Source organism: Thermobia domestica, chromosome 4, assembly GCF_964235325.1.
Source record: "Thermobia domestica chromosome 4, izTheDome1.hap1.1, whole genome shotgun sequence".
Taxonomy (NCBI): Eukaryota; Metazoa; Arthropoda; class Insecta; order Zygentoma; family Lepismatidae; genus Thermobia; species Thermobia domestica.
This window is the reverse complement of record NC_137457.1, coordinates 22,027,545-22,171,723: the sequence shown is the minus strand read 5'-3', so window position 1 is coordinate 22,171,723 and position 144,179 is coordinate 22,027,545. Positions and strand designations below refer to the sequence as shown.

The 144,179-nt window shown below is 35.9% G+C and overlaps 2 protein-coding genes across 2 annotated transcripts; both read right to left on the bottom strand.

Annotated features, from left to right (window-relative positions):
- Positions 1 to 718: 718 nt before the first annotated feature.
- Positions 719 to 13,820, bottom strand: LOC145683757 (uncharacterized). Its single transcript, XM_081755314.1, has 2 exons — positions 13,731 to 13,820; positions 719 to 5,308 (listed from the first exon to the last, which is right to left on the bottom strand). The coding sequence occupies exon 2, from the start codon at positions 5,263 to 5,265 to the stop codon at positions 3,439 to 3,441; it is 1,827 nt and encodes a 608-aa protein (XP_081611440.1). The 5' UTR covers positions 5,266 to 5,308; positions 13,731 to 13,820; the 3' UTR covers positions 719 to 3,438.
- Positions 13,821 to 53,269: 39,449 nt separating this feature from the next.
- Positions 53,270 to 134,984, bottom strand: LOC145682697 (sodium channel protein Nach-like). Its single transcript, XM_081754085.1, has 11 exons — positions 134,958 to 134,984; positions 126,802 to 127,052; positions 120,996 to 121,199; positions 112,553 to 112,721; positions 108,539 to 108,684; positions 99,541 to 99,652; positions 92,944 to 93,220; positions 85,718 to 85,774; positions 63,688 to 63,904; positions 58,609 to 58,700; positions 53,270 to 54,331 (listed from the first exon to the last, which is right to left on the bottom strand). The coding sequence occupies exons 1-11, from the start codon at positions 134,982 to 134,984 to the stop codon at positions 54,120 to 54,122; spliced, it is 1,764 nt and encodes a 587-aa protein (XP_081610211.1). The 3' UTR covers positions 53,270 to 54,119.
- Between the last annotated feature and the right edge of the window lie 9,195 nt (positions 134,985 to 144,179).

Below are 144,179 nucleotides of genomic sequence, written 5' to 3'. Positions count from 1 at the left end.
TATTCTTTTTGATCTGTATATATAAAAATGAAAATAACTATCTTTGTGACTTAATAACTCTTGAAACACCAGACCGATCTCGATCAAATTTTCAAAACAGATTAGGTTCGGGCCTGGAATGGTTTTTATAATTTCTCTTTGAGGGTGCAACTTAGGGGAGAGGGAGGGGAAGATATATAAAAATGATAAAAAATGAAGGATATTAATATCGAATCTATAGTTTTCGGGGACACTGAGACAAACAGTGACACTTCAGATGCCATTTAAATCCAAATTCATCCCTCATTAGTACTCCTAAGAGGAGATGGTGAGATGTAAAAATAATTGAAAATGACCGATACTAATGTCGAATTCATACTTTCTGGGATCTCTAAGTTGATTGGCTACGGTTTTGGTGACATTTATATCCAAAATGAAACGTATTCTCTCCGTGCGAAGAACGAGTATTCTGCTAGTAGTATATAATACTATTTCGTGGCTATTTTATGTATTCCATTTTCAAGTTTTTTTTTCTCCCACGTTTCTCCCAAGATGATTAAGGCAGAAATTTATGTCCTGTGACACATACACCCACATGGCAAAGTCTCAGAATAGTCGGGGAAGATCATGGTTTCTGTAGTAAGTATGATTTTATTGGGCCATAAGAGTGAGAAAGGCAGCAAGTAAAACACAAAGTTAAATACGAAAAAGAAATATTATTTAGAGAACTTATAAAAAAGTACAGTTTTTTTTTTTCAAAATAATTTCATACATATTGGATTAGCACTTTCATTCAGACTGTAGAATACCTTCAGAAGCTTGATTTGTCGACTTATTGATTTACATGGGGAAAATTCTTTTTGTTTTAATAACACTAATTTCAGTAGTTAGATTATGCTGATTTCTTGTTGGTGTCTACTTAAATGTGATTTATTTTGTGATCAATAATTACACAGGGTGTTAATGAACTATACTGACAAACTTGAAGAGGCGATTCCTCACATCAAAATAAGAGAAAAAACTCTATATGGATCTATGACGAAAAGTGCATAGGTTTAGAGCTAGGACTGTCCAAAATCTCGAAAAAGCCAAATTTCAAGAGGTCCTATTTCGAATTCCAGAGACTGTGGATAGTGGTCCTTATCAGCATAAAGGAAGTCACGGATACACAATCCAAAAATGCATATTTCATTAATGTTCAATGGGTGTACAGATTCCCTACAGGGTGAAATTCCCAGACATACCATCAACCAATTTTGAGATATACTCTGACTTTATGATTGATCCAAAGTAGCCTAACGATAAGCCTTGATAGCAGTGAACACGGAGTCCTTTGGTGCGATGTCGGAAGTGTTAAGGAGCGTCAGCAGCACGGTTTCTCGTACTCGGGAAAACGCATGGTGCGATGTTTTCTTTCACGGTTATAAGTAAAGAAATCGTAAAATATACCGTGACGAAATACATATCATCACACGTTATTCCGTACACAAAGAAACATGGAGCTGCCGGTTCCTAACACTTCTGACTTCCCTCCGAAGCATTGGATGTCCATTGTTGTCAAGGTTTACCTCCTGCCTCCTTTGGGCTCTTCTTAAAATCAGGGTATATATGAAAACTCAATTGAAAACATATCTTAAAACTACACCCTGTAGGGAATACCCTCTATACCTACTGACAATTGATGAAATATGCACTTTTGGATTACGCATGCGTGGCTTCCTTTACTCTGATAAGAAACCACCATCCATAGTCTCTCGAATTCGAAATAGGGCCTCTTGAAGATTGGCTTTTTGGACAGCCCTACCTCTCAAACTATGCACTTTCGGCCATACGTCCATATGAACTTTTTTCTTTTATTTTGATGTGAGGAATCACCTGTTACAGTTTGTCGGTATAATTCATTAACACCCTGTATATTAAAAGTAATTTCAAGAAATAGTGAAATTAGTGCCGGGTCCGAAGTATGGAAGTCATATTGTCAGTGGCAGGAAACCGTTTTCCCTTCTGCAATACCTCAGCTCTGAAGCCAAAACATCTCAGCTTTTTAAGTAGACCTGAAGAAGAAATCTGCAATATCAAACAATTAAAACCCTCGTTTATTATTTTTAAAGATAATACTCTCCCATATATATTATTGGGCTGAATGCTAGGTGGCGTTCAGAAGACTTAGCCTGACACTTGTATTTGGAGTACTATCACAATTCGTACTTATCAAGGTTTAATTATTGGAAACAGTAATTAAAGTTAATTTTGATATTTTTTCTTTAAAATTAGGCATTCTTAAGAGGGCAGACTACTAAAAATGATATAAAAGCTAACAATTTTTCTTTTGCCCGTTTTCCATAAGTGAAAAGAGATATTGACATATAACTTACCACAATAATAGATGATGTTATTCTACACCCGAAAATACGAATCAGAAGAATTTCTAATGCTACCATCCATAGAAATTACAGTGTGGTCATAATATGAATTACCCAAAAATCTAGGTTAAAGCAGCGACTAGAAAAATGAACTCAACAGTAATTGATGACTTATCATGTTGTCTTGGTTCCTTGTTAACTATTTTTTAAATAATATTTGTATTTATCTTGTACTGTTTATTACAAAATTATTTATTCTGAACTGTTTATTACAAAATAAATACAAATAGTATTTAAAATGTAGTTAATAAGTAATGAAGACAACATGATAAGTCATCAATTACCGTTGAGTATATTTTACTAGTCACTGCCTTAATCTAGATTTTTGGACAATTCATATTCTGGCCACATTGTAATTTCTATGGATGACAACAATGAAAATTCTTTTGATTCGTATTTTCAGGTGTAGAATAACATTATCTATTATTGTGGTAAGTTACATGTCAATATCTCTTTTCACTTACGAAAAACGGGAAAAAGAAAAAATGGTTAGCTTTTATATAATTTTTAGTAGTCTGTCCCCTTAAAACAATAGCTTTTTTATTTAGAGTAATAAAGAATAGTCTCAGTTTGTAAGACATATACCTTATTCCAAAGAATAACCATGCTAAAAAAACTTAGAACATTGTTTATTCCTTCCTTTTTTGCACACAAAATGTTTCTCGTATTTAATAAAATTCCTTTCATCTCGCTTCCTACATGACAAAACGAGAAAACATCGTCTGTAACTTTAAGCTTTTACAATAAATATGCAATGAAAATTCGCTGCTCGTACTTCACAATACTAAGAAAGTTTGTTTACTTAGTTTGACATATGAATACAAGCTATCATTCTACATGTACATATTACGAGTAGTTTCTCGATACTCAGCTTCCTACAGATTTTTTTATTTTTATTTTGAACAACTTTACTATTCCAGTATTTTGAACACTTCACGCAGCACTTCACTTGAATATTTCGTACCACCAGTCGTAATTCTTATCTGCGTTTTATAATTGCCTGGCAACACTTTATTCACAAAACAATACAGGAAAATCACCTATTTTCAGGTCTCAACTGTTCGTCTTCTTCCTCTCTATCTTGATCTTCTATCACTTCTTCCTCCTGTTCTTCTCTGTCAACATAATCTGCTTGAGTGATAATGTTGTTCATTAGGTGAATATCTGCTTGGGATGACATTAGTACGGCTTGTTCGTAAGTTGGAGGATCTGATAAAGTGACGCGCGGAAGAACCGGCTCTCTGCAATGTCTGACAATTACCTGCACCTGCTCCATGCATTGTCGACGTTGATTTTCTCGCTGTGATTGTCGTTCTCTGTTTTTCTTCCTCTTTATGTACGCTTTCACAAATCCAATAACCAAACAAATTGCAACTAAAATCCCAAGTAGCACGTAAAAGAACGACCACCAAGACACAAATTGAAAGTGACACACATCTGACCAATATTTTCCGTGAAGGTTTTCAGGTTCGTGACACATTACTTCGTGTTTTCTATATTTTGTATTTTGATACCAATTAATAAAATTTCGCATATCCTGTAAATCACAGTCACAGTTCCAAATATTATCTGCCAGTTCCAGTTCACGTAAGTGTGGGTTCCAGTGAAATATGTCAATAGACAGAGACGTTAGTCTATTTCCAACAAGATTTAATGTTTTAAGATTTACGATATTCCTAAATGTGGTATTAGTCAAGTGAGTAATTCTACAGTAACTTAAATCCATTACTTCCAAAAATGGAATCTCAAATGTTCTGTCACCTAATTCTGCAATTTCACAATGTGACATTATTAACACATTTAAACTTCGTGATCTGATCATTTGAAGCTGATCAAGTTTGTTGTACGATAACACGAGAGTGTTTAGATTTGACATATTGAACAAAGCATTTTTGTTCAAAGTGGACAACTCACAATGGCTGAGGTCCAAATAATGTAATGACAGAGAATTTAAGACATTGAAAACCTGCAAAGGGTTGAATGATAAATTTAAGACTTTCAACTTTGGTAAATCGTCCAGAGAATTGCTGGATAATGATTGTAGTTCGCAATGGCTTAAATCTAGGATCTCCAAACCATATGCTGTGAAATTTTCAAATTCGTGAATTTTGGTATCGGACAAATTTAGGTATTTTAGATCTTTGTTGAACTCGAACATTTTATGATCTAACGATACTATTGTATTGTTAGATAAATCTACAGTAGTAATTGCTTCATTACTCTGCAAAGCTTTAGGTGATACGCTAGACAAAACATTGTTACTGAGAAACAATTTTTGAAGGGAGGGCAAACCAGACAGCGATATATTTTTCAAGTGATTTAGATTGCAATTACTTATGTCCAAAATTTGCAAAGATTCTGATGTTAAACTATGATGATTAATCAAATCCCTTAGATAGTTAGAGGATAGATTCAGATATCGAAGATTTATATTTCCTGTAAAGCCCTCAACATGGACGTAATTTATCTCATTCTGCGATAAATCAAGTTCTTCTAATGTCTCCAGTTCTTGAAAGGTATTTAAGTCTATATGTTGTATTTTATTTTTCGATAAGTTTAGTTTCACGAGCCGTGAAAGTTTTTGGATTCTTTGGCCCAAATTAGATATTTGGTTATTTGAAAGATCGAGGTCTTTCACTGATTGTGTAAAATTTTCAGGAAAAGTTTTCAATTGACGTGAAGAACACACAATAACGGTATCGTTTGCGTAACAAGCACACTCTTCAGGACAATCATTACTATGGCAAACAGTTATACTGATGAGTACGATAAATGAAATCATACACCATATCCTTAATCTGTTTTTGGTTCTCCATATTGGTGGTTGAAATTTCAGTTTGTCGCCTCTTGGAAAGGGGTTCATTGTATCATCATTTGAAGACAAATCACGGTGAATTAACGTTTGCCTGTAAAGTGAAAAAAAATAGATTAGGACAAAATTAGATTAACGTCAAACAAAATGAATTCGAAAACATAAATGAATAGAGGAAGACGAAATACCTAGGTAGTGGTGAGGTTCAAATTTTTTTTTATTAGTATGGTATATTGTCTTAGTATTAATAACAATAATAAGGTTCAGCAGTTATGAACACTGGTGAAACCTGGGCAATCACATGGGCTCAGTAAAAGATGAAAGTGGTGGAAATAAGAATGTAAAGTGATGTGGTGTGACTGGAAAGTATAGAATAACTAACGAACTAATTCTATGTCACATTCATAAAAGCTCCCTATAGACTTCTGTCCTTAACCAGCTGGATTTAATTCCTAATTTGTATTCATATTTCTGCGATAATTATCTTAATATTGTCCTCCCATCTGCATCTAGATCTCCCTAATTTGTTTTCAATTGGGTTTCCAATTAAAATCTTGAAAGCGATTATACTATCTTTCGTTCAAGCTACATGACCTTCCAACATAGACTTCCTACACTTAATGATCCTAACAATGTTAGGTAAACGGTATGAATCACGTAGTTCCTCCTTATGAAATTTCCAACATTCCCTATTCCCATTCGTCTTGGGCTCGAATATTCACCTTAGGATTTTATTTTCAGATATGTACTTTCAGTCTTCGTTCTTTCCTTAAGGTAAGCCGACGGAACAGTTCTCACTGACAGAGATAGCATCTTAAATAGATGGAATGATTTCTTTGACGAAATGCTTAACACGGAGCCAAAAGCTAATGTGCGTGGAGAAAGGGAAATACACACCGCAGAACCGTATATCCCAGAACCTAATCGAATAGAAGTAGAAATGGCTATAAAGAACTTAAACAAACACAAATCTCCGGGTGTAGACGAAATTCCGGCTGACAGTGAGTTAATTTTACTGGAGGGGAAAAAAATGTTTCCTAACCACACAGTACAACAAGCATAATTATCAGTTGATCTATTCATTTAGATCGAGGAAGTTTCTGTGCAATCCACATTATTTTGAGTAGTACTATACTTACTATTGTTGTGTATGTAATTTTGTTAGGAGAATCAATATTAATTAACGTTATTGTATAGGATATAGCTGTCTAATATGGGTTCCTGTAACCACGGCATGGTGCGTCCTCAAGTTGCGGATTGAGAAGAAGATCTCTAGATATAGAGGTTAGCTGCGAATATACTGAATAAGCAGTCGCAGACAGAAGACAAGAAGTGGTCCTCTAGCTTGGGCGTTTGGGTGAGGCTAACAACCTCATCCAGTAAAAAAGGCACTTCTTCAGAAACATTCACAGAAGCCTCGGACCAGACTGGTAACTTGGCACCACCTCAGCAAAAGAAAATGGACATGAGATTTGGATCATGGAATATTAGAAGTTTTTATAGGACAGGCGTGTTAAAATCAGTAACGAATGAGTTAGAGAAATACAGGACCTAGTAGGAGTTCAGGAAGTTAGGTGGGAGGGAAATGGAAGTGTGAATTGCGGAAATTTTACGTTCTTTCACGGGGAAGGAAATAAAAATCACCAATTAGAAACGGGGTTTTTCGTTCACAAACGAATAATATCAGCAATTAAGCGGGTTGAATTTGTTACTGACAGACTTTCTTTTATTACTCTTAAGGGTCGGTGGTGTGATATTATTGTTGTAAATGTACATGCCCCAACAGAAGATAAGCATTACGATATAAAAGACAGTTTTTACGAAGAAGTGGAACTTATATTTGACCAACTCCTGCGATGCCATATGAAAATTCTATTAGGGGATTTCAATGCAAAGGTAGGACGAGAGGATATTTTCAAACCGATTATAGGGAACGAAAGTCTGCATAAGGAAAGTAATGACAACAGTGTTAGACTCGTGAACTTTGCAACATCCAAAAACTTTATCGTGAACAGTACAAAATTCCCACATCACGACGTTCATAAATATAGCTAGACCTCACCAGACGGAAAAACACATAATCAAATTGATCACGTTTTAGATAAAAGAAGACAATCAAGCATAATTGATTTTCGTACATTTAGAGGAGCTCATTGTGACACTGATCACTTCCTGGTAGCAACAACAATAAGAGAGAGATTATCTTTGAATAAAGGAAATATTCAATGTCTGAAAACGGAGATATTTAGTTTAAAAAAATTAGAAGAGAGAATTAGAAATTAGATAAGAGAGGAATACCAAATTGAAGTTTCGAATACATTCTCGGTTTTAGAAGATTCGTAGTGCACCTATGTTGAGAATACTTGGATTGAAATTAGAGATAGTATTAAAATTTCAGTAAAAGAAAAATTAGGACACGCGAAAATAAGTAGGAACAAACCATGCTTCTATCAGGAATGCATTCAACCAGCGGATAAGAGAACACAGGTAAAATTACGTTGGCTACAAAACCCGAATGAAATAACTACACAGAATTTCGTAGACATCAGGCGGGAAATTTCCAAAACTTTTAGATCAAAGAAAGAGATTTTCTGAAAGCTAAAATTAAGGAACTTGAAGATAATAGTAAAAATAAAAACATTCGGGATATGATAAGGTGATCAACGAATTTAAGAAAGGCTATCAACCTCGTGCTTATATATTAAAGAAAGCCGACGGAGCAGTTCTCACTGACACAGATAGCATCTTAAATAGAAGGAATGATTTCTTTGACGAATTGCTTAACACGCAGTCAAAAACTAATGTTCGTGGAGAAAAGGAGACACACACACCGCAGAACCGTATATTCCAGAACCTAACCGAATAGAAGTAGAAATCGCTATAAAAAAATTAAAGAAACAATCTCCGGGTGTAAACGAAATTCTGGTTGAGTTAATTTCAGCTGGAGGTGAAAAATTGTGGAGCAAGATACATACTCATTCTGCTATCTGGAAAAAGAAGAATTGCCACAAGAGTGGAAAGAATCAATCATTGTTTCAATTCACATGAAAGGCGATGAAACTGACTAATAATTATCGAGACATTTCTCTTCTGTCAACATCCTATAAGATCCTCTCAAACATTCTATTAGCAAGATTGACCCCATACGCAGATGAAATTATTGGAGATTATCAGTATATATTTAGACGAAATCGATCAACTATCGGCCAAATATTTACCATTCGACAAATACTCGAAAAGAAGTGGGAATACAATACCCCAATACGTCAACTATTTGTTGAGTTTAGAAAGACTTACGACTCGGTTAGGAGAGAAGCATTGTACAACATTCTTACAGAACTTGGAATACCGAAAAAGCTAATTAGATTAATTAAGTTAAATTTAAATGAATCCCAAAGTGAAGTCCTGGTAGGAAAATTTTTGTGCACGAGTTTTCACATCAAGAATGGCCTGAAACAAGGAAATGCGTTGTCGCCATTATTATTCAACTTTGTTTTGGAATACGCTATAAGGAAAATCAAAAATAGCAACCAGGACCTAGAGTTGAATGGGGTTCACCAGGTTATGGCACGTGCTGATGATGTAAATTTAATAGGGGATGATAGGAGAACAATAGAAAGAAATGCAGAGATCTTATTAAACGCTTGCAGGGACATGGGTTTAGAAGTAAATGCAGAGAAAACAAATACATGGAAATTCGTCCGGATCGTAATACGAAAATGATGGTTGCGTTAAAATATCGAATAATACTTTTAATAAAGTGAATACTTTCAAATATCTAGTATCATTATTAACAGACGAAAACCATATTCACGAAGAAATTAAATGTCGGTTAAAAGCAGGAAGTTCGTGTTATTATTCAGTTCAAAATCTCTTGTTGTCGTGAATTATGTCGAGGAATTGAAGCTTAAAATATATAAAACGATAATCATGCCTGTTGTTCTGTATGGTTGCGAAACATGGTCGCTTACTCTGAGGGAAGAACATAAACTGAAAGTATTTTAGAACAAGATCCTGAAACGAATATTTGGACCCGAGAGAAACGGGAATGGGGAATAGCGGAAACCTCATAACGAGGAACTATATAATTTATATTGTTAGGGACGTCAAGTTTGGGACGTTCAGGTGGGCAGATCATGTAGCCAGGATGGAAGAAAGTGGGAACGCTTTCAAAGTCTTAACTGGAAGACGAACCGGTAAACGACCATTAGGAAGACCTCGTAAGGGCAGCAGATGGGAGGACAATATTAAGAGGGATCTAGCAAGCTTTTGTGAACGTGGCATTGAACCTCTTCCATAGGCCATAAAGTTGTTTTTTTTCCTTTCTTTTAAGTATGAGTATAGAACTAATTTATTTTAAGCTTCAAATTCTTCGACAGGGTTTGAGAACACGAAAGATACTGTTCTGAATAATAACACGAATTCCTTGCTTCCAGTCAACATTAAATTTTTTCGTGGCTATGGTTTGGTCTGTTAATAATCCTATATGTTTGAAAGTATCCACTTCGTCGAAAGCATTATTTGATATTTTGTCAAATGCATATTTTGCGGTATTTTGTTCACGCCGAACTACCATGTATTTAGTTTTCTTTAAATTTACTTCTACATCTGTATCCCTGCAAAAGTAATGTAAAACTTCGGCATTTGTTTGTATTGTTCCCACATCATCCCCTATCAAACTTACTCATCAGCATAATTCATAAGTTGGTGAGTGTCATTTAGCTCTTGACCTTGGTAATTATCTTTGATTTCCCTTAGTATAACGTATTCTAGAACAAAATTTAATAATGGGGAGAATACATCTGTTGGTTTCAGACCATTTTCTACGTGAAAACTAGTGAACAAGAATTTTCCTACCCGGACTTTACTTTTAAATTCATTTAAACGTATCTTAATTAATCTAACTACCTTTTCCAGTATTCTGAATTCGGTAAGAATGTTATACAATGGTTCCCTCCTAACAGAGTCGTGGGCCTTTCTGAAATCAATAAATAATCGATATACCAGAGTATTGTATTTCCATTTCTTTTTCATTATTGATAATATCCAATAATTTCATCTGCATATGGAGTCAATTTTGCTAACAGTATGTTTGAGAGGATTTTATAGGATGTTGACAAATATTAATTGTTACAATTAGTTTTATCGCCCTTCTTGTGAATTGGGGCAATGATTCTTTACATTCTTGTGGTAATTCCTTCTTGTTTCAAATGAGGAGAATGATTTAGGATTTTAGGATTTAGATTTCTGGGCTTTCGGCATCTAAGGCCATTTAGCCCGTCACGATTTGAGGGATGACGTCCCTCGGCGAGCACACAATCCGGGGAAAGGGAAGGAAGAAAGGATTGGGGAAGGAAGGGAGCGGCCTGGGACCTATAAGTTAGGTACCACTCCGGCATTTGCCTGGTATGAATGAGGAAAACCCAGGAAAACCTCTTTCAGGTTGGATGGCCTGAGAAAGCGTGTTACACTTTTTCGACGGAATGACCCCACCGGAAATCGAACCCGGGAAAATGAGGGGAATGAGTTTGTGTATCTTGTTCCACAGCTTTTCCCCTTGAGCTAACATTAACTCAGCAGAAATTTCATCTACACTCTGGGATTTGTATTTCTTTAATTCCTTTACAACAAATTATAAGGTAACTGCAGGTATATAAGCCAGTGTAACTAAATGCGCTAAGTATTCAGACTAGAACGTTTCTGACGAAATCCGCTAGAATCCGCCTCCAATATGCGCCATGGTCTTGGACAAGTCCGATTTGACGAGTACTCCAGGAGACAGCGTTGAGACCGCCACATCGTGCAGTGTTGTTTGCTTTGGGAAGGTTCCGTGGAAGAACGTTATTATTTCAATAGAGGTAAGAATCCGTTATTAGTACTGTGCTAATTCAGAACATTGCCGATTGTTTACAGCAATGTACGCCTTATTTCGTGTCCATCTAGAAATACTTTGTTTTGTAAGTGTAATTTCAGTATATGTGATTCCATGGCTACTAAATCAATACCAAGCGTGGTGCAGTTAAACACGCCATGGCTTGTGCAGGACTGACTGCAGAAGACAAAGATGTTTTCATTTGTCCCGCATGTTTCATGTAATATCGATGTAGTTTCTTTTTATGTCATAGTGCAGTGACACTGTTTGTTTATCTTCTTATGGACTGAAACTTTTCAGTTTGGAACTTCATTTCAACTTTGGAGATTATCATTTTTACATTTTTATCTTTTTATCTTTATTTTCCACTTTGGTTATTCTGTTTCTTGCTTCAGACATGTTGTGTAGTAATGTTTGAATTCGTACAATACAGACGATATAAACAGCTGCAAGATTTATTACAGGTTTCTAGTAATATTCTAGACTTGGCGTAATTACCTGCACGTGTTGGTAAATACGCCACTTTGTAACACTTTTTTCTTTTCCTTAGGTAGCAAAATAGAAGTGAATCGCATATTGCCACATTTTTTCTACATGCGGAAAAGGCTACTCTGCAATGCACTTTCTTGTTCTTTGTGTTTCATCAAAATTAAGGCCATGAAAACTACAACACAATTAACATGGCGTATTTACCTGCACCTACCTTATTTCTGTTCAGTCAGGTTCTGTATATAGGCAATTCTGCTAATTTCCCATTTTAATTTCAGCAAATATATTAACTGTGTTTTGAGTTAACTGTCAAATAAATCTTTACATCTATTCAAAATACTTATACGTATCCGTGAGAATTGTGCTGTCCGCTTTCTGTAATATTTACGATCGGGATACGCAGTCCTTCTTAAATTCTTCGACGCCTTTATACATGCCCTGAATATTTTTGTTTTTACTATTTTCTTCAAGTTTAATAATTTAGCTTTAAAAAAAAATCAAGTTTCTGTGTTCTAAAAGTTTTTGAAGTTCCCCCAACTAATAATAACGAAATTTTGTGTGGTTCTATCGTTCGGATTTTGTAGTTATTTCAGTTTTGTTTGTTTTCTCTTTTTTGCTAGTTTAGTACATTTCTGGAGCCATGGTTTGTTCCTAGATATTTTCTAATTTTTCTTTTGTTGAAATTGTGATGTTATACCTAATTTTAACCTAAGTATACTCAGCACTAGTGCATTAAAAACTTTAAGAAACCGAGAATCTATTCAACATTACAAAATGGTATTCCCTTCTTGATTGATCCTCCTCTAACTTCTATAAATTAAACTAAACTTCTTCGTTTTCATATGCTGAAGATGTCTTTTTTTTTAAATCTACAATATTTCTCTTATAATCATTCCTACCAGGTAGTAGTTAGTGTCGCAGTCAACTCCTGCGAACGATCGGACATCAATTATGCCTGACTGTCTTTTCCTGTCTACTAAAACGGATAGTGGGTTTTCTCGGATTACTCCTCATTCCTCCCACTTTATCATTCCACCAATTATTCCATCATCATTCACTTGCTTTAATCATCGTCTCCTTTAGCCTAACAGGCATAATCGTGGGACGTTAAACTTAAAGATTTTTATTTCATTTTTACTAAAACGTAACCAATTTGAATGTATTATTCAATCCAGAGATGTTCAAGTACTATCTAGAGCTCCCTCGTGGCTAAGCGGTTAGCGTTCGCGCCTTTGGCGTGGGAGACCCGGGTTCGATTCCCGGCTGGAGGTCATATGGTTCGGATTCCACGTTAATCAGTAGGTCCACGTCTCATATAGCCTCGCTGCTGAAAGGGACGCTAAACTAAAGTCAAGTGAAGTCAAGTACTATCTAAATATATTTATGAATGCCACGATGTGGAAATTTTGTACTCTTCACGATAAAGTTTTGAGACATTGCAAAGTTCTCGAATCTAAAGCCGTTGTCCTTACTTTTCTTATACAGGGTATCGTTCCTTGTAGTTGGTTTGAAAACACCCTCTCGTCCTACCTTTATATTGAAATACCCCAAAAGAGTTTTCATATGGTATTGTGGAAATTGGTGCAATATACGTTCTACTTTTTCGTAAAAAGTGTTCTTTATATCGTTATTCTTCTCTTTTGTTGGGGCATGTACACTCATGTCCGAAATGATTGTCGCATATCTATAACTGTCTTCTTGTGAGAATATAATTTGATAATGATTTTGCAGGGTACTTTTAATACTGATACTATGTGTAATCGGGAAATGTATATTTGTGGTAAATTTCATAGGAAAAGAATTATAAATACGAAAATTAGAATGAGTAAACCAAAATGTTGCTAAATGGACAAGAAAGTTTTATTTTCATTTTATTATTCTTATTTACTGCTCTTTTGACATGAAAATTGCCACATACATGTCTTTGCCAATTATACACATACCAACATCATAAAAAATATCGGGCGAATCCGTTATCAAATTCTATTCCTACAATAACATATTTATAGGCATGCGACAATAATTTTGGACATGAGTGTACATTTAGAACATTAATATTGCACCACCATTCACGAAGAGTAATAAAGGAGACTCTATTGTTAGCAAATTCAGTACGTTAATTTCTAATAATATTCGTTGAATTATATTTTCTTACCCATAAAACAAAACGTAAAATTCCCTCTTTACAGCTCTCTCTTTCCTTCCCACCAGGCTCGGACTGGTCAAGATGGCTACGCTGCGATTGCCGCTCAGGACTGCAATGAGCTTGCGCACACTTTTCCGGTTTTATCAGTTCTATCTGATAAGCTGTTGACAAGCTGTCATAATGTACAGGATTACGCACAGAAGTATTAAGCAATGTTGTCAGATGAAAAATATTTTCTCTTTTGTCATGTTTGTATAAGTGTGTGACTTTATTGACAAGTCTAATTTGGAAAATGCAGAGGAATTAACACATAAGGATATGAAGAAGTGTAGAGAAGCTATGTACTGTATTACAAAAAAAAAAAAAAAAAAAAAAAAACACTAGTTCGAGAAATTTTACAGAGGCTGCTGAGAAAGAGATGAGCTAAGTCATGTTGGACAAAAGTTTCTATTTGCAAATGAAAAAGCTAAGATTTTCGTCCTTGGCTAGTAGTGGGTAGTATGCCTACTATATAATAATAATAATAATAATAATAATAATAATAATAATAATAATAATAATAATAATAATAATAATAATAATACCATTGAGAATGTCATCATAATTGTTTGCTTCGTTTTATTTGTTTCCACCTAGAATATGGGCTTAAGAATCCTCAGTAGCTCCTCGGACGACGAATGAGGCGAAAACATTTCATAAACATTTCAATGAACGATTCTATTCACCGGGTTCAGATATTTATCAAGTGATTTTATCTTTGTTGAATATACAATCAGAAACAAAATTTAAATTAAGATCAATTGCGAAATGAGATACCAATACACAAAGAAAGAAAGATTTGAGGAGACATAACTTCATATTGAAGCAGTATGAAATGCTTAAAGGTGATACGTATTCTAATATTTTAACAACCGGTTTTGTACACACACACACACACACACACACACACACACACATACATATACATATATATATATATATATATATATATATATATATATATATATATATATATATATATATATATATATATATATATATATATATATATATAATGAACATATCGGAGTCATTCAAAAACAGATAGGTAGCACACGTAATAGGCATTAGACACGTATGACATTCATTATATTCACAGATTCCAGTATCGTGGACAAAATCCCGAAATTCATATTCAAATTTCTTTCTGCCCATTCAGATTTCTGTCTGCCCATTAAATTGAAACAATTCAAAGTTGCTTGTTTTCACAACAATAAAGCGAGCGGTTAAAGTACAAAGGTGTTTTCACAAATTTGTTTTGCTACTTTCTTTCACTCTTCGCTTGGTCCTCTGCACATATGTATATATATACGAAGTTAGTTCGGAAAGTAAGTTCCGTTCGTTAATAAAAAAAGAAATCGAGTACAGATAAAGAAAGCAATGTATTGCACAAAGTCAATAACATTTACACTACTTTTCCACATAGCTCTTGTAATTTTCCAGGCATTTTTCATAGCGTGGTATAAGTTTATGTATTCCTGCGTCATAGAATGTTGCCGCCTGTGTTGTTAAACATGTGGTAAAATGTTCTTTTAACAACTCTTCATCGTTGTTGAAGTGCTTACCACCAAGGAAAGACTTCAGACGCAGAGAGATTGAAATCGCTACAAGCAACGTCGGGACTGAACGGAGAATGGCCAAAAACGTTCCAGCCAAAGCTTTCAAGGAGTTGTTTGGTCACATTCGCAGTATGAGGTCGGGCGTTGTCGTGAATGAAAACCACACCTTTTGAGAGCATTCCTTTGTGTTTGTTCTGTATTGCACGGCGCAGTTTCTTAAGCATCTCGCAATAAACATCTTTACTGATTGTTGAACCTCGTGGTAAAAATTCAATCAATAAAATGCCTTGTCTGTCACAAAGCAATGTGCACGTGACTTTTCGGGGTGTCAAGAATTGCTTTGGTTTAGCCTTTTTTGTGTGCCTCCATTCCATGGATTGCCCTTTTCGTTTCAGGGCTGTCATAAGCAACCCAAGTTTCATCCTCCGTGACTATCTGCGATAAAAAGTTCTCGCCATCATCATGATAATGTATCAGAAAATCAAGTGTGTTGCTTTTTGTGTTCTTCAGTAAGAAATTTAGGCAGTTTTTCAGTAACAATCTCGTAAAGTACTGTTCATAAAATTTGTGGAAATTAAAGACTAAGAGCATTAATCGTAAACCTACGGTTGTTCTTAATCTTTTCTTTGATTGCACTCACTAGTTCATCAGAAACCACAGTTGGACGCCCACCTCGTTCTTCGTCATGCATTTGATCACACCCTTCCTTAAATCGTCGGACCCATCTTCTCACCATTGAATCACTCATTGCATTTTCTCCGTAAACCTCACAGATTTGTCGATGAATGCCACTTGGTTTTACGTTCCTCGCATTCAGAAAACGAATCACAGATCTAATTTCACAAGCGGCGGGATTTTTGATCAACACTACCATTATAAACAATCACTACGAACGACACACAACACAGAGCGATCTCAAAATGGCGTCATTTCGTTCTGCTTGAATCAGAGTAACTTAGTGCGCATGAGCGGAAATGCGATCGTAGCGCTGCAGCGGAGAAAAATAGAAACGGAACTTATTTTATGAACTTCCTATCGTATATGTTTGTGTTTATGTTGGGTATAACAAACGGTTCTGCGAACTCGAAATATTTTAACAACCGGTTTTAACGAACCGGCTGAATAACACCACTGCATATTCAGAGAATGAAACAAGTAGGATTAAATTTCTAAAAATTGTAGGCTTAAAATTGCAACCAGGAAAAGTTTAGCATGTGCATTGTAAATGTGAAAATTTGGCTTTGACTTGTATTTACTGATAAAATTATATTTAATTATGCCTCAATATAATTTTCATTTGATTTCTAATTTCTGTTTCTATCCTAGTCTGAAGGAAAACCTTGTTTGCGCATATCGTTGTGGCAACGTTGGACAAAAAATCTGTGTTCAAAAAGGCCGACAGAGATTTGTGCGCAATTTGGGATCTAGAGTGTGCGCAATCCAGGTGCTCCCCGCTCAAACAGGGACCAAATCAAAAGGGGGCCAAATGAAAATTTTAATAAAGAGAGAAGATCACAAAAATTTGGAATAAAATTACGTAAATCAAAATGAAATTTCATTACATCACTTTCTGGTAGCAATATTAAGATTTACTATTGATAATTTCTTTCCTGATATTTTATCATGTAACGATCATAGTAGATAATTCAATTACGACTACCCTGTGGGTCTATATGTGCACATGATTTGCATAAATACGATCTGGATACTTGACATAGTTCGTGGACCACAAGCGCTCACTGATATTAATGTCCTTACGAGAAGATTTTGTCGTGCATGTTCCGGAAGGTATATCCCCCTCGGAAAAACATTTCGGGCTACGTGCCGTGGACGTTTCTTTGCAGTATATCGTACCCCTTGTTCACAAATACTGAAACCGCCAGTGTTCATTAATTTGTCGGTAGTTCCTTATTAACAAATTACTAATTCCAGTCATCCCAAAGCGAGATGAAAAAAGTATGCTAAAAATTACTGTATGTCTTATTCTCATTAATATTGTTACGTAACAAATACCCTGATTTTCACATTATGATCTTTATGGTATACTGTATGGTGTTGCTACTAAAGACAAATGAAATCCTTGTGATTTAAGTTCCGCGAAATGCTAGGGAGACTAAAGGAGACGGTGATAATGAGAAATGGATGTTAATGGTGGAATAAATGAAGTGAGAGGAAACGGAAGAACCCCTAGAAAACCCATTCACACGGTATTTGTCCACCACAAAGTTCACTTGGCACGAGCTGGCATTGAACCAGGGACCCCAAGCACCAGAAGTGAACGCTCTAGCACTGAGTCACCGCGGTTCCTGCTACTAAAGAATAGTGTGTTTTATCGAAGATAATACTGTGCTTTTATCGTGGGAAAACAGTGGGCAGTTGGGGTAAGGTGGTCAGGGTGATTGAGAATTTGGGACCAAGACAATATGTCGACCGCCGGGGCCAACTAGTAGCCAGTCTGGCTCTGCTTTCCCACCTAATATGGTGAACTTTTTCCAGGTCTATATATATTTCCCTATCTCACTTGTGAGTTGTAATACACCTGCCATACAAAATCTTTTTATATTCCCTGATTCAAATCTCATGTCCAATTTGCTTCACTGAGTTTGTGCTAAGTTATCAGTTCTGGTTCGAGGCTTCTGTGAAAATCTTTGACACATGAACCTAACTGCACGTGCATATCGGCATGTCATGTCTCAACTTAAATCACTGGTTGGAATTTAGTGTCCCTTTTCAGCATCAAGGATATAGGAGACGTGGGACCTACAATGTGGAATCCGAACGACTACATTTTGCTTTCAAAGTATAAGTCCCTTTCACCAGGATCGAACCCGGGACCCTACATGCGCAATTTTTCACACCTGCGGTTGCACTACAACACATGCAGTCTTCATTTATCTGAAGTTTATTGTTACTAGTTCATTGATTCTGTTACATCAGATGGAGCACAATTGGTTTGTTGGTACTGGTCTGATGGGTCGTGGTTCTGCATCAGACATATTTCTATCCTCGCAGTTGCAAGCGGTAGTAGAATGATCAAAATTGACCGATAATAGTGTCGAATCCATAGCTTTCGGGTCCATGAGCTGATTGGTGACGGTTTCGATGCCCTTTAAGTCAATGTTCTGCCAATCACTCAGAGTAAGATCCCCTAACACACCTAGGAGAATAGGAAGCGTGACATACAGTATGAAAATGGACAAAAATGACCGATATTACTGTCGAAGTCATAGTTTTCGGGGTCGATGAGATAAACAGAGACACTTTTGATGCCGTTTAAATTCCAATTCGACTCCCATTAGTATTTCTGAGAGGAGAGCGGAATAGTGACGTGAAATAATTGAAAAATAACTGATATTAGTGTCGAATCCATAGTTTTCAGGATCTCTAAGTTGGTTGGTGATAGTTTTGGCGCCCTTTAAGACCCTAACTCCAAGTTAGGGTAAGACCTCCGAACACTCCTAGGGAAGGGGGAGACATATAAAAATGATCGAAAAGACCGATAATAGTGTCGAATCCATAATTTTTGAAGTTGCTTGGATGAATATTGATACCGGTATTCCATACGTCGTTGAAGTCCGATTTAAGCCCTCATTAGTACCTTGGGTGGGGGTGGAGGTGAAATAGTGACATGTAAAAATTTCGAAAACTACCTGTATTAGTGTTAAATCATTAGTTTTCAGCGTCGCTAAGTTTATTGGTGGCAGTCCTGATGCCATTTAAGGGTGAAATTGTAACATGTAAACATACATAATTGAAAATGACTGATATTAATGTCGAATCCACAGTTTTCGGAGTCCTTAAGTTGACTGGTGGCAGTTACGATAAATTTTAAGTTGGAGTTCAGCCTCTAGTGGAGATACGACGCTGTAGCATACCTAGGCAGAGTGGATGGGGGTAACATATAAAATGATCGAAAACAACTTATATTAGTGTAAATCCATAGTTTTCGGGATCGCTAAGATTAATAGCGACACTTCAAATGTCGTTTACTGTCAAGTTCAGTTCTTTTTGGTACCCCTGGAGGGGGGAAATGGTGATATCAAAAAAAATAATCAAAAACGACCGATATTAGTATGGAATCCATAGATTTCTGAGTCTCTAAGTTGATTGGCGACATTCCCTATACCACGTATGTATGCGTTTAATCCCTATTAACATCCCTAGGGTGTTTAGACGGGGTTGACAGGTAAAAATAAGCGAAAACGACCGATATTCAGGGGTGCCCATAGAGGGGACTATGACGCAAACTGCGTCATTGAAATATTTTGAGGGGGGGTAAAAATCTATATAAATATGTTTGAGGGGGTGTAAAAATTAATCGAAAAGATTTGTTCATGGAAGAACACCCACGGATAGACAATTGGGGGTGTGTGTCATGGACATAAGGGGGGGCTCCACTGCGATATTAGTGTCGAATCGATAGTTCTCGATGTCTTGGAGATTAATAATTACAATCCCGATGGCGTTAGTTCAAGTTTAGCCTCCATCGGCATGAAGGGTGAAAAATAAAATGTCTCAAATGACTCAGTTCAGTGTCGAATCCATAGTTTGGATTCGTCAAGCTATTAGAAAGACATGTCAGTGTTGAGGGCGGAAATGGTTAGATTTCCGTGCACATGCCTAAAAAGAGGAAAAAGAAGAAGCATAGATTTTTTTTATCTGGATTGTCAAGTTAATTTTGTAAATTGGTGATTGATGAAAAATCTTCATGTCTTGAGGTAGAAGTTAAATACAGGTTGTAATAGTGGAAACGGTTTATTTATTTTAATAATTAAGCCAGAGTAATATAAGGTGAAACAATAACAAATGGCGCAGTCGGTATTTCAAAACTACGTGCAGTATTTTTGATATAGGCCTAAGTACTAATGATGACAATGCTCAAAGAACCATTATATGTAAATTTAAAATGCAACGATCAGATGATAAAATTTCTGCTGGATACAGGGGCAGCCGTTTCAGCAGTTGGGTATACTTCACCGTTACTAAAAGGAGTACTGATAGAGCCGTTTCAAGGACGACTTAATAATGCTGATGGCTCTCCTATTAACACATTAGGTAGATGTACTGTCAAGGTACAGCATCTAGAACACAATGAAAGCTTATCCTTAATAGTCGTTAAGCAAGAAGAGTTCCATCCTATTTTAGGGAGAAGTTGGTTGGATGCTTTGGTTCCACAGTGGAGAAATCAGTTGGCATTAATGTTATATAGTATTGAAGAATTGCAACAGATGGAAGTTGCTGAAAGTCAGTCGGTAAATGTTTTACAGAATCAGATTATGCAACAGTTTAGTGAAGTTTTTAATGGTTCTATTAATGTCCCAATTAAAGATTTTAAAGTGTCTATTCCTTTGCGACAAGGTGTCACGCCTATATTTAGGAAAGCGTATGACATACCGTATTCACTGCAGGAACAAGTTAAAAAAGAATTAGATAATTTATGTAATGCTGGAGTTTTAAAGAAGATTTCACAAGCTGATTGGGCTACTCCAATGGTAATCGTTAAAAAAAAGATTGGAGCTGTAAGGTTATGTTTAGATTTTAAACGCACACTAAATTTAGTGACAGAAAAGGTTAGTTATCCTCTTCCTAAAATACAAGACTTGCTCAATAAATTGTCAGATGCAAAGTGCTTTGTATTATTAGATCTGAAGCAAGCTTACTTACAACTGGAAGTACAGGAAGAGTCACAGAAATATTTGGTAATTAACACACCATGGGGTTTATACTTGCAACATAGGCTACCATTTGGGTTGAATTGTTCAGCACAAATTTTCCAAAAATTTATGGATAATGTCATACAAGGTTTGGATGGAGTAGCTTGTTATCTTGATGATGTACTTATCTGGGGAGTTACAGTAGAACAATGTTATAAAAGAACAGTACAGGTCTTAAATAAATTCAGGAATTACAACATACAGGTAAACAAAGAGAAAAGTATTTTCTTCGTTGATTCCATAACATATTTAGGATATGATATTTCTCAGAAAGGTATTCTGCCTGCAAAAGACAAGTTACAACCTATACTGGATACGCCATCTCCTAAAAATATAACTCAGTTACAGTCCTTCCTAGGTATGCTAAACTTTTATCATCGACACCTACCTTCATTACCATCATGCATTCCAGAATTATACAAGTTACTAAGAAAAGGTGTTAGCTGGGAATGGACTAGCAAGCAGGAGACAGAGTTTCTTTTAGCAAAACACATGCTACAAAAGGCCAGAATTTTACATCCTTTCGATGAAACGGCAAACGTGGTATTGATGACAGATGCCTCCCCAGATGGAGTAGGAGCAGTGCTGTACAATGAAGTAGACGGTCAGTTTAAAACAGTAGCTTGTGCCTCAGCAACTCTATCGCAAGCAGAGAAAAAATATTCGCAGTTCGAGAGAGAGGCGTTAGCAGTGGTATTTGCAGTGCGTAAATTCCATAAATTTTTGTTTGGTAGAATCTTCAAGATTATCACGGACTCTCAACCTGTGAAGTGGATTTTCGGATTGAAAGCCCCGCCTGATGGAGCTTCTCCAAGAATGCAAAGATGGTTCTTACTATTAGCTAATTACGATTACGATATTGTGTATAGTAAGTCAGTCAAGGTGGCTGATTTTTTGTCAAGATTTCCCTTGGATGTTTCTACAGAGGAAGATCGAATAGCTCCGGATTACATAAGTGAAATTTCAACTACAATTTTAGATAAAACAGAGATAGAAGAAGAGTCTCAAAAAGATCATATGATAATAAAGATTAAAGAGTGGATGTTACAGGGATGGCCCAAGAGTTTGCCACCTTGTTTTGATTATAAGGAATATCAGGAGATGTACAGAAGAAGATTTCAATTGGAATTACATGGAAACTGTTTATTTTGGAAGGGAAGAATAGTGATTCCTCGAAAGTTGAGAGCACTCTATAAGGAAAGATTACACAAAGATCATCTGGGAGTGTATGCCACAGTGAAACTAGCGAATGATGAAGTATGGTGGCCTGATATGAACAATGAATTGCACAATTATGTAAAAAGTTGTGAAATTTGTGCAGCTATGGCTAATAGTTCACCTAGAAATAATTATTGTTCTTGGCCAAATGCGGAAAAACCTTTTGGTAGAATACATGTAGATCATTGTCAGTTATTTGGGTTCCTTTTTCTAATAATGGTGGATACCTACTCACACTGGGTCAAAGTTTGGAAGGTAGATTCTACGAACACTTACACAACATTAAATTGTTTAGAAGAGTTATTTGAATTAGTAGGATTTCCTGGAACGATAGTTACTGACAATGGACCGCCTTTTAGAAGTCATGAGTTTCAAGAGTATTGCAGGAAGAGAGGTATAAGATTAGTGTCTACACCACCATATTCCCCAGAGAGTAATGGTAGCGCTGAGAGGGCGGTGCAAACTTTTAAAAAATTAATAAAGAAAAGATATGTTCAGAATGGGTATCATATTAGTGTTCAATGCGTAGTTAGATGGTTAAAAGAAATTAATTATGCTCTTTTACACACACAGTTGAAAATTATCAATGCTTCACCAGCTTCCTTGGTGTTCTCTTTCAAACCACGCTCATGGTATAATGTTGCTCCGGCAGTATTCAATAGTCAGGCTGAAACAAAGATTGGTTCGAGACGAGTAGAACTAAATTGGAAGGAAGGCATGTCTGTATGGGTAAAGAATTATAGAGGAGACGTGCCTAAATTTATTAAAGGACGTTTTGTACGGTACTTGGGTAATAACATTTTAGAAGTGCTAGTGAACGGTACCATCCGTAAGTGTCATAGACACCAAGTAAGAATTAATGATTTAAATAACAGTGTGGAGAATAAGGAAACAGTCTCAGAGAATAAGAGTGAGATGAAGTTAAAAAGTCCCGAGTATAAAGTTACTGGGAAGTTAGGAGCAGACCGTCGGCTGGAAAACAGTTATTTGAATGGGACCAATGGTGAAAGTGAAACAAGGGGCTGTATACCACAGCAAACAGAGGCTAGTAGTACAGAATACAGGAGGAGATCAGAAAGAATACGTAAACCGCCGGATAGATGGGGATATGAACAATAGTTGAAGGGGAGGAGGATGTTGAGGGCGGAAATGGTTAGATTTCCGTGCACATGCCTAAAAAGAGGAAAAAGAAGAAGCATAGATTTTTTTTATCTGGATTGTCAAGTTAATTTTGTAAATTGGTGATTGATGAAAAATCTTCATGTCTTGAGGTAGAAGTTAAATATAGGTTGTAATAGTGGAAACGGTTTATTTATTTTAATAATTAAGCCAGAGTAATATAAGGTGAAAGAATAACAGTCAGCTCGATTGGATACTTACAGAACTGAATATCTATATACTCCAACGTAGCTCCTGGATGTCTGAAGCAATTTTAACCTAACTTGGTAGATACATGACTCTCAGTCTCAGAAATAGAAAATCTGTAGAGTAAAACTTCTCAACGGGTGGGAGTTGGAAGGAATAACCTGTAAGAATAACACAGAAAGACTTTCATTATTGTGCAATCCATAGTTTTCAGGGTCGCTGAAATGACTAGTGACGCTCCCAGTGCCGTATAAGTCCAAATTAATCCCCATTAACACAGAGTTAAAAAGTAGGTGAAAATAAAATGTTAAAAATGACTGACAAGGGAGGGTCACGCAGTGGCTCCGCTGAGATCCAAACGATGTTATAACTAGACGAATCCCAAAGTTATACGTGCTTCCGGATGGAATATCGTGAGTTACAACATATTTTGTAATGTAAAAGCTACAAAATATAACCTGGTAGAATAGTTTGAAGCGAGTCATTTATTTGGAAACGGATGGATAAATGGAAAACTTGGTGAACACGTACCCCATCATTTTCAAGGGCACACTTTTTGGGATAAAAATAGTTTGCCCAAGGGTTTCCCGCAGGGTCCCAGATGAGGTCCAACTCAAAATTTTCAAAAGATAATGGGGGTTAAGTAGCACATCGTTTGAAAGCTGTTGTAAATTGAAAGGAAATGGAGGAAGCCTAGACTCTCTATTACAATCCTGTGCAAAATGGCGACGGATCTAAATGCAAACAAAACTTAATTGAAAAGTCCGCGTCCACCTCTATAAATCGGAAACGATGAGGCAAATGTGAAAACAGGAAATTACGTGAGGCATTATTTTCAAAGTACAACTATTTAAGTTTAACCCTTTCCAGCCCGAATTTTCGTGTGTGATGGAAAAACTATGCTCACAGTATTTCCTGTTGCAATGATGCCAGGTCCTAGATTCTCTGTTTCGAGTAAGTAGAGGTACCAACTTATGAGATTGACCCACACGAAGAATGTAATGACTACATGGGGAAACTGCATGAATTATTATTTGATTTATGATTATAAAAAAATTAGTGATTCCAAAAGTTATCAAAGGGGTCTTGTCCCGGGACCTCCACAGAGTTCCAGGTGGGGTCCAACTCAAAAATTTCAAATGGCAAGAGTAGTTAAGTAGCACAGCGTTTGGAAGCTGTTGATAAATGAAAGAAGGTGGAGCAAGTCTTGACTCTCTACGATAATCCTGTGCAAAATAGCGGCGGGTGAAAGTGTAAACACAAACTTAATTGAAAAGTCTGTGGCCACCTTGATTCCAAGATGGCTGCTTAAAACCTATGTCATTCATAACAGTAGAAATCCAAATCTTGATTTTTCTCTATTATGTATTTAGAAACAATAGGAACACTAAAGAACAATTTAATTTCGACTCACTTCAACTATTAATTCATTCCATAACAACACATATATGTTTTGTTCATAATGCACGTTCTTCACGGTTTTCTCGATATCATTTACGTGAATATAACGAATATGCGATGAACACACAACTCTAACTTCCTATTCATACTGCTAAACAAAAGTTGAATACCTTCGGGTATTTTTCTAATTTTATCATACGTAGTTCATACATGAAGGACTTGCTGCACCAGTCAGGGTTGGGCTCTATTGTAACGTATTTGTGTGTCATTCGTTGGTTATATCGCAATATTTCAAGCAATAGCAAATATACAAAAGAAAAAAAAGTTCATTTACAAGATTGGCGAGCAGTACCAAACCACGTGTAAATCATTTCAGTACAGCGAGCTGCGTCAAACTTTGTAAGTTTGGTCACAATATTCCAAGAAATAGAATATTTAGGTATATACAAACTCATTTTTCACGCTGGAAGCCATATTGGACTACTACTATTGACCATAAACGTAAATACCACACTTCGCTTCTCCAACTCCAGTGGTTTGAGCTGGACATGCGTTTGATACATAGTGCGGCATTTTGAACTCAATATGTCACGTTTTGAACATTTCGTATCTTTTCGACACTTACTGATCAACATTCATGCCAAATTTGGTCTTCCTAGCTTCATCAGTTTGGTATACCTATCCTTCCGACGTAGGTTTTAAGCGGCCATCTTGGGTTCAAGGTGACCATAGTTTTTTTCAATTAAACTTTTGTTTACATTTTGACCCGCCGCCATTTTGCACAGGGTTGTTATAGAGAATCAAGACTTGCTCCGTTTCTTTCACTTAACAACAGCTTTCACACGATGTGCTACTTGACCTCCCTTGCCATTTGAAACTTTTGAGTTGGACCCCACCTGGGATCTTGTGGTAGTCCTGGGACAGGACGTTTTAACTTAGATTGTTGTATTTTGAAAATAATGACACATGTCCTTTTACATTTTCACATTTGTCTCACCGTTTCCGATTTATAGGGGTGGCCGCTGACTTTTCAATTAACGTTTTGTTTATATTTTAACCCTCCACCATTTTGCACAGAGTTGTCGTAGAGAGTCAAGACTTGCTCCATTTTTTTCCGTCTCCTTTAGCCTAACCGGCATAACTGTGGGACGTAAAACTCAAAAATTTCATTTCATTTTTTTTTTGCTTCATTTTCTTTCATTTTACAACAGCTTTCAAATGATGAGCTACTTAACCCCTATTGTCATTTGAAACTTTTAAGTTGGACCCCATCTGGGACCCTACGGGGGACAATGGGGCAAACATTTTTTTATCCGAAAAAGTGTGTCCTTGAAAATGATGTTCGGATCTGAGTGGAGCCACTGCGTGACCCTCCCTTGTGAGATTTGTGTCGAATAGATTTTGGTATCGGGAAAACGTCTAACTCATTTAGAATGACTTTTGAAAGATAGTTATTACCTACTGCAAGCTCGGTTTTTAAATCATATCAATTTGATTACAGGCGTATTCTGTTGGGGTAGTGTGTTTCAAAATTTACGGCAAAGTAGAAAATCTTCTGTATTTTCTACGTTACATTTTTGTTGAAGTAAATATTCTCAGAGGCAAGGGAATTTAAATATTTTCCCTAAACCTATTGTCCCCGTGCGAAGAATAGCCATTTCAGCTAGCTTCCTATAAACAGAAAGTCAAGCAATTTTCTCCTGCCCATCACTGACTCAGATTTAAAATATGTTCCCCAGTAGTGCGATATGTTAGAATAATAATCAAGTACTAATTTTCTAGTAAAACGTACGATTCTAGTAAAACATTTTTGAGCCATTTAAATTCTGTTCACAAGTGTTTTCGGATTACTGTCACATTCTAATTTTGATCTTACCTACCTACCCCATGACGTAAGTGTCGGTGGACCACCGATGGGCAACTAAAGATATACCATATTGACTTGGCACCTAGTCTTCCGTTTCAGGCGCTGCTATCGGCTGAAGGAATTCCACTCTCTTTTGCTAAGGCTCTCTCGCTTAGCAACTGCTGAACCCTTATTGGCTCAACGCGTGGGTGTGTCGAGGTGTGAGCTTTAGTTCGCATTTTTGCCACGGCTCAAGACATTTTGGCAGCACAATAGTTACATCTCGCCAAATATTGGCGGCTCCGTAGCGACGATCCGCAGTGGCCACACTTCCGATTTGAAAATTATACCACTGGCGGCAGAGAGGCGACGAAACGCCAATGAACTACAACATTAGTCCCCCAAAATATATTAAATCGCCTATATGCATGATTTGTTTACAGTAAGCTGAGTGTAAAAAAACACTAAAAGAAGTACCCCAGAGCGATCGCGAACCACCGTATAGTGATGGGTAAATTCCCGGGAAGATATTTTTCGGGAATATTCCGGTAATTTGTGTACAAACACAAAGAAAATTACATTATATTACTATATTGTGATTTCAACGTTAAATTCGTTTTCTTATCACGGTATATTTTATTACTGTTGTCTCCAGATGATTCTTTAAAATGTATATTCTGAACTGTATTATGTTATTAATATTTTATTATATTTAGAGAATACACATAAATGTATATTTACTTACAATATATTTTGCGAGAGTAAATAGGCCTACGTTGACAAAAAATTGGTATAGGAAGTCCGCATACTTTTACACCGCTAAACAGTTTAAATATATGTTAGTGGATATTCTAAACTTGATGTTATAAATATACTAAATTTTTAAATGTTATAAACAAATTAGGTTGGGTAACTACCAGAAAACACGTGTCTCACCATTTTGTCAACGTTTGCGCTTACATATTTATGTCCAAAATAATTGCAAGATACTAACTTATCTTTATAATTTTGCACGTAACATTGCCACACACGACCTTTCTTCCAACCCATTTCTCGAAATTTCATGCATTAATTCATATGGAGGACAAGTTCGAGTACTTATTCAGAAATTCGAGTCAGAGACAGCAGACAGACTGACGTATGTTACTAATGGTGGTTCGGGGTTTATTAATAGTATTTCATCTCTATTTCTACATTACAAACTGGTTCCTTTTCATCATTTATAAATTAGTACCGTACTTCTCTACTTTTTAATGCAAATAGACAGTGGTGCCCACCCCCCCGCATGCCCATGAGCACCCCCCTCAATTGTCTATCCGTAAGGGTGTTCTTCCATGAAAAAAAAACTTTTCGATTAATTTCCCCTCAAACATATTTATATAGATTTTTACCCCCCCAAATATTTCAATGACGCAATTTGCGTCATAGCCTCCCCTTGTGGGCGCCACTGAAATAGAAATGGAATTTAAAAGACTATATTATTAGTTGTATAAGTACAGTCAACGAATTTTCTCTTTTTTTAAACCTCCATATCATTTGAAACCTAGAAATAAATGATAATAAAGTAATTAGTCATGCAGATCTTCTAATTTGGAAAAATATATTAAAGAACTGGAAATAAATTCCTCCCGGGAATTTATACGCCAGGGAAAAACGGGAATATTCCCATTTTGTATTTTCCTTCCCACCGGGAATATTCAAACTACCCATCTCTACCACCGACCTTATGATTACTAGACACGTGTTCTTCCGACTTCGCCACGGAGGCGATGAAGAAAACTCCCCTTGTAGAGGGATACATTATGGAGGTCTTTTTAATTTGGCTCCTTTAATCATGTATATTCGACAATAACCGTTTGGGAAGTCCTCGCTGCTACGCGGTGGTAACTTCAAACCCCGAATCTAGATATCTGTTTCGACTCGACGAAATCCTGCCGCTAGTGGCACACTAACGGCAATCCTTCGACACGTTGCTACATCGATGATCGGCACTTACCGGAAGTTGGCCACTAGGTGTTGGTGACGTTTATGGCATGGGGTAAAGTTATATAAGTATTAAGTGGGCAAAAGATAGACCATTGATAAGTAGTAGTCCATTATTGTATTTGCTTCATTACATATGTTTGGTGTAACCTACCGTTATAACAAAATCTCTTATTGTCTCAATTTTTGGGAGTATAATACCGTAATGTTAACAAATATCAGACCAAAAATGGTAAAAGATATCGAGATACGGTTTTATGCAACCGATTCAGCATTCCAAGAATAGGACCCATGTCCTCTCTTAAGTCTTTATTCAAACCGGAAGTGGTTCAAATTATTCATTTCCGGTTCCAACGTTTTTTGTCATAGGACGAGAGCTGTAAAGATAGCGAGAAGCGTTTGTTTGCAAACGATTCAGCGTGTTAAGGAAGCATACTATGACTATCGCGGAAGACTCTACCAAAACCGGAAGAGGTTCAAACTTAATATTACTTCCTGTCTCATAGTGGTTTTCCACAGAGCAAAAGTGGTAAGAGATATCAAGATGCGGTTTATAGCAATTGATTTAGCGTCACAAGAATAGGTTGCATTTCTTCCACTAGACCACTATTCAAAACTAAAGTGGTTCAAATTAACAATTTCCGGTTTCAATGTTTATCGCCATTGAACAAAATAGTATTTGGTATCAAGTACATTGTCTTTTGTAATCGATTCAGGATGTCAAGAGAACATACCACCACAACCTGCAACAATCTACCCAAACCGGAAGTGGTTGAAATTTACTACTATTTGCGATTTCAATACTGATTTCCGTATAGCAAAACGGTAAGATTTCTTGGAATCGATTCAACTTCCTCAGAATAGTTTTTGTTTTCTCCTTTAACCATCTATTCTATCTAGAAGTGGTGCAAATTAATCATTTTAGATGTCAACATTTATTGCAATAGTACAAAAATGGTAATATACAACTTGTTTCAGAACAACACCAACAATGTTTGGGAGGCGATTCCTGACGCCAAGGTAAGACAGAAAGTATAAACCATCGTGGGTACACAACTGCTTCCTTTCGGAATTATAGGCTGCCGAAAACATGGAAAAATGAACTTTAAAGGCCCATAGCTCCAAAACTATTGGACCTACTGTAGTCGGGTCAAGACTTCACTTAGAAATTAGAATGTGTCCTATCCAAATATCCATGTCTCAGAATCCTGCAGTACTTCCGCAACAATTTATAGAGGTAGTTGGATAGTACTTCAGATTGTATACCCGTAGCCAGACCCCCTCTATAAAAATTGCTTCGTGATTTCCTTAGGATCCTGAAACATGTATTTTTGGATAGGGCATATACTAGTTCCTATGTGTAAATCTTGACCCGAGTACGGTATGTCCCATAGTTTTGGAGCTATGTGTCTTTAAGTTTTATTTTTTCATGTTTTCGGCAGTCTACAACTCCGAAAGGAAGCGTTTGTGCACCCACGATGGTCTATACTTTTTGTCTTATCTTGGTGTCAGGAATCACCTCCCAAACGATGTCGGCGTTGTTTTGAAACACCTGTATAGTGACAAGAGGTTTTCTGCAATCGATTGAGAGTCTCAAGAGTACATACCATCAGACCCCACAACGCTGTACCAAAACTAGAAGTGGTTGAAATTTACTAGTGTTTTCGGTTTCATTCCTGATTTCCATAGATGAAAAACGATAAGAGATATCGAGATGCAGTTGTTTGTAATCGATTCAGCTTCCAAAAAGTAGGATATATCTGCTCTTTTTAACATGTAGTCTATCCGAAAGTGGTTCAGATTAATTATTTCCGGTCCAACATCGCCAAAGAACAAAAGAAGTACGGTATAGGGAGTATTGGTTTTGTGTTATGGATTTAGCATCCGAAAAACTAGTTGTACCTTTGATCTTATTAACCTATTGCAACCACTATTTATAAATATAGTACTTCAAATTTAGTATTGATTTCTCATAGTTTGGAAGTCTACTGTAATTTCACACTGTGAAACGAAACTCACTTGCTTGAGTATCATGATAATTGGATTCCCACTCTTAGCAAATTGTTACGGAAAATTAAGAAGTCTTTGAAATATTTTACCAAAACTACCTTAAAATTCGATTTAAATAAATTATAATACAACATTATAACTTACCTGTTATAGGTCTAATCCGAACACAAACATTTCGTCCGCCATCTTGTGTTCTATACATTTAGGCCACCATTTGTATAACTAATCAACAACTTCGGATATGTAATCTTTTACGTGTGGTTTGAGCGTATGTGTTTGTGTGTGAATAAGCGATAAGCATTGAGTGAAGGTGATTTGTGTAAATGATAGAGCAGGTGTTTTTATCTCCCTTCCTTAAAAGGAACGCTTTTATCAGAGTACAACGTAAGTCAAAACTCTTGTCTGTCATTCTTTGTACAAATACAAATACAGGTAGGCTATATGTTGCACAATGTGGTCACTTTATTCCAAAGAATATCCGTGCTTTGTAAAACCGGGATATTTGAGGTCTAATGGATTTAAATTGAATTTATTCGTCACTAACATTTAGAATGATAAACAGGTTTAGAACTGAATAATATTATATAACCTAAATAATACGGAAAATTCTTTTAAAAGATAGAAAAAAAAATCAGTAGTCTCGAAAACTCGGTCTCATGTGGAATGAAGGATGGCCCAGTTTGTGAAAATACCGGTTATCGCTAATGAGGTTGAAAAAGGAATAAGTACAAGTGTTTCTTCAGTGTCCTACTGTACTTGTATGTATTGGTTGCTTGAGAATATAACCAGGGCCGTGCCGTGAAAAATCAGCGCCCGGGGCGAGAGTATACGACGGCGCCCCCATACTTATATTCCAAGCAATTTTTCCTTTCCTTTTTTCTCCCGAATTTTTCGCCCCCCTTACTTCGGCGCCCGGGGCCGTCGCCCCCCCAAGGCACGGCCCTGAATACAACAGAGAATAAACTGTCCAAATACCCTACAACAAAGGAAGAGTAAGTACTTTATGAAGACATAGAGCCTTTACTATTTATGAAAATGAAAATGAATGAATATACATTGTACATTAATTTTCCTGATAAGACATACCTCAGAAAAAAAAATACCTTGAACGGGTCTGCGGGCGTTTTTTTTTTTTTCCCTACCAGGGTGTGCCCGAGTTATCCGGACTGCCGGGTTATCAAGTACCGAGTTTTCGGAACTCTACTGTATAACTTAAAAAAGAACGAATGTATATTTTCAATTGTAAATAAAAAAAATGTAATATTTCAGTTTTACTTTTCACCTTGTGCATTAGGGTCGCCACTCATTCCAATTTTGGAGAAAATGTCCCGCCTTCCGATGTGGCTCTATCGAGACTTTAAAATGTCCCGACTTTCACGTTTATTAATGAAATTAGTCACTAATAATAATAATAATAATAATAATAATAATAATAATAATAATAATAATAATAATAATAATAATAATAATAATAATAATAATAATAATAATTGAAATTTAGTTTTATTCGAGCCTTAAAAAATAAAGAGGAATCCTCGCAACAGTGGCAGACAGCCAAATAGGTACCTTGTAGCATAGATGTTCATTTTACTCCGACCTCACTCACCCTCGTCCTCGCATTGGTAGTTGGCCCTCGCCCTCGTTCACCCTTGCTCTCGCGAAGGGAGTTATTTATCGCTCTTGCGCTCATGCTGGAAACTTGTACTCGTCCTCTCAGTGTCAGTTCGTCCTAGCCCTTATTTACTCTCGCCCTCGCGAAGGGAGTTTTCCTTCGCCCTCGCTCGCTCTCGTTGTCGAAGCTTATCCTCGCCCTCGCATCAATGTGGGCGAGGGAATTTGAGGGTGAAAATGCTCTCGAGAAGTCCACCTTCGCGAGGATGAATATCTCTGCACTGTAGCAATGTGCTCAGCGACATAAAGTTTGTTCCTGTTAGATATATATTTTATTGTATAGTTCTTATTTGTTTAAATTGTCTTACTTCCTATTATCAATTAGATTAATATGAATTTCTCTTTACTACAAATACTTAAAATACTGTTTACGAAGTGCATTCATGTTATAACACATCCATTTTTTTTAAGGACTGGTAACAGATAGAAACATGCTGTCTGTTTCAAAATACACCAGCACTCGTTATCAATGTGTGGCAGACATGACAACACCGTACGGCACACAGAACTCTAGCTACAGTGGTGGGAGTGATGACTGTTTTTGATACTTACGATACTCTATAACAGCAGTTGCCAACCGGTGTACCGCGGCACTCTGGTGTGCCGCGAGGAAATCGAAACAAAATTGTTAATTCTATAGGATTCAAATTGCAAGACATAGGGAAAAATGTATATTTGTATTTCACATTACTATGAACCTCTACTATGAATCTACAAAAGTTACATACTGTGTTACTTTTCTGTACATTTTTAATGTTGAGAAAAGTATTTGTTGTCATTGTCATGACCGCTATTGCTTCATTGTTGTTGCAGTTTATTTCGTAACTTGAAATTTTAAAATATCATTCAATCCTTTTGACAAAGCAAACATGCGTAAAAATTACCTACATTTGTGTTTTAAAAGTACAAGAGATTTGTTTATTCGTTCGTTATTTAGTGATCTTCCTTTTTAGTGAAAGGTTGGATACAGTTTTCGGAAGAGAAAGTGGATTTAAAAAAAAAAAAACCCGATTCCTATATTTCACTGCAATTGTTTACTATTTTAAAATTAGAATGAACAAAGGAAAACTAGTCATCGAGCTTGTTCTCTGTGAGAAGATCAGTAGGCCTAATCACAGAAAAAAATATCACGATATTTCAGATTTACAAATAATAATATCTATATCTATCTATCTATCTATCATACACCACACCGTTTACTGATTCACATGACGCCAATCCATTCTTTGTCGCATAATGAACGATACCACGATACCTCGAACGCTCAGAAGGAACCGCACGAAAATGTGCTTAGAATATACCCAAAAATAGTGGCATGTGCCATTCGCACCATCAAAAATAGAGATTTACTTTATGAAAGACACCAACATAGAACTCGAACCTGCGAACCCACATAGTCAACAACAGTGTTTCTTCCAGACGTTTTCGGTAGGCGCTGCCCCCCGAAGCTCTGAGAGTGCCAACCGGAGAAGACCAAAATAATACGTTTATAATATAATAATAAATAGAATAGTACTAGCAGTGCCTTCCGGAATACTAAATGTGCCCCCCCCCCCTTCTGGAACATTATGTCTGAAAGAAACACTGGTCAACAGCTAGGCCTGAACACGATAGACAGAGGCAGGCACTGGCCAAGAAAGAATAACAAACTAACACACATTCAAGTTGCCAGTTTCTAAGTATTTAACAATGCATACACGTTTTGCAGGGTAATGAGGACCAGCAGTAGATTTTTGGTGGGCCTTATTTACTGACCATGTACTCGTCATTTTATAAATCATTATTTACAAACATATTTCGAAATAAAACGAAGTAACTACTATCCCAAAGTCCAGTATTATCCCCACAAGTATACAAGATGTTTCGGGTTAGCTTTATTATTCACAGAAAAAATGAACTTACTTTGCCCTTACTAATTATATGAACAAATAGAAACTGCTTCTAAATGCTTCAATACTGCCAGTGTTCCGTCTAACCATGCACAAGAAGACAAACTCTCTCAAGCATTTATTGTATGAATAATCGCTACTTGTGATGTTGTCAGATTTCTCCTACAGTGATTCTAACTATGAAATTTTGCACTTTGCTTTTTTCCCTCCGAGCCTTATTTTCCGCAAGTATCTTCTACGTATATAAACATAGAGAATAAATCGACAAACATGACAAGTTGAACTTAAAACTGTGTCACGTCATCTGTATGTGTATACGTCATCATTTAGTCGGCCAACAAGAGTGCTACGGTACTTAAGCCAGGTATTAGGAACTGAATCATCTTCGTTTCGGAAAAATTATCATCAACGTTTCCCCAGCTTTGAACATAGGGAGCTGCGTTATTAAGAAAAAGGTGCACATTTTCATTTTGATACCCTCTTCCATAGAATAGATATTGCATCATTGAATACTTTGACAATTATCTCGTTGTTACATTTCTCAACGACCTCTAAAAGAACATGTTTATATCGCTCATATCTCATTACACCAATACTTTCATCAACTGAGACCCATATTGATTTTTTTGATCATCTTTATACTGGGGATTACGTGAGGATTGCCACAATGTCATTTTGCCAAAACTAGATGTTGGTGTTGTTTGCCACGGTATTGCTATCGCTGATTCATCTTATACCTTAATTGTAAAGATTGACTCATGCGCTAAGGGTTGCCAGAAGAATATACTACAACCATAGGCGGCGATTAGGGGGGGAAGACGGGGCAGTTGCCCCCTCACTTTTTTAAAGTGACCCTTAAATTACATAATTTCATTTGGAAATGTAAAGTTTGTGTATATTACTGCTTCATAGAAAAAATTACGCCATATAATATTTGCCGTTGCGTGAGTACGTATGGGTTATTTGTCTTCCCATCGAGTTAAGAAAGCTACACGAATTCCGTTTCAATTGCCACGAAAAATGACCCAAAAACAGCGACGTAACTTAGTTTTTTTCTGGAGGGGAGGCAAGCATTAATACGCGTATTTGGGCCCCCTAGAAAAAGTTTTTCTAATTCTTAGGTCCCCTCTTTCTATCTTTCTCTTACTCCTTATTGGACCCCGGAGCCTGTGGGCCCTCCCGCACGGCATGGTCTGCGGGGCCGTTAGTTATTCCCCTGGGCCTGTTCCGTACATGACAAATTAATTAATGGGACAATATTCACAAACCTCAAAGCCATATGAATAAATATTATTTCTAGGGACCCTAATAGTAGACAGTTTTTACTGAAATGGGCCCACAACTTATTTTTTGTTTTACAGTATTTACCTTTTGTGTGCTGTTTAGTTTATGTAATGTAGTGAAACTGTTTGATGCTTCATTTGTATTTTCCATGTTCGTACCGTATATGAAGTAAGAAAAGTTTGTCTTAAAATGGGCTCGCATCGAACGGCGGAGAGCTTCTCTGGGGAACAGTTGCCCCCTGCCCCCCACAAGTTACGGCCCTGCCCAAAATTTAACCTATTGGAGCGCAACAATTCCTTCTTACAAGGACTCGATATGTTAACCGCTTTGAAACTAATTGAGAGAACATTTCGCAAAAGAAAAAATAAGTCTTTCACAAGTTATTCTTAAATTGCACAAAAATCTACAGTTCCTAAAATGTCATTCTTCATTACTAGAATTAATATTATCCTTTCCATTTATTTCTTTTGCAAATTTGTTATTAAATAATCTGATCACACACTTTTCCAGACAGAATTTTAAGATGTCCATGAACAAGGAATCAAATCTCTTCTTACACCTTCGTTGTTTAGACTACAAAGGGCTAGTACCTATTTGGGTTGCCCTTGCCAATTTACTTAATAAAATATGAAATACAAAATACGATATTTTAATTGAAAAAAAGAGAGTATCCTATTAGTTATGCAACATTTCGGCAAACAAAATATTAGAAACAACTAGGAAAACTGACGTTGATTTACAAAAATTCAGATCAGATCTTGCCCCCCCCCCACTTTTAACGTCCATTCGCCGCCACTGACTATAACAGTAAAATTCCATTGTATTTCTAAATGGAATATATACAGACGTTATCTGATTACTGTGTTATCGGTCGTTAACGCTACAGTTGAGTTCAGTTCTAGCACTCGAGATAATCATTTGTGTGCTTAGAAACCCTCAGATGAGTTTCCAGAACAATACGAATACAGTTTATACGTATTTAAATCTGTAGTTAATTTTGAATTAATCTAGGTATGTCATCAGGACGATCAATAAGCGGGATGGGGCAATCCCAACAAATATCGGGGTCCCGATCTTTGGGTGAGAGGCGTGATTTAAAAGGTTTTTCATAACTTTTCTACAGATTAAATTAAACAAAATCAGGTTTATATATCTATATCCAGGGACGTAGCCAGAGTTCTGAATTTAGGGGGCATACTTGCAAATGGAATAATCCATATATATATATATATATATATATATATATATATATATATATATATAGGTGCGGATTCAAGGGGGCTATAGGGGTATAGCCCCCATGACACTCAGGTATACACTAGATAAAATGGACTTCAATCGTGCTTTACACTGGATAAAACGGCAAACTATGGTTTAGCCCCTCCCTTGATCATATCTGGATACGCCACTGTGGGCGTATATATAGTGTTTCAAAACGACACCGACAACGTTTGGGAAGTGATTCCTGACACGAAGATAAGAGGAAAAGTATAGACCAACCTGGGTGCACATGCTTCCTTTCGGAGTTATAGGCTGTTGAAAACATGAAAAAAAAATAACTTTAAAAAGTTCCATAGTTCCAATACTACGAGACCTATCATAGTCGAGTCAAGATTTCACTTAGGAACTAATACGTGTGCTATCCAAAAATACATATTTCAGAAATCCTGCGGTACTAACGCAGCAATATTTAGAGAGTTTGGCTATGGGCATATAATTGGAGTACTCACCAGCTTCCTCAATAAAAATTGTTGCAGAAGTACCGAACAATTCTGAAACTTAGATACTTGAATAGGGCACATACTAGTTTCCAACTAAATTCTTGACCCGACTACGGTAGGTCACATAGTTTTGGAACTACGGATCTTTAAAGTTCACTTTTTCATGCTTTTGGCAGCCTATAATCGCGGAATCGAGTGACGCGGCAACCGACCAACACGACATATTGTTTGGAGAATTCACCAATAAATTGTCCTAAACTTAACCACTCTTTCGGGGATTAGTTGACAAAAATGAACTTCTCCTACGAAGTGCAATAACGAAACAATAATTTAAAAACTATGTATAATACTGTTTACTTATGCAAGGGCATCCAAGTATAACATTATAAAACGCTGTACTTCATACAAACACTTTTTGGTACATTTATACATACCTGTTTGCCTTGTATCTTTATATACTTTGTAACTTGAGAAAATAGTTACAAATAAAATAGTAACAGACGTTCCCTACCGTAAAGAAGTGACATGACTTCCATGAGGCTACCTAAACTGAATATAAACTATCAAGACATATATTTTAAGGTTAAAATGTAAAATTTTACATCTTTGAAGAAACATTATACATTAGACTAACAAACTTCAATATAATTTCAACTGGCTATCGTGTAAATTTAAGGTGGATCACTAGGTGTTCTCGGTGCTATGCTAAACGCTGTTTGAATAGTGCTGTGTTGCCAGATAGTGTCGAATGTTTACTGATGCCAGATAATAAAGGAAGTAATCATGGAGTTCTGCTTGGATACTTACTGGAGAAATTAATTCGACCCTTACCGGAATTCGCAGCTAAGTTCCGCTTATCGAACTGCAACGCTAGAATCCAGGAATTTTCTTATTGTGACTATCATAGTAAACGTACAAATTTGGCAACAATGCATTATGGTGTTCTGCGCAAGTTTCTTCTCAAAATCTATTTCCTTAAATGTACATTAATATTTAAATAAAATATGAAACATGACACGAAACACGGTCAAACAATATATCTATTTCGTAATAAGATCATTACTTTAAAATACTTTACACATACAAATAAACATTTCATAAAACTGAACACTTCTAGTAAAGACCTAATAGCAAGTGCCATCTTGTGTGCTTATTGTAAAACGAATCAAATGTTTTCTTTTATTTGTTACCTCTTTCGATATCAGAAGACACAACCAAATGAATCGGTATCTTGTGTTGTAGCTGAAACATAACTCTTATCTCATAGTACAATATTTATAATATGTAACGTTTCATTGCACAGTAGTTAAGGAAATGAGATATAATACGTAGGCCCTACTGACTTCTGGGTAGTGATCCACCTTACTAAGCATTAACAAACTAGCATTTTTTCAAAGATCCTGACTTCCTTTACATATTGGTACGTTTATTGTTCGCAAAATCGTTAACATCTTCAGTGTGTCTCAAACATAATTCAATATCAAAGAGGCCTACAATTACTTGAACTTTGGTGAACATAAAAAATAAAAATCTAATCAACGAAGTACATATATAATAAAATAATAATTGATAAAATATTGGCTTAATATTACAACACTATTTTTTATGCTGTTCTTGCACCATCTGACAACGTTCTGCCACACTGCATTTACAAATTACTTGCTGAACACAATCTGTGACGCTTATGCGACCACTTTGCAAATATGTCAATAATTTTATCTGCTTCAAGCTTAGAGGCTATCTCTTGTTCTATTTCAAGTGCGACTAATGCTGATGTTCTGTCCTGACCAGACTTACAACGAAGATGTGCTTTGAGCCTCTTATACACGCTGAAAGAACACTCACAAGAAGCTAATGACATAGGTAACGTCAAGGCTATCTCCAGCAAATTTGTAGTTTGGGGGAAAATTGTCTTGGCCAGAGCACCATGCAAGTCCAAGATATTTGTAACTTCCTTCTCTTTCCTAAGAGATTTTATGTGTTTTTTTACAACAACGGATTCATATTCAGGAAACTCTATTTCGAAACTGTTCTTGATGACTGCTACTCAGACTCTTCCGTTGCCTCCTTCATCAAGAACAGTTTTGATTTAGGATGACATGCTTGAATGCCGCAAATTACAGATATATTTTCCTTGGAGAATATTCTGTCAAACTCGTTCACAATTTTGTTAACTACTGGATAGAGGAATTCTGTACGTAACCTCGCTTCAGTTTAACCCTGCGTTTTTTTCTTCGGAATACTACCCAAAACCAGAAAATTTTTCATACTACTATTATCTCGTTTTTCTCTGCTCTTTGGTTGATTAAAACATTCTACACTATTTCGTTTGGCAAACTCCAGTGCTTTAGTGTAGAGACGCAATGAATTTTCCTCTGTTCTAAGCTATTTTATGGTTTGAACAAAGAACCAATAAGTAGTTGGGCGTCTGCCAGGGTATATCTTCTCCTCGGAGAAAAATATTCAGGACACTAATTATTCCCAAAATATTGCTAAAAAACAATCAAGCATTAAACAGTTGCGAATGATTTCAGTTTGTTCGCAATACCCTCAGCTTTAGTAGTCTTCTTAGCTTCCTTATCCTCTAATGCATAGATTATAGTTCCATAATTCTTTTTCACAGCATTCAGTGAACGATATGTGAAGCTCAACGAATGTCTGAAAGGTCAGGTATACGGGACTGCTTCAAACCTAACGCTATTTGAGTTTGTTGTAATCATCTATGAGCTTGTACGACTGGGAAATAATTATGCAAAGTCTGCAATAAATCAAGAAAAGGCAATCGTTTGTTTGAACAAACACGCTGCTACAAGTATTGAACTTAACTTGTGCTCATAGCATTGGAAATATAGTGCGAAGGTGAGACTTCCGAAATACTTTTGCACACCACCTATGAAACCTCTCATAATGCTCACCGCAACACAAGATAACTTCATTTTGAATTTCTACTGATAAACAAATGGTATTGCCTGGCGCTGTATAATTCTTTAAAAAAACAGTCAAAACGTCGTAACAACACGAATGTTTGCAAGAAATTTCATTTATTTGAACTACGTTGCCTCGGAAAGCCAATCCCTGTCGACTCAAATGGAGGAAGCTAACGAAGGACGACAGATCATGTAGATAATAGGAAAAAGAAGAAACAGCATGCTTGATCATCTTATTCGACACTCCGATTGGATCACCGTGTTGATAGGGGGAAAGGCAGAAGGAAAACCAAGAAGAGGAGGACCAAGGATACAATATGTAGATGCAGTTACGAAGAAGAGACCTTATCAAAGTACAAAACTGCTCTCCCAAGCAAGAGAAAAGTTTTAAACCTCACCAACCTATGGTTGAGGTGAACAAGAAGAAGATGTTGCGAAACCCAGCAATGGAAGGGGGGTACCTTCCTAGCCTTTAAGTTGAATCGAGCTTTCAATTTTGTCTTAGTTGGTTATAAAAAGTGCATTCGTGCCTAGATTTTTAGCCCTTAGTACCTCAAGACGACTATAAGGATGGAATCACTCTGGTAAGGTTTGGAAGAACCTCGCAGTGCTAACGAAGATGAGGCCTGGCCCCAAAGTTACTGATCTTATACTCTTATTACCGCTCACTTAACGTTTAAGAAATAGCCTATAAATAGATTTTATAAAATAACCTTTTCTTAGAAGTATGAATAATTTCAATTTAGTGTAGATAGCCTAAAGTTTTTCATTTATTGTCGGATAAAAACAATTTGTAACAAACAATTTTGAATAAATATTTGGGGTGCCAAGCCAAGATTTGGGGAGGCCGTTGCTCCCCGTGCCCCCCTTAGCTACGTCCCTGTCTGTATCTATCTATCTATCTAGATAGATAGATAGGTAGATAGACATATATAACGATCTTTTAAACACTCTTTGGTAAAAAGAATAAAGTGTAGTCCATTGATAATAATCAGTGGCGTATTTAGGATTTTGCTTCCGGGGGCTATACACAACACGGGGAAGCAAGGGAAAATTGTCCACCTAAATTTGAGAATTACATATATTTTAATCGATTGTCTACTAATATAAATTTACTAGAAAAAAAGTGAAACTCATATGTCGGTGGAGGATCTTACCCCTGCAGGAAAAATGTGAAATGGCGTTCCTGCAAACACACGTTGAATATCATTTCCACTTAACTGAATTTTTTTTTTTTTAAATGCAGATATTCAGTTTTATCTGTGTACGTTTTTACCTTAAAGAAAATGTTGAGAAGAGTTGAAGCTGAAATACAGATTTATTATAAATGATGGACCCATTTTTAAAGATGTCTATTTATTAAAGTACAAATCCAAAATGAATAATCTATATACCAATAAAAAGTGGAAGTTTTTTTTTTTCGCAATACATTATAAATGTTCAATGTGTCCACCGTCTGCTGCACGGCAAACATCTATGCGTTAGCTGAACTCGTCTCATACACGAGCAAGTGTGTCTAATGTTACTGAGTGCACGGCAGCTGTGATACGGTTACGCAGATCGTCCAGAGTTATTGGTACATGTGGGACGTAAACAGCTCCCTTAACATAAGAAGTAATCACATGGGGGTGAGATCAGGAGATCTCGGTGGCAGAAAACCTTGTGTTCCACGGTAGCCATCTCACTCACAACTAAGAAGGAAACGAATGGCGGCCTATTACCGCGCGAACTCTACCGGACGCTTCGGGAACCATCATTGCCCACCGAAACTTTCAACCTTCCTCTTTCCAATGGTATAAAGATGGTTCATTTTGGATTTGTACTTTAATTACTACGAATTTTAAAAAATGGGTTCATCATTTATAACAACCCTGTATGCTGATTGCAGTTTTAATGGCAAGAATTGCAGAGTGGTGAATCTTATGTGATATGATACACACAAAAATTTAGCAGTGAATCTAACCTTTTATTCTATTCATAGAGAAAAAAGGAAGCGTCCTCTTGGCCTACCTAATTTCCCGGGTTACTTATTTCCCTCTTTTGATATTCTTTAATTCAAACATTTACCTTTCTCTGACGACGGCCGACTTGAATCACAACTAAGAACGGTCGAAAGTATGATAGGAGAAACGAAAGAAAGTAACAACTACGAAAAAAGAAGAAAACAGAAGAGTGGAATGGACGAAAGAAAGAAAAAAACAACGCAGTTCTTACATGGAGTACAATTTGAAAAATACAGTATTTCTGAACAAAGAGAATAAAAAAAAAAAAATGGAAAGTCAATGAAATTCTTAGAAATGTTAAGAAGGATTATCCATTGTTGTACGTAGAAAGCTAAAAAGTAACACATTTATTTCAGGGGAGGGAACTTGAGCTCGATAGTCCCCGAAATACGCCACTGATAATAACTGCAGAGTATAGTGACTATCGTATTGTTACTTGGCTATTTTCAAGTCAACAGAGATTATGAAAATGCACTGGTGGGCGATCTCTCTTCATAACGTTTCTGAAACAAGATGGAGTTTAGACAATCGAGCCTAAAACAGAAAAACTATGAGAAATTATCGAAGCTTTACAAAATATACAAAGCTAATGCAGTTTATCTTTTGGTGGGATAGAAGAAATGAACGGAGTGATTAACTAAATTTCCAAGTTGAACCTTGGAAATGTGTGTTGGATTCTGTAGTCAAACGATATACCTAACTGCTTTGACAATGAAATGAGCAACCTTAAATCTCTTGAGATTACCGTAGGGAAGGATGTAAGAGATATATGGTCTAAATAGGTCTAAATATTTAAGAAGAGTAAAAAAAAAAAAAAAAAACCTTTTAATAGGATTCGAGTAGTTTCTTTTCTTTCTTTATTTTATTTTATTTTCTTTCTTTCTGTTTTTTTTTTTTTTTTTTGGAATAGATGTAAAGCATGCTGATGATGTAAATTTAATAGGAGATAATGGGAGAACAATAAAAAGAAATGCAGAGATTTTATTAAACGCTTAGGGACATGGTTTTAGAAGTAAATACAGAGAAAACTAAATACATGGAACTGTGTCGGAACCGTAATACGACAAATTATGGATGCGTTAAAATATTAAATAATTTTTTGATAAAGTGGATAGTTTTAAATATCTAGGATCAATATTAACAAAGGAAAATCATATTCACGAAGAAATTAAATGACTAAAAGCAGGGAATTCGTGTTACTATTCGGTTCAAAATTTCTTGTCGTCGCGAATTCTGTCAAGGAATTTGAAGCTTAAAATATACAAAACAATAATCATGCCTGTTGTTCTGTATGGTTGCGAAACATGATCACTTACTCTGAGGGAAGAACATAGACTAAAAGTATTTGAGAACAAGATCCTGAGACGAATATTCGGACCCAAGAGGAACGGGAATGGGAAATGGCGGAAACTTCATAACGAGGAACTATATAATTTATATTGTTTACCAGACATTGTTAGGGTCATCAAATCTAGGAGGCTTATAGGTGGGCAGGTCATGTAGCCAGAATGGAAGAAAGTAGAAACGCTTTCAAAGTCTTGAATGGAAGACCAATCGGAAAACGACCATTAGGAAGACCTAGGTGCAGATGGGAGGACAATATTAAGATGGATCTCGCAGAGATAGGAATACAAAGTAGAAACTGGATCCAGTTAGCTAAGGATAGAAGTCAGTGGAGAGGTTTTGTGAACGCGGTATTGAGCCTCCGGGTTCCAAAGGCCATAGAGTTAGTTAGTTAGTTATAGATATAAAGGAAAGAAAGGGTTTCTTCCAGAATCTGATTGTGACGGGACGGCGGTGGAACTGAAAAAAAAATCAAGAAAGATTTAAAATTTAGTTATTAATGTTATCATGCACAAGCTTATATTTCAAATGGACTCTCGGTATGAAGGAATGAGAATATTTATGCAGCTTTTTGAGTCCTTCTCAGAATAGACAGTTTGGATGGCAGTGATGGAATCAAGAATTTAATTACAACCTACAGGATTTGTTCTCAAAGTAATGAAACTAGCCACCGAGCAGCGCGCTTCCTGGCGGGGATTTATGGTAGATGTCCAAGTGAAGTAAGGCACCGGGCAACAGTCGTGTCCGAGCTGCGACGCAGTTACGATCACGAGTGGCTGTTTTTGAGTTTTTGTCACGGTAGAGAACGTGAGAAATAGAGCGTTCGTTGATACAGCGCTACGCCATTAAATTTTGCTTTTACTTGGGCATAACCACTTCCGAGACGCTTGCCTTGGCCAAAGAAACCTGCAAAGACTACGCCCTGTGAAGGGCAGATTTTCCGGTAGTTCAGTGAGTTCAATAACGGATGGGATAGCTACCTTTCAAGACATGGAGCTATCTGGACACCCTGCAAGGAATGGTTTGGACAAAAATGTGGCCAAAGTGAAAAATCTCCTGGACTCCAATCTGTAATTGCGTAGCATACAAGAATAATAAAAAGCTAACGTCTTTGTTTTCTATTAGAAATAGACCAAATACTTCAACAATACCCTTTAATAAAAAATAATTCAAAATAATCGATGTAATGTTTACACGGAAAAACTACAATTGTTGTCTTAGCATTTGTAACGGAAATATTCTGCGAATAGTACAGCGAGAAACCATGTATTCATTTAGCAAAGAAGTATGGCGTATTTATCCGCAATCGTACGGTGTACTAAGCCCGTAGCACCGTCCGCGTAGAATATCCAAACAACAACGACAAAATTGCGGCATGGCTGAAGAGCAGGTACCAAATCACTCAGTTCCATCTCGAGCAGCATTAACTGCTGAGGTTATTCAGATTCCAGTCATTCTTCCTGCACCTTCTAATGCTTCAAGTGTTTGTTCTCGACAAGAAGCAACTGCTGTAGATATCTGCCATGATTCTGGACTTACTAAGAAAGGCTGCACAAGAGTGTCAACCACTGAACCTATTGAAGTTATTCTCCAAGTATGTCTGGAACAATCAAAGACAACTTCTGTTGACCCTCTTTGGCTACTTAACCAGATCAAGCATCTGCTCCTCACTTGTCAACTCCGATCGAAGTGCAATCAAAATTATTTGCTGACCACGAGTCAACAGTAACTTCAGTCTAGCTTGTAAGTCTGCACCACCTACTTCCCTCACGTTGTCATGCTTTGAAGATTTTTGAAAGTATATTCCATTAATTTATTTGCCTTATGGCTCTGGCCACTACTGAAGTCAGTAAATAAAATAAAAAAGTTCCTAAATATCACCCCTCTTCCCACATATTCCGATACTCTGGAAATTTGGCATTTGTAAATTATGTCCGTGATTCCATTTATTGGTTGATTTAATTCACCGTGGGCTTGCAGTTTAACGTGAGATCCGCACCACATGAGATCCCATCAGCAATCAAATCCAGGTATGTTGCCGTGATTTAGTTTATTATAATGGCTAAAACGTTTCTTAAATTTCAGTCAATAATGTCTATGAAACATAACTAAACCCTGTTCGGCCTAAGCTTTAAACTGCGATAAACAAAGCCACATGAAACTAAATCTCGCTGATTTGCTGTTGGCCTACCGACGCCTGTACTCCTCCGCAAAATAGTTCACATGATTTGATTATTACTTTTACTATGAATCTCCGTATAAAATTGCTACATTATTATAAATGACAAGAATATAATACGGGTTATCTAATAAAACTGTAATCGAGTGTGGTTAATAAAACAATAGAGATAAACACTAAGCATGCACAGTAACTATGGCGGAAATTCAACTGTGGAGGCGTGTTCTGCTTTTAAGTCTGAAAGACGTCTGACATAAATCCCGGTTCCGTGAGTGTTGTGTTGAAATACCAACAAGGTAAACCTTTACTCACTAAGCAAGAATTGTTTACCAGCGAAATTCAAATATATATTTTTTAATCTTTCGACTTTTTTCTTTCTTTTCTACTGCTGTTGAAGTATCTGGACAACACGAGACAGTATTGTCAAAATGCACGTGTATAATTTGCTCCTCCCCGTAGGGAGTGGGAGTGATACATCAGTAGCCAATCGTATTTGTGACAAGTGGAAGGATACAAATATTTTGTTTATCGGAGTTTAGAGCTTACGCTGAACAGGGAATAGTTAGATCTTTTGAATGTAACTAGATAATCCAGAAAGCACTGTAGAATATCTGAAATGCGAATTTAACCATATTCGCGATCCCCTAACGTCGTATATTCTACAGGTCGAATATAGTTCCTGTGATTACTGAAGTCTCGAAATTCATTGTGTTTAAGGAATTTACACTAAAAATACAAATCGCTAAGCTAATGTTCATTTTAAAAATAATAAATGTGTGATAGTTTCGCGAACTGTACTCAACTAGGGAGACACTGTACTCAAGTTGTCCTATTAGTTGGCGAAACTGTCACAGATTTATTATTTTTAAAATAAATGTTGCTTTACACAGCTATTTGTATTTTTTAGTTTAAGTTATTTAAGATATCAAAACTAGTATGAACTAGTTAGTGTTTAGGAAGAGCAAGTTCATGCTCATCTATTAAGAAAAATAAATAAAAGAAATAAATGTAGTAATTTTGACAAATTCATTGTGTTTTACTGTATTAGTTTTATATGGATCGCTTAATGAAAACTAAGTTTTAGGACCCTTACCAACTTTTTAGTGCCACTTCGGAAGCAGGGAAATTTTCCGACAATTTATGAACTTTCTCAACAGTACCATAAATTCTTCAACTCACTAAACTAAGTCTTACTCCTTAGCAGTAACTTTAGTCTTCTATTTTATTTTATCTTATTTTATTTTCTAACAAATGAACTACTACCAAGTTTTGTTATATCAAGTGACGACTAACGTGATTGCTTTTAGTTGTCAAATTTCTATTGAAAGTGTAGGTATACATATATTTGGTCTAGGAATTAATTCGTGCGGGTGGACAAGAGATGGCGCAACGAACGGAGCGTCCCACAGTTCCGTGTATCCACACATGTGTTGCAAACCCCTGTCATCGCGTATCGTTCGTAGTATAGGGCAGTGGATTAAAGCGTCAACAACACCAGTTTGTAGTTAAGTGAACATGGCGCAATTTGTGCCTGATAAAGTGTTTTTGCGGGGTGTCCTGTTGCATTACTTTAACATGCAGAAAAGTGCGACTGAAAGTCATCGTATTTTGGTGGAAGTGTATGGTGACCATGCTCTAGCTGAGCGAACGTGTCAGAAGTGGTTTGCACGGTTTAGAAGTGGTGATTTCGGCTTGGCAAACCAAGAGCGAGCTGGACAGCCAAAAAAATTTCAAGACGAAGAATTGACAGCATTGCTCGAGCAGGATTCGTGTCAAACGCAGGAACAACTTGCAGCAGCATTAGGCGTTGATCAAACAACAGTCTCCAAACGCTTGAAAGCCATGGGAATGATTCAAAAGATATCACATTGGGTTCCACATGAATTGAAAGACAGAGACGTTGAAAGACGAAAAACCATTTGCGAATTGCTGCTTCAACGACAGCGCAGAAAGGGGTTTCTGCATCGAATTATTACGGGTGATGAGAAGTGGATCCATTACGAGAACCCTAAACGAAAAAAGGCCTGGGTGAAACCAGATGAACCAGGTCCATCACAACCAAAACGAGATATTCACTGTGCAAAGGTTATGCTGTGCATATGGTGGGATATGAAAGGTGTGGTGTACTATGAGCTGCTGCAACCGGGTGAAACTATGAATGGAGAACGTTATCGACGACAATTAATGCGTTTGAAGCAAGCTCTGGCCAGAACACGACCAGAATGGGAGAACAGACATGATAAACTCATTGTTCAACATGATAACGCTCGCCCACATGTCGCAAAACCGGTCAAAACCTATTTAGAAAATGTCGGATGGGAAGTTTTACCCCACCCGCCGTATTCACCAGACGTTGCTCCTTCGGACTACTACTTGTTCGATTGCATGAACAACGATTTGATTGGACAGCGGTTTACTTCTTCAGAAGATATCGAAACATGGGTCTCTGACTGGATCGCTTCCAAGGGTGAGGACTTCTTTCGCCACGGAATCCGTACATTGCCTGACAGATGGGCGAAAGTGGTGGCTAGCGATGGACAATATTTTTCTTAAGGTATTTATGTATTTTGTGTTTGTACTACAGCTTCAATGTGTGCGTACCAACCGCACGAATTAATTCCTAGACCAAAATATGTGAAAATTATTGCCAATTTATCCGTACATGATCTTACTCTGAAAGTGAACTTTAATAAATTTTCAATAATGCAGTAACCCTTGCCACTTGCAGCCTTCAACTACCAAGTAATAAACACATGTATCGTGAAACCACATAATAGAAAGAAAAAGAAATGAGCATTTTCTCAAAACTCGATAGAGCACAAAACATTTTTTTTTTTTTTACAAGAATTGCATTTTTGTTCTTATTGTACATTACCTCTATTGAGTTCTGACAAAATTTTCATGATTTAGTATTCTATACACATGGCACATTTCGAGATTTGTCAATTCTGATTTCACAGCTTGATTGGTAGCACGAAAAGCATACCAGAAAAAACATACCTCCGTTTCTCAAAATTTGCTCTATCGAGTTTTGAAAAAAAAAAAAATTATCTTCAAATTTCTCATATTCAAAGCCAACAGAAACACCATCTTTAGAAAAGTATTAATCCAAAGGTATACATAAGTGTTTTTTGCACCGTGGCTGGCTATCCTACGAGTGGTACCAGTGTCTACCAGCAACTCCGTCCGGAATGGAATGTGGTGTATTAGCTAATGGGATTTGTAAGCCAACACGTAGAGGCAGAAGACAAGTTCTTGGCGGAAGCAGGGAAAAGTATGCTTCTCCAAGGACTAATAAAGAAAAGAAAACTGCATTTACACTTTTAGTTCAAAAGATTTCTAAACTTTATAATAAGTTTATTTCCATAGTTTTAAATCTTAAATTGTCCTCAACATATTGACTCCTTCAAGACTACTTAGTACGCAGGTGTCTACATGAAACCTCCCTAATTACAAATACTAATTGAATGGAAACTATTAGTGCAGGGAATAACAGTTCGCGGCATCTTGAAGAGCAATTCAAACGGTTTTCTTGTTGTTGATTGTTAATTTTTGTTATTTGTTGCCAGTGTTCAGTAACAAACTTTATATGAACTTTTGTTATTTGTTGCAGGTGTTCATAAGCAAAGACGACAACAGCACAAGAGAAAGTTCAGTGTGTGGTGTGGTTAGTTGAGACTAAATAATCAATTATCGTGCAAAGGAACTTCAGACGAAAGTACCAACGGGACCCACCAGATGTCAAGACCATTAAAACATGGTTTGAGAAGTTTTTAGCCACGGGGAATGTAAACTGACATCCTGGCTCGGGCAATGCACCAACGTCTGAGGAAACTGTGGATGAGGTCAGGCATGCCTTCACTAGAAGCCCAAAAAATTTCTTTCTATTGGGCTATGTCAAAGATAAGAGTCTACTTCACACTTGTACATGATATACCTGCTCTTCGTCGCAAAATGAAAGAAGCCATCAACTCGATCACACCGGACATGCTACAAAACAAATGTCGGAGATTGAATATCGACTGGACATTCTGAGAGCTACAAATGGAACCCATGTAGAAGTTCATATATATATTTAAAAGAAAAAGAAAAACTGAATTGCTCTTCAAGATGTCGCAAACTGTTATTCTCTGACACTAATAGTTTCCATGCAATTAATATTTGTAATCAGAGAGGTTTCATGTGGACACCCTGTATATTACATATTGAACAACATTTACACAATGATAGTAATTATAACGTATAATCATTAATTTCCAATTGTCCAATATATGACATAGGAACACAATTTTACGTTTGGAACAACGACGCAGAGAAACATATAGAGCAAAACAGGATACAGGGCGAGAGACAATGGAATAATCAAGCATTGCGGGTATACGAGCAATCACGTATTTACGAGTGGTATATCTTTAGATACATCAATACCGTCAAAGATATTTTGTATCTGTATCATCACAGCCTTTATCAAATCCAAGTTTATTCTCTGGTTCTTGTGTCTTTTTGTCGGGTATTTTGGGAATGACATCAGCGTTGTGCTGGATGGGTTAGATTGATCTATCGCTTTGTATTTATGTCCCCTGTCAGCAACTAGATTTTACAGTACACAGTTTAAAGTGGTGTTTGAAGGAATGTAAAGTATTCGATGTTAGCCATTAGACCAACCATGAGAACATTGAAATTTCATATCTTGAATTATAAACAGAGTTAAACGGCCAATACGTGGTAGGGCGTAGTCTTGAAGAAGCAAAACACTTGAGTCATAAGTCTGTATTTTACTCCTGATTGCAGGATTAAGGCTATTTTGGACACTGCTGGACACTTTTCACCGCAGCTACCTTTTCGTACGTAATGTTCCAAAATTATCCTACTTCGATCCCGGTAGAGAGTGATCATGTTTTTTCTTGCGGATAATTGAGTGTTGATTTTATTTTGACAACAAGCTATGGAGTCACTGCTTCCTCGCTGTCTTTGCTTGAGGTTGGTGATAGTGGAACAAGTTTTCATCTGTAATAATTCTGCTTTGATATCTATCAACTTTAGCCTAAGAACAACACTAAACTTCCTCATAGGCACGTAGTCAGTTGACACGGCACGCATCTCGCTGATACTTTATTGAACCGCAATTCATCATGACCAATACTATGTGGTGAACCAAGACTAATATGGTGAATATTTCATTCCGATTTCTGATGATGGAAATTTTCCGATTTCTTTCCGCTTCCCGAAAGCTAATTGGAAAGTTATATTTTGTTGCTGTCTAACATTCCTATACGGGAATTCAATTTTATAGCTTAATGTGCAGTTAAATATAATGGAAAATTTTCCACTAACGTCACTGTACCTAATATTAAAAATTGTCCGGCTTAAGAAAAGTTTTTCCACTTGTTTCTACATCGTAATGAAAATTTTCCGATCCGTGAAAATTCCTTTCACTTGTTTCTACAGAGCAATAAAACTTCCCGATTTAAGTAGTTGTTTTACTTTTTGCTTCAAAATAATGAAAATGTTCTGACTCACAAAAAGAGTTTTCAATTTTTCCATACAAAACAGAATTTTTTTCGATTCATGAAAAATTGTTTCACTTGTTCCTACATAGTACTGGAAATTGTCTGAGTCATGAAAATTTTCAGATTCTTTGAACAATCTTTCACTTTTTAAAATTTCTATACATGAATTCAATCAATTTTATGATTAATGAGGAAGTGTTACTTAATCACTAATATTTGTTTAGAAAGGATAATTTTCCCGAAAAGTATAGCAGAAAATTTTTCACCTCACATCACTATTTATTACCAATAAATTTTACGACTAAACAACAATGTAAGGATAAGTAGAGTATGTTTTTATGAATCGGAAAATTTTCATCACTGATTATAGGCCGAAGTTTTTCAATTCATTAAAATTTCGTTCGGAACAGAGGGGATTAACTATTATTATAACGTTATTTCTGTGAACTGCTGGACGCACAAACTTAAAATTTGATAAGAAAGTTCTTATCACAGGATAATTTTATACTATTTATTTCCCATGTTTCTACTTCTACAGTGTAACATTCATGAAGTACAAACTAGGATACAATTTAATAAGAGAACTCTTGTTTGGTTAAAGACATCAAGTACTATTGAATCTTTAGATAAGTTTCCAAGCAAGGAGTACTAAGACGTTTTTCAAATAAAGGATATTTCAATAAAGATTAGCTCCTCTTTACAGAACTACTGAATATACTACGATTAGACACATTAGTATAACATAATCAAATGGGCCAGCTTAGCTTGTTTTTCCTTAAAGTGTTTTAAACGAACATTAATAGCAATCAATAGATATCAACCTATGTTCTCTACCTTTTTAATATATCTTGCGGAGAGCGACAATCTTCAATAGAATTCAATCAAAAACAAGATATGATTATTCAAACTTTGCCCAAAGACAAGTTGAAGAAATAATCAGAGAATCAACCATGCAGCTTTTTTTTTTTTGTTTTTTTGTTAACTTTATTGTTGAAAGAGTTTCATTCTTGAGAATATATTTCTGAAGAGTAAAATTAAGTGTTCTCAACAATGAAAGTAGCAACAAATAAATAAAAATACTACAGTAATTATTCTCTGATTATTTCTTCAACTTGTCTTTGAACAAAGCTTGAATATTTATCCTTTGAATTTGATTGAATTATAATGAACATTGTTACGCCCTAGAAAATACATTGGAAAGGTAGGGAACATATGTTGCCATTTATTAGTGAAAATCGACCCTTTACATTTACCTTAATATCGCACTCCACATCTAGGGATTGCACAGTATTTCATATTCTAAGTCTACAAACTAGACTTACATACATTATAATTATTTGATATAAATGGTCCTGAATATAACTAACTCTCTAAATACAGGAAGCCGTTCCTACTTTTACAGATATATTCAAAACTAGATATGAATTAATAACCACAAATTGCTTGTAGGAACTCTTAGCATGTGACAGTATTTTGCATTCTGATAAAAACTTTCTGCCAACCAATATACCATTCTTCCATACGATACAAATTATCTGCTGATACAGTGGCAAAACTTGGGTTCCTTTCATTGCAAAGTTCAACACTCTCATCAGGTAATTCTGCTATGAGGAAAGAAAGAAGGGGACATTCCTTTTGAACATTTTGACACAAATACAGGAAATGTAATGTATTAGGGCTTTTGTTTCAGGGACTTCGAATTTGCATTCATGAAGTAGAGGATAAATATGGGGAAGATGAGAAAAAGAAGTATTTACAGTAACACTTAGGAGGTATGGTGTCAATATATATATATATATATATATATATATATATATATAGGTAATTAGATAGATAGATAGATATAATCTAAATAAAGCGAAAAGCTTATAATAATAATCCTGAGTTACAGTTTCGGTAATGCATCATTGCTTTCATGAAATACATTCTTTTAAAACAGTAATACATTGACAAAACTCTAACATAACCTTTCATGAAACACACTTGATAAAGGCAGTAATATATTGCCGAAACTCTAACATAACGTTTCATGAAACTCACCTGATAAAGGCAGAAATACATTGCCGGAACTCCAACATAACATTATCAAGTTTTGTTTGCTTCAGTCAAATTTTGATGTTTTATCTAAGCCAGAATGAACAATGTGATGAGTACATATAGCACACTTAGAACCCTTAGTATTGTAAGTATTGGGATTTTACGAAAATTTATGTAAATAGTTGGGATCTAACAATACTCAGAAAACGCAAATTGTAAAGACAGTTACATTGTGATTCTCTGGCAGCTGTGGTAGACTTAGAAACCGGAGTTACTCTAATACTTGAGAAACTGTAGACTGATAATAAGTCTCCAGAGTCAAAGAGTTGACTGAATTCAAAGTATCTTTTTGTAGGAAATGTTGGTTTGTGTTTCCCTTTTTACTTGCATTTTCTTTTTGAACACTTCATCTATCTATCTGGTAAAATAAAATAATCTTTGAGCTTGCCTCAATAATCGAAATCGGATTTTGGAAACAATTTTGACCTAATCCATTACATTCAGACAATAAGTGTTCTTGTATTCAAGCCAGACCTAAAATATTTACACAAATTTTTGAAATGCAAAATTTAAATATTAACAAGTTACAATAATTTCGAGGTTTTAATTTTGGTATACTACAATATTTGTTGTAATACTATAAAACCAATTAACCTATTTACATTAAAGTATGTTAAAATATCCTTTCCTTTTCATATTCAAGGTTGATATATGAAATCAGTTGGTAAATAACAATCCTCTGGTGATGATTTGATACACTGAATAGATGTTGCTGTCGATAGAATGCGGTGGTGGACGGGTTGTTCTTTCATGTAATCTATAACCAGGCGAACGGTGAAGAAGTACACCAGCTCTATGATGCTCAAAAGACTCGCACCCAGACACAAACCAGCGATCCCTCCAAGAGACGCTAAAGAAGAATAGAAAGAAAAAGAGGTCTTGCTTATGACAATTGAAGTATTAAGGGTAAATTTTAGTTAGAAATCATTCAATTATATAACAATTTATAGACACTTTTTTTTAGGTTAAGCTATTTTTAAGTACAGGAATACTTTGCATAATGCGGTTCATTGATTGTGAGAAAAGTCTGCAGTACACAAAAGCACGTCTTCCAAGATCTACTTACAATAGATTATAATTGATAGTATTTACCACAAAAGTTTTAGGTTAACAAACCGGTTTAGAAATAAATAAATAAATAAAATAATTTTATAAAGTATAAAATACAGAAAATCCATTAAAAACATTTAAATTCTAAGAAAAAATAATAAAATAAAAATAAAAGTATTTCTCTTTAATTTCAAATGAAAAATAAAACCTTTCTAGTTTGTGTCACACAAGTATACCCTATATGTTAAGTGAGAGCAATGATTAGTGAAATTGAACTAGGGCTTCTTCGTGGCTAAGTAGATAACTAGGTACCTTTGGAGTTTGATACCTGGGTTTGATTTCCAGCGTGTCTAATAAAAGGGTGCTAAACTCAAAACTCTAAGTTTGAAGGAAACTGAATTATTATGTAGAGAAAATTTAAGGAAACGGGAGAACCTTGAGAAAACCCACAAACACGATGTTGTCTACTACAACTCAGGCCAGGGACCGAATCAAAGCTTCCTCACACCAAAGATCACCGCTTTACTACTGAGCCATTTTGCCTTCACTTTTCATTGTACTTAATATTCTTATATCACAAATCAATACTTGAATCAACAAGCATAGTATTTCCATCTATATGCACGTATACGTGTTATTTGCAGCTTCTGTTCAGTCATTTAAAAATAAACTCGAAAAACTTACTGCCAATGCGTAAATATGTGTAATAATGACAATTATGTTACAGCAAAATCAACGCAGATCCAACCTGCGCTTATCCAAGACATTCCTTATATTGTAGCAATTCGAATAGCTTATGTAGCAATTAAACAAATGTGTTATCTTTTAGAGTTAAATAGTGATAAAATGTTTAAGTATCGTAGCAGCTACAGCAGGTTCATCAATATAATTGAATTAAATTAAAGTGAGCAAGAGTAATCAAAGCTCTTGTATCAAGCAGTAAAAGTAAATAAATAAATAAATAAAATAAATAAAAAATTAAAAAAATATATAAATGACTCAGTACAAAGTTAAAATTGTTAACTTTCTAACTTTTTTAAAAGAAGTAAACATATAAATAAAATAAAATTTGAAAGTTTATTAAAGGAAATTAAAAGATTTAGAAGAAAAAGAAAATATATCAAATCATGAGTTAAAATCAATAAATTGTAAGGAATATAATATATTAGTAAGAATACGAAGCTGAGAATACAGAAATAGGATACTCTGATGATGTAGGATTACGTACAATGGAAGGTTAATATTATTATAATCCAATAAAGAACTATACAAGAGTATTTAAATGTAACATTCATCCAGTGAATTGACAATTTCGAGACTACATGTTATGTAATGCTAATGTAGGATACATCATACCTGATAGAGGTTAGTCGTTCTAATACCAGGTGACCAAAAAAGTTCGTGTCCTTTGTGGAGTTCCACTAATCATGTGCCCACAAAGAGAAAGCGAAATGACGCACGTACCTGCCAAGCGATCGGGCAGGTACCATTAGACCATAGACCTTCAGTAATTCAAACACGGGTCACATATACGGCAGTCATAGTTGGCCCAGTATCGAAGGGAAATGCAAGTATCGAAGCAGTTTATTCGCATGTGTTTTTATATAACTTCAAAGTGGGCCTATCAGCTGCCGCATTAAGTCGCCGCATATGCCAGACATTTGGGAAGCATTGTCATTCATTGGTTCCAGAAATTGTGAGAGATGTAAGCCTTTCGGATGAACGTTCAGTGAACGACCAGATGTATTGGATGACGAGGCCTTGAAAGTAACCATCGTAGAGGACAGTAGTCTAACGTATGATGAATTTGCAGATAGGTTCCATGTTTCCGTCAAAACAACCAGAATCCATCTGCATCGGATAGAGAAATGATACAAGTTTAAAAAAGTGGGTACCCTACGCTTGACGGCAGCCAACAAGGTGAAACGAATGATAGCCTCTTTGTTCTTGCTCACTGGCACCTAAACACATTCGTCTTCAATCGTTTGATCACTGGTGACGATAAGTGGGTCCTTTATGACATCCCCAAGCGTAGTGGACATTGGTTGTTGCCACGTGATTTTTTCCTCACACCTCAAGCCCATCTCTGCACCCACAGAAGGTTATGCTGCGTGTATGGTCAACACTACCATCACTATTGACCTCTAAGTGCACCGTGTATTGCGGCAGAAGGAGCCGGCATTGGTTACTTCAAGGGTGCACTGTTCCTGCACGACAATCCCAACCACATGTGGCGAAGAGGACCCTCGGGTGCCTTCCGTAACTTGTCTGGGAGACACTTTATCATGCACCATATTCACCGAAGCTTGCGCCAACATATTATCATCTGTTTCACTCCCTCAACAACCACCAACATGGGAGATATTTCGCAAATCAGGGAGACCTGCGGAACGCACTCACGGACTTCTTTACATCCAGGTATCTATGATTGGTGAGTTTTATCATCAGGGTATTGTATAGCTGTAGGAACATTTTGGCAAAAGGCGTTGGAAGTGGATGGAGATTACTTCGAACCCCTAACGTACGTGTTATCCACTGTATTGCTCTTTGCTTATCACTGTTCTAGAACGACAGGAACTTTTTTAGTTACCAGGTAGCTAATCGTAAATTTTGTTTTTAAAGTTCTTTAGCAAAATCCTTCCCGTTTCTGAATTTTAGAAAGATTACGAAGATCATGAAAAAATGTAGAAAGTGAGGCAGGGAATATGTACAAAATATTATTAAATAAACCGATTACTATTTCGAAACTGTAATTTCTTATAGACCAACAATTTAGATGATCAGTTTATTATAATTGTTGGCTTCAAGACCTGTGTAAGACTTTACTTCCATAATAACTTTTATTACGGCACTATTTATACATATTAATTCCACGTAACATAATATTTCATCAGTACTTTCCTCAGTACTTTTTTTTAATATATAATTAACCTTCTTATAACTGAATTATCTACAAACTTCTGCGACAAGATTCTTTAAAATCACGAACCAAACATTCACCTAACAACGACTTTTCTCTTTTTTTACAACTAGTATCTTATTATTCTTTAAACACTTTTATCCCGAGCTATTAAACTCCCAACAATTAGTTCATTATTATTGTTACTATTATTATATATTCTGACTTTTATAATTTCCTGAGACAATTTGTTTTTATTTTCTTTCTTAAATTTTAGGTTTGGACCTGGAAATGTTTCTTCCACGTTTATTAATCGTCAGCTTCCTCTTTCAACTCCCAGTTTTTTCTATTTTTCAAATTATTGACCAGTTGCGTTCTTCTTCATTCTACTCCTCGTTTTCCTTCCATTTTTTCCTTCTAGGACGGTATGAACAAGGCAATTTTTTCGTGAGATGTGTCAAGTCCAATTGGTCTTCCTGCAGAGGATGCTGATTAGAAGCGTCCTCTTCTCTCCTATTGTGTTAAAACGTCTCTCTCCGTCTATTTTATCTTCTTCGTCTTCCTCCAACACAACATTTCGAAGATCTCTTATTATTTTTTCTGTAACTCCTGTAATGTCCATACCGTCCAGTATTTCATATATAAAACTTGATCAACTTTTTCCTTAGTTTAGCCTGCTGGTTAAGAGTGATCTTTTCCTGTTGAGAATACTTCATTGACAACAGACTCCTTGGTGCGGTAAGAGTCTCTCCTCAAAATACTTCCCAGATTTTTGAAATGGTCGACTTCCTCAAGTTCCCTTTGTTCTTCTCTGACCCGTAATTGTGTGTTTTCAAGGGTTAGTCTCATAACTTTCGATTTTTCAATGTTAATTTCCATTGCATATAGTTTCCGAGCGTCAAGGTTCCTATAAAAGCATTTTTATACTTTCATCCTGACTCTGTTTCTACATTTTTGGCGTTCTTTACGTTCTTTAAGTTATTCAATAAGATTCAAATAAATGGGATTCTCAATAATTTTAAGTCTGCTGACCCATGTTCTGTAAAATGCAAGATTTGATTCTGAGTATAACGTACTTTCGCGCTATGTTATCATTGTGGAATAATAAATAAAATTTCAAATCGCGTGTTGTAACTGGTGAAGCATGGAGCAATAAAGATACTAATGATTTAACTTACCAACGAATTCTTGCCATCCAAAATCAACATTTGTCCTGTATCTCACAACAGAAGAGTCTTTGAAATACACCATTATGATTGTGTTGTCTCCCCTAATTAAAAAAAATGAACACTTGAAGTTATTTAACCTGTTAACACATAAAATAAAAATCATTATTCAAAGATGCAGTCAATGGATGTGTAAAACATGAGATATTTCTGTAAATTCTTCGGGCTTCATCTATATCCGATGGGTTCAAAAGACATGAGCTACGTGTGAAATTTATAATGTTGTTTTTAGTTTGTAATAGTTTTAACATACAGCTATTAAAATTAAATAATAATGTTATTTAAAAAGTAGTTCACAGGATACTAAAACAACATGATATGTAATCAAATGCACTTGAGTTTCTTCCTCTAGTCTCTGCCTTAACTTAGATTTTGGAGGAAATGTTATTCTGGCAACACTAAAAATTCTTCAGTTCATATTGTCTATTGTAGAATAACATTATCTATGATTGTGGTAAGTTCCATTTTATTATCTCCTTTCTTTTATGAGAAAAAATCAAGAGAAAAATGGTAAGTTTGGTATTATTTTTAGTATATTAGGCTCTTAAAATTATAACCCTTAAGTTAAAATTCGTTTTTTCAGTAGATTTTGAATGCAGACATTTCTTCACAAACCAGTTAACTTTGTCTAAAAGTAAGATTCAAAAATATCGTTTTCAAACAGGATTATACTCGCACAAGTAACTTTGATTTATATCTCTTATTTATTAATATATAATATAAGTGTGTATTATTCGGAACTGGAAACCAAACTTTAAAATTCGGAAGGATATGGACCATACCATGGTAAGTAAACATCAAACAAAGTAACACATAACGGTTGATACTGTATTTATAGCATTTCTTTGAATCAAGAGTTGATAGTCTGAAATATACATAGTTATTGAGGATTTTGTAAAGAGATTCCAAATCTACTGTTGGAAGTTCATTTGGAACAAAACTAACTTAATACGAAGCCTCAGAGGAGTGTTTCTTGGTCTTTACTGGTGCAAAAATGAATGCTGTTAATACAAACACTGAGTAGATTATACAGAAAGTGTTGTATGCATTTTCTTTTAGTTATGTTGTATTTATAGTGGTTATTCTTCATGTAGCCAGAATGGAAGAAAGTAGGAACGGTTTCAAAGTCTTAACTGGAAGACCAATCGAAAAAGGACCATTAGGAAGACCTAGGCTGAGATTAAAGGTAATATTAAGCTAAATCTCGCAGAAATAGTAATACAAAATAGAAACTGGATCCAGTTGGCTAAGGACAGAAGTCAACGAAGAGCTTTTGTGAATGCGGCATTGAACCTCCGGGGTCCATAGGCCAAGAGTTGATTGGTTTAATTAGTTATTCTACCACGATACTTACATATTTGAAGCAAGATTTTTTTTTTTTTAAATTTAAGTTTATGCAGCTTTCTTTAACACACACTCTTATACTGTTTAATTTAGAGCTTGAATTTAGTAACAATCTCAACACTAATTGGTCGTAACAGACAGAATATTTGATTTAATGTGGAAAGAGCTGTGAATATTTTTGTTTAAGTAGATGCTAAATAGTTTCTTTTCTAAAGTTTCCAAGAAATGTCTGTATCTTCTTAAAATTTGGTAATATTCTTTGACATGTCAATTATTTTCGAACACATAAAGTATAGATATTTCACAATATTGTATGTCATAGATAAAGCCATTTGAATTTATTGATAAACTCAACATTCTAAATAATTAAAAAATGAATTGTTTCAAATAGTAGTATCTAGGCAACACATTCTTGAACTATTCTGTTTTTTTCAATTTTAAACCTAATGGAAAGTTGAATTGAAAGTAAATTCGAGTAGTAACATACAGCAAAAGGTCTTCTAGGATTAGCAGCCAGGTAAATACTGTTGTATCTTGCAATATTTCGAGGGCTGACATTGTCTTCATCTTCAGTCAAATATGATGGGCATTTCTTCTTGACTGTGGTGTTTTGCTGAAGTATCGGGCCTAGCCATTGCCTTCCATGTTGGTTTCGCTTGACGTGTTGTTCTGATTTGTAGCTGATCTGTCAAGAACCGCAACCGTCACTGCTGGTCATTTGTGGTGTGTTACTTTGGGCGAGGCATCTTGTACAGGTTTCTTCAAGGTTCCTGCGTTGCAATGTGCGAGATGTGGTGGTATGTAGGTCGTCTTATCTGTCGCCAGGAGGATGTTTTTTTATTGTTCTCTGACTTCTGCCAGAAGCGGTAAGTTAAGATTTTCATGTATTTGTGCCACCCTGGTATCCATCGAATGTCCAGTTATTGCTCTGGCAGCCTTGTTCTGGGCTACCTGGAGCTGTCGGAGGTATGTGTTTGGAGCGTGGCTCCAAACTTGATGTGCATACAACAGAATAGAGCCGATGCACATCTTGTAAACATGAAGTTTGGTTCTCATTTGTGAGTTGTGGACTCAGAAAGAGCGGCAGGAGTGCTTGAAAGCGTTGGGTTGCCTTCTTTGCAGTGAAGGAAAGTCGCTTGTCCATGATTACCCCAAGATATTTTGCTTGGGTGCTGAGGGGTAACTGAGTGCCTTGTAGGGAAAGGTTGAAGGGTAGCTGCTTCCTGTTTTTGCTGATGTCCACCAGGGTGGTTTTAGTCGAGTTGATTTTGATTCTCCAGTTCCTGGTCCAGTTTTCGATCATGTGAATGTGACGTTGCAGGTAGAGTTCTGCTTACTGGTGGTTAAGATGGCTTGCAAACAACGCAGTGTTATCTGCGTAAGTGGCGGTGATGGTATTTGCCGTTTGCGGAATGTCGTTGATGTATACATTGTATAACAGTTGGGTGAGGCAGGAAACCTGGGGAACTCCAGCGCTGATCCGTCTGGTGGTGGTGAGGTGCTCTGCGTAGCTGACCCTGAAACTTCTGTTTCGTAAATAGTTGTTTATCAACCTCACTAGATAGGGAGGAATCCCCGTTTGGAGCAGTTTGTGGACAAGGCCATCATACCAGAAATTGTTAAATGCTTTCTCAATGTTCGATGTTCTGTGTGTGTCCTCGTTCATTGAAGCGAAAGGTGATCTCGTCCGCCACTCTGACGAGTTGACAGCGTTGCCATATCCTGGGCAAAAGCCGTATTGATGAGGTGGAATGATGTACTTGTCCTGTGTGGTGTTGCAGCCTCCATGGTATGATCCTTTCTACGAGTTTGCTGAGATAATATAGTGCGTGAAATATATCTTCATGTGTGTGTGATTGGACTCTTCTGATTGGTGCTTGAAATGGCAGGATATGACTGGTGTCTATGTTTGACTCACGAGGGAAGGGCGCGATGTCACTCAGAGACAATTCCACCAAATTTAGTGTAGGAGTAGGTAATAGGAATAGAAAAGAACGTGTGGACGCATCCGTTTCGAAGGCGTTCGGATTCAGAAATAATAGCCCTACAGTTCAGAAAAAGTATGGCCTGTCAATCAGATATTGATAGGATGGAACCTTTGCTCGCTGTTGCGGCCAATGTAGAATGAAAACAGAAAAGATGAGCGAACAGAAAGTGCGCCAATATCCACCCTCAGTCCCACCAGGCGAATGCAAAGATACTAAATCGTCAGTTCTCTTGCCATTATTCACCTTATCTCTATAAAGAAGAACTGAAATATTTTTTTGAAAAAATAGTCTCGTCTGTTTGGGACTGAACATGTGTTGCTTTTTTTTTTAGCATATTTAATTTTTGAATACACTGTACGGTATATTAAGGTTAACTATGGTATTTTCTAATCTTATTGAAACCAATTTTGATGCTAACTTTACGAACATGGGATGTGTGTAGACGGCGAAAACGTTCTGAGTTATGTGTGCTAGGCAACAGAAGTGAAACTCTCATGTTCATTTTGTGTTCACACTATTAAAGTGTAGTGTTTGTGAAACATGCGTGAGTTATATTTGGAGTCTTGAATGCAGTTATTACGAGGTTGTTTCTGTCCAATACATTTTACTGCTTTCTAGTGGTGAGTAGACCAAGTTCAAATATTTCCTTTATCATTTGTGTTAACATAGTTGTGTTAATGAACAGTCTTGTATGTATTGAAACGGTTATTTTTATTATGGCCGTCCACAGTCGTTCCCATTCCAAACATCATAATTCCGCAGTATATACTTAAATTCGACTCACATACACACAATACTTTAATTTGGTTGGCGCAACGTAGTAGATATCAAACACCCGTACAATTGAAAGCAGTTAATTTTAGTGGGTTCAAAGTTTAATATTTGCGTACTGACAGTATCTTATAGCGTGAAGTAATACAGCAACTTCATTTCAACCCCTTCCCTGGAAAACTTCTGGCGACGCCCATGATTAATTTCTGTATATATTTTCTTTATTTTTTAATGCAATTTCATTAAGCTAACTAGCGATGCATACCCAATTGGTTACGGCAATGGCAGAGCAGTTTATAGAATCAATATCCCGGCATTCGCTTGATGGGACTGAAGGCGGACATTGGCGCATTTTCTGTTCAGCTCATCTTTTCTGTTTTCATTCTACTTTATTTTACTTTTTCTACGTTGGTCGCAACAGCGAGCAAAGGCCCCGCCCCACCAATATCTAATTAACAGGCTTTACTTCTCCTGACCTGTAGGATCCATTATTTCTGATTCCGAAAGCTTGCGAAACGAATGTTTCCACATGTTCTTTTCTATTCTCATTAGCTACGCCTACATCAAATTTGGTGCAATTATCTCTGAGTGACATGCCGCCCTTCCCTCGTCAGTTGACTCAGTTGTTGAAACAGAGACACAGGATTTCAACTCAGTCAAACATGGACACCAATCACATCAGGCCACTTCAAGCACCAATCAGAAGCTGCCATTTCAACCACCAACTGGAAGAGTCCAATCACACACACATGAAGCATATATTCCACGCACTCTATTGCCCCATCATATTTGCCTGAAGATGAAGACAATGTCAGCCCTCGAAATGTTGTAAGATACAACAGTATTTACCTGGCTACTAACCCAAGAAGACGTTTGAAATACGTCGCCAGGAAAGCTTCAATGGATATTTTAAGTAACATATACTTACTTATTAGGAAGATAGGTGACATCTGCAGTGTAAACAATTCTTGAACAAAGTGCAGGACATCTACAGAGATCTTCATCTTCATCTTCATCTTCTTGATCACCATCTACGCTATCATTAGTTTTAGTGCTGTCAATATGATTACTTGTACCCCAGAAGGATGGATCCAATTTTATGGCCAAAGCTTCATCTTTAGACTGAAGTTGGCCTAAAACAGACTCTGATCGAGAATAATAATTAGACAGTATCATACATTATGTTAATAATAATAATAATAATAATAATAATAATAATAATAATAATAATAATAATAATAGTAATAATAATAATAATAATAACTAACTATTCCCCATTCACGTTTCTTTCGGGTCCAAATATTCGTCTCAGGATCTTGTTCTCAAATACTTTCAGTCTATGTTCTTTCTTCCGAGTAAGCGACCATGTCTCGCAACCATTCAGAACAACAGGCATGATTATCGTTTTATATATTTTAAGCTTCAAATTCCTCGACAGAATTCGCGACGACAAGAGATTTTGCACCGAATAATAACACGAATTCCCTGTTTTTAGTCGACATTTAATTTCTTCGTGAATATGATTTTCCTCTGTTAATATAGATCCTAGATATTTGAAACTATCCACTTTATCAAAAGTATTATTTAATATTTTAACGCACCCATAATTTGCTGTATTCCGGTCCCGACGCACTTCCATGTATTTAGTTTTCTCTGTAATTACTTCTAAACCCATGTCCCTGCAAGCGTTTAATAAGATCTCTGCATTTATCTCTATTGTTCTCCTATCATCTCCTATTAAATTTACATCATCCGCATATGTCATAACCTGGTGAATACCGTTCAACTCTAGGCCCTGGTTGCTATATTTTGATTTTCCTTATAGCGTATTCCAGAACAAAGTTAAATAATAATGGCGACAACGCATCTCCTTGTTTCAGACCATTTTCGAATTGAAAGCTCATGGACAAAAATTTTCCTACCCGGACTTTATTTTAGGATTCATTTAAACAAATCTTAATTAATCTAATTAGATTTCTCGGTATTCCAAGTTCTGTAAGAACTTTCTAAAATCAATAAATAGTTGATGTACCGGGGTATTGTATTCCCAATTTTTTTCGAGTATTTGGCGAATGGTAAATGTTTGGTCGATAGTTGATTGATTTCGTCTAAATCCGCACTCATAATCTCCAATAATTTCATCTGCGTATAGGGTCAATCTTGCTAACAGAATATTTGAAAGGATTTTATAGGATGTTGACAGAAGAGAAATGCCCCAATAATTATTACAGTCTGTTTCATCGCCTTTCTTGTGAATTGGAACAATGATTGATTTTTTCCACTCTTGTGGCAATTCTTCCTTGTTCCAGATAAGGAGAATGAGTTTGTGTATCTTGTTCCACAATTTTTCGCCTCCGCTAAAATTAACTCAGCCGGAATTTCATCTACACCCGGAGATTTGTATTTCTTTAATTTCTTTATAGCGGTTTCTACTTCTATTCCGTCGGGTTCTGGAATATACGGTTCTGCGGTGTGTATATCCTTTTCTCCACGCACACTAGTTCTTGGTTGCATGTTAAGCAAATCGCCAAATAAATCATTCCTTCTATTTAAGATGCTATCCGTATCAGTGAGAACTGTACCGTCAGATTTCTTTAAAATATAAGCACGAGGTTGATAGCCTTTCTAAATTCGCTGATCACTTTATACATGTCCCGGATGTTTTTATTTTTACTATTATCTTCAAGTTCCTTAATTTTAGCTTTCAGAAAATCGCATTTCTTTGTTCTAAAAGTTTTGGAAGTTTCCCGCCTGATATCTGCTAAATTTTGTGTACTTATTTCAATCGAATTTTGTAGCCAGCGTAATTTTACCTGTTTTCTCTTCTCTGCTAGCTTTATGCATTCCTGGTCGAACCATGTACGAATTTGTTCGTACGTATTTCCACGTATCCCAATTTTTCTTTTCTGAATTTTTAATGCTATCTCTAATTTCAATCCAGGTATCCTTAACACTAGTGCACTCCGAATCTTCTAAAGCCGAGAATCTATTCGAAACTTCAATCTGGTATTCCTCTCTTACTTGGCTCTCTTCTAATTTCTTTATATTGAATCTCTCCGTTTTCGGACAATGAATATCACCTTTATTCAACGATAATCTCTCTCGTATTATCGCTGCTACCAGGTAGTGATCAGTGTCACAATCAGCCCCTCTAAACGACCGGACATTAATTATGCTAGATTGCCTTTTTGTATCTACTAACACGTGATCAATTTGATAATGTGTTTTTCCGTTCGGTGATGTCCAAGTGTATTTATGAACGTCGCGATGTGGGAATTTTGTACTCTTCACGATTAGGTTTTTGGATGTTGCAAAGTTCACGAGTCTAACACCTTTGTCATTACTTTCCTTATGCAGACTTTCGTTTCCTATAATCGGTTTGAAAATATCCTCTCGTCCTACCTTCGCATTGAAATCCCCTAATAGAATTTTCATTTGGTATCGCGGGAGTTGGTCAAATATCCGTTCTACTTCGTCGTAAAAACTGTCTTTTATATCGTCATCCTTATCTTCAGTTGGGGCATGTACATTTAAAACAATAATATCACACCATCGTCCCTTAAGAGTAATAAAAGAAAGTCTATCATTAACAAATTCAACCCGTTTAATTGCTCGTAATATTCGTTTGTGAACGAAAAACCCTGTTCCTAACTGGTGATTTTTATTTCCTTCCCCGTAAAAGAACGTAAAATTTCCGGAATTCACACATCCATTTCCTTCCCACCTAACTTCCTGAACTCCTACTAGGTCCATCCTGTATTTCTCTAACTCACTCGTTACGGATTTTAACGCGCCTGCCCTATAAAGACTTCTAATATTCCATGTTCCAAATTCTCATGTCCATTTTCTTTTGCTGAGGTCGTGCCAAGTTATCAGTCCTTGTCCGAGGCTTTTGTGAGTATTTCTGAAGAAGTGCCTTTTTTACTGGATGAGGTTGTTAGCCTTACCCAAACCCCCAAGCTGGAGGACCACTCCTAGTCGGCTGTCCGCGACTGCTTGTTCAGTATATTCGCAGCTAACCTCTATATCTAGAGGCCTTCTCCTCGATCCGCAACTTGAGGACGCGCCATGCCGTGGTGAAAAAATAAATTAAAAAAAAATAAATAAAAATAATAATAATAACACACACAAATAAAAGTCCTGTGCGCAGGACTTGTATTTTGTCACAGAATCCAAATTTCAAAATTAAATGATTGACCGAGTCAGTTCCTTTTTATAGGCGAAAAACTTGAGCGAATTTAAATAGGGAGAATACACGTAATACGCTATAAAACAAAACTTCTGTTCAGAGGACCACATGGTATGGATTCGATATATTTTGTTACACAGAATACAAATTTCAAGTAACAAAATACATCGAATTCATACTCTGGGGTACGCTGAACAAAACATTTATTTCTTTTACGGCTGTGTTACTGTATCCTCTCTATTCAATTTCCATAAGTTTACGCCCATGAAAGAAACACAGTCAATCGTGCTGGGTATTGAAATTTGGATTCTATCTAACAAAATATATCGAATCCATACTCTGGGGTACGCTGAACAAAACATTTTTTTCTTTTAAGGCTGTGTTACTGTATCCTCTCTATCTAATTTCCCTAAGTTTACGCCCATGAAAGAAACACAGTCAATCGTGCTGGATATTGAAATTTGGATTCTATCTAACAAAATATATCGAATCCATACTCTGCGGCACGCTGAACAAAACATTTGTTTCTTTTAGGGCTGTGTTACTGTATCCTCTCTATCTAATTTCCCTAAGTTTACGCCCATGAAAGAAACACAGTCAATCGTGCTGGGTATTGAAATTTGGATTCTATCTAACAAAATATATCGAATCCATACTCTGGGGTACGCTGAACAAAACATTTTTTTCTTTTACGGCTGTGTTACTGTATCCTCTCTATCCAATTTCCCTAAGTTTACGCCCATGAAAGAACACAGTCAATCGTGCTGGATATTGAAATTTTGATTCTATCTAACAAAATATATCGAATCCATACTCTGCGGCACGCTGAACAAAACATTTGTTTCGTTTACGGCTGTGTTACTGTATCCTCTCTATCCAATTTCCCTAAGTTTACGCCCATGAAAGAAACACAGTCAATCGGGCTGGCTATTGAAATTTGGATTCTATCTAACAAAATACATCGATTCCATACTCTGGGGTCCGTGCACAGAACTTTTGTTTCTCGCATGGCTGTATTACGTGTATCCTCCCTATCAAAACTCGCTCAAGTTTTTCGCCCTTAAGAAGAAGTTGACACGATCGATTTTCCTGGGGTTTCGAAATTTCGATTCTGTGTATCAAAATACATTTAATCCGTACCTTGGGGTCCGGTGAACCGAACTTTTTTGTGTGGCTATGTAATTATTATTATTATTATTATTATTATTATTATTATTATTATTATTATTATTATTATTATTATTATTATTAGTTTTAAATCTGCATCCTTTTTAGGATAATGTCCCGAATTTATTTCTGTATGTTGCGAGATGACTTGAGCGGAATTATCGTCTGGTGTAAAAATAATCAAATGAACATTAATTTTATAAAAATTAAATGTATAACATACAGAAATAAATGTTGATACTAGGTTAGTCAATATGGGATTGTAAGTAAAATATTACAAGAAGTTGATACACCATAATAGATTTCGGAGCAATGTTCGACTGTTCTTGACGTTTCAATGATGACATTAAAAATAGCTATATGTTATCTGTTTAATGAAGTTTAACCAATGGCTGTTTCTTGTCAATCAAAATGCACTGCCTGTTTATTTCAAGAGTGACATAACTCAAAAATCGCCCTTATTGACTTATGGGTAGAAAATGAAAGCTAATCTTGATGTCTATTTCTGTTAAAAATTTCATTAATGTGATTCCAAAACTGCGCGTTAGAGAGCACTTTTGTCGTTCTTGCGGCAAGTTGTTTTTGCCGTATTTCAAAACTTTTAAACGCTTCTCCTGAAAAGTTAGGAATTTTGAGATGTGTTACTCTTGAAATAAACTGACGATAACTACTTTTATACAAACTACTGGTTAAATTCAAATTTGACTATACAGTAATTATCTTAAAACTAGACATATCAGCACACTGAGCAAGGCTATGTGATAATGTATGAAAACACAATCACAAAACAGTTTCAACACAATAACTGTGTCTTCATCACACTCCTACTCGTACTGGGTACTTCGGAGTTGGTCACCTCTTATATACTTCCCGGAGATCAACTTTTAAATTTAAAATTAAAAGTTGATCTCTGGAAGAGATATAATAGGTGAATCAGAAGGAATGGAAGTTTGATGAAAACACAGTTATTTTATTTTCATATATTATCACATAGCCTTATTCAGTGTACTGTGTATAGTTTTAAGATAATTATTGTATATTCAAATTTGAATTTAACCAAAAGTTTGTAACAAGAGTTACATGATTCAGAATTTCTAACTTTTCAGTTAAAGCGTTTGAAACTTATGAAATGCGGCAAAACGACTTGGCGCAAGAACGACACAAGTGCTCTCTAACGCTCAGTTTTGGAAGCACATAGCCTTGCTAAGTGTGTTCTTGTGTTTAGTTTGACAATACGAAAGTAAGGCCTGATAGAATAATTATAATTATTTTAAACAGCTTAATACATACATTCGTAAATAGAGTTGAAATAATATATAAAAAAATGTTTGTTAGAATTTGATGTTTTAAGCTAAGTTAGGCATAGATGATTAAGACGTCAGATTACTGGAAACTATGTTTTAAACTTAAATCACTAGAGGACAGAAGAAAGTTGACTGACGCAAACTTTGTGGTAAAGCTACTTGACAAATGGTATGCAAGAAAAATAAACATCTTGGAATTAAAAGTTATAATATATGATACATGGGATAAAATATTATTTCAAGCAAGTAACAGAACAGAAGAATGTTTTAATCTAAAAATTTGTAGAAAAAAAAGTATCTTAAAACTATATATTACTTGTCTTGTGTTATCAATGTATTTTAAGAATAGACCATGACTTTATTGTTTTAAATATATTTTATTAATTTATTTCATACATAATTGGTAAAATATTTTCTATCGTTCTCTGATCTTATTTTACGTATAGTTCTCTAAAAGTATCACTGAACTAAACGACCAAGTGATGTATTAGTTTTTATTTTAGGTTTTCTTAGTACGTTAATAAATTATTATTATTATTATTATTATTATTATTATTATTATTATTATTATTATTATTATTATTATTATTAGAGGTCTTTTAATTGACCCTTTCTTTGGAAAATTACGGAATCGGGATGAACTTCCTAGGAACACTGATTCTCATCCTAAGCATGGAGAGTCTTAAAATTTGGTACCAGAACGTTCGTGGATTGCGTACTAAAAAGTAACGAGTTCTTTTCCTCAATATCCAGTTGTGACTATGATATTGTGGCTTAACCGAAACTTGTTTATCTGAAATTCATAATGATGTTGATTATTTCCCATATATATATATATATATATATATATATATATATATATATATATATATATATATATATATATATATATATATATATATATATATATATATATATATATGGTTCAGAGCGGACAGGTGTTATAGTGAAGAAACTGGTAATAGAGATGGTGGTTCTTTAATAGCTGTCAGAAGTAACTTTCAGGTGTTTCGAAGATATGATTTGGAAAGTGTAAATGAATGTGTCTGGATTGAACTTAAGTGTAAATCAACGAAAAATTTTCTGATATCTTATGTTTATTTTCATCCAACTTTTTCTCTTGAAGTATTTGCGAACTATCTAAATTGTATCTCCAATAAACTTAACCTATTAAAAATGATGTTTTAATTTTCGGAGATTTTAATATACCTAAAATAGATTGGTTAAATAAAGAGCCCTTACCAGGAATACACTATTACTCCAAAGTCAGGTTTCAGTTATTGTCAACTTTTTTGGATAACACGAATCTAAGTGTTGGACCAGCAGTATCGGATTTAGACTTACTTCCAACAAATGCATCTATAGTGTCGGAAACACATAATGAGTATATTGTGGCTCCTGATGCACACTATTATTCAGTTGTAACTAAAGTAATTTTATCCAGTATTTGTAATGGATATGAATCCACTGAAAGATTTTTATATGCTAAAGGTGACTATTTATCCTTGTATTTTCGAATTGCTAATGCTGATTGGTGTAATATATTATTAGGTAATGATCTCAATTTAGTAGCTTGCGAACTAGAGGAAGTTATTAAATCTGCGATGGAGTGCAATATTCATAAATCTATGCCTAAAAAATCTAAATTTCCCTTATGGTACTCAAAAAATTGATTTCTTTACAGAAAGTAAACAATCAGGCTATATTACAAAACTTATTACTATCTCTATTACAAATTACAAAACTTCTCTATGTGAAAATGATTACATAGTCTTTTCTCATTGCAGAAGAGCTTTCATAACTCAATTAAATGTGGATAGGCAAATTTATTTTAGTAAAATAGAAAGTGATCTTACCACTACCCCTGAAAAATTTTGAAAATATGTAAATGGTTCAAAAAGTGAGATAATATCTGGTATTGTTGACAACGATGTTTTGTTGACTGATGACAGTATGTTGGCTGAAAAGTTTGCTAACTATTTTTCATCAGTCTTTCAAACTTCTCGATTAGTACTACTAAAAATCAATTTTTATCTTTAAAATTTGGTCAAGCTAAACCCCCAGAAATTACTACTCAACATGTATTGGAAGCTATGAGAACTTTAAAGATCAAATCGTTAAGCGGAATAGATGGTATTCCAGCTTTCATTATTAAGGGAATAGTTGAAATAATTGCACCAATATTGTCTTCTTAGTTTAATTGGAGTTTATCCACTTATAATTATCCTGATGTATGGAAAATTTTTTCTATAACACCCATATCTAAAACTAATGGAATGTCTGTTAATGATTTTCGACCAATTTCTGTAATGAATGTAATTCCGAAACTCTTTAAGAAAATAATCGATAGATATGTTTATAATAAAGTAAAGGATGAAATTAATATAAACTAACATGGATTTATGGCTGGTAAATCTGTAATAACTAATTTAGCAAGTTTTATGCATTATACCTTTCCAGTTATTTGAGCTGGTGGTCAAGTTGACGCTATTTACTTGGACTTTGCTAAGGCATTTGATAAATAACCACACCATTTATTGATAAACAAATTGAAAAGATATAACTTGTCTAACTGTATTATTGATTGGTTGACTTCATATTTAAATGAAAGGAAATTTGTGATAAAATAGAAAGGGAAACTGTCTGCTATTCATAGTAATACCTCCGGCGTACCCCACGGCTCTATTCTTGGTCCTCTATTATTTTAGCTATATATTAATGATATTTGCGTTGATTTAACTTGTATCTTTTATATGCTGATGATATTATAATTTTCAGTCTAAACAAAAACAAGATACTCTGTAAAAATTTATAGATATGATATTGAAATGGTCTAAAGAGAATTCCCTACTCCTGAACTTCAATAAAGCGAAAGAAATAATATTTTCGAGGAAAGTTAACCCTTTAATCTACAAATACAGGATAGGAAATCAACGTATGCAATTCGTCAAGCATGTTAGAGATTTAGGGGTAATATTAGATGAAAAACTGCTTTTTCAGAAAAATCTCCACGTTGCAATCTCCAAAGCTAAGAAGAATTTAACAATGTTAAAACTGTTATGTCGTAATTTTACTAATATTAACACCTGTAAAATTCTCTACATGTGCAATGTTAGGTCTCATATTAAATATTGTACGGTAATTTGGAATAGTGAAGCAAAATATTTTAGTTCCTCCATTGAATCAGTACAAAATTCATTCCTATCCTGGCTAAAATGGAAATTTAAAGAAATATGAGGGGCGAGCTTGTCAGACATGAGAGTGGATGTACCCTTCTTTCTGACAGGCATCGGCTCTTGGACTTAAAATTTTTTCATGTAATTGCACATGGAGATTTTGTTCTGGAGAACCTTTATCTCTATAAGAATTTCTCACAGAAACGTTAGGAATTTTGGTCCGTTTATGAGTAAATATTTAATTAGGTCTTGAATATATAGAAGTATAGAAACAGCTAATAACTTTTACCCTGTTCTTGATGCGTTTCATAAGAGTTTCAGGAAAGTGCGAAAATTATTTTAATTTTTTTAAAATAATGTATGAAATTTGTCAGTATTTTTGTTTGTTTGATGATGGTCTTGATGATGGTCTTAATTTTGTTTTCTATTTTTATTAAGTATTGAAATGAAATGAAATGAAATCTTTGAGTTTTACGTCCCACGATTATGCCGGTTAGGCTAAAGAGGACGGTGATGATGAGTAATGAATGAAAGGGTGGAATGAAGAAAGTGGAAGGAAACGGGAGAACCCCGAGGAAACTCACGCACACGATGTTTGTCCACCACAAAGTTTACTTGGCGGGGGCTGGGATCGAACCCGGGATCCCAAGACCAGAGGTGAACTCTCTACCACTGAGCCATCGCGGCCCCTTTTATTAAGTATTGTATGGATTTGTTATATATATATATATAGTACTTTTTTCATCAAGTGTATGAACCTTTTTTAATTATGAACAGATACACTTGTTGGGTTACATGCGTAGGATCGAAACTGCGTAGCATCGAAACTGCGTACGATCGAAACTGCGTACGACCGAAACTGCGTACGACCGAAACTGCGTACGATCGAAACTGCGTACGATCGAAACTGCGTACGATCGAAACTAAAACCGGCGTAGGATCGAAAACAGATAAGGTCTTATGATCGAACAATAAAAAAACAATTATTTTATAATCACAGAATATTAAGTAATAGTATTTTTTTGAAGTTATATAGGAAAAAATCGGAGTAGGATCAAAACTGTATACGACCGAAACTGCGTAGGATCGAAACTGCGTACGGTCGAAACTGCGTAGCGTCGAAACTGCGTACGATCGAAACTGCGTAGCGTCGAAACTGCGTAGCGTCGAAACTGCGTAGGATCGAAACTGCGTACGATCGAAACTGCGTACGGTCGAAACTGCGTACGATCGAAAGTGCATAGATACGAAACTGAGAAATAAAATAGTGACAAATATAATTAAATAATCATACAGGGGTGTACCCAGGAAGTTTTTCTTGGGGGACTATGACTTATTCAGGAGGACCAAAAAAGCTAAGTCTTGTCTCAGCAGGGAGAAAGGAGAATCCTCCCCCCAAAAGCCACTACTTCTGATCAAGTTGGCAAATTCCTTGTTCAGAAGATTGCCGTTAAGTTCAATTGACTTAGCTTAACATTTTCTTAGTTACCTAGTTGCTGTGAATTGTCACTTCTTTTATAGACTTTGCAGGTGGCACAATCGAAGGTTCATGTAATTAGTTCAAGTTTTTGCTAGTTTGGGCTTCGTCCCAAATTTACTAACTTCCAGGGTTGTTTTGTTTAAAACAAAATATTTAAAACAAATGATTAAAACTTTTTTTTAACAATTGATTTTGTTTAAAACAAATTTTGTTTATGTTTTAAACATTTTGTTTTAAACACGTTTATTTTGAAGACTTGTCTTAAACATATGTTTATTTGCATTTTATTTTATGTTCGTAAAAAAAAGAAATCTTCCAGAGCAAGAGAACTGTCCAAAAGTGCTCCCCAATCAGAAGACTATTTTCTTCCCATGTGAATGGTTTGATTTCTCGTGGCTACAGCAGGTCAATGTGGTGATCTACAATTTATTTTGTCTCTTTTCCCCCTTATTTTTAACGTATATTGTATTGTTTAAATGCTTCTCAGTTAACTTGCGAGAAAGTGTCGTAGTCGAAGGTTGGACTACTTATAGAACTGATATTAAAAAATAAATAAAATAATTATCACGGAAACAAACTGTTGTGTTGTATTCATTGCGACGTTGAGGTTCTGAAATTAAAATATCGCAAGCATTCGTTTGTACAGTACATGTTAGTTCTGTCTCCGTACAACATGGAATCGTTTAACATGGATTATGCGTGAAGAAAAGAAGGACATGATTTGATACAAATTTATTAGAGTAACTCAAACTCAATCAGGTAAGTAAACGATCAAACGAGTTTGTCACAAAACGTGTAAGAAAGAAATGGGTGGTTTAGTTCCAAGAACGAAAATCATTATAAAAAATGCAATGCTTGGTAAAAATGGAAACCCAAACAAATGGTAAAAATGTTGATCCGAAAATTGCTTCTGATGAATCTAACGTCAGTGGTGTGGCTGAGATGCAACTGGAAACTTCAGGTAACAACTAATTTTGTATCAACAATATCTTTTTCATTATATTATGAAAATTTTATTTCGTACCTCTTCCCCACCACAGTTCTAAATTTTCTTTGAAACTTTACAACTTGGCATAGCTTGTATGAAGAGACCAGGTGAGAAACGCAAGGTATGGCAGTCGATCACGTAACTAACCAAGTGTGATACTTATTATAACGTTAGTGCTGAACGTCAAGGTCTGGGACAATTTGATCTCAATTTGTTTGTTTGTATGTATGTACCACGCTACAGGGTGCAATATTCAGTCTTTTAACATTAATTTTTGAGGATAGAGACACGAGGCGTCGGAATTTGCTGTATAGATTTTGACTGCGATCCCACGTAAAATTTCAAAATTAGTGGGTCAGATCCCACTTTAAACAAAAAGCCCTGTCTAATATAGCCTTGCTACTGATGCAAGATGTAATCAATCAAACTAAACAAACTAATTTTATATGTTTCGAACAAACTTGGGTTGCAGGATAAATTTGGCTTCAACTCAACATTTAGAGAACAAGGGACCCAAGTTCATTTTCAGAAAGGTTCACTTTTGCTCAGCAAACGTAATATCTTCGTAGCATAGGGTATGAAATAAATGAAACAAAAACCACGGGAAAGCGTGTGGACTAGAGTTTCATAGGACAACCGCTAGACAAGGGCGTTGACGGAATGGGGAGGAGAGCTAATTTTCCCTTCCCCCTCCTTGCTCATACATTTAAGATATTAACATTATACTTGTATTGTGTATGTTGCAGCGTTGGAATGATTAACAAGTCAAGCTCCGAATGTCATAGTCAATGATGCATAATTACGTTACATAAATGCAGAATGTGTCCAAAAGAATACATCGACGTAAAATGTCATATTTCCACAACCACGAATCCGAGATGAAAGAAAGAAAAACTACCTGAAAAAAAGGAATCTAGAATTTTGTATGATTGCCGCTAGATAGGGGCGTTCGTTTAGAAATCATCCGTCTTCTACCCTGAATTTCAGATTTTTGGGGCAGTAATGCAGATTTAGAAACATTTTGCTTAGCAAAGTCCAACATTTAAAAATTGAAGTCCTTGCACCGAATAAATACGGATTTTGATCATTGGCCGTAAGGAGCTATAGGCCTATATTGCTTTCTTGTATAATTTTTTTACCCAAGGATTTCAAAGGCTCTACTTTCGAGTTTCGGGCCTGCTTAAAATTCAGGAAATTGGACCTAAGCAACTTCCCAGTTTTAATCATCTGTATGTTCTTCGTATTTATTCGGTGTAATTACCTCAGGCTTATTCTGTTGGACTTTGCTTATCAAAAGATTTCTAAAACTGTCTTACCGTCCCCAAAATCTGAAATGCAGGGTGCGGATGAGGGTGGTTGCCCTCCTGTTCCACTGACGCCCTTACTAGCGGCTGTCATATGAAACTATCCCACGCCTTTTCGCATGGTTTTAGTTACATTTGTTTTGGATTCTTGACTGCGAAGTATTATTTTTTGAAATAGAATTCATTTGCTGAGGAAAACTGAAGTTTATTGAAAATGGATTTGGATCTATTGTACTCTGAACGCCCCAAATATTACCTTTCGTCAATAAATTTTTGACTCAAAAAACAACCAATTACATAGACTTGCAGAAAATATAAAGTTAGCACAATATGAAGTGTGCTTCAAACATTACTTTTCGAAAACGTAGCCCTATTATTATAAAATAATTTTATTAGCACCAGTGTTATGAAGTAGTAATCAAATTTTGCAACAAAAGTCTCACCCGCCTCCACGAAACGCTAGCTTAGCCCCTAAAGGCATAACTACAAAACTTTTAGAAGCGGTAACTCGAAATGATTTTCTTTATGGTTAAAATAACCGCACAACAGCATTTCTGGTAAAATTCTAGCCCTCATGTAACATGACACCATTTGCATTTGAAATTTCGAATACTAAGCACAGATGTTCGCCATGATGCTTGATAGCACCATCTGATGTGTCAGACCACTTCCAAGATTCATCATTCTCCCTCAACCCGTTGTCAACGCACAAGGATGGTGAGGACTTTTGTTTTGCCATGTATATTGATAGATTGTGTGAAACCTCTATAGTTGGTAAATTTTAAAATCTACCTTAAAAGCTTACTATATCCAAGAAAATACTTACTGTATGAGAGTCACTGGCAAGAGGGTGTAATAAAAGGGGTCGTTATATGAAATAAGTTGAAAATTACTAATCTATACGGAAATGTTCTGTACCCAACACTGTGTAGTCTTAAAGAGAATAAAATAAATGAAAAGATCGGTTGAAAGAGCAAAAAGTCTTAATAAATACGTGATTACACGATTTTGAAATATGTTTAAAATAATATTTTAAACTGTTCAAAATGTTTAAAACATGTACTTTTACTTTTTTGTGTGTTTTTTAAAACATCTTTAAAACATTTTAAACACTTTTTTCATGTTTTAAACACGCGTTTTGTTCTTTTTTTTTTTAAAAAAAATGTATTTTTTCCAACCCTGCTAACTTTTGACCAAGTTGGAAAATTAGAATGTGTTGCTGCCAATATTTACTTAAAAGACTTCCGTTTCTTTCAATTGACATTTGGATTAGCATTTTCTTACTTACCCAGTTGCTGTGATTTTCAATTTCTTTATGAACTTGGCAATTGGCAAAATTGAATGTTTATATAATCAGTTTAGTTTTAAGTAGGTGGGAATTTGTCGCCAGATACAAAATTTCTCATCCTACGGCCTCGCGCCTCATAAACCTACTAACATACCAAAATTCCTAGTTTTTATTCCGATTTCAATTACGGTACCTAAAATATGAGATTTTGTACATCCAAAAAATCTATTTAAATTACACAGTTTTTTGTCTCTTTAAAGCTGCTAAAAATGGAAAATATTCACTTTTGGAAATTTTCTATATAGTCCCAGGAGGCTAAAAACTTTGCCAAATTTAATCCTTGTAGTTCTACTGGAAGTGCCTATACTGTAAAAAATCGTTGTATTATTTCAACGACATGCCTATGTGTTAGCACGATTGTGTTAAAATATAACACAAACAAGTGGTTAGAACAACTCACTCTCCGTTTGGAGTTGTGTGTCAAATGCCGCTAGTTGAAATGACACACAGCCTGTGTGTTAACACAAGTGTAGAATCTTCGGTGTTGTTTTCTGCGTGATTGCCATATATGTTGGGTATCTAATTATAAAGGCTTATGAACTGAAGCCACAGGCAAACACAGTAGAAAGAAATACTTAAACAAATCCAAGTATACGCAAAATTTCAAAATACAAACCGCGCGATGTGTTTTCAATTGTTTTACAAAATGTTTCTGAAGAAACCTTAACAGCACAAGATGTGCTAGGCATGTACCATTTTGGTGTTCTAAATTCATCTCCCACATTTGATGCATTTATTGCTTCTTTTTCAAAGCGGTTGTGTACTAGAAGCAACAAACGCATCAACTTTATTAGATGGCAACTGGCGCCGATCATTTGAAAGTGAATATGGAAGAACTACAAAATAAAGTAAATAGACAGTCGTCATTTTGTAATAAAATTAGGTCTACATGGCGAGCAGATTTTATCCCGAACGGTTATCGTCGAATATACGCGGGTTAAAGGAGCACTCTGATTAGCCAAATTCAAAAGACCTTAAGAATTTATCCCTCTACAAGCGACGGTTTACGTGTTATAGGCTGCCAAAAACATGAAAAAAGGAATTTTAAAGGTCCATAGCTCCAAAACTATGGGACCTACCGCAGTCGGGTCAAGACTTAACTTAGGAACTAGTATGTGCCCTATCCAAAAATGCGTATGTCAGAATCCTGAGGTGCTTCCACAACAATTTTTATAGAGGGAGTTTAACTACGGGCCTATGATATAAAGTATTCTCCAACTACCTCCATAAAAATTGTTGTGGACATCTTAGGTGAATTGAATTTTGGACATCTTAGGTGAACTTTGGACATCTTAGGTGAATTGAATTCTGTATGGAAATGGAAAACATTTCAGTTTTATTTAAATCTTGGAAAAGAAACATTCTCTGTGTGCAAGAGGTTAATCTATACACATGACGATACATCACTCCAAATGTCTTAAACATATTAACTGGCAGAGTATATAGTTATCCTGGGGGCAAGAAAACAAAGGGATTTTTACTGAAATTAAAAATCGTAGTATGGTGGTACGTACCATACGCATGAACTTACTTTGGAGGAGGGGTCCAAATTCAATGCGAAGATAAAGTATTTTCAGATTTGTCAATTTTCGAAGTTTATGTTTATAATTCCGTACCTATACGTCCGAGCGCAAGTGAACTACGTCAGTCAAACATCGGTCCTTACTGAACAAACTTGGGCACAGATCGTTGCAATTGCGTAATTAGGAGGCGCACCATAAATTCGTATTTAGGTTCTAAACATCGTGTGTATGGGTTTTATCGGGGTTCTCCCGTTTCCTTCCACTTTTTTCATTCCACCATTTCATTCATTTCTCATCATCAGCGTCTACTTTAGCCTAACCGGCATAACCGTAGGACGTGAAACTAAAAGATTTCATTTCATTTCATTTTCGTATTAAGGTTCTAATCCTTGATTTTTCTCACTTTTATATTTACCATAATCTATTAATTTTTAATTACTAGCTTCGTTTATTCAATATCGACATGATACTTTCAGGATATATTAGTGGTGGGCTAAGGTTTATTTGAAGATAGTTGCATCTGTCTCTTAGCAGTATTTCCAGCCATAGAACTATTTATTTCCAGACTTTTTTTGGTAAAAATTTCCTTTTTTCCCTTCTAAAATTTGCCTCTTATTTCCTTCTCTTCTATTGGCTACATTGGAACGAACATACCAGATTCTGGAAGCCTCATCCTTGACTTACACAACGCACTATAAAAAGTTTCACTTGGATAATTGGGGACACTACAATTCCGGTCTTACAGTATACCATATTACATAATTTTAAGGATAATAGTGACTTTCTAGGAAAAATTATATACTTTTTAAAATTACATGCTTAATTTGAGAGATATCATGATGATACTAGCTGAATATATTATTGGTGGGCCAAAGATTACTTTAAAATTGTTTGCTTCTGAGTGGTAGCAATGTTGCCAGCTACAGAAAATGTTAATTGTAATTGTTTGTAAAAAATTTGGGAAGTTTATCCTTTCCCCCCTATTATTTCAGTGTCCTTGGCTATATTCAAACCAACGTACAACTGTCTGGAATCATTCTTGGCCTACAAAACGCACCATAGAGGAGCACGATTGAATAATTAGGGAAGACGGTGAACCACCATGTATGCTGATTTTTGCTTCTGACGCGTAAGAAGTGCCAAAATTTGATGTGTATTATGAGAGAGTTTTTTTCTTTCTCTCTTTGTATAACAGCCAGCGACTTCAGGTTTTTACTGTACCTTGTCAACATACCAGAAAATTCTTTTTAGGTGACTTGAACCCCTGTGGCTTCGGTGTTCCCAGCTAGAAAAAATCATGAAATTCGGCTAGGGATTTTTTTTTAAATTTCACTCCTACATTTTTTCACCGTTAGCAACACTGCAATCTAACTTACACCAAAAAATAGCCATGTCCCTCTTCTAAAATACAAGACGTAAACGATATCAATCGGGATAACAGTGTTTGGGCAATAAATCATTAACTGAAAGTCTACCAAAAACCCCAAAATCGATTTTGTCCCGAAAGGGTTAATGAGATATGCGCGCCAAAGATTTCGGGCTCTAATTTAACGTGAGCCCTTCCCCCCCAAAGTTTCTGGGCTGGTCCAGAGAATGAATGGCCTACATAGTACTGTCTACGGGCTGAATAGGCTACCAAATTTCAGCTTTCGTTCTCCCATAGTTAATGTGATATAGGCGCCGAAAATTTGGGGGCTAACTTCACCAGAGCCTCCCAACTTTCTGGGCTAGTCGAGATAAAGATCGATGGGCTAACAAATTTCATCTTTTGGGCCAATATAGTTAATAAGGTGTGAAAATCAAAGTTTTGGGGCGTTAACTTAACGTGAGCCCTTAACTTTTTGGGCAAGTTGAGATAATGAGTGTACCAGGTACTAAACTTCATGGGCCTTCCAACCCATTATTATTTAGCATTTGGGGCACTCAAGGAACACAGATACAGGCAGGGACGTACGGAAGGGGGGACACGGGGGTCCGGACCCCCCCCGAAATTTCGACTTTTTAAAAATTTAGCCTAATTTTAGGGGCAATTTTAGCAATTTTAATATAAAATAGCTTCATATTTAGTTTGAACCCCCCCCGAAATAAATTCCTGGGTACGCTACTGGATACAGGGTCTCCAAATGTGAAAATGAAAATGCAATCTTTAAGTTTTATGTCCGACTGTTATCCTGGGTAGACTAAAGGAGACGCAGATGATGAGAATAAATGGAATGGTGAAATGAAAGAGTTGTGGGAAAGGGAAACTCCAAGAAAACCCTCACACACGGTGTTTGTTCACCACAAACCCCACTTTGCGCAAGTTGGTATAGAACCAGGGCCCCGCAGCATGTGTGAACCCTCTGCCACTAAGCCACTGCGGCCCGGAAGTCCTCGAGACGAGACACATAGGCGTATACCTAACGTGTAATTTGTTCGTAGCGGGAATTTCTGTTATGGTATAGTTAATTACATACAATGAAAAACCGAAAATGTGATGTGGACAATCGCGAACAAGCAATAAACAATCTGCGTGATTTGTTTTAGATTTCGGAAAATAGGTTCTGCCAGATTTACGCTTATCGACTGTAATCGTTTATTTATTTATTTATTTATTTATTTGGGAGGGAAGCAAAGTATAATACATTTCAGTCATTACACATGCAAAGAGATGTTTTATGGTAATTGTTTTTTGCTGAAATATAACTTCGGTATCTTTTATACGTGTTTAGGAGCTGAGATTATTATCTAATAATTATAAGGAAGATACAAGTTTTTTTTTTTTTTTTTTTTTTTTTTTTTTACGAAGATACAAGTTTTTCACCTTCGTACAACAATTCATGTTTAATAGGCGTATAGAAGGGGCTCATGCCCAAAACATTGGGACTCCATTTCTGGGGCCCCATGTTGGGGGCCCGGTTCCTGACCACCACTGTGCTGAGGGGAATCGGATCTTTCCAACGTCACCATCTGTATGCAACAACTCCATGCTGAAACGAGAAATAGAGTGGACTCAAGCCCAACATTTCGGAACCACATTTTCTGGAGCTTCGAGGCCAGGGCCCAATTTCTGACATTACCGCTTTCGTTAATCGACCCCGACCTTTCAAACGCTAACACTATAGTACAACACCATGTTAAATAGGCAAATAAAAGAGACCTGAACCCAAACTTTTGGGATCTCATTTCTGGAGTCTCAGGTCCCGGAGCTTTCCAACACCACAATATGTATCCAATAACTCCATGCTTAAAAGAAAAATATAATGAAGCCAAGCTCAAAATTTCGGGACACCATTTTTGGACCTTTGAGACAAGGGCCCAATTTCTGACGTTAACACTGTGCTCAGACGACCCGAACGTTTAAAAACTTCACCACCCACCCACATACAATTCCATGTTTAATAGGCGTATAGAAAGAACCCGCGCCCAAAACTTCGGGACCCCATTTTTCTGGAGCCTCATGGCTGGGGCCCGGTTTCTGATATCACCACTGTGCTCGGGAGACCCGGACTTTTCCAATGCAACCATCTGCATCCACTAACTCCATGTCTAACACGGCTTCCCCATTGTAGGAGGATTTTGACGAATTTTCTGCAGGTTCTTTACAACTATTTACAACGTTTCAAACTATTCATAAGAAATGAAATTTCAATACATTAGAAACTATGTTCTTTTAAAATGTTCAAAATGGATGACAGCATTGATTTCCAGTAATAGTTGTAAACTTTCGTAATTTTATTCTCTATTTGAATAGTAGTTTAATTTCGAATCTTTTACGGTTAAAAATATTTTTGTGAAATGTAACGGAATACATTGAAATGCTCCTACCCCCACGGGTACGTGTTCCAATTATAAATCGATTTGAGGTTCAGCGTACAAATGAGAAACTCCCAAAGCGAAGTACAATATTGTAACGTTGTTGACATACATATGAATAACTGGTGATTAGGTCGTTAAGCTGTACATAAAATCATATAAATTTTCATTCATATTACGCAGACAAGTACACACAGAACAGCATATGAATCTTTATCTGACTTTTGTTTCTCTAACTTTCTGATAGCCTTTAGAAATAATATCTTTACAATCGAAATATTCGTTAAACATTATTATTATTATTATCCTTCAATATTCATTATACATCATATTCTTCATTACTTTAAATTCTTCATATTACATAACTATTTTACATTATATTCCGTCGAAGCTGTTTCAAAGTTAGTATTACACTTCTGACATAGTCATCATTACAAATCATAATTGATTCTCAATCCATACGCCTGTAACTTGTCCATCCTACCTGCAGTGTGGATCCTACGCAGTTTCGATCCTACGCAGTTTCGACGCTACGCAGTTTCGACCGTACGCAGTTTCGATCCTACGCAGTTTCGACGCTACGCAGTTTCGACCGTACGCAGTTTCGATCCTACGCAGTTTAGGTCGTGTGGAGTCCATGAATATAACCCTAATTTATAGCTGCACAGGTTAAACAAATTAAAGAGAGAGAAAAAAATATATTTTTTGAGCGCATGATTAAAACTTAAATTATTTTAGGGCAACTGCGTAGGATCGAAACTGCGTACGGTCGAAACTGCGTAGCGTCGAAACTGCGTAGCGTCGAAACTGCGTAGCGTCGAAACTGCGTACGATCGAAACTGCGTAGGATCGAAACAGGTTTTGAGCTGAATTTTTCGATCGTACGCAGTTTCGATGCTACGCAGTTTCGATCCTACGCCGCATTCCCCACTTGTTCAGTATTTTAATTTTTGGTATTTCTAAAGGTGATATTTTGTAAAGTATTACCATCCGAGTTTTGTTTTTTATGAGTGTTATGGAAGAATAATTTTAGTCTTTTTTATTTTTTCTTTCTTTTCAATTTCATATTCAGTAATTGTCTGTTTTCTTATTTATATATCGTTACTTTTTATTCTATATTTAATATTTGTGCTTCATCTGTATCTTTATATTACAATGTATAATCATATATATAATTCTGTCATGTAGTTAGAATTGCACGCGCTTGTTTTCTTTCTTTTGGCGTACTAGTAGCTGTAGGCTCTTTGTTCCCGAATAAACATTATTATTATTATTATTATTATTATTATTATTATTATTATTATTATTATTATTATTATTATTATTATTATTACGTCTAAGAACTTCTGAATAAATGCTCCGAAAATCCAAAAATAGAGGATTAGAAAGGGCATTGTCTCCTTGGATTGCCAAATCTGATTCCTGTGATAGTTATCAAGAATTTTGACGTTAGATGAGCTAAGGCATCTATTGATAACGTGAAGGAATAAAATTGGGTCATTGGAAAAGCTATCTTGTGTTTATTTCAGCCCGAAATTTACATCGTTTGTACTTTTTCCTGTCACAAGAGTTAGAAGAATAGAAAAAAAGAAAGAAAGCACAAACTTATGACAAAAAACGCATATGCGATATTTGTTGTGTTGTGACACTTGAATGTTTTGTATAGTGTGGTGTGGGTATAGTAAAAAATAAATTAAAAAAATCAAAACTAAGATTTTGTATAAACCATAGATTCATATAATCTTTCGCAATATTTGCACCAAAAGAAGATCATTAGAAAACAATGAAACTTCCTACTGAACTCGTCTGTATTAAGTTTTATGTATTCTATTGTAATAGCTTTAGTTCTTATTTTCTTTAATGAATTTTTATAGGTAACAACATTACATACAATAATATCTTTCAGAGCTCTTCGATCAAAGTTATGATTCTAGAATCAGACAATATACCTCTTGTGATTCTAATCTCATTATTTTATTTCTTCTCCAGTGTCTCAAGATGGAATATCAAGTAAACAAATCTGAGCACTTGCGATAATTATAATTATTGATCATAGTGAATTAAGGTTTGATTTCTACCGAAGTCACATTATATAATGGCTGGCCACCGACACGTTATCGTAAAAGACAGTAACTTCATTCACTTATGTTGTGGGTCTAGGTAAATGACAACGTTTCATTTTCATTTAACATTGGGCGCATAAAGAGTGTACAGCCCAAACGGCTCGTCCAATTTAAAAAATCCTTTGAAAACTTGGAGACGGTTACCCCTCTTACATTTTGTTGTAACTCCGATAATAACAGAGTTACCCTATGCGCTATGTGAGGGGACTTTTGAGACACCCTATATATATCAGGGATACAAATAAGCAGTCGCCCACTCGCCAGGGACGAGTGGTTCATCGGTGTGGGCGAGTATTTATCATACCGAAGGTAAGTGAATGATTTCTATTGTGAGATGTGGGCTAGTTGCTTTTATCTGAGGCGATTAAAATTTTGTTGCTTATTTGCATCTCTGATATATATATATATATATATATATATATATATATATATATATATATATATATATATATAATGACAAATACATAATGATACCTTTTCCGTATGTACTATGTAACCATTTATTTAGCCTATGATGAAAGATAAAATTGAAAGCAAGCTAAATTCGTTAGTTATACTTACTGAATTGTTTTAAGATGCAGTAGTGTTCCGTCAAATTGCATTCCTCGTATGATGTCTCTGTAATAGCAGAAACAATAATAGTTATGTCTTCCATTTACACACGTGTAAAGCTAATACATAAAGCATTATCTATACTGTGTCCTGATAAAAGTATTCGAGTACAATGTTTCCCATTATTCATTAATTTGGTATTCAAATAAAATTATTAGTTTCTGTGATATAGCTTACGTCATCATTTGTGAAATTTCTTGTACAGCTGCATGATAATTGTTTCTTGGTAACAAACATATTGTTAATGAGTTTCTTTTTATTAATTTATTTATTTATTGTTATAACCATGTTGTTCGACAACAACTAAGAGACAACCCAGATAGCACAGAAAAATTTTTAAAAATGTTTTAAAAATTTGCAAAGGCAAACTAAAAAGTTTGCAAAAAACTTGCCTTTTCAAATGAGAAAATTTGCCGAAAGTTCAATGCAAATAACGAAGTTGACGCTGGCTGAGTTTGCAGCAAAGTTGCCTCAGGAAATGAAAACATCTGCCAATACAAACGAAATGTTTGCGACTGCACAGCAAGAAAGTTTGCCGGGACTTTGCTGCAAATATTTTGTGCAAATTTTCTTTGACAAAATTTCCGAAAATGAGCTGATAAATTTGATGAAAATATTAAAAGGTTTGCAGCAACATTGCAGAAAGTGTTTTCACGTCGCAAGATCATGTTTGCTGCAAATTTATAAAGTGAAACCTAACTTTAAGAAACATCAAATTTTTTATAATGTGGATTCGTCTTTTCTTAGTGGCAAGCATTAAACATCTTTAGCTACTTGCCAAAGATAAGAAACTTACGAACGATAAACGCACAGACAAAGGATATCGCAATTTATCTACTTACTCAACGATCATATCCCTGTACTTACTCTCACACACATTCACAAAATAACGTCAGGCTGCCTAGGTCAATAAAAACATGTGATAAGAAACCAGTGAGTTTATTCTGGAGTCCTCTGATGTATTGGCTTTTCTCGATTTTCACTTCCGGTTTGTTTTGTCACAGTTGATGTAGCGAAGTGAATTCTGGGTACGATGTGCGCGCACTCGGATACATTATCACATATTTGCTTTCAGCAAATTTTCAAAACAAGTTTTTTAAAGAAATGCAAACTGTTTGCGACGGCAAACTTTCAACGCTATATTTGCAAAAAATATGCAAGTTAATTGCAGTGGATAATTTATTTTTACAAATCTGTGAAAATTTGCAGATCATATTGAAAGATTGTAATAAATATTAAGAAATTTTGCCTTCGCAAACTTTCAGATTGTTTGCTCCACTAAACGAAGCAAAAATTTGCCGCAAGTATTCGTGCTATCTGGGAATCGAAAGTGTTCATATTTTGTTATGGAGTCTTTATATATGGTTTAGACACGGATCCAAATTAAGCAATAGGAGTTATAGCTTGTTATGCTAAACACAACAACAACTGAGCAAGGCTATATGATAATACGAGGACCGTTCGGAAATTAACTTCCGATTGGTTAAAAAAAAAGCACCAAAGTAAACAAGAAGAATTTATTATATACCTCTGAAAACTACTTCTTTTCTCTATTTTACAACATAGTTTCCATAAACATTCAAGCACTTATCATATCTCTATACTAACTTAGAAACTCTATCAGCATAAAAATCTCTCCCATTGTGCCCTGAGCCACAGTACTTCCTGTAGTCTAACCTCTATGTGACTACGTCATATAATACAGTATTGGAAATTTGTGGAAATTCAACGGAAAGCTCCGAGATTGTGAAACGTCGACTTCCACGAACTTTTAAATCAATTTTCTGAATGAATTCATCAGTGACCACTGATACCCTGCCACTTTTTTCTTCGTCATGAATGTTTGTTCGTCCACTTGTAAATGAACGAACCTATTCACGAACAACTCCTTCACGCATCACACTTGGTTCATACCATAAGCGGTGCCAGGGTTTTGGTGATATGGGTGCAGCAGGCTAGGATGGAGCAACACATCCTAACATTGTTGCCAGAACGCTCTGCTCTATTGAGCCTTAATATATTAAAAATAATCACTTAAGTTTTACTTAAAAAAACTACAAAAACACTGTATGATAGCAAGTAACTTATAAGTAGACTTGGAATCGATATGCATTAAAAACAGCAACATATGCATGCAAATATGCGCTAAAAATCTCGAAAATATGCACTAAAAATTGTAAATATGCACCAATCAAAAGCTAAAGTTAAATGAGGAATTTTATTATCTTTAGAGAAAAAAGATGTATTACTTGAACTACATATACTTGGTGTATAACTATGATGCGTTCATGCTACAATATACAACTATATAGTTTTCGGTGTTTTCTGGCAAAAAACCTTCATTCATCAGTCAAAACATTACCATACATCGAAAATGTTCTTTCCGTGTCACGGGTCGTTAAGGGACAATCTGCATTTATCAGTCAAAACATTACTGTACATCGAAAATATCCTTCCGTGTCACGGTCGTTAAGGGACAGTATATCGAAGAAGCAATGTTACTTGTTGATAAATTTGAAATTCGTGCGTCGTTGTTCCCAGGAACACTTTATTTACATTAGACAAGAATTTTATGTCAGGATTTTTCCCGTCTATTGACTATGCGTTTCGAAGAAATGCTTGTCCGATTGGTCTTCGTGGCTTCTGTTTCGTTATTGAAGCAAAGAGCTCAAATGCACTAGAAAATCCTAATCCCCGTTCTTCTAACCTCGTTATGATGTTTGAAATTGAACTGAAATGAGTATTGATAAATGCAAGATCACTTTTAATGTTTTCAGCCCCGCAAGCGTCCAAGGCTTCTTGAATACATTTGTTATTTCGGGCTCAAACAGCTCAGTCAGTATGTGAAATCAAAATACATCTCCTGATATAATCTATATTCTATATATATATATATATATATATAAATAAATTCTATATATAAATTTACAAATAAAAAAAGAATGAGCCAAGTATCTGCCAATAAAGAATAAATATATTCAGAGAAGTATATTAACATTTCTGGCATAAGTATATAATAAAACCTGCCGAGCGAAATTGAACAGGACTCGCGAAAATTTCCGTTAAAGGTTTTAAAGTTAACGAAGATCTATGAAAAAAAAATAAATAAGATACATACACATAATGGACATAGTGAGATAAAAAAAAAATGTTGTTCATAGGCTTACCGTAATCACAGTATTTATATATGCTACGAATTAATGCACACAAAACTTACAGTGAACAAAAAAAGCCTACACACAGTTTCAAAAAGTAAATGCTATGCCCTTTTCAGCGCTCCTCTCTCTACTTTTGGCTCCCTTTTGATTTATTGTGTATATTATGCTCCTTGTTCCATGTCTCTAGACCAACTAGAGAACGAGGTGTTGGTATCTGAAAACTATGTAAATTGCACTTCGTTCAAAAATTCACACGGTATCTAGGGACTTATATGGCGGTTAAATGTGTAGGGTAGCAAGTAAACGAAGACCTTTACAGACAACGTAGTTCATACACCTAACCACTAACATAATGTCTAAAGTTTTTCTGAACGCTGCATTCCGGAACTTGAAAATTTCCGTTAAAATTCCGTTAAAATCCTAGTAGCAGCGATACTAGGAACTCTCCCTCCGGGAAAAGCTTTGGACGAAATTTTCCTTTTGTAATCACTCTCCTCTCACCAAACTCTCGAAAAAAAAATATATATTATTGTGTATTTAATGACTTTAGATTTCTGGAAACAATGTGTGCAGAATAAAGTGATTATAGTGGGAAAAAATGTAAAAAAAAAATTTCCTTATAGAATTGTTAATTTTCAAATAGTTGGAATGATCCCCAAATCTATTTGTATCAATCAGTTTTAATTTGTTGTTCCTTGTCGTCGCGTTAAAATGTATATTTTATCATCCGTTGTTCGCAACACAAGTTCCGCCTAATCAAGAAAATTTAACCATTTTTTACCTTTAAATTCATGGGATCATGAAATACATTCGTTTAAAATAAATTTCTGTTTAATCAGGGGCCTGTTGAAGGTAACTTTTACTGTATTAAAAGCCTGTATTCAAAAACCTTATGTTCTTGTTTAAAAGAAAATAAATCCACTTGAAATTACTTTTTGTATCCAACTATGTGTAAATCCTAGGATATTTTCTTCTAGCGTAGCATTGTCCGTTCCAAACAGCAAAAATTTACAGTGCATAATATTGATACTGTGAATGGAATAAAGTGATTTAAGCGAGACATGTAGCATAATGGGAAGAAGGTAAAGTTATTGAAAACATAACACAAGACTTAGGAGGCAAGTTATGTTTCGAGAGACAGAGGTGCGTATCAAAGCAACACAAGCTTATATTTAAATATCATTATAAACTCCTTAAGGAAAACTTGGGAACTTATCTCCTTATCTCAGAAAATAACTGCTGTGACAAGTTTTAGATTTTGTAAGGCAAATATTTTAATTAATTTAGAGCTCATTTTTAAAAGGGTTGTTCATTTCTTCCCGAAATACATTCTTTGGGTTTCTTTGTGATGAACTCTATCCAGTGTGCAAGAAACAAAAACAAACAAACAAACAAACAAAGCCAAATCAGCGTTGTTTCATAGTTGTATAAACTCCTTACCAGACTTGAAACTGATATGGAAATATAAGAAGGTCAAAAAATAGAGCGTTCCTGGAGTTTGACCTTTTGCGTCGAGCAAAATAAAAATGTCCTCTTCTGAAACTAACTTTGAAAATATTATTTGCATAGCATACACCTTGTAAAATATATTTTCTTCTTGAATTGTTAACGTCTCTCAACTTCAATCCATTGTTTCAGAATATAAATTCTAGAAGATTTTTCGGGTCCGTTTAATAGTAGTGCGACATCTTTGTCCAATTTTTGTCCATTTTTATTCCCCGCAAGAAAAAATTGTACCATTCAAATTAACGAAAGAGGGCCATTTCAAAATTTGGCCACATCGATCACCTGTAGTGCGACATCTTTAAATTCAAATTTTAACAAGCTTAAAATTTTGTTCAATTTTTGTGCATTCATGTACCACCAACAAACTATTTTGTACAATTAAAATAAACAAGGGAGGATCATTTAAAAAATTGGCCACTTCGATTACCTGTAGTGCGATATCTTTAAATTCGAATTTTGATTAGCTTAGAATTTTGCCCAATTTCCGTACATTTTTTTACTATAAAAATATTGTACCATTCACATTAACAAAGGGGGTCATTTCAAAATTTTGATTATTTCGATCACCAGTAGTGTGACATCTTTAAATCGAATTCTAACTAGCTTAGAATTTTCCCTATTTTTGTAGATTTTTGTACCACCACGATAGTTGAAATTCGAATTTGAAAATGTCTCACTGCAGGTAATCCAAGTGGCCAAATTTTTAAATGATCGTCCCTGGTTTATTTCAATGGTACAGAATTTATTCTTGGTGGCACAAAAATGTTAAAAATTTCGACATAATTCTGAGCGAATAAAAATTCGAATTTTAAGATGTTGCACTACAGGTGATCGAAGTGGCCGAAATTTTGAAATGGCCCTCCCTCGTTTATTTGAGTGGTAGAATTTTTTTCTTCTTGGATGGACAAAAATGGACAAGAAATTGGACAAGATCTGAGCTAGTTAAAATTCAAGTTTGAAGATGTCGCTCTACAGGTAATCGAAGTGGCCAAATTTTGAAATGGTCCTCCCTCGTTTATTTGAAGGTACAAAATCTTTTCTTAGGTGGACAAAAATGGACAAAATTCTGAGCTAGTTAAAATTCAAATTTGAAGATGTCGCTCTACAGGTGATCGAAGTGGCCGAAATTTTGAAATGGCCCTCTCTCATTTATTTGAATGGTGCAAAAAATTTTTTTGGGTGCACAAAAATGGACAAAAATTGAACAAAATTCTAACCTAGTTAAAATTCAAATTTGAAGGTGTCACACTATAACTTCAGACCCAGATTTTCCTTTTTGTATTCTTATACTGCCACAGGACCACTAATTTAAAATCCACACACATACACACAACAGTAGCAAACTTTAACTTCAGAGATGGGTGACGTGAAAATTTTGTCGTAAGTGATTTGACACTGTTATTTATATCTTCTTCCAAAAAGGTGACAGTCATGTATCACTGCTGGGAGAATGAATCACTCATCCCTTTCTTGTTCTCCTTTCACATGACCTTGGAAGATATTTTAAACTGACAACAATGAACCATTTCAAGTTCTTGAGTCTTTTATATTAGAAACTTGAAATTCCATTTATGAGGAAAGTTGTTGGACGTTAAAAATTATCAATTTGGTCGTTCCTTTAAATATGCATTTATATGCAGTAACGACATAAACATGCACTAACCACCGAAATATGCAAATATATGCACTATAAAACTCTGCTCTTTTACCCCAAAACACCTGAAACGAATTTCTGTTTTAAAGAACATATCAATATTACATCAGGAAAAAAACATGCAAATATGCAAAAATCCGAAGTCTACTTATAAGACACTTAAGAAGTCGTTCAAATATATCCAAAAATAGAAAACAAGAAATATACAAAATAGAAAGGATTATTGTAGGAAATCTGAAAATCGAAGTTAATGTGGGTGCAGCGTCTATGGTTCATACACGGCACAAAGTTCTCGATGAATAGTTGTGGCCGAATATAGTTTCGCCGTAAGAAAACGTATAACAGCTCGCACCTCGCACTTGGCGGGGTTTTCTATCGTAGCACACATTTTGAGACGCTACAAAAGTGGAACTAGTCATCAGACAACCTTTACTCTACCACTGCTGGATGCAGACTGATATACCGCGCGCGTCTGGGTAAATGGTGGCTCTGCTCTCACTACTCCACGCACAGAGACCAATCGGAGATTACTTTTTACGTATATATAAAACAAGGTTGTGTGTTTTATATATATATATATATATATATATATATATATATATATTGTCACATAGTCTTGCTCAGTGTGTTGTTGTGTATAGTTTGACGTTATAGAAACAAGGCCTGATAGAATAGCTTGTTATGATGTTGCTTAGGCATATGTAATCATGATTTACATGGACAAAATGACACATGAGAGTAACGGATGTGTATTTCTTCCTTGCCATATACAAGCTACGGATGGCCTACGACATATTTAGGAATGTCATGATTTTGTAGATCGTTGTATTGATAATATTTGTTTCTCGTCTACTTACTACTGATTTGTGGATAGAAAAACGGAACACAACTGCATTTGCTAATTAGACTGGTCATCCTACACCACATGATGCAATTCCTCTGGGTATAGTTGACACCCAGAGTGATTTTTCTTTCTTCAGAAAACAAACAATTACGAACATCCTCAGGAACATTTCTCAACGCTTTCGTAGCTACTGTATCGGAAGCTGTGAGGCTGATGAGAGTGGTTGCACCTACGGGAACTAGATAACTCTTTACTGCATCCGGAAAATGATCGGTGTTTTGTACCATTACCTAAAAAGAAAATAAATTTGTACAATATGTTGCATATTTCATATGTAATTCATTAATTTTAAGTAATTTTGGTTTACTTTACTTTAAATATTTATATTCTAAGAATTTCATTTATCTTTTACACGACACAGTTATAATGTTGAATATATCATCTTGATCCCGTTGTTTTATATGGTAAAATATGTTTTTCTCTTTAAAACGAGCAAAAATTTTAATTATTTTATTATATTGATCTCTTCTTTAAGTCCGCTTAAATTATATCACTTCCGGAAAATCAGGTTCTTAGTTGTATAACACTAGCCAATGTCCCATGTGGTGAAATTAATAGACAGTCATTCTGTTTTAAATCACGAATTAAATCACGATTCAAAATCAGCCGAGTTTTAAAATAAAAATTGCTGATTTTAATCAAATTTCGAAATAAATTAATTTGAAGTGAAAATAAGTGAAGTCCCGTTTCTGTTCTATTATTTCAATTATGGAAGCTAATAATCATTATACAATGAAAGACATGATACATGTACAGCATATTATGTTCCACGCAAATAATGATTAGGGAAAATCCCGTTTAGAACGGGTAACGGGGCAATCCTGCTTTCTTCTCTTCGTAAGATAGGGTTTGCAAATTGGTAACTATTCTACCAGGAAAATCACCATCAACATTTAAAACGAAAAGTTTTTTTTTTTTTTTGGTCTGCACGTTTGTTTGTTCCCAGATAACAGTGGCATATGTAGTGTGGGGGGATTCCTTCTCCGAAACTTAAAAAGTGTTGTACAGGCGAAATATACGTATGTTATATGTATTTGGTGTCGCAAGGTAGTTTTGGACCGCCTGATTTTTAAAAAATATGTCCCTTTCAAATATCAATCATTGTTTGTATTATACGAGGAAGAGGATTTGTATTATTTGTATTATATGTGATTTAAATTAAAAAATCGATTTAAATAAAAAAATCAACAAAAATGATTTTTTTCCATCCCGCTAATAGATGTGCAAAAAGTGGTGGAATTCAATAACCAGATATAAACTATTGCACCGTGAAGATGATTGACTGAACTTTCCGCAAAACAATTTACAATGTTATTTCGAAAAAGACACAAATGCTGTCTAAGCCTGTGAAGAAATTTGTACTATTAATGAACAAAAATGTATTATGAAAAGGAACTGTCAAAAGATGGTTAGAAAGGATTCTTTCTGAGAATTTCAATATCCAAGGTGCTTTTCGAGTTGAGTGAGTAATCACAGCGAAGGTGAATGATATTCTAGCAAAGTTGAATAAGATCGGCATGTAAACGGTCATGACATCGAAAATGACCTAAACCTTCATATTTAAATAGTGTAAGGCCATTTGAAGAAAGGTGGCGAAAAAAAAAAAAAAAAAAAAAAAAACCACACTCGACGTTTGGGTCTACATGGTCTGACTCAAACACATTTAATTGATAGACATCTATCTCTGAACCTCTATTGAACGAAACGAACTCAGTTTTTGATGACTGAATTTCTTGCACAAGTAGAAGAGTTGATCTTTCCTTGAAAACACTGTTAAAGTCCACACAAACATTTCTATTATACTATGTAACTATGAATTAAAAAGGGACGCTTGCGTGAAAAAACGGGAGATTTTGCGTTTTTCTCGGGGCTCTATGGCTTGAAAAACTAAGAGAGCAGGTTGTTAAGAGTCTTAATTAAGCTGCTTGAGTTTTTAATTAAAGGAATTCTTACCTTTCATAAAGTGAATTAGAGAATTATGCAAACTGTTTCCGTGTTTGCTGGTAGCTTTTTCAATGACTTCAGTAAAACACTAAATCCTATCATTTGTGGGGTTTGTCTACTAGTAGAGCTCTTCAGGGTGAAAAATAAATGAAAACTTCGTTTATCAAAACTGTGTTGGATTAAAAACAAAAGAAAGAAAAAAGAAAAAAAAACTTGAAACTAACCACGTCACAATTCGTAGTTATTTCCACTGTTTTCAGGTTGTATGTCCTTGTATGTACACTTTTTCATTATTGGCGAGCTTCTGCATGATATTAAATCTATTTTCTGGTTATTAACATGTTCGCTCCTGTGGTTATATGGATATGGAAATTCCAGCTTTTTGCCGTTTTAGTGCATTTTTAGACGACGTATTTCAAGCACTAAAAGACGGTAGATTTTGCAAAGCACGTAGCAAATACATCTTTAAACCTCCGAATTTTAGACAAATAGAACTTTTAATGATATTGTTGAGTGAAAATACTACAATATTACTTCAAACAAATATTCGTTTACTTAGATGAAAACAAATTTTATAACAGAAATATTAAGTAGAAAAAGTGCAAAATTTTACTTATTGTAGTCATTGGGTGAAACTCTTAGAAAGTTGTATGAAATTACTGCGTTTTGCTTCATGAAAAATGTACAAAAAGCACCAATGTGCAAAAAGAATGAAAACAGTTCATACGCAGTTAACACTTGTGTTACCGATGAGCGAGAAGAATCACTGCAGATGAATAAATGAACAAAAACATAATTTATTCATATTTACATGTCTTCTGCGCGCGTGATTGATGTTTATGAGTATTTTATACATTGTTTCTTCTAATTAACTTTTCTGATTGTCTTTTGGGAATACATAGATGATGACTTTCAGAATCGCAAATCATGATATCCAGAAATTGTCAACTTCGCTGTCAAAACCACAAACAAACATTAACTCATCGAGAACACTTGCTATTTCTTCTTCATCTATTTTGGTTCGATCACATATTACTACCGAAATAAAAAATGAAACGACTTCAGCACAAAATAATCAGCAAAACGTTCTATGATCGTCAACGAAGTACTGCAAAATAAGACAACTGACAACAGCTTTTAGCTCATAAGTTGTTTACAATTTCGTTTCTAGATGTCAAATAAATAATATATATTTAAGATGTGAAACCAAAAAATTTTTCCACACAACTGACAACCAACTACATTCGCCAAAGGATTTTAAGACATGCATTGTACCACGCCGAGCTAAATTCGATCTTTGTCCAGTTGCATTGAAAAGTATTCCGAGTCCTGCTCATCTTAAGATTGAAGGTATTATAGATGTATACGTGAATTTAAATACTCAAAAATTAAGAAACTGCCTTTTTAAGTACTATCAGTGACCAGAAGAGACAACTTAAGCTTTAATCATATCGAAAAAATGAAGAACAAAACTTTCAACAATCTCCAAATAATGAAAATATTTGTCAGATTTGAAAAGAAGTTTTTCAAGAATCCCAGTGTAACATAGTTTTGAGAACTGAAAATTTTATTTACTTTTCTGTACCAGGAGTCATAAACCTACATAAATGACACGATTTAGTATCATACAGAAATCACTGAAAAAGGTACCATCTCCTACCGAAACAGTTTAAATTATCTTCTACTTCACTGGATGTAAGATAAGTGTTTCTTTTTGTCTTCATTTTAGTTATTCGAAAGTATTTTATAGCATCTACAAGCAATTACTTCATTTCTTTCTGGCAGCTATAACTTAGAATGTGTAATTGATAATTTATTGAAAATACTGGATGTACTGATAGTTTAAGCTCTTACTATCAATTTTGTAAATAACTAAACATGCATTGGTCTAGTTCGCAACTGCGAACTCAAGCGGAATAAATACAAAAATTACAAATATTGTAATTTTACTATCCATGGACAAGCATCAATGCACTTTAAAGAATTAAGTGACTATATTATTCTTATAAAAATTGTCAGAAGTACTTAAAATGTGTCAATGTAATCTATATAAATTTTTATATTACAGAAATAAATTATGATGCGTAGCTCATATAGATTTCTCATTTTTCAGTTGTTATTTAATATTTGTTACATTTTCATTTAGCTTAAACTATTTATCTTACATTTAACATAGATTTACTTACTGGTAGTATTGTCTGATCTGAATAGTACCCGAAAACGCTTTTAATCATTAAAATCAGCGAATCTGCAATTACTTTCTTACGATCGGAATACTACTACTACTATAATAATAATAATAATAATAATAATAATAATAATAATAATAATAATAATAATAATAATAATAATAATAATAATACAATGTAGTTTTATAATATAAATATAATAACACATAAAGGCAATACCGACATTCTTATGTGCTTCAAATTATCCAGAAAACCCCACAGGAAGCTAGATAAGGATATTCATTCTCCCATTAGTGATCGCTGATTTCAAGTAAGGTAAGAGCATTTTAATTTCAGTTAAATGTTGTAAAGACCTTAATGGAAATTTTCTTTTTATGCATGTCATGGGAAGCGGACAGTTTAGTAACTACTCGCGTAAGAGTTGAGAGAGGTGTTCTCGAGCTATTCAGTGTAAATAGAAATTACTTGTATCTAGGTATCAAAGATCTGGCGTTTGAAAACTTGAGTGAAACATTGGGTCCGGCTAAATTTAAAGAGATTTGATTCACGAACCCTCAATCGTCGAAACGGAACGTTAACATTTCACATTTGACTGCACAATTTATGTTCACCTAAATTCGCAATTAATTACTTTTCTTTTTTTAGTTCTGGCAGTTCGTTACGATTTTTTTCTTGCGTCTTTGCATACCAAGGCTGTTTGAACGAAGAGTCTATATCAAATCTAGAAGTAGGAATTAGTCACAGAAAATATGAAACATGTTAATATTTAAAGAGAGACAGAGAGAGAGAGAGTGAAATAAAGAAAGAAAGAAAGAAAGAAAGAAAGAAAGAAAGAGAGAGAGAGAGAGAGAGAGAGAGAGAGAGAAAATAATAGTTACAGTTGGGCTATGCATACATTTAAAGAGAAGTAGATATTAACACTTATAATAGTTGAATAGAAAGGATGGAGCAGAGGAAACGCATGTTTTCTAAACCTCTAATACTTGGCGACGATTAGGCGTATTGATTTTGAGTGACCGTTGACAGACAGCTCAGAGAATGAAGTTTCAGTCGCTATGGAGCGTTAGAGCAGCGTAGAGCATCGTGTGTTCGCGGTCGAGCAGTTCTTAAGAAACAATGATTCTGTGGTCACGGTTCAACATGTTTTCGTTGGAAAGTTTAGTGTCGCACATAGAGTAACAGTCCCAGATCGAAACACTATACTCCGATGGGTTGCAGCGTTCAGAAGTACTGGATCTGTGATGAAAAACAAACTACCTGGTTTTTCCCGTTCCATTCGAACTCCGGAAAACGTACAGTGAAAAGAGCAATTTTTGCTAGTCCGAAACGATCCGCTAGGCGCTAGGCTGTATCGCTCGGTATGTCACGTCGTTGCTTCATCGCATCTTACATGATCTCAAATTTTCTTTCTTATCACAGATCCAGTTTTTGAACGCTGCAACCCATCGGAAAATGAAATGAAATGAAATGAAATTTTTGAGTTTTACGTGCCACGGTTATGCTGGTTAAGCTAAAGAAGACGGAGCAACCCATCGGAGTAAAGAGTTTCGATCTGGGCTATATCTCGAAGTTCGACATTAAATTTTCGACGGAAAAGACATTGAACCGTGACCACAGAATCATTGTTTCTAAAAAACTGCTCGACTGTGAACAAACGATGCTCTATGCTCCAACGCTCATAACGATTGAAGCTGCATTGTCTGAGTTATCTGCCAACAACCAAAATCAATACCCCTACTTGTCGCCGAGTACTAGCAGTTTAAAAAAAAACATGTATTTCTTCTGCTTCACCCTATGTTTTAATAAAAGAAATAGAAATATTATAGAATTATAAATAGAAATATTATTGTTAATATTATAGAAATATCATGGTACAAAACAAATCAGCTCCTTGGTGACTCCTCTGTATGTTCTTTTCCTTTCCGTAACCCAAGCTGAATCTGATGTGCCAAAAGGCCATAATATTTGTTTTTAAGCCAAATCATTGCAAATTTTTGTGCCCCTTCCTCCTGCGAAAAATCCTGCGGACATCCATAGATCTGTGAATACTTTCTTAAAAATACAGTAAAGAATAAACATATAAGCTTTATGTACTTTCCAAGGAAAGAAAAAAAGTAAAGGATATTAAAGTGCCGAACATAATCGATTGCGTGTAGGGTTGTTGAATGAAGCGGAAGCTACGACGCGACGTTGCATGTAGTAAAGAGATGGTTAAAAAGACGCACTACAACGTGAGAACGCGGCAGGTAAGAAACATAGCTCGTTCTCTGGCAACACTGCAGTCTTCTCATTTGCTGATAGCGTTTAAAGAGAACTAAGACCACCGCCTTCAGACGACACAAATACTGTCCCTTACCATAATACTTGCGACTGTGCGTACATTTTAAGAAAGAAAGAAAGAAAAAAAAAATACGTACAGCAGCTGCATATACTGCTTTGGTATGCGTCCATGCAGTTGAATCTCTTAATGATATCTCCAACCCATAATGAGAACCAGCTTCCGTAGTGCGTTTTTCTTCAAACTTCCGCCTGTAAAAATATGTGAAAAATGTGTTATGTAAAGTGTGTTCTTCAGATATGTCTCTCATATCAGTACAAATTTATTTCCTTGTTTTCAAAGATATAGTTAGTTTCATCGACACAATCAAGATGTACAAGTATCTGTAAACGTTCCTAGCATAAGTTCTAACAATGTATTTTTTCTTTCTTTTGTTGTAATAGTAAGTGATGCCGTGGCACAATGAATGAGTGGAAATAATTCTGCTATTACTCAAACTGTGATTTTGCAAGTGAGATCAAATCATGTTAGCTCCCTGAACGACAACCGCATTCCTAAATCAAACTCGGATCATTACTGTAGGAATTCGAGGGAACGAAAGATGTATGCAGAGCGATTGGTCCTATTTATGTCCCGGTGTGCCCCGTGTCCTATGTGTGTGGGAGGTACAATTTTCGATTCCACCTACAAACGTGTAGAATTCAACGAAGAGCACATTAATTAAATTATGTGATCTTGTCTATAGTACAGGAATTTTCGAACACCCTTCATATATCAGGTTGTCTACAAAATATTGAGCCTTTATGAGTTAAAATAAATTTATTTTTACTTGAAAATAAATTTATGAAGCCACATATGCACCATTTTGCTTTATGATTTTTTTTTTTTTTTTTTTTTTTTAAAAGCAAAACTATAATGTTGAACTTTTGTAGTTAAAACAAAAGTGACACGTAGTTTTCACAGGTCTCTTTCTTTAAACTAACTTTACGAAATGCATAGAACGAAACAAGTGATAGTCTGACAATGTTGTGGATACATTAAAACCTTCCAGCTAAGTTCTCTCAATTTCTGAAGGATCGTTAAATATGAATGGGGTATGGCGTTGTCAGTATGGTGTACGACACATTTCCTGTTGATCAGTTCCAGCCAGGGGTGCCCACAAGGGGGGCTATGATGCAAACTGCGTCATTGAAATATTTGGGGGGGTTAAAATCTATATAAATATGTTTGAGGGGGTGTAAAAATTAATCGAAAATATTTTTTTTTTTCATGGAAGAACACCTATGGATAGACAATTGGGGGGGGTGCGTCATGGACATAAGGGGGGTGGACACCACTTGTTCCAGCGGTTTCTTTTGAACTGCTTGGTGAACTCGCGCTAGTTCTCAACAGTACAGATCCGAGTTTATGGTTCTGCCTGGAGGTACTAGCTCGTGTTGCATGATGCTCTTCCAGTCCCACCAAAAGCACGACATAACCTTCCTGGACGTCGGTATAAGTTTGCTCCTGTGGAGTGGACTCTGGAAGTTGTCCTAGCTTTGACCACGCTATTTTTCGAACATTGTTCTCGCACTTTTCAACACTCATGATCAATCGCTTCAGAAATGACTTGAGTTCATCACTTTTCAGTACAGATTTGCAAATGGAAATTTAATCGAGTAAATGTTTTATAGAGTCAGATCATGTGGTAACCAGACGTCAAGCTTTTTTTTTTTTTTTTTTTTTTTTTTTTTTTTTTTTTTTTTTTTTTTTTTTTTGCAGCTAGCTTTTTTCAAATGGTTTAACACTCTTTAGTCTTGAAACAGTTGGCGATGTCAGTACTGCTTCCTGCCGGTCTTGTCCCACTTTTGAAATACGTTTCCAGTTTTGGATCGATCATTACGTGGATAATCTTGAACACTGAAATTTTCAGAACGAAAGCGACTCAATCATCTTCCGAGTATTGCTTTCGACAGCATATCTTGCCCATTAACAGGACAAATTTCTTCTCAGGCTTGTTCAGCACTTGTGTCCTTTGTGAAATAAAATTGTAAAATACAGCGCAATTTTCCTGAAAGTTCAGTTGGCCATGTTCATGACGCAATACCTTATGCCTGATTATACGAATTTCACTACCTTTTGTTTATCTAGTAGTTTTAACTATCAGCTGGCAAATGATGTGAAAGAATGAAATGAAATCTTTGAGTTTTACGTCCCACAATTATGCCGGTTAGGCTAAAGGAGACGGTAATGATGAGAAATGATTGAAATGGTAGAATGAAGAAAGTGGGAGGAAACGGAAGAACCCCGAGGAACCGACGCACACAGTATTTGTCCACCAAAATGTTCACTTGGCGAGAGCAGGGTTTGAACCCGAGACTCCACGCACCAGAGGTGAACGTTCTACCACTGAGTCAGCGCGGCCCGCAAACGATGTGAGGTCTAAGCCATTGGAACCCATTTACCCAGAGATTAAGAGCACCAACATCATTTCGTACGCAAAAGGCTCAGTACTTTCAGACGGCTGCTGTAAAAAGCAATGCAACTGTGTGATTCTGAGATAGTTCAAACATGGAAGATTGAACATTTATAAGATAAAATTTCAATCTCACTTCTACTTTGTGAATTAATGAGCTTAGAATATTTCTCCTCACAATTCTTTTTAAATTATTGATCTTTTTATCATTATTCATTTGAGTTTTCTAAGAGAACAAAATAACAAAGAAAGTATATATTATACGGGATTTACGGAAATCATCCAATATTAATCAGTTTTTTTCATGAAAATAGACTTTTACTTACATAGTATTCGCGTAAAGTATTTTCCTGTGCTGCAGACCTCTGCCATCAAAGTTGGGTATGGACTTTCTTGAAAAAAGTTAACTAATTGTGGCTTAAGAACAAAAGTTAGGGTAACTAACTAACTAACCCCTGGCGTGACAGCTCTTTGTTGGCCTAAGTCTCTCCAACGCCATCTGTTAGCGAGCAGTTAAACAACGTATAGTCTACCGACGAACATATGGACAGGGCGTAGCGTCCATCTATCCGTAACAGACGTATCAAGAGCATTAAGGACGTTATGGCTGTAACATCATTTATTCATGTGACTTCCCAGTTAGGGTGAGTGAACGTAGAAATGCAGCAGAAGGAAATAGAACTCTTACGTGAGTCCAACTCTATAGCTATTAGAAGATTACGGAGCCCCCCCAAAATACAATATATACTGTATTTTTAATAAAGATTTGACAAAATCAATGAAGTATCCGTTCTTTTCCATAATCAGGAAAATCAGTCCCCATTCCGTAAACGTCACCAACATCTAGTGGCCAACTTGCCGGTAAATGTCGATCATCAATATAACGACGTGTGGAAGGACTGCCGCTAGTTTCCCATCAAAAAGTTTAGAAAAACATTTTATGGGCTTTGAAAGTTATTTTGTTGATCCACTAAATTAGTCAGGTATTAATCGTGCTTAATGGAAATGCGACTCCTCATATATTGGTCTAACGAAACGCAATATTAACACCCGAATTAAATTGCATATTAGACAATCAAAAATGTCACAAGAAGATGACATGTCGGGATTGTCGCTTCACTTAAAACAACATACATACAATATAAAACGAGTTAATGTGATAGGTTCACAAAAGGAAAAAAAAGGGGGGGAGATAAAATAATCATTCTTTATTCATAAACATAAACCGGCTTTAAATCTGGATTTTGGCAACATTGATACAATATGAATACCTACCTTTAATGTACTTTTTAGATCTGGCATAGTGACGAAACATAGATATTATGTTTCCTTCAACTCAGCTGATTGTCTCGCATTGTGCTCTGTTTTTGGCTTTTAGAATCCATTTCTTACGATACCTTTATCTGGGGGTATGGACTCCTTTTTCCACACCATTTTTCTCTCGTACTTTTTTAATTCTTGTTACCTTACCACTGAAGGCAGAACTAGCTTGGTGTTCCGATATGTTTTGAGAGTATTTTGTTTCCCCAGGGAAGGATTTATTGGTAAGTAACAAATCTTTTGTTAATGAGGGTTTTATGTCTGATTTATTTAAAATGTACTGGAATTTTAATGAAGTGATATTATTGGTTTGTTCCTCAAGTCTAGATAATTGTCTTTTTCATAATTATTTTGCATTATATGTACACATTTAATTTAAATTAAGTTTGAAAGGATCAATTTTCACGAAGGGAAGGATAGTGAAGTAGAAATTGAAGAAGGAATCAATAAAATCAAATTTTTAAAATTCGAGTCCAGTTCAAAGAAAAGAGCAAAATAAATGTACAAAGAAATCAATGGGCTAATAAGCAAAAATAGCGCAGATGTAAGTAGCTGAAGAATGAAAGAGCTTACTTGACGGTTAACTTCTGTAAAATATAAAATAAAATTTAATCTCTTGACAGAAAATTAATAAAAAATTAAAAAAAAGAAAACGATAGAAATTGCATAGAATAGTTCGTCACAGTTGTTCAAGATCTCAGTTATTAACTTGTTACTGAACTCTTTAACTCTGGGAAGATAAATTAAATTTCTACTAATCACACATTAAATTTCTACTAATCACACATATCTACTTAGACGATTCAAATGTTATTGGAACAGTCTTTGTGGGAAATTAATAAATATTTAGGTAAACAAATATCTATGTAACCACCGATTTTGCATGTAAAATAACAGGAACACAACGAAAAATAATATGAATCACGTTTAAAAGTGGCAATCAGTGAAAAATATTAGTTTTTTCTAGAACTTCTCTGTTCATATAAAATCTTCTGTAAATCAAAGGAATTTAATCCAATAACTAATTGGTTCGTATTAGCTGTGCCATCCTAAATAACTAAAACTAGAAATATAAATCACTGAACGAAGCACCGTTTATTTAAAAAAAATAATAACTGTGTAATAGCTTCGCCTACTAACTGAACATGTTAGCTTCATGAGAGACTGTCTGCACATATGTAGATAGTTCCGATGAAGCCAGTATGTTCTGTTAGTTAGCGAAACTGTTGCACAGTTATTATTATTTAAAAAAATAAACGTTGTTTGTCCACTGATTTGTATTTCTAGTTTTAGTCAAAGGAATTTTAACTGCTGACTTCCATAGTGAGCTACTTCATTCTTCCATCATGTTGCTTGTCTGATCTTTTATTCTCAGAAATGGCTACATCGATTTCAAACAAAATTGTGATGAAGGCAACTAACATTCTCCTTAGGTATGATTTAAAAGTCAACTGAGAACAAATAGAGCTATGTTCAAAGTCAGCAATTCTCTCAAAAAATGTAATATCCTGTTACAGCATCATGTCCTATCAAAAGGATAGCTTGATTAATTCGAACAGTCCTGCTTGCTACATTCAAGTGACATCAACAAGGGAAAAAACCGGAATGAGCATACTTGAAAACTAATATCTTGATATAATCCTAAAAATATACAATGTTATTTCTTCATTTCGGCTTCACCAATATGAATGCATGGTTTTCAAGAAGATGTTGATGGTCTACTTAGGTAGATTGCCAAATTCAAACAAGATCAAGGCAAAAAATTCAAAATAACGCTCTTAGAAAAGTAATATTTTGATTTGATCGTATGGATAAGAACGTCATGACCTTTCTCAAGGACGTCCTGGACAATTTGCACGAAAATTGCGGTAGAAGTAAGTGATATTCTATTATGTGATTTTCCAAATTCAAACGAAGTTGTTAAGCAGAAGAATCGTAACATTAAATGTTTGGCGAGTAAACTCAAATATTAAAGTAGAAATAATATGATGCCCATTCTTAAGGGCAGCTTAATCATTTTGAACCAAAAATTGGATCGTAGATTTCCGTCCGTTAATTTGCTAAATTCAGTTGAGATCGCTAAAGAGCAAAAGTCAAAGACGGCAAAAGTATCAAAAACAATGTCCTGTTTTGATTATGGAAATAATAATAATAAAAGTCTTTATTGAGATCAGGAAATTACAGACATTTGGTCCAATTACAATTAGCAAGAATAGCACAAAATTAACAAAACGAACATGCATATAATAATATTAAAATAAAAACATATATTAAAGTAACATAATAATACGTATTAAATAAAACACTGCAATTGCAATCAAATTATAAAAAATAACCATCCACGGACAATGAAAAGATAAATAAGAACTAATCTAATTAAAACATGCAAAAAAGAAGTTCATGAAAGTAGTAGGTTATAAACTTCCTTTGAAAGAAGGAAAATCAGGAGTAAAGACATCAATAATATAAATAATTGTTGACATTCGACAAATATTTATACAGAGTGTTTCAAAACAGCACCTTCAACGTTTAGGAGGTTGACTCCTGACACCAAGTTAAGACAAAAAGTATAGACCAACCTCAGTGCACAAATGACTCCTTTCGGAGTTATATGCTTCCAAAACCATCAAAACATGAACCTTAAAGGTCCATGGCTCCAAAATTATGGGACCTACTGTAGTTGGGTTAAGACTTGTCTCAGGAACTAATATCTGCGCTATCCAAAAATACATCTTTCAGAATCCTAAGATACTCATGCAACAATTTTTATAGAGAGAGTTTGGCTAAGGGGAATAAAATTTGAAGTACTCACTAACTACCTCTATAAAAATTGTTGCGAAAGTACCACAGGATTGTGAAACTTGGATATTTGGATATGGCACATATTAGTTCCTAAGTAAAGTCTTGATCCGACTATGGTAGATCCCATAGTATTGGAGATATGGACCTTTAAAGTTCATATTTTTTCATGTTTTTGGCAGCCAATAACTCTAAAAGGAAAGATTTCTGTACCCAGGTTGCTCTATATATTATCTTATGTCTTATCTTGGTGTCAGGAATCACCTCCCAAACGTTGTCGGTGTTGTTTTATATATTGGAGCGTCACTAAAAGTAGTATTATATTTGAAATTTATAAAAATTTCTTATTGACCTGTTAGGAACAGGAAGACTAACAGCTTCAATTAATGGCAACTTGCCAATCAAAATATTATTGAGTAACTTAATATCAAATAGAGTTCTTCGTGCAGATAGTTTAAGTAGGCCAATAAGGTGCCTAATTTTATTCTGAGTTGTCTCTGATGAAAATTTGAATTCCCATCTTAATCATGATAGAAACAAGTTTTGAACTAGTTCGATATCTTTTCAAAGCTACTGGTCTCTTTTTTTTTTTCCAAATACTAATACAATATTAAAGGTGTCTTCCTACGTTAGCATAGTATAGAATTAAGCAGGCATGTTAATATTATAGCATATAATAATAATAATAATAATAATAATAATAATAATAATAATAATAATAATAATAATAATAATAATAATAATAATAATAATAATAATAATAATAATAATAATTATTATTATTATTATTATTATTATTATTATTATTATTATTATTATTATTATTATGGCTTATTGTCACGGGAACGGCTGAATGAATTAAAACGAATTTTAGTACCTACGTATTTTGAACCAAGATGTATCATGTCACTTAAATTCAAATATGTACCCTAACAAAGGAGGAGTGAGGTTTAAAATTTATTTCCTCCCTTCTCCCTAAGTAAAGGTATCTCTCGAGGCAATCACATTAGATACATCGAATTTTGTATACAGGGTATTATAAAAATGAGTCACAACATTTTGAGAACTGATTCCTCACATCAAATTAAGAAAAAAAAAAGTTCATGTCGATTTGTGCTCAAAAGTGGATATTTTCGGAGTTACAGGGTGCCGTAAAACGTGAAACAAGTGAAATTTAAAAGTTCATAGCTCCATTACTATGGGATCTATCATAGTCGGGTCAAGACATCACTGAAGAACTATATGTGAACTATCCAAATATTTTTCTTCTTATTATTTCCCGCTATCTATTCATAAAGCAACGAAAATAAAAAAAAAATGGTTGAACCGTTTAGAATGAACGTTTGAATATAGAACTTGGGTGACCTGTGTTTATTATATCACTTTCATTCAAATGTGCCAGTACTGTGTATCTTGAAGGAAGAAATGGGATACATTTTACAGAAGTAAATACAGCTGTTCTGTTTGAAATTAGCTTTTGAACATAGTTAGCACTTGGGTCGAGCAAGGTGTTTATCACTTCATTTCAATTCAAGAAAAAAACAGGAGAAATTTAAATGTACAGGGTGTTTCAAAATGAATATTGTAGTTTTGAGGCATTGTAGTATTTATTACAATTATAAATAATACATCAAACGAAAGAGCTACTCAAACTGTCACACATGCGCGTACACTGTTTCCTCTATCTGCCGTTAGAAGCGTTAGTAGCAAAGATGGCGACTAGTGAGCTGAAAGTTTTTTTTTTGTGTTTTACATTTTGCCAAGATTGAATCTGTAGTTACAGTGCAACCGTCTGTGTGGAGAATTTTAAAGAGACCCTTACAACTACGTCCTTATCGTTTACAGTTGCTACAAACTCTAAAACCTACAGACTACGGTTTACGTGCTAATTTTGGAAATGAAATGTTGCTTCATGGCGATGAAGATTTTCTGCATTGTGTCGTCTTCAGTGATGAATTGACATTTCACGTAACTGGCGATATGAACACTCATAATGTTCGCATCTAGGGGTCACAAAATCCCCACAAGGTGGTGCAGTTACAACGAGACTCCCTTGAATTGAGTATGTCTTGTACCAGTGGCGTAACTAAAGGCTTGGGGGCCACCCCGCAGGCAGCATGAAGTGGGACCCCTTCCCGACGTCCCACTTCAAGAGTTGGGGCCCCTTGAAGGCTTGGGCCCCGCCGCAATTCGGGGTCTGCGGGACCCTTATTTACTCCCCTGTCTTGTACCATATCCTGGCCGAAAATTTATGAGCCTTTCATCCATATCAATTCGATGTATGCCCTGCGATGAATGGTGCTCTCATTGAACACTTGCAGCAAAAACTGTTTGAGTTGCTCTTTCATTTGGTATATTATTTATAATTTGTACGTTAAATGCACTAAATACTACAAGGCTTTAGAATCCCGATATTCATTTTGAAACACATGTATATCTCGCAAATAGCTTCCATCAACCTATTCTTTGCTTGTGAAAATAATCATCTGAGCTGCTTAAGTGTAATTACAGAACTTTGATTTTGAGACTGTACAAGTAACATATATTTTCTTTTATTACTGACCTCTTGTTTTGTGTAAATGACACTCGACTGTTGAAGGAATAACACAACCCTAATTCAGTCCATTGTCTTTGGAAAATATCATGACATCTCTTCGGGAATTGCTTCCAGATACAATCGCCAAGAAATTCGTTCATTCTGACTCTAACCTGAAAATAATAATTTATCAGTTTGAAGTGTATTTCTTCTTGATAAAATTATCACCAGAAATAATACATTTAAGAACGTGTTAAGCTTTTGAGAGATCATAAACGTAAAAAAGGAATTAACGAGAGTCTATTATGTAACCTTGTGGTACTCCATTGTAAATGATGTTCTCTTATGATTGTATTATTTGTGTTTTTTTTCTGTCCTTTTAAAAAATATACACAGAAATGAAATAGTAAACTCATTGGTGATTTTAATATATAGGAAGGGGACAATAACGGTTCGAATTTGCCGATTGTCTGCAAGTTTCGACAGTAAGTCTGAAGTCTATAATATCCACAGTTACATTACGAGAGAAAGGGGAAAAATACAGCGCTGTACTTTTAATCAAGCATATTTTTTAAAAATACTTGGTTCACTGTAAATAATGCATATCAACACTAAATTCGGGGGCCGCGGTGGCTCAGTGGTAGAGCGTTCACCTCTGGTGCTAGGGGTCTCGGGTTCAAACCCTGCTCCTGCCAAGTGAACTTTGTGGTGGACAAACACCGTGTGCGTGGGTTTTCTCGGGGTTCTCCCGTTTCCTTCCCACTTTCTTCATTCCACCATTTCATTCATTACTCATCATCACCGTCTCCTTTAGCCTAACCGGCATAACCGTGGGACGTAAAACTCAGACATTTCATTTCAACACTAAATTCAGCTTTTAACATTTTTAGTTTAAAATTAGTACTTTCAAACTGAATCGGCTGCCCCAGATTTGTCGGTATTGCTTTCGATATCTGTTAACCGCTTAAGAATTTACGGTAACTTTTGTTATCATAGCGTAGCGTTGTTTTGACCGTTTATTTAGGTACTATAATAGGTATTTTAGCCGTTTGTATTTTCATTGGTTGAGTCAAGCATAGATCAAAAAATTCTCCAGATGCGTTTTGGAACCAGATGGTCAATTTGGCGGTGCCAAGTGGGGTCGGAGGGGCGTGACATTGTTTTTTTTTCTTGAGGCAAATTTCAAAAATTTTTCATGCCCTTAGTTTTTAAGATATCAGATTGAAATTTTGCATAGGGATTCTGTGCACCTTTGAATACTTCTATTTTTTGAGATCCTTACGTGAACCTGGGCTTGGGCCCGAGGGGCGCAAATATATGCGTGTGTGTTATTTTCCCCCGAATTTCCGGTTTTTCACGTATTTGCCTATCTCAGGCTAATAGGTGTCGTCACCTCCTATATCATTGCCTATTTGACGCTAATAGATGTCGCCACCTGCTCTATCCTATGCTTTCCTGACCCTAATAGATGACACTATCTGCTCTATTACTTGGCTATCTGACGTTAATAAACGTCGCTATCTGCTCTACCACTTACATATCTGACACTAATAGATGCCATTGCCTGTTCTATAATTTGCCTATTTGACGCTAATAGACGTCGCTACCTGATCTGTCACTTGTCTCTCTGACGCTAATAGGTATTGCAACCTGCTCCATCCCTTGCCTATTTGAAGCTAGTAGATGTCGCTACTTCTACCACTTGCCTATCTCACACAAAGAGATATCGCTACCTACTCTATCACTTTCCTATGAATCACTAATAGATGTCGCTACCTGCTATATCACTTGCCTATTTGATGCGCTAATAGATGTCGCTACTTGTTTTATCACCTGTCTATCTAATGCTAATAATGTCGCTACCTGTCCTATCACTCGCCTGTCTGATGCTAATAGGCGTTCTTACCTGCTGTATCACTTGCTTATTTGACGCTAGTAGATGCCCCTACCTGCTCTATCACTCGCCTATATGACGCTAATAGATGTCGCTACCTGCTTTATCACTCGCCTTTTTTGACAGTAATAGGTGTCGTTACCTGCTTGATTATATATAACTAAGTTCTTGAATAACTGAATGCAAATGTAATATGGAGTTTGAAGTTGCTTGTTTGCAAACTAAAAAAGTACTCAAATTTAAACAATTACAATCTTTAATTAATCAGAAGTTTAACGTATTGTGTACAGCAGGATGAAGTTTTGTGTGAAACAATTGATACACAAGGTGAATAGTAAATCCGGGGCTATGGGTGAACTCCGCTATAAATAAAGATACGAGAAAATTGAAAGAGGGAAAAGATTTTGGAAATACATGTTTTAAACCTAAAATTCTTTTCTAGTCGCACCAATCGTTTGGGCTGGTAAGACGTTGGTAAAAATTTACTTTTTATTGCTTCAAGCTAAGGAAAAAAAGCTTAAGTACGTAATATACTAATAGTATGTAGCTTTTTGAAGCTGTATGAAGCTTCTTTCCCTTTACTGGAGCGATAAACTTAATTTCTTTTTAAATGTAGATTTCCTTAAGAGTCCCAACTGCTACAATTCCAGAGAATAGATACTTGATGACCATAGAAACTTAGTGAAGGAGGATCTTATCTGTGTAAATTTTGTTTGTTCGGTGCAGCATTACAAATACTCCCTTCAATATTTTCATTATTTACAATGACCAACTAAAACCTGAATGTGATAGAGAGACAGGATTACGAGAGTGAAAGGCATATTTAAATACTGCCTCACAAATTTCACAGCACCAGGCACTGGGTAGATATTCCAATCGCTCCCAGATTCCCATGCAGTTGTTGAACTTATGAATGCTTGCAAAGGTGTAGAATCATTAGTTCTCAGCTCCTAACGAAAGATGTAGAAATTGTAACTTGCAACGTTAAAGGGGAAAATATGCTACTCTTGCATTTGGCAAAATTCTGGAGTCCAACTGAAGGTCAAATAACGAAGGGCAGAAATCTAAGTGTGCCTAACTGATAGTAATACCTGCAGGATCCATTAGATGGCAAATTGATTTTATTTTGAAATCTTGTGCGGGTTAGATCCAGAGTTCAGCAGTGATGAAGCGAATTTTTCTAAGGTTAAGGGCGCAAGGGGTGATATGTATTAGTAAGAGCTACAGAAATCTATACATACACGTTACAACTTATTCAAACAAGCCTGTGATTGGAGCTGCGACTGGACATAACCGGACTCAGCAAGCTACTTCTTTGGGCACTCACATTACTAACAATACAGTATCGTTAGGAAATTAATTCAAAGTGTTCTAAGTTCCGTTACATAATAATGTATATGTTCCCCGCGTCATTTTTGCGTGCCCTTACATTCCGTTCGAACAGTCTCCTGGAAACGTTGCTACTTCCCATGTCATTTTTTCGTGTCCTTACATTCCGTTCGAACAGTCTCCTGGAAACGTTGCTACTCCCATGTCATTTTTTCGTGTCCTTACATTCCGTTCGAACAGTCTCCTGGAAACGTTCCTACTTCCCATGTCATTTTTTCGTGTCCTTACATTCCGTTCGAACAGTCTCCTGGAAACGTTGCTACTCCCCATGTTATTTTTTCGTGTCCTTACATTCCGTTCGAACAGTCTCCTGGAAACGTTGCTACTCCCCATGTCCTTTTTGCGTGTCCTTACATTCCGTTCGAACATTCTCCTGGAAACGTTTCTACTCCCCATGTCATTTTTGCATGCCCTTGCGTTCTATTGAAGCAGTCCATTGAATGGATAATTGCTTTTTCACGCCACTGCTTTCTTGTAAGGAGAACAAAATACTGAATTTCTCATGGTATTTCGTCTGCGAATGTATGAAATAATAATAATAATAATAATAATAATAATAATAATAATAATAATAATAATAATAAAGTAAGCTAAATCACTAACAGAATCACTAACAAAGAATAACAATATAATACTGAATGATGGTAGCGGAGAACACAAAATACGGCCCACTGTAGAGATGTAATGTCCATTATTTGTTTGAGACATAAATAGCACCAATACTGTAGCACATACCTACTCAGATAATCCAAATTTACCTTCTCAAGTAATCCACTAACTGAAAAATTTTCAAATTTTTGGAGACAGCGTTGCAAACTATCCAGAAGATGGTGCTTCTTAAACTGTGAGCGCGTTCTAAAGCTAGAAATCTCCAATAGCACAGTAACCAAAGTTTCAACATGATCCTCCGATGCCCCACATGAGTGTCTACAAGAGACAAAAACAATAATTACAAAGTATGTAGTGTAGGTTGTTACATTAAGGTGTATGTTGTACATATTTTTCTACATATAAAAAAGTACGTTATTATATTCTTGTAGCCTACTACCTGGCAAGAAAGTAAGTGTTCAGGCAATGACAAGAATTCTTTTCGTTTGGCTACAAATTTATTTTGAAAATAGCGGTGGTATGGCTACAACGTACAACGGTAATATAGTTGGAACGTACTGGACATAACATTCTTTTTAATTTATTGAAAACTAGTGATGGGCAAAACCGGTTTTTATAAAAACCGAAACCCGAAAAACCAACATTTTGATTTTCTCCAAAACCGGTTCGGTTTTTCACCGAAACTGGTTTCGGTGAAAACTTTTCGAAAACACATAAAACTATTTCTGTGGAAATGGATTCGGTTTCCGGAGAACAACGAAACACCATTCTGGTCAGAAATAGAACAAATTTTGGAAGAAAACGGAATCGCTTTTGAAGAAAACCGAAACCGGATCAGGTGAAAAACGGAACCGGTTTTGGAGAAAACCAATAACCGGTTTCGGAGAAGTCGAAAAACCGGTTTTTGTGCTCACCACTACTGGAAACTGTAGCCAAATTGTCCTTCCATTCCAAAGTAATCCACGAAACTAAATTCATTTAGCGGAAAGAACTTAGAAGAAGAACCGTCTGTGACGCCTGTTTGTGAATCTGGCATTCCTGCACTGACTGGTATAGAAAATATGAGAATTAAATTGAGTTGAGTTGATTTTGAGTTTAACGTCCCTTTCAGCAGCGAGGCTATATGAGACGGGACCTACTGAGTAACGTGGAATCCGAACCACATGAGCTTCCGCGGGAATCAAACTCGGGTCTCCCACGCCCAAGCCGCCTACGCTAAGCGCTCTGCCCTTATGAGCTCCAGAATTAAATTAGTCAAAGCAAAGCTTTCTGTGGGGAGAGGCAATGAAAGCCTGAAATACATTACGTACGAAGACAGAAGTTGTAAAACAAATAACGCATAGTGTAGATAAGTGATAAAAATATGAAAGAAGCTTTGAAACAATGAAAAATATTATAGAAGATTCAAAGTGAGAACACATAATTTACATCAATGACAACACATTTAGGGTGAAGTAGTCATGATCTGATGGTCAAAGCAAACGACTACGATTCACGTTTTCTGATTCTTCATAAGCCAATATTTTTAATATTTTACTCTAAAGTAAGGTAGAAATAACATTGTCGTAGACGTTATAATTTTGATGATGAAAACTAAATTTGTATTTGGTCTAGGAATTAATTCGTGCGGGTGGACAAGAGATGGCGCAACGAACGGAGCGTCCCACAGTTCCGTGTATCCACACATGTGTTGCAAACCCCTGTCATCGCGTATCGTTCGTAGTATAGGGCAGTGGATTAAAGCGTCAACAACACCAGTTTGTAGTTAAGTGAACATGGCGCAATTTGTGCCTGATAAAGTGTTTTTGCAGGGTGTCCTGCTGCATTACTTTAACATGCAGAAAAGTGCGACTGAAAGTCATCGTATTTTGGTGGAAGTGTACGGTGACCATGCTCTAGCTGAGCGAACGTGTCAGAAGTGGTTTGCACGGTTTAGAAGTGGTGATTTCGGCTTGGCAGACCAAGAGCGAGCTGGACAGCCAAAAAAATTTCAAGACGAAGAATTGACAGCATTGCTCGAGCAGGATTCGTGTCAAACGCAGGAACAACTTGCAGCAGCATTAGGCGTTGATCAAACAACAGTCTCCAAATGCTTGAAAGCCATGGGAATGATTCAAAAGATGTCACATTGGGTTCCACATGAATTGAAAGACAGAGACGTTGAAAGACGAAAAACCATTTGCGAATTGCTGCTTCAACGACAGAGCAGAAAGGGGTTTCTGCATCGAATTATTACGGGTGATGAGAAGTGGATCCATTACGAAAACCCTAAACGAAAAAAAGCCTGGGTGAAACCAGGTGAACCAGGTCCATCACAACCAAAACGAGATATTCACTGTGCAAAGGTTATGCTGTGCATATGGTGGGATATGAAAGGTATGGTGTACTATGAGCTGCTGCAACCGGGTGAAACTATGAATGGAAAACGTTATCGACGACAATTAATGCGTTTGAAGCAAGCTCTGGCCAGAACATGACCAGAATGGGAGAACAGACATGATAAACTTATTGTTCAACATGATAACGCTCGCCCACATGTCGCAAAACCGGTCAAAACCTATTTAGAAAATGTCGGATGGGAAGTTTTACCCCACCCGCCGTATTCACCAGACGTTGCTCCTTCGGACTACTACTTGTTCGATTGCATGAACAACGATTTGGTTGGACAGCGGTTTACTTCTTCAGAAGATATCGAAACATGGGTCTCTGACTGGATCGCTTCCAAGGATGAGGACTTCTTTCGCCACGGAATCCGTACACTGCCTGACAGATGGGCGAAAGTGGTGGCTAGCGATGGACAATATTTTTCTTAAGGTGTTTATGTATTTTGTGTTTGTACTACAGCTTCAATGTGTGCGTACCAACCGCACGAATTAATTCCTAGACCAAATATGATCGTAGAAACAAATGTATACTTAGGGGATAAAATTAGCAGGAACTACACAATTATTGCCGAGAAGTATATGCAGTTATCTCGTGCATGTTGTTGACAGCATATCATCCAAAACATTAAATCTGGCAAGCAAAACCACATAGATGCTTGTGTTCATGCACGATAACACTATTGTCCAGACGTCCAAAAATGCCTAGAAGTTGGTACAAGAACGCCATAAACTCATCAGCATGCACCATGGGGGTCCGAAGAATATTTTCTAGGGGGGGCCCAAATCCCTGGTTGCTATATTACGTTTGGTGTTTTTATTTGTATTAAGAAAATCTTAAGAAATTTAATACATTTTCTTAAGCCATGGAGGATCAGGCTCCACCCTGCCCTCCCCTTCAGGCGCCCATGGCATGGACTGGCCTACACGGTATTTTGATATCAACCCTATGGGATTTCATGGTGCACAATGGGGGAAAGGGAGAGAATAGAAACCAACTATTTCTAGAAACTCATATTCTAGACGTATGACAATACTACCTGAATAACCACGGTCAATTTTCTGCATTTGTTGTGAATATGCAGGAGCGACTACGTGTCATAATTACAGCACTCAAGTGCTTGTTCTAAATTCTAATAGGCATGTTTCGTTATCTCCATCTCTATTGATATGGTCATTTGTATGGAACATAGTGGCCATTCATGTGAGTTTAGTGCTGGTCCAACTTCAAAACCGTATGTTTCTCGGGTTCTCACGTTTTTCTTCCACTTTATCATTCCACAATTTTAATTGAACTTCAGTCGCTTACATTTATCATCGTTTTCTTCCGTTCTGAACAATTACTATTGTTGCAGAATAAGTATGAGACATGATAAACTAAATAAATCTTTTTTTTTCATTTTATAATCGTTTGTAGGGTTTCGTTCTTCAGTTACATAACTATTAGAGTAATAACGAAGGGTATGTGAATAAGAATGTCTCAATCCACTGCTGTGGGGTCATTTTATACTCATTTCTGACAGAGAATGTAATCATTATTGTGATTCTCTTTGTTCATTCTATTTCATTGTACAAGAAACCACTAACTGCTGTTTCCATTATATTTTTATCTTTACCTAGCTGAAACGGGAAACGAGAAAACAGATATATAAAAACTATATGAATTCCTTCCCTCTTAGAATATACATCACAATGAGTATGAGTAAGGGGTATTAATGGGGACATCAGCAAACGAGGGTATATATCCTCGTCTCGAATACATCACAATGAAAGTGAAGTGATAAAAACAAATAATGTAACCCCTATTTACTCTCTACCCTTCATTTCGTGTCAATGAAGGATACATTTCGACTTAAGTGGCATCGAGAGTGTCACTATTCATTTCAGCAACCAAGAAATCTAAAGTTTGAACATCAACATTGATCGTTTTTAATTATTTTTAAATGCCAGCACTCAGTTTTACTCCTTCCCTCCAACTTGGAATATGAATTTTAGTCATATTTGCTTTTATAAAATTGACTTTATTTTGCATTTTAATAATAACCAAATATCAATATATCTAGATAATTTATTCTTGATTCTGTTTCATCTGGGCTCCGCTAGTCCTTTGTGTTATGTGATTTATATTCAGTGTTCGAAGTGGAAAAAAAGCAGGGGCGGAAAGTTTTATTACGATTTTGACGCGACATACCGGTTATCTAAATGTTGAAATACAGTGTTGGTGTGTTGCCTAAAAGATTGCATTTCTATTTCCATAATGAATCAAAAGAGAAATTTTTGTAGTTACGGGTTGAGTATGGAGAGGCTTTGCTTACGTCTGCAACTTTCTGAAAAGAATAATAAAAAACGACATCCCTATGATGCAACGATATCCCTATATGTTGCATTATAGAGAACTACACACGAAAATGCTCTAATACGGATTTTTTAAAATATTAACAATTTTGAAACAATTTCCCACGGGTAAACTTCCGGACTCCTCACTCGACTGAGGTATTCCAGACACCCGGAAGGTTGTTATCCAATTATTAAAAAGACGCAAATATAAGTTTTAATGAAAGTACATAAGCTCCATCAATTTAATATTCTTGACACACCAAACAATAACCGAACACTTAAGCAAAATAACATATTTTTTGGATTGCATCAACTATTTTTTTTCTCGTAAATACCGAACTCAGTTATGTAGAGCTGTTTCTTTACCATTAAAGAGTAGACAAAAGAAGTTATGGCGAACTCATAATAATACTTCCCGACTTCGCGATTGACGCAACACTTTTTATAGAGATAGTTTAGCTAAGGGAAATAAAATTTGAAGTACTCATCAACTATCTTCATAAATATTGTTGCGGAAGTACCTGAAGATTCTGAAACATGGATATTTGTATAGGACATATATTAGTTCCTAAGTGAAGTCTTGACCCGACTACTGTAGGTCCCATGATATTGAAGCTATAGACCTTTAAAGTTCATTTTTCATGTTTTTGGGAGCCTATAACTTCAAAACGAAGCATTTGTGCACTCAGATTGGTCTATACTTTTTGTGTTATCTTGGTGTCAGGAATCACCTCCCAAATGTTGTCGGTGTTGTTTTGAAACATTCTGTGTAATTGACATGTAGAGAACAGACAAGAGGTATAATAAACAAAGAAGATAAAAGTTTGCGCATTGTATGCAGATGTACCAAACATTTAGAGGGCGTATTGTTATCAGGACAGAAAGAAAGCGCAGTTGGTGTAGTGAAGAGTGTCACACTTACACGGATATTTCCTTCTTTTTATCATGGGTTAAAATCCCATTTACGAAAAAACTATCATTTGTAAACAACTTTCATTTTTTTTTACAACAAAAACTAAACAATGAACATGGAAGCTGACGCGGCTTTTGACAGTAAATTACAGCGTATGTTACTTAAGCATATGTGCTCTTACATTAAGTGGTTGTGAAACTCGAAAGCTTGCTTTATAATAACTGATTGAAAAGTGCACTTAACCAAGACTTCCTTTCTTCCTATCTTCAAGAATTGACAAGTTACAGTATCTCCACATGACTGCCTCGCTTGTAACTAAACTTCGCAACCTAGCTCTCTTCTTGTGAAGCTTATTTTATTTTTTAAAAAAGAGAACGAAAACATTTACATTTATTTTATCTAATCCAGTACAACTAAAAGTGAACAGTGTGTTAGTCTCTGTGGCTAAGTGTCTAATGCGTTGGTTTACTACATCTCTTACCATATTGTAATATCCTATGTGATGTCGTAAACAAGCAGTTCCACGCTTCAATGTTTACAAACAACACCACATGGTTCGGCAAGAGGATCTTCCACCAGAGGGACCTGCTATCACCTGCAGACGACGTTTAGCCCCTCCTACGGAGCAGAAGACGAAATCGAAGCAGAAGCGCCACCGCCACCCAAGGGACGCTATAAATTGGGCAGAAGAATCCAGCTCAGTACCAGTTTTCTGGTGACCCTCCTACTGTCTGCTTCGGGACTTTAGGAGTAACCTATCCCAGGGCCTCTAGTCTGCTACGGGACTACGCCTATCCTTTCTCCTGGCTTTGCCTGCTTCGGGGCTCTGTCTGGGAATCCAAACCTCAGCCACTTTGCCTGCTTCGGGGCTCTGTTGGCCATCTAACCTACCCATTGCTTGCTTCGGAGCTTTGGGAACCTAATTCCACTCCACTTTGCCTGCTTCGGGGCTCTGTTGGAGATCCTGTCTGCGACCTTACGGTCAAAGACTACCTTTTACTTACCTTTTTAAATAGAGACCAAACTGTATAGTATTTTTGTACAAATACTCATATAGTGGATTTTTATAATAAAACTGGTAGTGGGAGTCGATTCCGGACACTCTTTTTATTAACTGCTCTACCTCTTCCTTATATGTGAGACAAAAATACACAAAGTTTTACAATATTAATACCTCACAAAATTACGAACGACATAATTTTATATCAGGGATTAATTTGATCGACTTCGCATTGGTGATTTGTTAGTCCCTCCCTGAAAGCAAAATTGATCTAAATTGGAGCAGGTAATTTGATCGCATTTGATTGCGAACAATCAGTGTTTGATCGCCACACGTAATGACGCAATACACACAATTTTGTAGGAGGTTAACAAATTAATCTGTTAACCCGCATGAAAGCAACATTGAGCGGATCTGGCCAAATTGCTTGATCATCGTTTGATAGCCTACTATTAGCGTTTAATTGACCAGTAGTGGCTTAATACGCATAATTTTGAGAGGTGCGCTTGCTGATCTTGTCTTACGTACCCTCGCTGCCGACATAGAACTTAAATTCATTTCAAACCAACTATGAATCTAGTGCCGAATGGATGGTGGTTATAGACATATAGACGGGAGATCACCTGAAAAAATGTCTGCTGCAATGTTTCATCACCTTAAAAAATCATAATGTGAAACACTCCATTTTAAATAGATATGATATTTAAGTCAAATAACGAAGGTATTATCTTGTTTCCGAGGAATTAAAAATTCTATCTGATGGTTTCGAAGGTTGCTAACATCTTTGTCAGCGACGTCTATTACCTGCTCAAATTGTAAATGTATTTGGGTAGTTCCTGTATAGGAAGTCCTGTTCTATGGAGTCCTTCTGAGAGAAAACAACAAATGAAATTTTTACTTTTTAAAGTATGTTGAACCTGGCCTCTGTAAACTATATGTTACAGAATGAATAGGGCTTTCATTACTTGAAGGCTGATTTATGATTGTAAATAAAATACTAGCAATAGTATTGGAAGATAAATATACATAATGATCGTCTGGAAATTGGTGTTCGAAACATTGTTGAGGTGTGCAGTGCCAAAGGCAGTTGATAAAGCGACTAGTTGTGGCACTATGCGTAGTTAAAGTGTCCAAGGATGACCTAAACCATGTTTCCGATATTTGAATAGTGTTCTTGGACACAACTCAAATGGTCTGGCGAAAATGAAATGAAATGAAATCTTTAACTTTTACGTCCCACAGCTATGCCGGTTAGGTTAAAGGAGACGGTGATAATGAGAAATGAATGAAAATGGTGGAATGAAGAAAGTGGGAGGAAACGAGAGAACCCCGAGAAAACTATCAGGAAGGTATCCGTAGAAGTGGGCTTAGTCGTCCTGAAGGAAAAACTACGACGCGGTATGGTGAGATAATTGTTTGTCAGGTTGTATTATTAGGTCTTGGGACATTTTCCTTACAGATATGAGCCCGTGCAAATTTAAAACTATTTGAATGGTTCAAAGACCCTTCGAGACATTAGGTTTAGAGATATTCCATTTTTGATATATGCTGTATCGCAGTTCATCTATCGGTTCAACAAAAATAACCACATGACGATTACTATGTGTTTGGAAAACAGTCCAGAACAATCCAAGAAATTATCCTGAAAGCGTATAATATGATTGTTAACGTACACTCAATAAGATATCTGTATCAACATTGTTCTCAGTGGTTTATTTACAACCCACGTATGTTCTTTCTGTTCGTATGAGGAAATATCCAACATTTATTCTCTCTCTGTGTCTCTCAATGACTCACAAATTTGGCCTTCCGCGCCCCTAGAACGAAATTCTAGGCAAACCTATGAACCTCAAATGCATCTCTGAACAAAATGTCAGTATTCAGCATTGAAGTAGAAGTAAAATAATATCAAGAATGTGCTAATATATTTTAACTTGATCAAAATTTATACTACAACTTACTTTTCGAGATAATTCTTCAATCTTGTTTTATTGATAGGTTGCTTGCTGCATATGGTGACTGACGGAAAAGGAATCTTGGACAGCGGGTGGTCAGTGCTTTCAACAACCGTACTCAACAGAGAGATCTGATAAGTCTGCCAAATGGGGATAGCCAAGTAGAACGCAGCACTAGCAGCCAGGACGAAGCAGAATGCCCATATCAATCTGTTGGAAATAAAAGCAATGCTGTAAGTAATTCTTTTGTAACTTAGAAACAAATGAGAGTTAAGTTATTCATTTTCGCAACAATAGCATCACTTAGAAGTAGTCCATTGTGGTAAGAAGTTCGCCTATGTTATAAGCCAGCTCCTTATATCCTGAATTGCTTATCCATCTGTAAGAGACAACTCCGTAACCACACTTTTCATGAGTAACACTGCAATATATTATGTGAAGAACGTGTCTGGAAGATTTAGAACAATAAGCCTAACCCAATACGATTTGTGGATCTAGTGCAGCTGTGCAATGTGAGACAATTCTATAGAACTTATAATTTTTCGGTTTCTTGGTCATTTTTCTAACCGTAAGATTATTTCTTTACTATTAAATTTGTCTGTCAGAGTTTATAGTACGTATATTGAATATTGAAGGTAGGTAGCGCCATCTCCAAAAATTATTGGATAATACTTCTATCTATATACATGTATCTACCGTATCATCTCAGCTTCCAATCTATATTCTTACTCTGAGAAAAATCCGTTATCTGGACAGCGATATATTGTACAAATATACGAAATCCTTTTGTTTACTATGGAAATCACTATGGAGCACACGTTATCCATATGCTACATACCTTTCCCGCTTAGATGTTACATCATGCAGTTGCAGGATGTCTGACACCTAATAGTCTTCCGTACACTATATACATAAAAGTACGTTACATCAGATATATATTACATAGTTCAACTTTACGTAAGATCATGACCCTATATACAGTTCTTCCGTTCGTTCGAAAAGTACGTTTATTCGGAACACTTATACAGAAAGTACGTATCAAATATACTTTTTCAGTTATACATTTGCTGTACGTTAAGTCCAAAAACTACAGGATTTACATATGTAACCTACGTTTTTACGTACGCCATGCACGTTCTTTTCTCACTATACTAGCAACTTTCAGCTCTCTATAAATAGAAAGCTTCTATCTGTACATGAAAGTATTTCCTGTACATGGTTATTTCGTTATTCTTGATATATTTCATGCGATTTAGTACCATGGTAAATAAAGAATGTCATCTGATTATATAGACGACTGTGATTGATTCTTTTCAAAATCTTTATATCTTTTGTTACAATAATTTGTCATATAAATAGTTTATATAAATAGTGAGTATGAAACTTCAGATCTTAAGAATACATACAATTATTTATTTAACATATAGTTATTGTGTACATAATGTATCTTATAATTTTACAGTAATTAGTAAACATTTAAATTTTTGCTTCATTGAAAATATTTTTCGAATTTTGACCTCAATTCAGAAAAGAGGTCAGGTCGGATTTTTAAAAATATTGAGTCATGTGAACTTTAGCATAATCACTTTCCAATCTAACAGAGAATGAGTTACTATACTGAGGGAAACATTCCTCAGATAATGGTTGATAAGTACCATGTTCGTTGGTTTTCTCTGAGTTGACCCTTTTCCTCCGACTTTTCGCATTTCACCATTTCGTTCATTATTATCATCATAACTGCTTGCTTTCCTTAGCTTTGATGTGTAAGATGGGACATGAAACTAAAAATTTCATTCCATTTTATTCATTTGGTAGTAACAGTTTAGTTTTTGTATGGTAAATCATATTGAAATTATCCTAGTTTTCTCTATGTGAACAGGTTTTGATTAGTGCTTCAGCTATTATCCCGTTTCTTCACTGTATGTGCTTCGTACGTTGTTGATATGTTTTGTTGCTCCAGCAGTTCACTTATAATGATGATTTCAGAATTGGAGGCCCCTTAAAAATACTTAAAAACTTATGTAAAAGATATGACAATATTTTATTTTTTATACATATTCCTGGGCATTATCGGCATCTAAGGCCTTAAACCTGTCGTGTGTGAGGGATGACGTCCATCCGAGGGAGTGGGAAGGAAGGTAGCGGCCTGAGAACTGTATTAAATACCATCCGGGCATCTGCCTGACGTGAATGAGGGAAACCCATTTGTTTCATGTTTTCGGCAGCCTATAACTCCGAAAGGAAGCATTTGTGCACCCAGGTTGGTCTATACTTTTTGTCTTATCTTGGTGTCAGGAATCATCACGTTGTCGGTGTTGTTTTGAAACACCCTGTATATTAGTTTAATGGTCCGATTCTAAGGGAGACGGTGAAATGATAATGAACGAAGTGATGGAATAAGAAAGTGGGATGAACCATGAGAACTCCAAGAAAATACAGGTAATTATTAATTATTTACATGTTCTTGTTTTACAGATATAAAGATGTAGGAAGATGTGAGAATAGAGCTAATGAAGTGCAGAGCGGTTATCATACCTCCTTTCTTTCCTAGATAACAAATCCCAAATAATTTACTCGATTAATAATGCTATGTAATTCAGATGCTCTGTCCTATGATGGCATAAGAAATGTTTAGCATAGTCAGTAGAAATTTGGTAAGATATAACATGCCAAATTGGCTCGGACGAATCTTCTTCCCGATGTGACGCTGTTCCCCTTCTCAGACCAGAAAGTCTAATGATGATAGTTTTTTTTAGGGGGTGGGGGAGATGAGTTCAATAACCGCGCAAGATGACCTAAAGATAAATCAGAGAAGAGTCTACAAGAATACAAGAACGAAATAACTTACTTTTTAAAGGAATTTTCTTCGCTATTTGTAAAAATCCATTAATCAAACACGGTTGTTGGTCTGCAATATTACATACGATACGTTCTGTATAAATCATGAATACAGCTAAAACATCATCATGTATTAAAAAAGCTATTCACTGCTATTAAAAGTAATAAAAGAGGTATAACCAGGGGTAAAAGTGCTGGGGAACGCGTGAGAACGTCGTCCCCCACCTTCAAAAAATAACTAAGACGTCTCCCCAGTTTCTAAAAAAAAAGTTACAATGGGCAATGTTAGGCAGCGGGACGCCATACCGCTACCTACCGTCCCCTCACTTTTTCAGATCCACTTTTACTCATGAGTATAACTTTCACCTATGAAGTGCAGGGATCAACAAAGTGTATATTTATGAAATGGTAACACAATACTCACTTTATGCACAGGCCTAGCAAGTTCTTTTTGCAAATATCGTGTAGGCCTACTTAATACTGGCTAATATGTAAGTAAACATGTTTTAAAGAATCAAGAATTACTGAATGTTGAATAATTATAGAGCGACGTTGTTATACTTATTGAATTTAAAATTAAACATATGCATATTGTGAAAATTAAAGATTAATATTTAGAGGACCTAATTATGCTGCCATTCTTTAGACAATATCCTTTAGTAAATAAATCATGAAAGACATAAAGCATGATTAAAACATATAATAAATTCCATGGTAGAAAAGTTGAATAAATAGAGCGAATAAATATTTACGGATGGTTACAAAAGGTTATTTAAAAAAAAAATATTAACATGTTACAGCCAGGGGAAAGCGGGGGGACACCGTCCTCCCGCCTCCAATATATATATATATATATATATATATATATATATATATATATATATATATATATATATATATATATATATGCATACCCCCGTTCCTAAAAAAATTCAGTGGGCAATGACCAGGGCAACTCAAAAGCATAAAAAACCTAAATGGCAGTTTACACATATGGTTAATACCTTGAACATGGTTGTGGTTGTCTAAGGGTCCAGAAGTAACTAATTTTAAAAGCATAATAAAGCATAATTTTAGAAAATAAAGCATAATTTAAAATATATAGCATAATTCTTGGAAAATTCTGTTTAACAGCAAGATTCACATATTGTAGGCTATTAATATTTTTTTAAGACCAGTATTTCCAATGCAAAATCTTTGAGAACATAACAATGTAACAATGAAAAGCTTATTTTTATTTCTGTAAACGTTTCGGTATAATCCTTTGAAACAGCGAAAAGAAGAAAGGATAAGAAGAACAAAACTTCCCGCCAATGAGCTCCTCCGTGACTAAGCGGTTAGCGTACGCGCCTTTGGCGTGGGAGACCCGGGTTCGATTCCCGGCTGGAGCTCATGTGGTTCGGATTCCACGTTAATCAGTAGGTCCACGTCTCATATAGCCTCGCTGCTGAAAGGGACGCTAAATTAAAAATCAACTCAACTTCCCGCCAATGATGAATAAACAATAGTTTTTATCTAAGTTTAACTGCTCAGTTTTGAATGATGATTCGGAATGTCCAAAAAGTGAACAAGAACTTTACACTATATTGTTATGGGTACCTCTTAAGCTTGAGCACTTTCTGTATTTTTATGGCGGCATCTTTTACTTTTCGTTTCTGTATATATGCACCTCTAAGGGCACACAAGTGATAAAAAAAGCTCGTCGAGTAAAGCATATCTCCTTGCAGTGCATTCAGTAGAAAGTTCATTAAATATGAAAGAAACTGGTTGCATAAAATATTAGTAAATAGATGAAGATACTTAGAATATTTAATATATAGTAAATATTATACATTATACACGATTAATGTAAAACAATAATTGAAATTAACAATAAAGCGTAATAAAGCATAATTTGAAAAAAAAATAAAGCATAAATAAAGAAAAAACAAAGCATAATGTGGGTTGCTCCAAAATGATGTACTATGTACAATATACAGTAATACTTTTATTTTTTTCTTGCTAGTGTCTTTTATGGATAAACTTCTGTTTCTAAAATTTCTTGACAAAAATAGGCCTATTCCAAGAGAAACTAAAAAATTGAGCAAACTTTTCCAATGCAAGTCTCTATTGTTCGAGTGATTTCTCACAATGAAAAAAAATTTATGAATATATTTTTAAAACCCCTTTAAGTAATATGAAGACTTTACAACAGGAAAAAAAAAAAAAAAACATTCTCCTTCCATTGGATGCCACGTCTAAGTAGAACGTGTGCTAGGTAACACATACGACTGTTGGAGAATGGCTGACTATTGGCGTATCTATTCTATTCACTTTCTCATGAACAATGTAACGGGTTATTGTCGATCTATGATGGGCTAATAGCAAGAGCGACCCTCAGGAGGGTGCAAAGTGGGGCGCTCGCCCCCTAGAGGAAATTGTACTTCAGAATATCGAAAATCCAATAGAATTTTTACATTAGTCACATAAAAATTTGAAACTATTTTTGAAACGTCGCTTATACTTGGCCCCCCTTGGAAACCACAACATGGTCACCCTTGACCATTAGTAATAAATTTGGCTCTCTGCCAAACCAAAGGTGGAAAACTTAAGGGAGATCTTCAGCGAATATTTCTGTGACAAAGTTTAACCCCACCTATTTAGTATCAAAGAAGTCAGATCATGTTTATTGTTCTGGAAAGCAACAAATAAGGAAAAAACAAGGATGTTATAAAATAGAGGATCTGCCCATACAACAAAATCGTGAAACCATACGTCACAGCTTCGCCACACCTACTCTGCCCACTTCGCGCCACTAAGATCGCAATGTTTCGAGCCAACAATCATGGCGGAAACGAGAGTAACCAATCAGACTCAGGCTCAGACGATGCTTAGTTGTATTTTGGCTTCACTGAGTTCATATGATAAAGATACGTATGGGCAAATCCTCTATTTTATAACATCCTTGGAGAAAACAGTGTTCCAAAATATTTACCTTTCAGCCCAATGTCTAGAAGGCTCCGAAACAAGATGTAATCCATGAAGGGTAGTTTTCCTGCAATAAATTTTGGCCTCATGAATGAGGTGCTCCAAAAATCCTCTGGACGAATGGTGGCCACTATCATTTCCATCCGTAAATACTCCCCGAAGTAATTTATTCTGTAAACTGCTTTGTAACTTTGGCGTTGAATTTGTCTTCCATGCTTGTTTATGAATCACATTTTCTTTTTGTAGGAACATCTGTAACTAAAGTTAAAACAAAAATGTCACTCAATACACATGAATATAAAACATACAATTATCAGTGTTCGTACAATACGGACATTTCTCGAATCTAAGGAAAATTAGGAGCATTATTTCGCAAATGTGGAGAAATGGAATTTTGAAATTCGAGTTCCTTTTTTCGCACAGATTTGCGTCAACGCTATTCAAAATTTCTGCATTATTTGCGATAATCGGCATTGCAGTTAATGGCTTATTGCGTTATTTGCGTTGCTTTATAATCTGCAAATATTGCAAAGTTCGTTATGGAATAACACGCCAAATTTTATGGCCCTGTTTCATTTCTCTGTTTCATAACAATAGATATTTTCAGTTCTCATTAGTTCGTTATGAAATGTTCCTTTTTAATTAGTTTGGTTTACCAAGGCAGTATCATAACGGACAGAGTTTCATGTGGAAGAAGTATCACAACAGCGGATTATTGTGAATTCTTGCTGAAACTGCGCAAAAAGTGCACTAAACCCGACCGCAGTTTAACAGAAGAAGGGGGGGGGGGGGAGATCCAATGATTCTCCACAACAACACTCGCCTGTACACCACAATGCTGTGCGTACAACGCTTCGCCGATGCCGTTCGACCTTAGACTATTAGGCCAGTGTTCATAGTTTGAGGGAAATTTCTCTAATCTAGGGAAATTTCGTAGATAAATTTAGCAACATGAAAAAAAGGGAATTTTTCGATAAAATGTAAAAAATCCAGAGAAATTCTCGTGCAGATTAATTGACCAACATAAATGTTTTTTTTTTTTCTCTTCAGAAATGAACCAATACAATAACAATAGTTTGTCTATATTTGTGTGTGTTCAAAGCAGCATAATTTGCACCCATTGTTCGGTGAGTGTATTTGTGTATTTTCTTGTTAAAGCTTTCAGTTTTACGTCTCACAGTTAGCCAGCTAGGCTAAACGAGACTACGATGATGTGAGATGAATGGAATAGTGGAATGAATAAAGTAGTAGGAAATGGGAGAACCTCATGAAAACCCACCAACATGATGTTAGTCCACTACAAAGTTCACTTGACGCGATCTGGGATCGAATCAGGGACACCACGCACTAGAGGCGGACATTCTACCACTGAGCCGCCGTGCCTCTTTGTTAAAAATAAGTGAAGGACAAAGTAAAAAATAAAAGCAAAAACCAATTGTGGCTGGCACATCCTTTTCATGTAGCTAAATGAATCTTATCACATAACTTCTGTGATGGGAAGAATTGGGCACACAACAACTAGGGAAAATTTAATTTAATAAAAGGAAAATTTCCTGCCAATTGAGGGAAATTTTCTTAAGTAAACCTACGAATACTGCACTAGGCTACGACCTGTTACCAAACTTGAAAGAACGTATGCGTGGACGTCGGTTTCCAACCTAAAACGTTATAAAATCCCATCTCGAGTGGCAGAAATTACCATTTTGCTCCTGAATTTCCCACGCTATACTAATAAAAAATTTTTGAACACATTTATTTATTTATTTATTTCAGAAAACAACAGGCGGATGCCTAATTACAGTTTTCCATCATGATAATATAATTTAAAATACACACATGATAACAAAATAATACGATTGCAAAATACTTTAAAATACATATAACATGATCTACACCTTATTTATTTAGAGTAAAATTCTGTCTATAGCTAAAAATGTCTATCTCTGGGTGCTTTTCTGACACTTTATTATACAATAAACACATTTTTCTGACAGGCGATACATCCAATGCATTAGTCCTTTGTGCTGAGAGATGGAATTAGTGCTCTCAAACGGGTCGGGTTGACCCGACCCGACCCGTAACCCGACCTGACCCGAGTCGGGTCGGGTCAGTTCGGGTCGGGTTACGGGTCGGGTCGGGTCAGGTCAACTCGGGTCGGGTTATCGGGTCGGGTCAGTCGGGTCAGTCGGGTCAGCTCGGGTCGGGTTGTCGGGTCAGGCTAATCGGGTCGGGTTGTCGGGTCGGGTCAGTCGGGTCAGCTCGGGTCGGGTTGTCGGGTCGGGTTATTCGGGTCGGGTTGTCGGGTCGGGTCAATCGGGTCAACTCGGGTCGGGTTGTCGGGTCGGGTTATTCGGGTCGGGTTATCGGGTCGGGTCAATCGGGTCAACTCGGGTCGGGTTGTCGGGTCGGGTTGTCGGGTCGGGTCAATCGGGTCAGCTCGGGTCGGGTTATCGGGTCGGGTTGTCGGGTCGGGTCAGTCGGGTTATCGGGTCGGGTTGTCGGGTCGGGTCAGTCGGGTCAGTTCACTTTGGTCAACTGAGTTTAGGTTGAGTTTAAACTCGGCTGGAGTCGAAAGCTGCTGTTTTTCACTAGCTGCCTAATTAAAAATAGCAATTTTCAATTGATTTTATAGAAACCATAAATCTATTTTGAACACTTGCAGCTAGTGTTTTTATGATAAATGCTTATTTTTCTACTTGTGTGTACTTTAATTTTTAAATGTGGAAGATTGATTTTACCAATCGACTGTAATATTAATATCTACGCCAATATGGAGTCTGGATTTAGAACAAAACTAGAAGTTGTGCCTACCGAACAATAGTAGATTTGGTCGACTTGTTTTCTTCTCATTGGATCAACTTCGATTGGAAACAAAAGAAAGGTAAAACCAGTTACGTAACTTGTTTGTATTTGTCCACGTTTTAAGTTTTCAGTTTCATATTTTGTTTTATTTAAAACTTCTTTTTTCTGAAACATTATTCTCGGCTTCCAATATTCAGAGGATGTGCTTATAACAGCTTAGTTTGCAACTACCAGGGCTTAATTTTTTGAAGGAGATAAAAAGAGTTGTGTTTTCCCTTCCTGCAAATGATAATAAAATTATGGAATGAAATTGATTCCCAATAAAATGTATTGTCAGAGTGCTGATCTTTAGTTAGTAATTGGTTTATACTAGTGCTCCTTTACTTATTTTGTTTCAAAGTACTGACGTGACGTCTACCATATTGACTAGGAACTGCTGAAAAATTCGTAGCCCAACCCAGAAGGAGTGCACGTGGATTGGTGAAGTTTTACTTATTCTTCTCTTCCCCCGAGAGTCAATATACTACCTTGTACAGTGCTCCAGCTTTTGCAGAAAAGTTAAAAAAATCTAGATTTCCTCGCACCACTGTTCGTAGCACTACCCCTATCAGATCTAAAATGGCGTCTTTCAAGTGTTATTTAAGTTTGGGAAATAAGTACACGTAATAGTTAGACGGAGCTAAATCTGCGGAATAAGAATGATGATCTAGACATTGAAATCCTGGATTATGCAATGTCAGTTATGTTCGCAGGGGCTTGATGGACAGGTGTATTCTCCTGAAGAAACAGAATTCCTTTCTTTTCATTTTCCGCAGCGTTGAACTTTGAATTTTTCTTTCAGTTTTGTAAGTAATGTAGAGATTCTGGATTAAATATCTGACCATTGAGGAGGTAGTCTACCAGTCCATACTTATACCAGAAGAATGTTCCAAACAGTTTCTCAACCTACTTCTGTGTCTTGAACTTCTTGGGGCGATGGAGAAATGAGTGCTACTACTCTATTGACTGTTGTTCCGATTCAGGATCATAGTGGTACAACCATATTTCATCTATGGTTACTATTCGTCAGCGAAATTGATCAGCATTACGGTCAAATTGGAAGAATACTTCTCTTAATGCCGTTACCCTTTTATTATCCTGACATATATTTTGGGAACCCATTATGCCGAGAACTTGCGCATACCCAAGCCATTCTGAATTATGCTACCGACGAGTTCCAAAGAAATGCCCAGAATCCCTGACACAAGTTTTTCTGAGAAGGTAAAAACTGAGAAAGCGGGGTGCAGACCTCAGACTATAATAAATATAAATAGCTTAAATTATTTTTGTCACACAAAAACTGGGGTGGCCTAGGCCCTCCGGCCCCGGGCTATATCCACCACTGGCTGAAATGCTGCAATTTTCAAGAATAATGTCACAAATTGCATCCATGATTCCAGGAAGAGTCATTGCTTTTAATCATCCTGGATGTAAAGCATAATTTGTTGAGAAATTGCTACGTTTATACTAAGCCACTTACTTCTTCACCACTATATATAACGGAGGAGAGTCCCGTGGTGTTTCACTGATTTCCTAATTAATTTACTTCGGTGACTTTCCTTGGTGGAACAAAAATGTTATAACAGTAAGAATCTGGATGTTAGTGAAATTATCTGTTTGGGCACACATAATCACTTCAGAGGCCTGAGAAACAATAAGAATTTCCTTATTAATATGAAAATTTATATTTGTACATACAGAGATGTTTTTCTAAACTACGGTTTCATATTTCTACTTAGTACCTACACTCCTTTCTGGATTGGACTACATTTTCAGCAGCTCCTCGTAAATTCTCTCTCTGGCTCTCTCTCTCTCTCTCTCTCTCTACACACACACACATATATATATATATATATATATATATATATATATATATATATATATATATATATATATATATATATATATATATATATATATACACAGTGACGTACTTAGGGGGATGGCTTCCGGGCTTAAGCCCCCCCCCGAAATCTTACTTAGTATAGTAAAGTAAAGTAAATATCTTGCAGAATTTTCACATTTCCAGGCAAAGCCCCCCTCCCGAAAGCTAGCAAAGCCCCTCCCGAAACAAAATCGTAAATACGCCACTGTATATATATATATATATATATATATATATATATATATATATATATATATATATATATATATATATATATATATAGAGAGAGAGAGAGAGAGAGAGAGAGTGATACGTAGCATATAGACGAATGTGTTACTTGTAGCATACGCGAAAGTAATTCAATTTATGTTTAGGCTTCAAAAGTTTCATTGAAAAATATTTCATGTGCAGACGTTATTTATTTGTTAGTTACAAATTTTATTTGAAATAAGTTTAATTTATAATCATATAGATCTAACATGAAAACAGCAACGAAATACACAATGTAATGTAAAATAAGTCAAACGTAATAAATAAGTTATTTTTGGTATGGCAAATAGCCGCCCCCGAAAATGTATCTGCCCCTCCTTTGCCCCCCTAACAACTTAAAGCTGGCGTTGTCACTCGAACAATATGGTATTTAGTTCTTGCATACTATTCATTGTTGGCGGAAAAATTTCTTCGTTTACTTTCTTTTCTCCACATCAAAGGATTACACCGAAAAGTTTACAGAAATGAAAATAAGCTTTTCATTGTTGCATTGTTATGTTCTCAATGATTTTGCATTGTAAATATTGGCTTTAAAAAATATTAACACAGTATGTTAAACTTTCAGTTAAAGAGAATTTTCCAAGAACTGTGCTATATATTTTAAATTATGCTTTATGCTTTATTTTCTAAAATAATGCTTTTAAAACTAGTTTCCCAATGTGAGTGCACTTTGGCGTTCACCCAGTGTCGTGACCATAGTGCTCTCAAACGGGTCGGGTTGACCCGACCCGACCCGTGACCCGACCCGACCCGACTCGGATCGGGTCAGTTCGGGTCGGGTCAACTCGGGTCGGGTTGTCGGGTCGGGTCAGCTCGGGTCGGGTTATTCGGGTCGGGTTGTCGGGTCGGGTCAATCGGGTCAGCTCGGGTCGGGTTGTCGGGTCGGGTTATTCGGGTCGGGTTGTCGGGTCGGGTCAATCGGGTCAGCTCGGGTCGGGTTGTCGGGTCGGGTTATTCGGGTCGGGTTATCGGGTCGGGTCAACCGGGTCAGCTCGGGTCGGGTTATCGGGTCAGGTCAATCAGATCGGATCACGGTTCGGGTCAGTCGGGTCGGGTCAGTCAATTCGGGTCACGGGTCGGGTCGGGTCGGTCTTCAACCCGACCCGACCCGACCCGTTGAGAGCACTAGATGGAATATGCTATTATAGGGTCTGGTTGCTCTATGTGGGACGTGAAGTTTGATTTCTGATAGTAAATATTCTGAATCTACTGTACTATGAATTATTTTATGTAAGAAAGATAAAATGAAGTGAGTTCTCCTGCTTTCAAGTGATTGTATTGAATATTTGCTTCGAAGATCTTCATACTTCTCAAATTTCGGATATATCCCTGTTTCTTTATATGTTAAAAAGCGCACAAATTTATTTTGAATATTTTCGATTTTACTTGTATATTTCTTACTATCAGAACCCCATATTATCGCTGCGTATTCCACCTTAGACCTTACATAGGCAATGTATAATGTTTTGAGGACATCGGTGTTAGAAAAATCACTTCCTAATCTCATCACAAAGCCAAGGTTCCTAAAGGCCTCACCAACTACTCTGTTGACATGAATATCAAATGATAGGTTTGACTGCAGAGTGACTCCAAGATCAGTTATATAATCCACTCTTTCAATTGGTGTTTGATTAATAGTATACACATTGCGGACATAGTTCATTTTCCTGGTGTATGATACTACTTTACATTTTTTAATATTTAACAGCAATTTGTTTGATTCACACCATTGGAAAATAGAATTTATATCGCTTTGCAAAGAAATAGCGTCTAACTCCGTGGAGATACTACGATAGATTTTTAAATCGTCAGCAAACAATAGTTTGTGGGAGGATGTTATTACAGGTGGTAAATCATTAACAAATAATATAAATGAACACATGAACTTGAAATTCGTGTATAACAGTCATTTTCTTCAATATACCAATGAATTATTAAAACTTCCGTTCGTCTACGTTTATCAAACACTTTATGAACAAGTATTTTCCTTAATTGAAAGAAACAAGTGACAATAGTGATCAAAATAAGTACATTTTGTTTTGAACTTAGTATTCCATCGCACGGTGGTACCATAAGCTGCTACTGAATGTAATTAAACTAGACAAGGGGGCGCGGTGGCTCAGTGGTAGAGCGGTCGTCTCCGGTGCTTGAGGTCCCTGGTTCGATCCCAGCTCGCGCCCTGTGGACTTTGTGGTGGACAAACATTGTGCTCGTGGGTTTTCTCGGGGATCTCCCGTTTCCTCCCACTTTCTTCATTGCACCCTCTCACTCATTTTTCATCATCACCGTCTCCTTTAGCCTAACCGGCTTAAGCGTGGGACGTAAAACTTCAAGATGTTATTTAAACTAGACGAACTTCATTCTTCAGGAATTTGGAAATTGGACGTTTCTCGTTTTATTTTCTTCCGTTAATTCTGTTCCTTCTTTCATTTCTCTCTCTCTCTCTCTCTCTCTTTAAATACCAGAGTACAATTGGGCCTAACGCTCTATGGGATTTGTCTTTTGAGATTCACTAGTCACTGTATAAAACACCTTAACATAGATTTTATAGTATCAAAATTTGACAATTAGAATTAGTTTCAAGATTATTGAAGACTCGTTTGTCTGCCCATTGCAAACTAACAATTTTGTTGGCGTCAATGAAATATATGAAAAATCTCATAAATCCTGCTAATTTTTTGCGAAAATCCCCTTTATCCCATATCAAGAAATCATTGTCAAAAAATCATAATATGGGATTTTCCCCACGCGTTGGCATCACTGTTTCCACGTTTGGAAGAACGTTCTGCAGCCGTTACCCGAACCATTCGAAACCTTCACAAAGATGGCGTTCTTGATGGAATACAAAATCTAGCCAAGTCTTGGGAGGAGGTCTATAAAGAGATCTTCTACAAACAATAAACGTATAAGTCATAGAAATTTAGTGTGCGGAATGACCGTCGTATCGTAACACTAACATTCGCCCAAAACTTCAAAGTCAGAGTCGAAATCACATTCATGTCTTTTACAGGACAGAATAGACATATATATACAATACACGATCTATGATTAAAGTGTATTATAAGAGAGCATATTTACCCTATTTATCGTTGGGTAGAATAACTATTCTACACCTGTTTGTGTCTAAAGAGTCTGTACTCCCACACAATCCTCAGATATTACCTTACTGGATTCTGTTCCATGTGTAGACCCATTTTATGAACGTAATTAAAGTAAAAACAAAATTTCAATATTGCCGTTGTTATTTCTTGCAGTTTTCTTGTTGTTTTATGCCACAATATACTTTAGAAACTGGAAAATAAATGTATTGTCGCATGACCTAATAGCAATGAAAAGAACACATCGATTGGTTTACTATTGTATTGTAAAAAGGACATTGTACCTCCCATTAAGTGTTCTTTGTTATTGCCTTTTGTGTTTACCAAACGAATAGTTGAAGTATTTCATACCATTAAGGTGATTAATTACATAACGAATCGATTAATGCATGCTTTACGCGTTGCTAATTCCATCATGGTTCAATATTTAGAATGGATGGTGTTTATTGTCACGGTTAGATTATGTTAAAGAATACCGATAGCTCTAGGATATGAAGGTCAAGGCTATGTCAATTAGAGCGCTATGTATCATACAATGAGAGCACTGAAGTGAAAACAGACATTGCCCTTTGTTGTTGGGTGAAAGTTATAATTGGATACTATAACGTTGTTAATTTTACATTTATAGCGTTCAATATTAGGCTCATTGTCATTGACTACTTGCTTACTTTCACTTCCAAGGACCTAGTCACAATAACCAGTAGTTTCACTTTTAACATAGTTGGTAGCCATACGTACTGCAAAGATGAAACCGGACATGGATCACTTGAGCCATGATATCTGTCCGGATCATCTGAGTCACATAAGTCACTATTCTTATCCGGATCATTAGGTCACGACATCTTTTCGGATAATTCATTACACTTAGATAGTGATTTTTTCCCGGATTGTCCGTATCACTTAGGTTACAATTTTTCTTCATATCATCCGTGTCACTGATTGCATGATTCTTTTCCACATTATCAGGTCACTTAGGATGCGATTTTTCTCCAGATCATTCAGGTCACTTGGATCACAATTTTTATCCAAATCATCCGGGTCGCTTAGGTCATGATTCTTCTCCGGATTGTATGAGTTATTTAGGTGACAATTCTTCTCCGGATTGGGAACGCTATAACCCCGAGATAACCCACGGCCGCGATTTTGACCACCACAAACTTACTTGGTTGGGGATTGAATCAGATACCCCAGGCACCAGAGACAAGTGGTCTACTACTGAGCCACTATGCTCCCACCATTTTCTTTCTATTGTGTTGGGAAACAGATTTAAAGAAAAAAAAAAAAAAAACAAATGGATAAGATAAACTGTGGTTAAATGAATTTTAAAAAAATAAACTATTAAAATGTTTTGTTCAAATAACTTGGCCTAAGGGACAAGATAAACAAAATAACAAGGCCTCTTAATTGAAAAAACCATGATAAAGTGGGGGATATAAGGAGAATCCAGGTTGGCTAAGGGGACGGAAGCAGCCAAAGACGAAGAAAAAGTTATTCAGCCATGTGCGTGAGAGGATTCCACCTAACATTCATGTAAGACCTTTTCTCTCTTTGTAAAATCTAAGTTAGAGAAAAATCTGAGCCAAGTAAGGTCTCTCGTGTATAATATTTTGTATTTACGAAATTTTCTTTATTTCAATGTAATTTTATTGTGTTTTTGCATTTTCATATACTCTCTCTCAATGTTAATAAAGTTGCTTACTCAAGTATAATTCCTGGTTCTTTTACTGACTTCCTCAGAGAAGAGATAAGAACCATAATTTTTAAATTAACTTTAGTAAAATACTAACTACCGATACTCAAGAACGTTGTTTTTACAATTTTATTAATCACTATGATGGTTAATGTTGAAACTGGAAATGGCTAAATTGAACCACTACAAGTTTGTATAGATGGTTAAGGGAGGAGGTGGAAAATATTCTTGGGAAACTGGATCTGTCAGAAAAAAAAACGCAACTTGATATCTGTTTCCTTTTATGCTATATGGAATATTGCAGTATTCCAACCGAAAGTAATACTAAATTACAAGCTCTTCCGCTTTTCGGACGATATGTTCTCCTGACACCAGGAGCGGATCCAGGAAGGGGGGGGGAGGCGATCGGGGCGATCGACCCCCCAGAATAGAAAACTTTCTTATTTTATACAGGGTGTTAATGAACTATACCGACAAACTGTAAGAGGTGATTCCTTACATCAAAATAAGAGAAAAAGTTCATATGGACCTATGGCGAAAAGTGCATAGTTTCAGAGCTAGGGCTGTCCAAAATAACGAAAAGGACAAATTTCAACAGGCCCTATTTCGAATTCCAGGAGCTGTGGATTGTGGTCCTTATCAGCGTAAAGGAAGCCACACATATACAATCCAAAAGTGCATGTTTCGTCAATTTTCGATAGGTATACAGGCTATTCCCTACAGGGTGTAATTCTCAGATATGCTGTCAATAGGGTTTTCAGATATAGTCTGATTTCAAGCAGAGGCTAAAATAGGTAGAAGGTAAGCCTTGACAACACTGGAAATCCAATGCTTCGGAGGGAAGTCGGAAGTGTTAGGAATCGGCAGCTCCATGTTTTGTTTGTTTGTTTGTGTGTGTGTGTGTGTTCGGAATAATGTGTGAGGCGATGTATTTTGTGACGGTATATTTTATTTTTTCCTACTTACAAGTGTGAAAGAAAACATTGCAGCATGCGTTTTCCCGAGTACGAGAGACTGTGCTCCTGACGATCCTTAACACTTCCGGGAATTTCAGCCTGTATGGAATACTCTGCACACCGACTGAAAATTAATGAAATATGCATTTTTGGATTACGTATGTATGGCTTCCTTTACGCTGATAAGGACCACCATCCACAGTTTCTGGAATTCGAAATAGGGCTTGTTTAAATTTGGCTTTTTAGTGACTTTGGACAGCCCTAGGTTTGAAACTATGCACTTTTCTTCACAGGTCCATATGAACTTTTTCTCTTATTTTGATATAAGGAATCGCCTCTTACGGTTTGTCCGTATAGTTAATTAACACCCTGTATATAAATAAAACCCATCCCAGAGTTTGGAGCTCTTAAAGGTAGCTCTACGTAGCAGTATTACAACTCATCCCCCGAGAAGTCCGTCCTGGACCCGCTCCTGCTTGACACACTGAATGGAATGCAGAGAACCACTTGTCGCTATATATTGTCACTTTTTTGTATGACGATGCAAGGGACCCCTTCAGGGCCACTTGCTGGGTTCTTATATATTTCTATTATTATTTTTATTATTATATATTTCAAGGTAACTATATATATATATAATATATATATATATATATATATATATATATATATATATATATTCTTGTATATTTATAACTACAATATAGGTGTAAGATAAACCAGCGCTGGTTTCAAAGGTAAAAGGTTATGTGATATATATTATCATTATTACTATTATTCATGTAAGATATCTTGTATTTACCATGTATAATCCATATATTAATCTTGCATATTTTTTGCTTTTATTTTTTATAGATAACGAATGCTAGTTGGAAACATCGTCCCGTTGCCAGCACGTTTAGGATACAGACAGAGGGGAACGGGGACCTGATTTAGTTTCGTTTTCTTTTATTCCGCCTATGCCATCTATATGGGTCAATGGGTAGTTTTACTAGAAAAGCAGTTGGATATCTTTCCCAACCTCTCATATATGTGGAAGGCATTCTCTTTAGGCGGGGAACCATTTTAATGCTTCTATCTAATAGCGGGAGAGAGAGTTTTGCCCTTTCTCTGGTTTCATTTCAGGGGGTGGGAGTTCCTTGGTTAGAACAGTCTAAATGAAGACTGTCGTGCGGATATTTTCAAAATAAGCTGAAAAGTTCATGTATAGTATAATAAGTGGGCAAGTGAGCCCACAGGGTTCCTTAGACCTTTATTTGTTTTACTTCTCTAAGGAAATAAATATATATTTTTTATTTTGGATAATGTTAGCTCGCTATTTCACTTCAAGCATCTGAACTAGGACATTTTAGTATTTGTAGTTTACATTAGAGTTTTTTTTTTTTTTGTCAGGACTCCTTGCCTGGGTCCAGTGGCTAGGCTTACTGCTCTCAGTTAGACGGCTCCGTGTTCGAGCCCGGCCGATGTCTGGCTATATAAGCCCAGGCTGATAGTTTGTTTTAAGAAACACATTTGATTCCGCTCTAAAATGCTAGGGGACTGGAACGGGTTAATTTAACCTATACCTATAGATCTGAGTGCTGATCTAGAAAGGCCTCTTATTGGGGTCTATTCCTCTATCCTCACTGAACCTATTCCTAGTAAATTTTGTTGGATAGTACCCTTCTTGAAGAAGGTCTGCTTCCGGGCTTTCCTCGCATAGGTTTAGGCCAGGTACTGAATAAGTGGTGAATTCACCTTTAGTACTGTAAATTGGTTAACTTCATCAGCTTGTAAGAGAACGCTTCCTGAGTTGACCCTGTTAAGTTAGAGTATTAGTTTATGTAATTTTGTCTTGATGACAGAAGTAGGAAATTCTTAGATCTATTATAGTAGGAACTAATTCCCTATTCTTTAGGGATTAGGATAGATAAATACTTAAGCCCCTCTCAGTCTAAGTATTTCTCTATCCTAATCCCTAAATTAGTAGAGACAGGGCAAGTAGAGACAGATAAATATTTTATCTAGTGATCAGAGACTATTCTCAGCTATCATTCGCACTTTATTGAAATAAAGATATTAAAAAGAGGAAACTTGATAAGTTTTTTAAAATTATAATTTGAGTTTGGTATGCTAGTTGAAGTAAGAACTCCCCTAGATTCTTGCAAATACGATGAATAAATTGGTTAATTTAGAATTGGTCGACAGGAAAGGTTGTACGAAGATATTTAAAGGATTAAGAGATATTTAACCCATCTTTTCTCTCTGCCTCCCTTGAGTAAGTTAAAGGAAATAAGGGAGAGAGGGTAATCTTAAAACCGTCTAGACCGGAAACAACCTTGGTGAAGTTAATTATTTGAAATTAGTGGTTCTATCATTCCTCCTCGAGAGGAATATACTTTTGGAAAGATATCTGTTAACTGGTGGTTGTGGTAAAAACTTTAGATACTGTGAGTCTGGTAATAGCACTCGCACGCAGAGAGCTTCGCCCGTAACCGTTACTAGCTGAGGGCTCGTAGAGGGAGCCATTGCAAAAAGGGGGCACGTATGGAGCACTTACAACGATGTGTTGAAACCGGAAATTTTAATTCGAACCACGTCTGGTTTGATTAGGGGGTTAATAAAGAAAATAGAACATATTTTTGAAAAGCTAAATCAATTGAGAAAAACCGTATCTCGATATATCTGACCATTTCTGCTACATGGAAATCTGTATCGAAACCAGAAGTAGTAGCAAATATGAACCACCTCCCCATTTATAGTGTTGCAGATTGTGATGGTATCTTTTCTTGGTAGCATGAATAGTTTGCAATATCGCTATTATTTTGTTCTATGGAGATAAATGTTGAAACAAGAAATGGTTTACTTTAACCACTTCCTGTTTGAAAAGAGAGTCACCTCGGGGAGATGGAATCTATTCTTAGGACGCTGAATCAATTGCAAGAGGCATCTCGGTATCTCTTACTATTTTGCTCTATGAAAATGAGAATTGAAACAGATAGTAGTAGTACATTTGAATCACTTCCGGTCGTGCCTGGGTGGGGTAGTCATAGTGCGTGGTCTAGAGACACTGAATCGTTTGCAAAATCTCCTTCTCGCTATGTTATCTTTTTTGTTGTATGGAGAAAATTAAAACCGGAAATGGTAATTTGAACCATTTCCGATTTGAACAGAGAGTTCACGAAGGAGAACCTATTCTTCCGATCTTAGATTGATTACAAAGAAAACTGGATCTCGATATCTCTTACCGGTTTTTGCTCTAATATTTGTAGAGAAACAGATGAACAAACTCATTCTATAAGACTTTCTACACTTATATATAGCATAGTTAACACTTATATTCATGTAATCCCTATAATATGTGTATTAATCAGTAATAAATCTGTTGAGTAATATGGTCTAAATCAATCCGTGTAACGGTGACTCAGTGGTAGTAAGCTCAGCTCTGTTGCAAGAGTTTCTGCTTTGAATCTTGGTGGCGATTAATTTTTTCGGATAACATCGTTGGTATTCTCCTGTTTCATCAAGAGTCCCCTCTCTATTAATGCTTTCACAACCACTGACTTTCATTAAACATCTCTTTTCCTTAGTGTTACGGGATGTGCACCAAGGACGAACAATCTTTATTTATGTCGAGAATCCATCAATCGAGAGCCAAGCAGCCTTCTTAGTCATAGTTCATCACCTTTGGATGATTATTGACAATGGCCATTCGCTTGATGTCGCCAGCTGACATCGAGAATTCATTTCAAGAAAATAATTATTTGTTGTTTGCTTGCTACAAGGAAGTCATTTTATTTGTAATAAAATTGTGTTAGCAGCTTCTAGTATCTTTGCCCCTTACATTGCTTATCGAGAGTTTATATTTCAAGAAAATAATTATTTGTTGTTTGCTTGCTAGAAGGAAGTCATTGTATTTGTAGTAGAATAGTGTTAGTAGTTCCTTGTACTTTTCCTCTTACATTGCTTATCGAGAGTTTATTTCAAGAAAATAATTACTTTCAAGAAAATAATAAAGTTTGTGATTTTGATACCATTTTTGGGGCGTTATATCTCATGAAGGCAAAGTGCTGAAAATTGATGCTTAGGTCGCAAACTATCGGTAATTCTGTAAGTGATAAACTATTGCAAGAATATCAGGACTCATATTACATGGAGAAGAAAGTGAAAACATGGTAAAAACGCGAAGAAAGCACGTGCGTGACGATGGTCGTAGCCCGGAAAATTTTAAATCTTTTGATATGTTTCATGTTATATCTCAGAAACTACTCATGGCGCAGCAATTAGGCGTGCTTTCGTTTGTGTTCACTTGTGAAAAAGTGGCGTTTGTTCCATCTTTCTAGCTCCATGGTCAATGTCACGTCTGTATGGGAGAGGAGATTAGCTTCCCCTTGTCCCCACAATACCCATTGGACCGCGGTATTAAGGTACTCAATGTATCAGCAAAGTATAATTGAAATCGAATGTCAGTTACGGAAGTTAAATTTTTCACAACATTGTTTACATCTATCTATCCTATATAACGCAACCTTGTTATCAACATAAATATAAGTTGATCAAAAATAAATATAAGTAAAAATAAAAATGACTATGTTTGTTCCGACCACCCGACTGATTTCAATGAAATTTTGAACATAGACGAGTTTTAGGACTGGAAAGTTTTATTTTATAGTTTCACTTTGACGGTAGAACCTAGAGAAGGGGTAGGGAAGGGATATATATAATTTCTTAATTACTCAACTGATGTCCATCATATTGCCAACTTAGATGAGGTTCGGACCTGAGATGGTTTTATGGTTTTTATCATATCATTTTACCGTTGCAATGTAGGGGAGGGGAAAAGACATTTAAAAAATAATCGAAAGTGACCAATATTAGTGACGATTTCATAGTTTTCAGGGTCACTGTGATTTCCTCGTTCTGACATTTCTGATGCCGTGTAAATCTAAATTCAGCCACATAGCGTGAGCAAGGAGGGGAGAGAACTATAAAAATGATCGATATCAGAGAGTGCTTTACTAATAGTAAAAAAAGTGACTGATTAACGGAACTCATCACTATTTTTTCTTAGTTTAATCCAGTGAAGCGGGTAATTGGTACTAGTAAAAAATAAAAAAGCCATGAATTATTAAAACAACTAACAATACCGTTGTGGCCAGGAGCGTCATTTCAGATTTTGCTTGGGGGGGGGGGGAGAACTCTTGATATAAGTAAAATTTCGCGTTTTTCACTCATTTACTACTATTCTAATGATAAAATCTATAATCTCAAACTCAGGGGGGGCAAATGCTCCTTCCTGTCCCCCCTAAATGACGTCCCTGGTTGTGGCATATGTCGCAACTATTTGTTGATTATGTTACAAATTGAAAGAATAATTCTTAGAATTAAATACACAAATTCAGTTTATCATGAAAGCCAAGAAACACAAATTTCCGGCTATTGACACATTGATTTATTTCTACAGACTCTTTATCTTTCGTTGTAATAATTTGTTGCAACATAACTTTTTATGTAATTCACTAACATAATCAGTATTACATTAAACACATATTAATAAGAAGAACTTTTTAACTTTGATCCAGAAATGTTTATTTTAATCTCAAGTTTTGACATGTTAACAGCGAAGAGAGAGAGAGAGAGAGAGAGAGAGAGAGAAAAAAAAACGGGTCTTAAACTTGACTTATAGAAAACGTAACCTATGTTCATAAAATCTTTGTTTGAAATTGAGAAAGATGGCAATTTCTAAAAGTTGTTTACGTTGAAAGTTAAACTGTAAGTCTTAACTTTATTGTTTATGACACTCTTCACAATGTTTTCGATTATAGTTGAAACGTATAATGGCTAAACTAGGTCTCGGAAATCAATATTCAGGTATTCAGGAGAATATTTCAGAACTTGGAGAAACTATTTTGAAATGTGTAAAATTTAGGAAATAGTTGAGTTGAATAGATTTTGAGGTTAACGTCCCTTTCTTCAGCGAGTCTATATGAGACTGGACCTACTAATTAACGTGGAATGCGAGCCACATGAGATCCTGCCGGGAAATTTAGAAAATAGTTAACTGTAATAGTTAACCTACTGTCGTTTTTTTCTGTACTCAATTTGGACTTCATTATTTCTTTAATTAGCAGGATGAAATGTGGAAGTATTGATAACGTTGGATAGACCCTTGTACATTTTCAAAGAGAAAGTTGTAATTTTACTAGAGAATAGATTACTAAACGTGATTTTCTTCTTTCTAGGACCATAGGTTTATAATCTACTTTACCATACGACGTATTGCATAAAAGTAAGTAAGAAAGTTCTGCCGCTTTTTGATCCACCACCTTCGAGCATCTATATGCCACCTAAGACCTACCTGTAAGATCATAAATAGTCCCAATCAACATCAACTACCTTCTGTCAACGTCCTTGAAGTCCATGGATTCCATCGCGGTACAACTTGGTGGCGCAAGAAGCGAAAAGTTATCAAGTGCATTTTGCACCTCTACTAGGGACTTGAACTGGCGTCCTCTAAAGTGACTGTCCAAGGAGTGGAAAAGGTGATAATAGAACGGTGCAATGTCTGGAGAGCATGAGGGATGCAATAGCGTTCCCATCCAAGGTGTAGAATGGTGTCCTGGGTCATCCTAGCCACGTGGGGCTTAGTGTTGTCCTGTAACAGGA

Coding starts and splice junctions, on each gene's coding strand:
- LOC145683757 (XM_081755314.1), bottom strand. CDS start 5,265: ATGAACCCCTTTCCAAGAGGCGACAAACTGAAATTTCAACCACCAATA.
- LOC145682697 (XM_081754085.1), bottom strand. CDS start 134,984: ATGGGTCTACACATGGAACAGAATCCA. Junction 93,221..99,540: donor AAGCAGTATATGCAGCTGCT/GTACGTATTTTT, acceptor TTTTCTTTTTAG/GTAATGGTACAAAACACCGA. Junction 63,905..85,717: donor CTGCATCTTAAAACAATTCA/GTAAGTATAACT, acceptor ATTCTCGATCAG/AGTCTGTTTTAGGCCAACTT.